The 116,836-nt window shown below is 44.0% G+C and overlaps 1 pseudogene; it reads left to right on the top strand.

Moving 5' to 3' along the window:
• Positions 1–4,412: 4,412 nt before the first annotated feature.
• On the top strand, positions 4,413–94,413 carry LOC132870544 (NLR family CARD domain-containing protein 3-like; annotated as a pseudogene).
• The last annotated feature ends 22,423 nt before the right edge of the window (positions 94,414–116,836 follow it).

The following is a 116,836-nucleotide window of genomic DNA, read 5'->3' on the forward strand; positions in this document are numbered from 1 at the left end:
AGAACATGCAAACTCCACACAGAAAGGCCCTCGCCGGCCCCGGGGCTCGAACCCAGGACCTTCTTGCTGTGAGGCGACAGCGCTAACCACTACACCACCGTGCCGCTGCAAAAAAAATATTTTTTTAAATAATAATTATTAAATATATTGTAATTAGTTTTTTAATCATTATTATAAAATATAATTATTAATAATACATCATATCGAAACATTGTTTGCCATGCTCATCTCTCCGATTGCCTGTGACGTTGCGGTTTGCTCCATTTATCAAGCTGCTTTGCTCCTCAAGCTAGCGTATTGCTAGCGCAAAATGGACAGGTTTTTGAAGAAGAGACTGAAGGAACAAACCAACAGCCCTGCTGTGGAGGACACTGCTGCGAAAAAAACTAAGAAGTCCTGGCCAACTAAAATCCGAAAATATGAGGCAGCATACATTAAGTATGGCTTTACAGCCATACAGAAAAATGGCCAATATTGCCCGAAATGCGTCCTCTGTCTGGAGACCCTGTCAAACGAGTGCTTAAAACCTTCAAAACTTCAGCATCACTTGGTGCAAAAGCATCCAACAGATGCCGAAAAAACAGTAGATTTCTTCAGATGCAAAGAAGAGCATTTGGTCAGGCAATCTGCTGCATTCACCCAGCAAGCTACTGTCCCCGAGCGGGCCCTGAAGGCATCATTTTTAGCCTCGTACCACATTGCTCGTGCTAAAAAACCTCACTCAATTGGAGAAGATTTGATTTTACCAGCCACCAAAGACATTGTCCATGAATTGCTTGGTGAGGTAGCTGCCAAAAAAAATCGATGCTGTCCCACTCTCTGATAACACTATGAGCCGACGGATTGGTGACATGGCTCAAGACGTATCTGCTTAGCTGTTGGAGCAGGTGAGAGCCAGCGAATACTTTGCACTTCAGCTGGATGAGAGCACAGATTTATCCAATGAGGCCCAACTGCTTGTGTACATCAGATTTATTTCACAGGAAAGATTTGTGGAGGAAATACTATTTTGTAAAGCACTTGAAAGAAGAACTACTGGGAAAGACATTTTTCAAGTTTTGGACGATTACATCGAGTCTAACGGATTGGATTGGACCCATTGTGTGTGGGTGTGTTCGGATGGAGCCGCGGCAATGACCGGGAAGATCAGTGGAGTGACCGCTCTCATTAAGCAGAAGGCCCCGCATGTAGTGGCCACACACTGCATGTTCCATCGCGAGGCACTGGTCACAAAAAGGATGGATAATGAGTTGAATCAGGTACTACAGGAGGTTATACAAGTAGTGAATTTTATTAAAGCCCGTCCCATGAAACACAGACTGTTTACCCTGCTTTGTAATGAGATGGGCACTCATTTTGAGGGGCTGCTGCTTCACTCGAACATGCGCTGGCTGTCACGGGGCGCAGTTTTGAACCGTGTCTATGAGCTGCAGAGGGAGATTGCAGAGTTCCTCTCATCTGAAAAGCATCAGCTGGCAGATCGGTTCACCAATGCAACCTGGATCCGCAAACTTGCATACATGTCAGACATTTTCCAGCATCTAAATGTACTGACTCAAAGCATGCAAGGACGTGACACGTACATACTGCAGGTGCAAGACAAAGTGCGTGCTTTTTCTAAAAAGATCATGCTGTGGTCAAACAAGCTCCAGGAGGGAGTTACAGAAATGTTCCCACTACTTCACCAGGAGCTGCTGTCATGTGATGATTTGGGCTCTGTCTCTCCATTGATCCAGTCCCACCTGGAGCACCTCCAAGGATATTTCAAAAACTATTTCCCTGACCTCGAAAACACACATTTAAACTGGGTTAGGAACCCCTTTGCCCCCGGTGTCGGTTCTAGTCTGGACTTAAAGTCACAGGAGGAGCTGATTGAGATGACAAACTCAGGGGATTTAAAAATGGACTTTGAGGCTCTTCCCCTGTCTAACTACTGGCTACATGTAAGAAAGGACGATCCCAGCTTCGCTGACAGGGCATTGAAATGCCTTCTCCCTTTTGCAACAACCTACTTGTGTGAGTCTGGCTTTTCAACTTTAAAGGTACTCAAAACCAAACATAGAGCACGTCTACATGTGGACAATGACATGCGTATGGCACTGATGGAGATTAAGCCCAGGGTTGACAAACTATGTAGGAGCCACCAAGCCCATCTCTCCCACTAGTGTAAACTGTCTGTCACTCCCACACACACACACACACACACACAATTGAGAGTGGTTTGATTTCTTTTGTGCTGTTCTTATCAACAGTTTGTTGAAAAGTTTATTGTTCAGTGCGGAAATATTTGTGTTGAAAACATCTCATCTCATTATCTCTAGCCGCTTCATCCTGTTCTACAGGGTTGCAGGCAAGCTGGAGCCCATCCCAGCTGACTATGGGTGAAAGGTGGGGTACACCCTGGACAAGTCACCAGGTCATCACAGGGCTGACACATAGACACAGACAACCATTCACACCTATGGTCAATTTAGAGTCACCAGTTAACCTAACCTGCATGTCTTTGGGGGAAACCAGAGCACCCAGAGGAAACCCACGCGGACAACATGCAAACTCCGCACAGAAAGGCCCTTGCCGGCCACGGGGCTCAAACCCGGACCTTCTTGCTGTGAGGCGACAGTGCTAACCACTACACCACCGTGCCGCCCTGTTGAAAACATGTTAGTTAATAATATTCTTATGCTAAACAAATGTAACAATTATTGAATATTGAATAAAAGTAAGAGAAAACATTCTAAAAGTTGATGTTTCTTTACATATTTTGTAGCATTGTCTGTGGGTTTGCAAAGGGGGTCCCTGGCCAGAAGCTAATGCTGTTTGGGGGGCCTTGGCATGGAAAAGTTTGGGAACCCTTGCACTGATATATCGAGAACTGGTAACGCATGGGTAATGTGATGATGTAAAGTTTACTGGGACTTTAATGGAGTGTGTGTGAATGTATGCATTCAACTGTGAGCATTCTTCACATAAATAGGTTCAAAAATGTTAAACACATCTCTTCAGCTCAACTGCAAATTTAGGTGATGGATGATGAGATAAAAGTGAGTCATTTGTGCTCAGATGATGGCTGACAAAAGTTATATTCACTATAGACAGCCTTTTCCCTGAAGATATTATCAACACGTTTGTTTTTATTTTTGAGAATGTGTCCAATAATCCTGTAGCATCCTGACTGCATCGGCTCTGTGCAGATTATAGCAATAGTTTACCTGGGTGATAAATCTGTAGCCTACAGTAATACCATGATGACAATAAAAACATGATTATGCAGGATCAATGACAGAAGATAAATGTGTGACTGCAATATTCTGCAGTGCAAGAAATAACCTGTATTTCCTTCTGCCTTTTCAAATGGTGAACGTGTTCTCACTGGTTGCCTGGATAATACCTGCCTCTGAAAAGCTTCTGATAGAACAATGTGCTTCACTCTATCAGAATTGGGCCTGTTTTCCTGCGCTCTCTCCACCTCTCCTCACTTCTGCTGGACCTTGTTGTGCTCTTTTGTGTGGCAATTTTTAAGTGTTTCAACAGGTTTGCTGTATTACCACACTACCTGACAGTTTGTTTTAGCTGTGTCACATTTAGCTTCAGTGCTGATGAACACAGTGAAACGGCTCCAAACCAGTGTTGCCAGACACTGCTGACGTTTTCCAGCCCAAAATATGTTCAAAACCCGCCAAAATGCACTTAAAACCGCCCAAAATGTAAAATGTAGGTACTTGATGCCTGTCTTGTAAAGCAAAAATATGCAGCTAAAGTCCAGTATACTATTTGTAAATCGAACAAATGGCACCATGAGCCCGTCAGTGCTGGAGGTGAAGAATCTGCTGTCTGGTACTCGGCTCTGTGTGGTTCAATCAGATTATAACTCTGCAATCATCTGCTGGGTTCTGAATCCTACATGCACCAGTAGGTGGCGCACACGCAGAATATTCTGTAGGCTATGTTAGGCTACGATGCATATCTAACATCTGCATTGCTGAGGTTATTTATTTTTTATTTATCCTGTTTGTTTTATTAATTTTATAGGCCTAGTTATTCTGCTTAATTTATTTTTGTCTACGTCCATGTATTTTCTTCATCTGTTATCCTGATTTTTGTGGATTTGTTAGATTGTACCTGTTTTATATACTTCAATTAAAAAAAGTGAGGATTTCCTTCCCATATTCAAGAACATCATTCGGCTTAGGCGTTTACATTCTCTCCCATCTCTGCTTTCTAGTGGGAGTGAAACTATATAAACATCTGATAAAAACCCGCCGAACTAACGTCAAACCCGCCCGAATTTTGTCAACCAGCCCAAGCCATTTTTCACCCGCAAAGTAGAATTCAAAACCGCCCAATCTGCCAACACTGCTCCAACCGGTGCTGTGGTTCCTCTCAGTCACTGTCAAACTGGCAGAACCGGTTTCTCTGTGTGTGATCAGACAAACACCATTTTGTTGTTGTTCGGAGAAAATAATAAAACTAAAGAAAAACTGCAACTCCAGGCAGAAGCGGTGAGATGAATGAAGCCCAGCATGGAGTGCTGAGTAAAAGTAAGTGCTGTGTTGGAGAGAAATGTGGTTGTATTTGACTGAGCTCGTGTAAAAACAGCAGTAAAACTGCGGAACTGAAATCATCTTCCCTGTAAAGCTGCTGTTTATCGGCTGTGTGTTCTATATTCGAGTTTCTCTCTCCAGTTTCTCATCTATTAAACACTCAGAGAGTTTGGGGGAGTTTAACTGGAACGCATTTTTGTTTCCCTTCATCCCATAATGTGGTGATGTAAAGTTTACTGGGACTTTAATGGAGTGTGTGTGAAAAGCTCCTGAAGTGGAGGAGTTTCAGTCAGTGAGGGAATCTAATAAGAGGAGGACATCTTACAGCACTTTTAATGACCTGCACACAGATTAGTCATTTACACTGCTATAAATGTGGGGAAGGGAAGTTCCAGTCATCATCAAACCAGTAAAACTAAATAAAGTGCCATTTAATGTGGTTAATTTTGGGCTGGGAGATCTGGCAAAAATATATATCAAGATTTTCCAGCCTGGATCATCAACAATATTATCATGGGGTGGTTTTGTTTTTTAATGTTGGTTTTTAAGACTATTTTCCAGAGCAAACAAACTAATTTCCTCATTGATGTAAATATACGGCATTTTTTCACTCAGGGTCACATTTGAAGAAATAAGATGTGCAGGTGGATTTAAAAAAAATATCAAGTTTCTTGTATTAAACTTATATGTTTACATTCGTGTCATTGGATCACCACAGAGAACACTTTTTAAATTTTGTTTCCATGTTGATTCTTTCATTTTTTTATGCCTTTTTGGTCCATTTTAGGGCTGTTTTGGCATGTTATACTGTTTCACTGTACACTGATCTATATAACATCATACAGAATCCCACATTTCTAGTGCATTTTGTGCTGTAAGATTAATATGAAATGATAATGTCGTATCTCTGCTTAATTTAATATATGCATAGAAAGGAGTCATTTATCACCTGGCAAAGATTTTGCAGTTCTTTAATAATGTGTCCGTCGTTATGCCAAATGATGTTTTTGGTCAGTGTTCTCAAAAAGGAACCTAAAAATTCAGTCACTGATTCTTTTAATGGTATCCATTTTGGTAGTTTCAATCGCTATATATGTCGGAATAATGCACAGAAAAAACATGTTGACTGTAAGACACCGACACCTTTCAGCGTTCATTGAAAATGTTCACTGGGATAATGGAAAAAGCAGTGTAGTCTCCGTCGCACTCTCTAAACTCAGGGTTTAATCAGGGTTAAAGAATTTCCTGTAATGTTTTTATAATTACCATGAGAAGTAAAGGTATAAAAATGCCTTTAGTCATTACAGACTTGAAGTAATTGCACTGAGTGGTTTAATTGAGAAATGTAGTCTCCGTAGCCCCCAATTCTTCGTTAGGTGTTTCTTCATTAGAAAAGAGATTTGATTCTGTGCTCATTGCCATACACATTGTATTTCATAATATTTCCAATAAAATATATCTAGTTATACCTTTTAAATCTTTCTTTTTTTATTCTGTGGAAAAAAAATATCCCCTGGTGTAGTCTCTGTAGCCCCCACCAATTCACTGAAACAGTAGTCTTGATCAGCAGGCCATATCTTCTGAATCAGATGAGGATACCTCAAGAAACTTTCACACTGTAATATTAAGATATGTGGAAACAACATGCACTGACTACAAATCTGAAAACTAAACTTTCAAAAAATGACCATTTTGGAACAGAAATGTGGACCCTGAGTGAAAAAATGCCGATATCTTTAAAAGGAAACATAACTTCACTGAAAAAGAATAAGACACCTGAGGCCAAAGCACATTTTCAGACACATTTTAATAAAGTGCACTTCACTGCAAAATGTAAACCATTATTCCTAAAAGGAAAATAAAGATAACAAATAAAAAAATGCAATATAAATCTACATTAGCTCGAGTATTATCTGTTAAATATGTGTCAGATTAAAAAGAAACTGTTTCCCAGAACACACCACAAACACACGGACTTGCGTCACGCTAACTTCTGATCTCTAACACACACACACACACACACACACACCGGCTCACAATCAAATCAACACGTACCAACGGAATTATAAACAGTTTCCTTCCAACTGCAATAAACTTGCTGAACTCTGATCTCTCCACAGTCTGAGATATGACGTGCAATACATTGTTTTTCTATTCAACCCACAACCTGTACATATTGCTGGATTTCCATATCGTTTCTGTTAAGTGTATTTATGCTCATTTTGTATATATTATATTTATTTATCCCCTTTATTAGCTCTCAGGTACTTGCTCGGTCAGGTGTGTGTGTGTGTGGTTTTTTTGTCTTTTGCACCTTAACTTTTTGCACCTTTGGGACCAGCAGAAAAGAAATTTCATTGTACCTTAACAATGACAATAAAGAACTTGAACTTGATTTAAGGACTCCATTCCCACATCCACTTGTGCGTCTCCCAGAACTTACCAAGCCTTTATTTCTGTGTTCTGATTCTGCTGCTTGAGTTTGGATTCTGCCGCGGTGTTGATGTTTGATGACCGTCTGACCTTTGCCTGTATTTGAACAGTTTTTATCTGGGTGCCAGTCTCTTCATTCCAGCTTCAAACTGTATTTGCATCTGTTTCAGCCTCCCCTTTATGATAAATATGTAAATCCAGAACACTTCAGCTGAGTTTGTTTACATTTATATTCAATTACTTTTAAACAGGATATTTGTCTTATTGTGTGTTTTTATGGTACTTTTCTTGCCATTCTGTGTTCAGCTGAGGAATGGAGATGTTAGAAAAATATTTGAGACTCAGTCAGTCAGTCGTAATGAGGATCAGTGATATTTAGAAGTTGCTGAATGGGTCGGTGCAGGTGCAGTGTCCAATGTCATGGCATCAGTGATCAGTGTATTCTCATAAGGAGTGTCTGTACACAGCTTTCTTGCTTTTGCATATTTTTCAAACACCTGTTGTTTTCACCGTGTCTGTTGTGTAAATTCCAGCATTTTCCATTTCACTGATGTGGAATTTTTTCGGCACCAGGTTCTCTGTGTTTTTGGCCACGCCGTTCCCAAACAAAACGAGGAACTGGAGGCCAAGGAACTGCTTACTCTGGGTTCTTATTGGTTCGTTCCTGTGTCTTTCAGGGAGACCATGAGCTGGACTAATGAACAGAGTAAAGTCTGGTTCATAAAACAAGGTGCCATGTCTAAGCATTTTCAGCACAACTGACAAAATATATTCAGTATCACGGTCCATGTGATCCCTCAATAAAAACAGATCATGGATTGTTCACGGTCTAAAACAGTCATATCACACTCCTCTACTTTAGGCTGGCAGAAATCATGTCCGTTTAGTCCAACTGACTTCAGACTGACTGACTTCTGGATCAGAAATTATTCAAACTAAAAACTCATTTAATGCTGGGAAAGAGAAAGTAGGATGAGATTTAAAGTAGCTTTTCTATCAACCGCAAATGATTTTCGCCACCTTCTGGTTCAGCTTTTTTAGTGAAGGCATCACAGCTGACCTGCTTCCACTTCAAACTGTTTCTCCTGCCTTCCAGCAGAGGTCTCCCTCCCCTGATTACTGAACTGTCCACCTCATCTCCTGTGTAGATGGACACGGAGACTTGTCTTCTGCATCTAACGTGACATAACACTGCTGTATGATCTTTAAAACTTCTTTCACTGTGAATCCTCCTGATTCTTAAGTTTGGATCTTTTCACACGTGCAGTTCATTAGATATGAAGGGATTGTTTTCTCCAGTTTTAACAGCATATTTGTTGTTGGGTTTTTTCTGATTTTTAGGAGCCTCATTTATTCAACTCATGAGTAATTCAAGAGATCCGCGTCTTCAGGAATCAGCAGTGAGTCCATGAGTTGTGTCCGTACGCTTATTTTCAAAAATGGAGAGCTGTGATCTGGACACAGATAATGTGACCCCACCCTCAGAAAAGCGGTAAACTGTCATGTTCTAATATTTTAGTCATTAACTGTTCAGATCTGAAATATGTAATGAGTTTATATGAAAAGATTAACTGAACAAAAATTTATACTAAGAATGAAAAGTTAACAGTCACCACTTGAAAAAATGCCAGATTCTGTTCACTGTCAGTAAAATTATCTCATCTCATTTCATTATCTGTAGCTGCTTTATCCTGTTCTACAGGGTCGCAGGCGAGCTGGAGCCTATCCCAGCTGACTACGGGCAAAAGGCGGGGTACACCCTGGACAAGTCGCCAGGTCATCACAGGGCTGACACATAGACAGAGACAACCATTCACACTCACATTCACACCTACGCTCAATTTAGAGTCACCAGTTAACCTAACCTGCATGTCTTTGGACTGTGGGGGAAACCGGAGCACCCGGAGGAAACCCACGCGGACACGGGGAGAACATGCAAACTCCGCACAGAAAGGCCCTTGCCGGCCATGGGGCTCGAACTCGGACCTTCTTGCTGTGAGGCGACAGTGCTAACCACTACACCACCGTGCCCAGTAAAATTATGTTCTGATGAAATTAAAAATGCAGTCGTATGAGACGATACATTAAAGCCACGATACGAATCGTATCCCAGTACAGGCTTCCCAAGACCAGACTGATGAGACGGTGTTGACACAGAACACTACATTTTAAAGTGTAAAACGTTTATTTTGATTTGTAATGGCAGCAAATCGAACCACTGCAGTCTCACTCCAGTTGGGGCGTTAAACTCAGATTCTGTGTCAAATCCAGGTGTTTATTTTAACCTGCATTTCAGACTGTAGTCAATCCAGCTGTGATAGAAACTGGAGTGCACGTCTGTATCTACAGCGGTTTACTGTAACTACCTTCAGATGGCTCCACTACAGATCTGCTGTGAGTTCTGGATCGTGTGAAAATGTTCAGCAGGCGTGTTCTACAGGCTGTTTCAGTATTATTTTTTCCAAGTTCACGCGGGCCGAATGAAACGAGGCTGTGGGCCCGCTGTCGACCCGTGTGCCAGAACACTTCTTTCTGATCAGCTTCACTTTTTGGACTGTTAAGTCAGCGTGCTTTGAGGCAGTGAGGTTTCCCTCTATAACTCTGCCGGCCCCATGGCCGGTGAGGGCCTTTCTGTGCGGAGTTTGCATGTTCTCCCCGTGTCCGCGTGGGTTTCCTCCGGGTGCTCCGGTTTCCCCCACAGTCCAAAGACATGCAGGTTAGGGTAAATGGTGACTCTAAATTGACCGTAGGTGTGAATGTGAGTGTGAATGGTTGTCTGTGTCTATGTGTCAGCCCTGTGATGACCTGGCGACTTGTCCAGGGTGTACTCCGCCTTTCGCCCGTAGTCAGCTGGGATAGGCTCCAGCTTGCCTGCGACCCTGTAGAACAGGATAAAGCGGCTACAGATAATGAGATGAGATGAGAACTCTGTGGGCTGCGACCTCTGGTGCTGCCATCTAGTGTGTAAGAAGAGGTAGAGCTCATAAAGAATATTCAGCAGAAATCTCGTGATGCATGATATGAGCAGGAGATTCGTCTCTCCCTGTATTTTGTATTGTGATGTTTGAGATGATGAAATTCTGTCTCATGCCTCCTCTGTAATGTTGAACAGTGAACTCCAGAGAAAGAGATCAGACTCCCCAGAACCCAGCTGTGTCTCCATGAAGAGCAATCGGTCTATGGAGCCTCCTTTGGAGTTTAAAAATAGAGACTCCTCACCTGTACACAGGTAACATCCCATTATTCTCAGAGTTAAAGTCACAGTTACAGGCTGTGCTACACTGACATTAGCAGCTGTTTTGATTTAATGATCCAACACAGTTCTAAAGCTGCTTTTACAACATCTTCATTTATCTGGTGTTTGACTTTATTTTGGTGTTTGACTCGATTCAGTGTCTTGAAATTAACTCTTGTACTATTTTACTCAGTTCAGAGCCACAATCAGCTCTGTTACGCAATTATTCTGAAATTTTGCTCCAACTCCAAATTTTACTCTCTAAACTCAAAATAGAGTAAAATTAACTATTTTTGAGGAAAATACTTTTAACTCTGGAATAATTGCTCAGTCATGTTCCCTGTGTTTGCACTAGAGCGCACGCATATCAACCGATCTGCTCATCAGAAATGGAAATATTTAGACTTACTGGAGTTTATCTTTGGCTGGATCGAGTCGAAGTAAAAAAAATACAAACAAAGGTACCGCGTTGCAGTTCAAGATTGAATTGAATCGCTGTCCTGAATCACCCGAAGTGCATAAAATCTGTGTGCCATCTTGCAACAAGTTTTACTTCCAAATTGCTTAAACTTTGGCTGACAGATTTTATTCTGTTTACGGTGGGCGTTCCTACCACGAAAGAGAAACCAATTGAAACGGAAAGAGTGAAAGTGATTATCATGCCGTTACCATGGGAACAATCTTTTATGAATGCGTAAGTGCACGCTCCGCGCTCCGACTCCAGTGTGACTGAGGAAGGTGACAAGTTTTATGTTTCATCTAATTTTGGTAATTTAAATACTATAATATTATTTGTCAGTGGGCACAGAGAAAAGTGTAAAGTATAAAGTTTCTCTCAATATGTTTATCATGCTTGTATGATAAATATCTTTGAGAGTTTTTATCTAAATACATGACCTACTCATTCTAAACCTGACGGACATTGCCGCCGAAGCTCTCGACCCCTGAGGGTTAATTTTTGATGTCATGAGATACATTGCTTAATCAATGGTGGAACTATTTTCTGTTGTGTGAGCCATCTTTGGCCAATCCCTGCACGAGCCATCCAGACAAAATCTTTTTCAGGGAAGGCCTTCTTTCTTTCAGCAAGACAACACCAAACCACTTTCTGCACATAATAAACTGCATGGCTCCATACTAAAAGAGTCCAGGTGCTAAACTGGCCTGCCTGCAGTCCAGACCTGTCTCCAATTTAAAACATTTGGTGCATTATGAAGTGCAAAATACGACAAAGCAGACCCCGAACGGAAATTGTATATCAGGCAAGAATGGGACAACATTTCTCTTTCAAAACTCCAGCAATTGGTCTCCTCAGTTCCCAAACGTTTAGTGTTGTTAAAAGTAGAGGTGATGCAACAGCGTGGTAAACACGCCCCGTTCCAATTTTTTTGAAATGTGCTGCTGACATCAAATTCTAAATTTCAAAAAACAACAAAATTTCGCAGTTTCAACATTTTGATATGTTGTCTTTGTACTATTTTCAATGAAAAATAGGGTTTCAGAGATTTGGCTATCATGGTATTCTCTTTTTATTTCCAGTTTATGCAGCGTCCCAACTTTTTGGAATTGGGGTTGTAGTTTGAAAGTCCAATTTTGAAGGTTAGATCTTGTATGTTCCATTTTTGGTGTCCATATGGTGCAGGGACATTTAAAATAAATGAAAGCAGAGGAATAAAAAGTTGTAACTGTCATATATTTGTATTTGTGTGACTGTCAAATTTTGCTCGAGCTAGCTTACAGTAGGAGGAGAGGGAGCGTCATCGTTACTTGGGCTCGCGCACGCCCTCCTCAGTGCAGCAGAGGTAATAGCTGCCTCACCTCGTACTTTTTCATTGCAGTTTTATGTCGAGTGCAACAAGCCTCAATGTCTTTTGCACATCTGTGAAATACGGTAAGTTACCTAGACTATGGAAAGTGAGGACGCACAAAGAAGGGGTGTACGAACATTATATTAGCGATATTTACAGAAATGGTAACAGGCATGCGTTTATTACCTGCGCTCAGCTCGGTTTCAATAGGATCGTGCAATCAGAGGAGAGGCAGAGCTCACCGCCGCCGCACCTCTCTGTACCTTGCGTGTACTTGCTGCTGAGTTCCGCCAGTCAGCAATTTTGACAATAAAAACAATCTGCATCATACAGAAATGACATTTAGAACACAGATCAAGGAGAAGAATCATGATTTATGAAATATTATTTTACATTCATGTCGTCTGTGTTCATTGGAGCATGATGGGTGAGGCTCTGCCTCCCCTGTGTCAGAGTGCATGCACTTACAGATTTATGTGCAAAGGAGACCAGGATGTGAACTGTTGGCAAAGCTAAATCGTGAGACAGGAAGCGTGGACAGAAACCAAACGTGTGTCAGTCAATCAGCAAACAGAGTAATGGGGCAAGACTAAGACTGAAACGTAAACGAAGAGAATAAACGGAGGTCAGAATAACGAGAGGCAGACAGAGTGTGAAAGGCTTGGTATGAACTGGAGAAACAAAGAACAATACTTCGCACTGGAGCTGAGTGAGTGAAGAGCTTAAATAGCGTGACTGGCAATTAGTGCGATGAGTGACAGCTGTCATCAATAAGCTGGTGACAGAGGGTGCTGTGTTTCTTGGGAGTTGTAGTTCAGAGTCCATGTTTGTAGTCTGGTTGTTCTCAGCGGGTTTACTGACAGAAGCCCCCCCCCCCCCCCGTGAAGCCCTTGATTCGGTTGAATAAAGAATATTCAACAGAAATCTCGTGATGCATGATATGAGCAGGAGATTCGTCTCTCCCTGTATTTTGTATTGTGATGTTTGAGATGATGAAATTCTGTCTCATGCCTCCTCTGTAATGTTGAACAGTGAACTCCAGAGAAAGAGATCAGACTCCCCAGAACCCAGCTGTGTCTCCATGAAGAGCGATCGGTCTATGGATCCTCCTTTGCAGTTTAAAAATAGAGACTCCTCACCTGTACACAGGTAACATCCCATAATTCTCAGAGTTAAAGTCACTGCAGAGTGAAAGGCCGTGTTACACATTCCTGTATCCAGGCCAGATCATGAGCAGAGTTTTGATATTTATCAGTTTGTTAAACTTTAATTCGGTCCAAATGCTGCTGCAGTACCTTCAGTAAACATCTCATCTCATTATCTCTAGCCGCTTTATCCTTCTACAGGGTCGCAGGCAAGCTGGAGCCTATCCCAGCTGACTACGGGCGAAAGGCGGGGTACACCCTGGACAAGTCACCAGGTCATCACAGGGCTGACACATAGACACAGACAACCATTCACACTCACATTCACACCTACGCTCAATTTAGAGTCACCAGTTAACCTAACCTGCATGTCTTTGGACTGTGGGGGAAACCGGAGCACCCGGAGGAAACCCACGCGGACACGGGGAGAACATGCAAACTCCACACAGAAAGGCCCTCGCCGGCCCCGGGGCTCGAACCCAGGACCTTCTTGCTGTGAGGCGACAGCGCTAACCACTACACCACCGTGCCGCCCCTTCAGTAAACATTTTAGAGTAATTAATATCAGTAGCTGTGCAGGTCAGTGTTTCACAGTGTCACGGACAGGATAAGGAAGTAAATTCATCTGCATGTGACAGTGATAGTAATGGCTCACAGAATCATTTAAATAACCAATAATAATTAGTAATAAGCAGTGTAAATGTTTTATATAAAGGACTGTCTGTAATGTTGAACAGTGAACTCCAGAGAAAGAGATCAGACTCCCCAGAACCCAGCTGTGTCTCCATGAAGAGCGATCGGTCTATGGAGCCTCCTTGGGAGTTTAAAAATAGAGACTCCTCACCTGTACACAGGTAACATCCCATAATTCTCAGAGTTAAAGTCACAGTTACAGGCTGTGCTACACTGACATTAGCAGCTGTTTTGATTTAATGATCCAACACAGTTCTAAAGCTGCTTTTACAACATCTTCATTTATCTGGTGTTTGACTTTATTTTGGTGTTTGACTCGATTCAGTGTCTTGAAATTAACTTTTGTACTATTTTACTCAGTTCATAGCCACAATCAGCTCTGTTACACAATTATTCTGTTGCTCCAACTCCAAATTTTACTCTCTAAACTCAAAAAAGAGCAAAATTAACTATTTTTGAGGAAAATACTTTTAACTCTGGAATAATTGCTCAGTCATGTTCCCTGTGTTTGCACTAGAGCGCACGCATATCAACCGATCTGCTCATCAGAAATAGAAATATTTAGACTTACTGGAGTTTATCTTTGGCTGGATCGAGTCAAAGTAAAAAAAATACAAACAAAGGCACCGCGTTGCAGTTCAAGATTGAATTGAATCTCTGTCCTGAATCATGAAATGAATCACGAATTGAATCGCTGTCCTGAATCATCCGAAGCGCATATAATCCGTGAGAGCACACGCATATCAACCAATCTGCTCAATAGAAATAGAAGAAATATTCACACTTAATCGTGTTTATCTTTGGCTGGATCGAGTCGAAGTTAAAAAAAAAAATGCACCGCATTGCAGTTCAAGATTGAATTGAATCGCTGTCCTGAATCACCTGAAGTGCATAAAAACTGTGTGTCATCTTGCAATAAGTTTTACTTCCAAATTGCTTAAACTTTGTCTGACAGATTTTATTCTGTTTACGGTGGGCGTTCCCACCACGAAAGAGAAACCAATCGAAACGGAAAGAGTGAAAGTGATTATCATGTCGTTACCATGGGAACAGTCTTTTATGAATGCGTAAGTGCGCACTCCGACTCCGGTGTGACTGAGGAAGGTGACAAGTTTTATATTTCGTCTAATCTGGGTAATTTAAATACTATAATATTATTTGTCAGTGGGCACAGAGGAAAGTGTAAAGTATAAAGTTTTTCTCAATATGTTTATCATGCTTGTTTGATAAAAAGTCTCAAATTTATCTAAATACATGACCTACTCATTCTAAACCTGACAAACATCGCTGGAAAAGCTCTCGACCCCTGAGGGTTAATTTTTGACATCATGAGATTCATTGCTTAATCGATGGTGGAACTATTTTCTGTTGTGTGAGACATTTTTGGCCAATCCCTGCACGAGCCATCCAGACAAAATCTTTTTCAGGGAAGGCCTTCTTTCTTTCAGCAAGACAACGCCAAACCGCTTTCTGCCCATATTAAAGCTGCATGGCTCTGTAGTAAAAGAGTCCAGGTGCTAAACTGGCCTGCCTGCAGTCCAGACCTGTCTCCCATTTACAACATTTGGTGCATTATGAGGCGTACTGTGGAGCTTCAATATTTCAAGATCTAAAGGTTGCATATAGGTTATCCTTCAGGTATAGTTTACCATGAACCAAATGAAGCATTTTTTTGAGTTTAAGCTGTGTGTCATAAATTCAGGGCATTTTGTTAGCATTTGAAAATGCTTTCATAGGCCATGAATGCTGTGCGTGTATGCAAACACCACATTTTCAAAAATTCATTTTGCAAAAATAAGGCAGAACACCATCACAAATTTTGGATATGTTAAAAACAGACATCTAATCTTTCTAAAACAGTCAATTTTATGTTGGTGGATGCGTTCATTTTTTTGCTATAACATTCCAAAAAAGTCACCAAATTAATTTTTTCCATTTTTAAACTTTAATATCTTCCAAACCAGGGGCAGAACGGTGGTGTAGTGGTTAGCGCTGTCACCTCACAGCAAGAAGGTTCTGTGTTCGAGCCCCGTGGCCGGCGAGGGCCTTTCTGTGCAGAGTTTGCATGTTCTCCCCATGTCCGCGTGGGTTTCCTCCAGGTGCTCCGGTTTCCCCCACAGTCCAAAGACATGCAGGTTAGGTTAACTGGTGACTCTAAATTGACCGTAGGTGTGAATGTGAGTGTGAATGGTTGTCTGTGTCTATGTGTCAGCCCTGTGATGACCTGGCGACTTGTCCAGGGTGTACCCCGCCTTTCGCCCGTAGTCAGCTGGGATAGGATCCAGCTCGCCTGCGACCCTGTAGAACAGGATAAAGCAGCTAGAGATGATGAGATGAGATCTTCCAAACCGCTCATTAGAGGGACAGTTTTAGAATACAAAGTACACAGTATATATGGGAAGGTGTATGTGCAATATCAAGCCTCTGTCTTTGAAATTGTACTTTCCACAGTTCTTCAAATATGCTGCCACAGAGCGTAGTGTAGAATTTCGGAGCAAATTCAAGCCCCCAGAATTCTATGATAAACCAAAAGCGCACATGTAAAAGTCCATATTCTACAAGTACTGGTGCCAGATTTTAACCCTTGAAAATTTGAAGGACCTAGCTTAAATACTCTTCTAGATACAGCAATCTCAAAGTGGCTGCCCAACAAACTGCTCAAAACGGGTCCGAGGTTAGTTGCAAAAATATTTTTTATGACAAAACTATAAGGAATTGGGAGCTAAAATTTGGGACTTTTCCTATTGGGAAGTGTGTGAACCTCCTGGAATTTTTTCAGCCAAATCTGCGATGGTCAAGTGCGAGCAATCGGAGATTTGACATGGAATGACCCAACTCTGACAATATCATTTTCAGTGACTAATAAAATGATTTTGAAAGTTCCTAGTTTTTAAATATTTTTGATTATGGTCATTTTCTTTAAGAGATTTCATTTACACCATGTCTCTGACAGCTCAAAATGCATCTCTGGACATTTAAAGACTGCAGAGTATCCAGGGGACTCTGGCAGCCCCCCGGACCCCTGGCCTGACTGGGTTGAACCCCCTCATTTTCTTGGATCCACCCCAAATACGTCTATGTATGGGTCAATGTAGAAATGCTGGTCAGCTAAATATTAAATTACTCAATTGTTATCCCATTATTGTATACGGCCAGTTTTGGGTTAAACCCGCCCACTCGGCACATTGACATTGTTTACATTTTGACTTGTGATGGAATGCAGTGTATCCTTGGAGGGGAGTCACATATCGAGACTCGACGTCTGTCATGCGGTTAATGTTAACGGTAATCGTTAAAATTATAAATATGAGTTTATACGCATTTGTTTTTGTCCAGTTGCAGGAACTGTGACTCGTTATCAGATGAATATAGATTCACTTATTATAACTTATAGTGCAATGCCAAATAAAAATACTGTGATAAATTAATTCATATATTTTTTCAAAATATCTGAAAAATCTTTTGAACTCTGAACCTCCTTAATATAAAGGGGATATCACAGGCTTATATATGTTATATAAAAGGCAAGAGAGCGGTTCCTTTCAAAGAAAAGAAGGATAAAGGGGAAGATGGAACATATAAAAACCTGAATCAGGTTCAGTACCTGATTTCACTACACACTGTTCTAAAAGCTTTAGGATTAGATCAATTCTCAGAATGTTCAGAAATTGAATAATGAATCAAAAAGAAATTTGACTAAACAAAAATTATATTTTTGATGTTTACAAGATCAAGTTATTGTAACTGTTACTTGATTTTGTAAACAAAAATATATAAAGTTTTGTATTGTCAAATTTCTTTTTGATTCATTACTATATGGCAGTTCTGTTAAATGTTTAATATTGATTCCCATCACTTCAGGCTATTTTGCTGTTTACAATAAATTGGAAATTCCTCCCCAAATGTCTTAACTGTGTCTCAGATAAACCCAGTTTTCCATTTTTCTCACCTTTGGTTCACGGTGAAGGGCTTCAGCCTTTTTAATTATATACCCTCCTATTCTCCGCCTCGGACCCTTTTATTCCCCTAAACTCTGAAACCGCTGATGTCTGGCCGGCTTTCCTAAAAATACACATCTGCTTTAGGATCCATTTAAAACACACGATCTGTTCATTCTGCGTGATGGTGATATTCTGTTCCATCCCTAATGACCTTATAGGAAGGAAAAACGAGAAAAACTCAAATTAAAACCGGGCAGATATTTTTTCTCCAGTTCAATCAATATTTTTGTCATGTTGTATTGAGCACTGTGCTCTCAAAATGTTACTGCACTCAAAGAATAACTGCAGTAGAATTAGCGCTATAGTTTAGATTGTAGTCTTAAAGGGATTAAAGTTCTTGTCTTTAACAGAAACTATTTTTGTTCCCAGTGTTTTACAGAAGGCAGGAGACAGAAGAGAAAAGATCTTCATCACAGATACAGGGTAAGATCAAACCCAACACCATGACTGACACTGACGCTCTGGTATTATAAACCTCTCTGCTGTTATTATCTACAGGATTAGATTATAGAAAACATACAGTCAAATCAGGTAAATCCATCGTGTTAGCATCATAAAGAACGGTTATCTGTGGAAACCAGTCAGAAAAACTGTGATGTTAAACTGTAATAATTGGAGCCTCGGTCTCACCACGTCTTCTTATTTCATCCCGTCACACAGACACGCCCCAGAATCTCCTGCTGTAAAGGAATTCCAGAAAAAGTTCAGATTAAATCTGAAGGAGAAGTTTCAGTGTTTAAATGGAGTGATGATAAAGCAGAAAAACCGAGCGCTCCTGAATGAGATCTACACCGAGCCTACATCACAGAGGGAGACAGTGGAGACGTCAATAAAGAACATGAGGTGAGACGGATCGAGGCAGCGTCCAGGAGAAAAACAACAGAGGAAACACCAATCAAATGCAGCGACATCTTTAAGTCCTTATCTGAAGAAGACGAACCCATCAGAACTGTAGTGACAAAGGGCGTGGCTGGTATCGGAAAAACAGTCTCTGTGCAGAAGTTCATTGTGGACTGGGCTGAAGGGAAAGCAAATCAGGACGTCCCCCTCATATTTCCACTTCCTTTCAGAGAGCTGAATCTGATGAAGGACCAGAAACTGAGTCTGATGGAGCTCCTTCATGTCTGTTTTAAGGAAACAAAAGAAACCGAAATGTCCAGGTTGGAAAAGGTTCTGTTCATTTTTGATGGATTGGACGAGTGCCGTTTCCCTCTGGATTTCATGAACACAGTGAGAGTGTGTGATGTAACCGAATCAGCATCAGTGCGTGTGCTGCTGATAAACCTGATCAAAGGGGATCTGCTTCCCTCTGCTCTCATCTGGATCACCTCCCGACCAGCAGCAGCTGATCAAATCCCCTCTGAGTACGTCCATCGAGTCACAGAGGTACGAGGGTTCAATGACCCCCAGAAGGAGGAGTACTTCAGGAAGAGGGTCAGTGATCAGAGTCTGGCCGAGAACATCATCACACACCTGAAGTCATTAAGAAGCCTGTACATCATGTGTCACATCCCAGTCTTCTGCTGGATTTCAGCTGCTGTTCTCGAGAGAATGTTGGGTAAAGCAGAGAGTGGAGAGATCCCCAAGACTCTGACTCAAATGTACACACACTTCCTCATCATTCAGACAAACGTCATCAGAGAAAAATACTCAGAGAAGCAGGAGAGTGATGAAGAAATGCTGCTGAAACTGGGAAAACTGGCTTTTGAGCAGCTGAAGAAAGGCGACCTGATCTTCTATGAGGAAGACCTGCGAGGGTGTGGCATTGATGTGACAGAAGCAGCAGTGTACTCAGGTGTGTGTACGCAGATCTTCAAAGTGGAGCCTGGGCTTCACCAGAGTAAAGTGTACTGCTTTGTTCATCTGAGCATTCAGGAACATCTCGCAGCTCTGTATGTGCATCTGACCTTCATGAAGGAAAAGAGAAATGTTCTTGATCAGGATAATTCCTCTACAAGAAAAATGCATAAAAAATAAGAAATGTTCTTGATCAGATTTGGTCCTTTCAGACAATTTCAGATGTACACAGGAGTGCTGTAGATCAGACCTTAAAAAGTCAGACTGGACATCTGGATCTGTTCCTCCGCTTTCTTCTGGGTCTCTCACTGGAGTCCAATCAGAAACTCTTACATGCCTTAGTAACACAGACAGGAAGTAGCTTCCAGAAAAAAGGAAGCAGTTCAGTACATTAAGGAGAAGATCAGTGAAGATCTTCCTGCAGAAAAATCCATCAATCTGTTCCACTGTCTGAATGAACTGGGTGATGATTCTCTCGTGGAGGAAATCCAACGCTACCTGAAATCTGGGAAACGAAGTAAACTCTCTCCTTCACAGTGGTCTGCTCTGGCGTTTGTGTTACTGACTTCAGCACAGGAGCTGGAGAAGTTTGACCTGAAGAAATATACCACTCCAGGGAAGATAACACATGAGGTTCTTTTGAAGGTGATGCCTGTGATTGCAGCATCCAGAAGAGCAGTGTAAGTAAAGCTGAATATAACTGTTCTATTGTTAGAAAGAGAGAAACTGAAAGCACTTTGACAGAAACTCACTTTGGGACAGAGGAGGGCAAAATCCACAACTCCATTAGTTGAGTGAAAGTATAGATTCAAAGATTTTCATTGTCAAGTCACTGTGTGTCCAGGACATATAGGAGAATCGAAATGCCGTTTCTCTCTCACCTTGTAAAATCAGATAAAAATATTTATGTTAAAAAAAGAAAAAACAAAATTTATTTATTTATTTATAAAATATAGATATTGGTAAAATACACTCTAAAATCAAACAATGTACAAAATAGCAGTAGTGCAAATACAGTACAATAACCGTAATGGAGAAGGTGCTTAGAAGAGTCACATTTGACCAAGATCCTCCCAGAGATGTTCACAAGTCATTTTTTCCAAATCAAGTCTCGAGTCTTTTGTCCCAAGTCCAAGTCAAGTCTCAAATGACTGAAATTAACGTTCTCTCTTTAGATGCTATCTGAGATGCTGCTGCATTTCTGTATGTTTTGGATTGAAAGCATTTACTGTACTTTATCATCTATTCGGCTATTATACACAATATCAAAACTGATCAGAGCATGGTAACCTAGGAGGGCTATTTCAATGTGTAATGTGAAGAAACATGAAAGCTTTGAACTTGATAAATATATTTTGAAAAAAATACCACAGGATACATTAACAAATTTATTATGTTGTGTCGCCTTTTCATTCTTAAGGTCTAACATGGTCCTGTCTGTCCAAATGTCCACAGTCACAGCCACAGTGCCTGTCTTTTCTAGTTTTGATTCGATAGAGGCCTGTTTCTCTGATGTTAGATCACTCAGACGTCTTGTAACTGTGCATCGACTTGCTGGTTTATATCTCTCCTCTGTCACTGACAAAAATTTCCTGAAGTTGGGGTGTTCAATCAAAGACAGGGGCAAATTGCATCCAATGACAAGGTCATTGACTATTGATTGAGTGATGATCCTCTGTCGAGGATGACCCTGGTGGTATACTTGCCCACCTCTCGTCTGAACCAAGAAAGACTCAATGCTGCTCTGTCGCTCTTCACTGGTCCCTGTCTTTGCTTTGCTGAATTCTGCAAACCTGAAGATGAACATATAAATCCATTTATAAAATATGGATGATAAAGCTAATATTGTTGCTTATAGACAAAATACTACATGTGGATGTACCTTCAAAATTAAAAACCCTGCTGTTATTTTATATTAACTGCATTGCTGCAATATTTTTTATACCATATTGCATTTTTGCAGTAAAATCCAGTAGGCTATTTTGTATACATTCAGTTTGTCCAAAATATGACATTTACTCCTAAGCAATATTAGGCTAACAGTAATAATGCAGTGGAATAGGCCAACAGTATGTTTGCAGGGCTCGAAATTCGCGGTGGTCCGGTCGCCCGAGGCGACTTAATTTGTCATTTGGCGGGTAATTCCTGTCACTAGGCAGCCCGGCTGGCTCGTTGAAAATAAAAAATATATATGAAGCGATGATTCAGACTAGGGCTGTGCGATATATCGAATATACTCGATATATCTCCGAAAATTCTGTGTGAGATACATAAAATTATTATATCGTAACTATCGAGTATTTTATGATCATCTGCCGACTTGCGTTTGTTTCGTGTTTGTTTAAAACCTTTTCTGGTGGTTTTCTCCCTGTCCCTCAGGCAGTAACGTGAGAGGCTGCCGAAGGGTAAAAAAAACAATAACATCACACACTCTCCAACCAATCCCGGGCGACATCTCGATGCTGAAAGGAACTTGCAGGAAGATTTTCTAGTTTCGGTCAGTGTTGCCAGATTGGGTGGTTTTGAATTCTACTTTGTGGGCAAAAAATGGCTTGGGCTGGTTGACAAAAATTGGGCGGGTTTGACATTAGTTCGGCGGGTTTTTATCAGATGTTTATATAGTTTCACTCCCACTAGAAAGCAGAGATGGGAGAGAATGTAAACGCCTAAGCCGAATGATGTTCTTGAATATGTGAAGGAAATCAGGAAAAACAGCTCTCTTTGGTCAACTGAGGCAAGTCAGAGACCTAGTTTACCCAGCACCCCTTAGGGATTTTAAACAACCAAAATCGAGCATTGGCCTAAATTAATCATTAACAATAAACATTAATCTCATTAAGTATTATTTAAACAAAAAAAAAATGTCGATGTAACTGTAAGACTAATATGAATGTGTGTAATGTAGTGCAGAAACTGAACTCATAAACTAGTAAATAAGAATGACGCAATCCATTCTCCATTTTCTCTTCTCATGTTACATTCAGCCATGCATCACAGCCTAACTTTTTTTTAATTGAAGTATATAAAACAGGTACAATCTAACAAATCCACAAAATCAGGATAACAGATGAAGAAAATACATGGACATAGACAAAAATAAATTAAGCAGAATAACGAAGCCTATAAAATTAATAAAACAAACAGGATAAATAAAAAGATAAATAAATAAAAGACAAATAAAAAATAAATAACCTCAGCAATGCAGATGTTAGATATGCATCGTAGCCTAACATAGCCTACAGAATATGATGCGTGTGCACCACCTACTGGTGCATGTAGGATTCAGAACATAGCAGATGATTGCAGAGTTATAATCTGATTGAACCACACGGAGTCGAGTACCAGACAGCAGATTCTTCACCTCCAGCACTGACGGGCTCATGGTGCCATTTGTTCGATTTACAAATAGTATACTGGACTTTAGCTGCATATTTTTACTTTACAAGACAGGCATCAAGTACATTTTACATTTTGGGGGGTTTTAAGTGCATTTTGGTGGGTTTTGAACATATTTTGGGCTGGAAAACTTCAGCAATGTCTGGCAACACTGGTTTCGGTTTACAGCGCTGACTCAGTTCGTGCAATCGCTGGTGCTGCATTGGCTACCATGTAAGCTCAGTCAATTTCAGTGGCAAATTAAAAATGGAAGCGGACAAATTGGTTCCTAAAAGAACTAGTAAGGGGTCAGTCATCTGGCATTTTTTTGGATATCGCAAGGAGGACATGGAACAGCAAATGCCAGTTTGTAAAGTGTGCAAAAAAAACCAGTATCAAAATACTGGGGTCTTGAAATAAATACACATTAGTCATGAACAATGGTAACTACTCTCTTTTGTGTTATTTTTGACAGAAGTAAAATTCATACATGAACAAATTTTGGCGAGTTGATTTTCTGTTTGGTGAGTTACTTTGGAAGGGAACTAGTCCGGCTGGCTGGTGAAAAAATATATGAATTTCGAGCCCTGGTTTGTGATAGACGTTCTGAAAGAAATATGTTTAATATTTTTTCTGAATAAACACTTGGGGAGCTGAATGTAGTTTTACCAGATCATAACAGTAGCCTATTCTGAAACCGCGATTAATGCATAAGATTAACGTTAGGCGGAGTCACTTGACCGCCTGGACAGGGATGGCAGCTTGATGACTTAGCTCCCGGCTCAACTTCATCAAATAGTGGTTTTGCCTGGTAAATATTTGAATAGAACTCTACTTTTGAGCACGTAAACTCTTCTAAAGTGAGATGACTCACAGAAACAAGCCCAAGGGCCAAGACGTTGACGCCATTGCGGAGGCTCTGTTAGAAAAACTGGAACCTCACTTAGCCCAAATCCAATGTGTGGGGAACACAATGAGCGGAAGCTAACGGCTATCCACGAGCAATTAGCAATGCTAACTGCAAACCTTAACGCCGTCAGGTCCGAGGTTGACACTCTTAAAGCTACCATGCAGAGTAACTCCGAGACCCTGGATGAACAAGCCCGATCTCTGCAAGTCATGGAAGAAAAATTGGCAGACATGGAGGACAGAAATCGGAGATGCAATATCCGTGTCATGGGATTAGCAGAGGGGCTGGAGGGTTCGAATGCAGTCCAATACCTGACGGAGTCTCTCCCGACATGGTTCCCTAATCTTGCAGGCATTCGTATCGAGATCATGAGAGCCCATCGGGTCTACAGAAACCGTGCAGATGAGTCGGCTTCCAACCCCAGGACCCTGATCTTCAACGTACTCCGATACACGTCGAGGCAGGCTATCCTACGGGTAGCGCGAGGGGTGAATCTGAACGTCGGGGATCATCTAGTACGATTCACCACTGATTACAGTAACTTCACGGTGAAGCGTTGCCAAGCTTTCCGCAACGCCATGGATTCAGCTCATGATAAAGGTCTGGAGTTCTTCCTACTCTACCCTGCGACACTGAAGATTAAAGACGGCGGGCGGCCAATTCAGGTCGTTCACATCTGCGAGGAAGGCTGAGGACTTTGTGCGTCAACGTCGGGCTATTTCCCCTCTTCATCTGGAGGAGATGACCGCCCCTGAGGTCGGCGCTCCGGATGCGGCTTCTGGTAACGGAGAGGTTGATTGATTTGCTGGCGCTTGTCCTTACACATAAATGTTCATAGAGTTTAGCCTTGAAACCAGGTTTTTAGCTAGAATATTTTTCTTTTTTACTGTTGTTAGGCTGGTGTTCCCTTCTCGCTGCTCGTTTCCATTGCTGATCACGGACCTACTTTGAGTGTTTGCCGTTTGGCTTTATATGTTTCCCCCCATTTCTATTATTCCCCTGTGTGTACCTGTCTCATCTGTTTTTGTGTGTCTGCGCTCTACGCGTTCCATGCAACAAGAAATGCTTACAACGCGCTTCTGCCCTGTCCTGATGAGGTAAAGGGCGGTGTTGAAGCGCATCTCTGTGCTCACTCTTTCAATACGTCTTTGTTTTGATAATGGGTGAATTAACAATGTTAGTCTGGAACTGTGGTGGTTTAAATGCCCCCCATAAAAGAACTAGCACTCTAGGCTTATTGAAAAAGAGAAACGTCGACATTGCTTTCTTACAGGAGACACATTTACTTCAGGCTGACAACAGCCGTCTTGCTAATAGATTTTATCACACAATTGCATCATCTTCTGCCAACACAAAAACAAAAGGAGTGGCTATTGTTAAACGGAATCTCTCACTTAAAGTGTTGTCTACGTGGTCGGATAATTCAGGCAGCATTGTGATATCTACTGTAGAATTTGGTAATAGAAAAATTGCTCTGATATCAGCTTATGCCCCCAATAGCTATGATAAAATTTTTTACAATACACTCACATGTCAAATGTTAGAGCTGACAGACTGCTCCTTCATTGTTGGTGCGGATTTTAATGCTGTATGGGACCCTGTAGTAGACAGGTCGGGTGCGAGGGCTACAGGGGACCAGACCAGAGGTGGAAAGTAACAAATTACATTACTCGCGTTACTGTACTTGAGTAGCTTTTTTGTGTACTTATACTTTTTCAAGTAATTTTTAAAGAGTGTACTTTTACTTTTACTTAAGTATGTTTTCTTTTAAGTAGTGTACTTCGGTACATTTTACGTCACAACCATTACTGAGTAAAAAAAAAAAATAAATAAAAAATTTAAAAAGGCTAAAACGGAGAAGGGGAAATGCGTTCTGGAAATGAATCACGGGAAGGACAGTTGTCGCGCGCGTGAGTCTCACACAGACGATGGCGGACATGCACCGGCGCTTTAAGGGGGGGGGCTTCGGGGGGCTCACGCCCCTGGGCCACAGCCAATCAGGGGCCTTGTAATATTAATAAAATAATAAACTGTCGGAATCGTGGGCCTACATTAATGTACAGATAGAAATAAGGTTAGAAATAAATGAGCGCACAGTAGCCTGCTGTAAGAGACATGGTGGATGTGGTTCGCGAAACGAACACCCACAACTGTACCAGAATAAAATGTAACAAAATGTAACGTCACGTACGAAAGCGCGCCAAAGACTGCAGACTACTGAGACACAAATTTAGAGGCTTTGAAAGATGAAGCGTTCACATGTTAGCGGGGCGCATAAAAGGAAAAAAAAGAGAGATGCAGGTAATGATAGAATCGTTGCCTAAAGTCACAGACTTTTTTAAGGTAAGGATCACCAATCTGTTCAGAATATCAGCTACTTATCAGTTATCAGCCTACCAGCAGCTAGGCTATGTGCAGCTAGGCTAGATATGCTATGATCTGTCCAACAGTAAAATAAATCAGTTGTGATTTGAATACGTGTCGTGTGATTTGAGTTATAATCCTGTTAGTATAATAGCATATTTCAATGGGGATAATAAAATGTCTAAAACGGCATCTACTGAAGAAATTGATGAAAAGATTGTAGCCTATAATGTTCACAGTTCGGGCAGCAGACAGAGTAAGCATACCGAGGGGAATAGCAATACAAAGCTAGCGCAGATCCACATTTCTCGCTAGCTGTGTTGGGTGTGTTGTTAACCCATGTGGATTTAAGTGAAATACTTGAGAAGTTCTGTGGTCAAGACAGCGTTTTAAGGTAAGGATGCTTGATTATTAATGTTTGCCCACCGTGGCTTGTTGTTGACGAAAGGCCCACATGATTTTGCCTTATGCAGCTACTGCTAGCGTCATGCTTTGAACTAGGTTAAGCTCATTTGCACTAAAGGATGGGTTTATTGAAGGACTTTGATGTAGCTAGTTTCTTTTTAAAAAATCGTATGCTCAAAACAGTATGCCCGTGTTCATCATGTTTAACTTTTTTCTTGATGGAGTGCGTGAAATATTGTTGCAAGTGGTATTTTGATGCAGTCATGTCAAAAAGGCAGTTGAATGCACGGTCTCATTCAAGGAGAAGGAAGACTTGCATGATGCTTGAACATAGATCGGTAAAATAGACCCTAGTAGGACTTGGTTTCGTGTATTTCGGTCTGTAGAGTTATGAGTTTGGCCGCTGTCCATGGTGTTTACGTTTCATGTGGCCGCCGAGCCAAGTACCTTGACTTGCAGTGAATGTTTGTTTTCATGCCGCCGAGCTATTTTTATGTATTTTATTTTTTAAAAGGACTTGTCTGTAGGTGTGTGTGTTTTATGTTTACAACACATAGGTCTACATTATAGCGCACGCAGGCTTGTGTGGTTATCTCTGGCCATGCCCCTGCGTGAAAGTTACGCGGTATCACTGTCCTGTCCGTGGTAATAATCAGAACCGGCTCTGTAATGATAATGCGCGCGTTCTTCTCTCCCTCTGTGGTTGGATGTGTTGAGTGATGTGAGCGTGGGCCTTGTGCAGCTACGCTGAGCCAAACGTAACCTATCGTAGGCTTCTAGGCTAATTACGCACTTACACTGTAAATGCTTGACACGTATTGCAAATAAAATAAGAGTGTTTTCCTGGCCAACGGTAAGGGTAGGGTTGACAGGTAGCCTATGAGGGGCCTAGCCCCTGGGCCACGGGTGTTGATATGTTGATGTCCCTGCGGACATGGAGGAGACCGAGGAACCTGTGGTGGACGACCCTGCAGAAAATGCAATTTCTTCCAGTAATGAAGTGCACCCCTGGCCCTACATACGTGATCACTTCAGCTTCGTAGAGAAAAGGGGTGACAGTTTCATTATGCAATGCAGATTATGTGTGCCCAAGAAGACAACCATTGCAGCATACAAAAATTCGACGTCTAATCTGCGCAAGCATGTTGAGGTAAGTATTGTCATTGGCATCATAATCACGGGCGCAGATAGAGGGTGGGACGGGTGGGATTCGTCCCACCCAGATTTAAATTCACCTCGTCCGTTCCCCCCCCACTTATAGGGAGGAAAAATTGTCTATGCTGTCTTTCTTTGCATAAGGCAAACCTCACGGAAAAATCAAAAGACTAATTACCATTCGGTTTATTGAGGTGCACAGCAGTGTATACATAGTTGCAACAACTCACATAAAACAAAACAAAGACTGATATTCGGTTGGTTGAGCTGCGCAGACTGCACAGGTTGCGAGCTCGAGCTTGGTTGCTATGGTTACCCACAACAAGTTTGACAGGCATATTGGGGTTGGGGTTGGTTTGCTGGCAGCTTTGTCCCCCCCAGTTTTTTGTCCCCCCCAGTTTTTTGTCCCCCCCCCCGGTTTTTTGTCCCCCCCAGTTCAAAAAACGTATCTGCGCCCCTGATCATAATGTTTCCTTTCCATAGTAAAACCGACAATAGGCTGGTTATATTCCAAAAATAGTGGATGGCATTGCTAATGTTGAAGTAGCAACCTGTTGGTACTGTAACATATCGGTAACTAGTCTGTTATTTGGTTGGCTAATCATGCAAGCAAGTTAGCTCGCCAACCTGACGTGATCAGTCCTCCTACCATTCTACATCCAACAGGCCAGAAAGGAATATTAAGCAAAACAAATAAAGTTTTAATTGAATTGTTCAGTAACACACAGTGCACACAGGCAAGCTACGAGATTTCGGTGCAACATTTCACTTTCATATTTCGTGTACAATGCTTTGTGTGTGGTCAGGGCGATGTAAACGACATGACTGTGTGTATTGACCTTTTTTGTTTGTCTCAGTTTTAATGCAGCATTATCCTAAGCATTCAATTTGATACACTTCCTTTAAATAAAACATCTGGGTTGAGATGTACATATATCCTTGTGTAGCGTGAATCAAGTGTGGGTGGAGCACAGAGGACGGCAGGACAACGTTTTAGATGCAGAGAAGGATATTTATTAATCCACTTTTCAGTCGGATTCAGCGTAAGCTCACATACACATGCACACACACACTCTGCTTCCGGTCCCGGGTCGCGCTCCCTCTGCTCTCTCTCTGCCTCCTTAAATAGGGAGCGGTTACTGGGAAAACACACACAAACACAGGTTAACGACCGTCAGGTGTAGCGATTCTGCCACTCACCTTCCCTGGCTCCGCCCTCCTGTCACAGACCGGCGCTTGACCACGCCCCCGCTGCCACACCTTGCTTCCTCTTCTTTTTCATTTTTGCACAACACAATGGAGGCAGAAAACACCCATTGTTAAAAGTAACGTTTTACTTTTACTCAAAGTACATTTTAAATGATCTACTTTTTACTTTTACTTGAGTAGATTTTTTGTCTGGTAACTTTACTTGTACTTAAGTAAAATTTCATCAGAGTAACAGTACTTGTACTTGAGTATAATATTTTAGTACTCTTTCCACCTCTGGACCAGACGCAGGCCACAAATGCTCTGAGATTTTGGGCCAGCAATCTAGGACTTATAGATGTTTGGCGAGTAGTAAATCCCACTTACAAGGATTTCTCTTTTTACTCTGGTAGATATAAATCTCTCTCTAGGATTGACTTTCTCTTTGTGTCCCCTCATCTCTTCAACTCCATCGAAAAATCAGTGCTACTTTCTGACCATAAAGGTGTCCTATGCTCCACCACCCTTGGGAAACTATCTCAACGTGCTGTTAGATGGCGTTTTAACACCTCATTATTGAGAGATGAAGCTTAAATTTCTCAGTTTATCACTGAGCTTGAGATATTTACAAGTCTTAATGTTGGCTCTGTTGACGACCCCAGGATATTGTGGGATGCGGGGTGTATGGGGTGTTCGGGAGGGGTAGTACCTCTGACGGGGGAACAGTCGCACCTTTGGGTGGTTCTTCCGCTTTGGTCCCCACCGGCACTCAACTCTCACATGTGGCTCCAAGTAGCTGTTTGCATGCAACAGCGGCCACGCCCCGGGAAACCGCTTCGACTGGCGGACGAAACCATGTGAGGGTAGCCAACGGGTCTGATACACTCGGTGAGTTAGGGCTTGTCTACCTACGCATGCGAAGACTGGACTCCGGTGGACCACGCGGATGAAACCACCAGACTGGTTCAACAGGCAGGAAGGCGGATACAGCACAGCGCTGTGGAGCGCAACCAGGGCACAGTGAGACACGTGGGACACTGATGGCCATCCACTGCATCCTGACTCATCTCCAGCCGTCTCGACCATGTCTTGCCACTGGATATAGATGGGCCGGGACGAGAGAGTGAGGCTGACGACTCTGCGCAACTCTCCCTCACTTTAATCCAACTCACACGCAAGTCACAACTTCACCCATTATCACCCATTATCACCTAACCATTCTTCATCATCATTCTTCTTCAAGTCCTGCGGCGATGGGGGCGTGGTGAAGCGACAGGTGTGGATACGCTGGCAGTCGTAGTCACAATCCTACATGTAGGCGGCTCAGGCCATAGGGTCGTCTTCCATCGAACTGAAGCAGCGCTGGGATTCGGCAGCCACCTGAGCGTCGGAGCAGTCCTCTTCAGGACAGCACTGCTCCCCCCTAGCCTGGGGAAGGGACTAGAAAAGGTGTCCCAAAAATTGCCTGCTTCACCTTACCCTGGCCAGCTTGCCGCGGCTGGCGGGGATCCCTCTATAGCGGTAAGAAGAAAACAAAATCTACAAAGATGATACCACTCATCTTAGGCACATGGAATGTGTGCACACTGTTGGACCGTGCCAGGACTGACAGACCTGAGAGGAGGACTGTGCTTATTGCGAGAGAGCTGGCAAGGTACAGGGTACAGATTGCCGCCCTTAGCGAGACACGCTTTGCTGATGAAGGTCAACTGTCAGAGGTACACGCTGGCTACACTTTCTTCTGGATTGGACGCAAACAAGAAGAACGTCGTGAGGCGGGAGTTGGATTCGCCATTAAATTCAACCTAGTCAACAAGCTGGCTATGCCCCCTAAGGGTATCAACGATCGCCTGATGACTGTCCGACTGCCACTGCACAGAAAGCGGTATGCCACACTGATCAGCGCCTATGCACCCACCATGACCAACCCTGATGAGGTCAAAGAAAGATTCTATGAGGATCTGCGTGCGACCATTTCCGCCATGCCCAGAACTGATAAACTCATCATCCTTGGTGATTTCAACGCCAGAGTAGGCACCGACCACGCATCATGGGAAGGAGTCCTAGGGAAAAATGGACTAGGCAAATGCAACAGTAATGGCTTACTGCTACTGGAAACCTGCTCTGCACACCAGCTACTCATTACCAACACAGTCTTTCGCCTACCCAACCGTAACAAGACATCGTGGATGCATCCTCGCTCCAAACAGTGGCACTTGCTGGATTACATCATCGTCAGGCAAAGGGATAGGCAAGACGTCAGAGTCACCAAAGCTATGTGCGGCGCAGAGTGTTGGACAGATCACCGCTTGTTGATCTCAAAGCTCAACATCAGGATTCAGCTACCCAGACGCCCACAGGGAAAGAAGGCCCCAAAACGTCTGAACGTCTCAAAGCTGAAGAAAGATGATGTCAAGCAGTCACTGGCTGAAGAGATCGACAGCAAGCTGCAACAACAGAGTATGGACTCACAAGATGTTGAGTCTGACTGGACGATCTTTCGTGATATCGTCTACGCTGCTGCCTCAGAGGTGGTGGGTCCCACCACACGAAAGCACCAGGACTGGTTCGATGACAACAACGAACGCATTCGGTCTTTGTTGGACGAGAAACATCGCCTTCATCGAGCACACCTCAACGATCCGTCATCAGCGTCCAAGAAAGCTGCATTCTGCAACATCAGAAGAAGTGTACAGCTGGAGTTACGCCAAATGCAGGATACATGGCTCAGCGAGAAAGCCGATGAGATCCAGTCTTATGCTGATCGCAATGACATGAAGAACTTTTACAGTGCGCTCAAGACTGTCTACGGGCCTACTTCGTCGGGGTCGTCTCCACTCCTCAGTGCAGATGGAAACGTACTGATCACTGACAAGGAAAAGGTACTTGAACGCTGGGCAGAACACTTCAGTAGCGTACTCAACTGCCCATCTGTCATCAACGAAGAAGCGATCACAAGGCTGCCTCAGGTTCCAACCAAGCACTCCCTTGCCGACGCCCCTACTGAAGCTGAAGTGGAAAAAGCAGTGAAGCGCCTGTCGAGTGGAAAAGCACCGGGTGCTGACTCCATCCCTGCGGAAATCTACGCTTCTGGTGGCCCAACTCTGATCAGGAAGCTCACTGAGCTATTCCAGTCCATGTGGAGCCAGGAGAAAATCCCGCAGGAACTCAAGGATGCTTCTATCGTCCACTTGTACAAGCGCAAAGGAAATCGGCAGGCGTGTGACAACCACCGCGGCATCTCACTACTCTCCATTGCCGGGAAGATCTTGGCCAGAGTTTTGCTGAACCGCCTGATTGACCATTTGGAAGAAGGACTATTACCTGAAAGTCAGTGCGGGTTCAGACAGGGTCGCAGCACAGTGGACATGATTTTCGCAGCACGTCAGCTCCAGGAGAAGTGTCGGGAGCAGAATGTCAGCCTCTACACCACCTTCGTGGACCTGACTAAGGCTTTCGACACTGTCTGCCGAGAGGGACTCTGGAAGATCATGGCCAAGTTCGGCTGCCCTGCAAAGTTCATTTCCCTGGTCAGGCAGTTCCATGACAGCATGCAAGCTAGCGTACAGGATGATGGAGAGCACTCAGAGCCGTTTCCTGTCACAAACGGCGTGAAACAGGGCTGTGTCCTCGCTCCGACACTCTTCAGTATGATGTTCTCGGCCATGCTGACTGACGCTTTTCGTGAGGGTGACATTGGAGTCGACTTCAGATTCCGAACTGATGGAAAGCTGTTCAACCTACGGAGACTGCAGGCAAAAACCAAAGTCCAGGATGACGTCGCCCGTGACTTTCTCTTTGCTGACGACTGCGCATTGAATGCTGGTACCCAGTCTGACATGCAGGAAAGCATGGACCAGTTCGCCAAAGCCTGCGACGACTTTGGTCTGACAATAAGCACAAAGAAGACCGAAGTGATGCACCAGCCAGCTCCTGCAACTCCCTACACAGAACCAACCATCACGGTCCACGGCGAGAAGCTGACAGTGGCAGACAAGTTTGTTTACCTTGGCAGCACACTGTCACGAACTGTCAGCATCGACGAGGAGGTGTCGTACAGGATTGCCAGGGCCAGCTCGGCCTTCGGCAGACTCAGAGACAGAGTTTGGGAGAGAAGAGGAATCAGCCTCCAGACTAAGCTAAAGGTGTACCGTGCTGTCGTCCTACCCTCTTTACTGTATGCCTGTGAAACATGGACGGTGTACAGTCGGCATGCCAGACAGCTGAACTCCTTCCACATGAGATGTCTCAGAAACCTGCTGCACATCAAATGGCAGGACAAAGTGCCAGACACAGAGGTACTCCAGAGAGCCCAAATGGAGAGCGTTCACGCAATGCTTAAACGCTCCCAGCTCAGATGGGCAGGGCACGTTCTCCGTATGCCTGATGAGCGACTGCCAAAGAGGTTGCTGTATGGTGAACTGAAGGAAGGCAAGCGGTCTCAAGGAGGCCAGAGGAAGCGCTACAAAGACACTGAAAGCTTCCCTGAAGTGCTGCAGCATCAACCCTGACACCTGGGAAACAACGGCACAAGACCGTTGTGCATGGCGCCACGTGGTTAACTCTGGTGTGTCAGGCTACGAAGTGAGGCGTGTGGAGGAGCAGGAGCAGAAACGCCAGAGACGCAAAAGCAGAGCGACCACCACCTCCCAGCCTGGTTCGCCCCCGGCACATGCGTGTCCACACTGTAACAGACATTTTCGAGCGAGGATCGGATTGATCAGCCATCTTCACACTCACAAGACCCAGTGATACGAGAAGTTGTGGTCGTCTTCGCCGCGAAGGACGAACATCATCAACATTGTGGGATGCGATAAAAGGCTTCATTAGGAGCAATGCTATTTTATATTGTTCCAACAAACGTAAAGCTAGGTCGCTTCATCTTAAAAACCTTGAGACCGAGTTTTCCAGATTAGACTCCCTGCTGCAAGTAAATTTCACAGATCGAATAGACCTAAAACGGTCTTTGGTCAAAAAGGAAATTAATAACATTCTAAAACAGAAGTCAGAATTTCTAATTCATAGGACGAGGCAACGCTACTATTTTCAAGGTGCTAGACCTAGTCATCTACTTGCCATGAGAATTAGGGCTAATGATCACTTCGCAGATATACCTGTGATTTAAATCTGAGGATGGAGTCATCAGGACTGACCCTGATGAAATCAATCTCACTTTTCAGAGTTTTTATTCCAACCTATATGAATCTGAAATCACTCTAGACAGAGCCCAATGCATCACGTGGTTAGAACAACTTAACTTGCCTCGGCTAACAGTAGAAGATTCAGCTGCCTTAGACAAACCGATCACGCTAGATGACCTGAAGGAGGCGGTACAGAGTATGCAAAAAGGTAAATCCCCAGGCCTGGATGGGATCCCCCCTGAGTTCTACGTAATGTTCTGGGAACAACTGGGGCCTTTCCTACTTGACATGATTCTGTTCTCTATTGAACAGGGGGAGCTCTCAAGGGATGTTAATACAGCTCTGATCTCATTGCTCCTGAAAAAAGATAAGGATCCATCAGAGTGTTCCAACTACCACCCTCTAAGCCTCTTAAACTCAGACCTTAAAATTCTGGCAAAGCTCTTAGCCCAGCGCCTAGAGCCGTTTATGTCTAATTTAATCAACCATGACCAAACTGGTTTCATAAAAACAAGAATGGCTGCAGACAATGTTAGGCGCCTTCTGCACATTGTAGATGCTGCAGAGTCCTGCGTTACGCCAATGTCACTCCTCTCTCTAGATGCCATGAAGGCATTCGACAGACTTGAGTGGCCTTTTCTATGGACTGTCTTGGAGATGATGGGCTTTGGCCAATCTTTCATTGGAATGATTAAAGTTATGTACTCTAACCCGTCAGCACATGTCTTAACTGGGCGTACTTTTTCTTCTCTGTTTCCTGTCTCCAGGTCCTCACGACAGGGCTGTCCCCTGAGCCCTGCATTATTTGTTCTCTCTTTAGAGCCCCTTGCCCAAGCTATTCGTCAGTCTCAGTTGGTATCTCCTATATCACTGCACAATACTCGTCACCACCTCTCTTTATTTGCAGATGATATCATGGTCTTTCTAGAAAATCCCTCCCAATCCATCCCCCATCTTCTGTCTATATGTGAGGAATACGGTAAAATGTCAGGTTTCAAAATCAATTGGTCTAAATCTGCACTACTCCACTTGAATGAAGCCGCCAGCAATTCTAACATCTCTTCTTGCATTCCGACTGTCAGGCAATTGAAATATCTAGGCATCGAGATTTTCCCCTCCCTAAATCAAATTGTTAAACATAACTACCTAGTTACCCAGAACAACGTTTTGAAAGATATGGAAAAATGGGTGCTTCTCCCTATGTCTATCCAAGCCCGTGTCTCTATAGTAAAAATGAATATCCTGCCTAGGATCAATTTTGTCAGCTCCATGCTCCCTTTATCGCCCCCTAATGACTACTGGACTAAATTACACTCGGCGGTTTCTAAATTCATCTGGAAAGGCAGGCGGCCGAAACTTAAGATGGCCACCCTACAGAGGAAAAAGGAGAATGGTGGATTGGCTGTTCCTGATTTTAAACTATATTTTTGGTCTTTTGTCTTAAGGCCTCTCCTTACCTGGTTTAATCCAGACATGACCACTTCATGGCACACTTTAGAAAGTGCTAAGACAGAGCCATGGCCATTACATGATGTTCTCTTCTCTAATATCTCAAATAAGCAATGTCAGCTTCGATTTGGGCCTATTATCTCTTATCTCATCAAAATCTGGCGGGTAGTGGAAAAGTTTTCCCGCATAGACTGTAATTGGCACTCACATTCCCCCGTATTCAACAATAATCTTGATTGGTGGGAGCCCTGTAACCGCACCACAGTGGGAACAACAAGGGGTTCACTATTTAAAAGACATTTTCAGTGACTCTGGTCTGTTACCTTTTTCTGACTTACAAAATGCTTTCAGTTTGCCACGTTCTTCCTTTTTTTTCTATTTACAACTAAGATCCGCGTTCAAGGCAAATGGTGTTCCCTGGCAAAGTCCTTTGCCTACTCACCCTATGAGGAAACTGTTCACTAGCCAGTCATCAACAAAAGGTATGGTATCCAGGCTTTATCACTTCCTGGTTATACCCAAACATATTAGCCTCCCTATAGAGAGGATCTGGATGCGCGACTGCCCTGACCTAAGAGAAGAGTTTGATTGGTATGACGTTTGGTCCAGCATCTCGGAGGTGTCACGCAATCCTGGTCACCAACTCATTCATTATAACTTTATCCATAGAACCTACCTGACCCCTGTTAGAATGCACCACATGAAAATAATCAATAGTCCTTTATGTACTTTTTGCCCAACACAATCTCACTGCACCTTTCTCCACATGTTCTGGGGCTGTGGCCCTGTTTCTCAGTTTTGGAGTGATGTTGCGTCCTGTCTGTCTCAGTTGTTCAATGTCAATGTGCCCGTTCACAAGGGTGTTTTGATCCTGAATGACCTATCTTCTCTTTGTGTAACTGGAGTAACTCAGCGGGCAATCTATGCGGGGCTTACTGCTGCCAAAAAGATGGTAGCGACGCGGTGAAAACCCCCCCACGACCTCTCGATGCGGCACTGGAGGCTCACGTTTCTGGACGTTGTATACATGGAACTCTCCACAGCTAGAGTCAATGGAGCTTCAGAAAAGACATTGGACTATTGGCGCAACTTGGCTGACTCTATCAAGGACTTGATGGGACACTAGAGCCCCCTTTTTTTTTCTTGTCTTTTTGTCTCTTTCTTGCCTTTTCTGTTGTGTGTCTGCGTGTTTGTCGAGTCGTGTCTCCCCTGACCCTCCCTCTTTTGTTATAATAATAATAATAATAAAAATTTGATAAAAAAAAAGATTAACGTTAGGCTACATCCATGAACTACATCCATATAGCCTACTCTGCCACTATCTGGTAACAGGTAGCAGAGTATAATAGTAGGCTCAAACGTGGTGAGATGTTAATCAAATAAAACCCTAACGTCGGGCAGGTAACAATAAATCTATAATCTGCATGTAGTCTGTGGTTCGATTTGTTTGTTAGCAGTAAAGTTATCTATCCATACACGCTAAATTTTTGTTTCACCTAACCAAGTAACTGACCTATCCTTGTGCGTTCTGAGGTGCCTGATAATGTTGGATGTAGTTGAGCCGGCATCATTTATCCTGATGCCACACACTTTGCAAGTGGCCGTCTGAGGGTATTTTATGCCACTGGAGTGATTTTGGCGTGCTCTGATTTTGTTGTCAATTTCAACAAATCCTAGCAGTATTTTCAAAGTCATATGACTTTTATTTATTTTTTTAATCCCCCATTGGCCGAAAGGCCCAAAGGGGCATTATGTCATGGTGATGCCCATCCTTCTGTCCTCCTGGGAAGCTTCTGAAATCAACTCCCCTCACAATTTGTGGAAGGATTTCATGAAACTTGACAAGAGGCGTTGTTACATTTCAGTAATACGCATATTGTAATTTTGTTAAATTCGGTCACATTTTACCAGAGTTACAGCCCTTGATTACAGGGATCCCAGACGTCCGCTATTTAGCGGAATTCCGCTATTTTCTAGCGAAAGTGTTTTTTTTTTTTAAATCTCTTGTATATCCATTAAAAATATGTTTAAGTAAAATGTCCAGCAGAATACGTTCTGATTTGGTTTGCTTGTTTAGTGATGTTTTCGTCGGCTTCGTTTGTTCTCGTTGACATTTGGGAACACTCGGAAGTTAAATTGATGTAAATACCGCGAGCAGTGTTGCCAGATTGCGCGGTTCTCCGCCCAGTTGGGGGGTTTCAAGTGCATTTTGGCGGGTTTTGAACATATTTTGGGCTGGAAAATGTCAGGAGTATCTGGCAACACTGACCGCGAGACTGTACGCGATAGAACAAGAAAACAATATGGCTGCGCCCATTTGCTAGAAAACATGTTTTAACTCCGTTCGTGCTTTTGTTTCTAATGCGTTGAACTTAATTCAGAGCACTGCAGGCACATCAGAAAAGCAGAAGGAAAGATCAGAGAAACAAAAGCAGAGAAAACTGGAGGAAAGACAGAATGCACCCCAGAAAAGAGCATTAAATTCCTTTGCAGTGAAACCTTTCAAAAAGAGAGGTTTAAATCAAATATCTCCAGTATTTGCTGTACATATGTATATATCTAATATTACTGAATCATTGATTTCTGCTCATATTCATGATTTTTGAAAAATGAATGTGGCTTATATTAGACTAGTTTTGACATTAACTTGAAACAAAAAAATAAACAAATGAGATGAACTATGGATACTATTGTTATAACAAAATCAGTGGAATATTTAGGCAAGTATATTCTTCAAAGCTACATTTTCGTCTAATTTTTATAATTTTTTTTTTTGCCACTTATGTCATTGATTACAAAATATGGCATCAAATAGATACACATTATGGTTAAATTCTGTTGCTTTTCTATGTTAAATCTATGTAAAAAATGTGTTCTATAGCATCTTTAAATGTTAAAATCTCAACAGCTTCAGGCAGCCCCCTTGACCCCTGCTGATAGTTTCTCATCTCATCTCATTATCTCTAGCCGCTTTATCCTGTTCTACAGGGTCGCAGGCAAGCTGGAGCCTATCCCAGCTGACTACGGGCGAAAGGCGGGGTACACCCTGGGCAAGTCGCCAGGTCATCACAGGGCTGAGACATAGACACAGACAACCATTCACACTCACACTCACATCTACGGTCAATTTAGAGTCACCAGTTAACCTAACCTGCATGTCTTTGGACTGTGGGGGAAACCAGAGCACCCGGAGGAAACCCACGCGGACACGGGGAGAACATGCAAACTCCGCACAGAAAGGCCCTCGCCGGCCACGGGGCTCGAACCCGGACCTTCTTGCTGTGAGGCGACAGCGCTAACCACTAGCCTACACCACCGTGCCGCCCGGTGATAGTTTCTTACATTCCTCTATTTTTTTCAATTACTGCTGGGATCCCTGTGATTAACAAAATTATACTTTTCACAATTTTATGAGAATGTGTTTTCCTTCGGCCATCAACTCCTCTCACAATTTGTGGAAGAATTTCAGGAAATTTGGCAAAAGGTCTTTTGTGTCGGTAGTACGCATATTGTTATTTTGTTAAATTTGGTCATATTTTACCAGAGTTGTGGCTCTTGATTAACAACCTTGTACTTTGACAATTTCATGAAGGTGTGTTTTCCTTCTGACACCAACTCCTCTCACAATATTTGGAGGAATTTCACCAAATTTGACAAAAGGCTTTGTTATATGACAGTTATATGCATATTGAAATTTCGTTTAATTTGGGGAAATTTTACCCTTGATTATTAACAGACTTGTACTTTGGCAATTTAATCAAGGTGTGCTTGCTTTCTGAAATCAACTTCCCTCACAATTATTATCTCCCGCTGGCCGAAAGGCCCGAAGGGGGATTATGTCGTGGCGATGTCCGTCCGTCCGTCTGTCCCAGGAAGGGTACTGACCTTCTGAAATCAACTCCTCTCACAATTTCTGGAGGAATTTTACAAAACTTGGCAGGATTCTTTGTTCTATGTCGGTAATACGCACATTGCAATTTTGTTCAATTCAGTCGCATTTTACCAGAGTTATGGCTGAGTTGCCAGTGGGGGATATTGTTCTCTCGGAGCACTCTTGTATGTTTTCAGCACAATCTCAGCTATAATTATATCTCTGTAGTCTGTATGTCATGATTGTGCTTTTAAAAATATAACAGATAAATGATGATGTTGTAAAAAGCAGTTTTAGAACTGTATTGGAATGTGTGTAAAAACATGACCGTACCCATTGTGTCGAACCGTTTTGGTCACTTGAGGTGATTCTGTTCAGTGTGAGGAATGGATCAAACACACAAACTTAAATCTGCTCCATTGATTTGGACAATTAACTGGCCATCAAAAAATGTATGCCCTGTTGCTTTGGGATAAAGGGTTGGCAGTGGGAGGGGTATTCAATGAGAAGGGTAAAAATTCCATTCCATTCAATGAGAAGAGTGAAACCCCTCCCACTGCCAACTCTTAATCCCATCAGGTCAAGTCCCAATGGGTAAGGTCATGTTTTTTCACACATTCCAACACAGTTCTAAAACTGATTTTTACAACATCTTCATTTATCTGGTTTGACTTTATTTTGGTATTTGACTTGATTCAGTGTGTCTTGAAATTAACTATTTTACTCAGTTCAGAACCACAGTCAACTCTGTTACACAATTACTCTGTAATTTTACTTCAACTCTAAATTTTACTCTCCAAACTCAAAATACAGTAAAATTAACTATTTTTGAGGAAAATACTTTTAACTCTGGAAAAAAACTGCTCAGTCATGTCAGGCCTTTCAATGACATAATTTGGGCTCCACCCTGTATTTCTGAATTTGGGCCTTTTCCGTCGTGATGCAGGGTAATTTGGGTTTTTCTGCACGCGCAGAGTGCTGTTTTCCCAGGGCTCTGTGTTTAAACCTGCTGCTGATTTTTTAGCTACAAAGTTATGAATTAATAAAGAAATCTATGAATTATTTTTACCTTTATTGCAAAATGTCTACAGCATTAATCCCTCTTGATGTACATGACAAAAATAATTAGAATACAGTTAGTTAGTTAGGATTTAAAAGATGTGTTGGGGCCTGAGGAGAGCCTGGAGGAAAGCAGCCTGGGAATGAAAACGCAAGTTCTTCACTGTTGCCATCAGAGAGACAAACCTGTAGCAGACCTGCGACACAAAAGGTTTTTCAGTCACATCACAAGAATCGGCAGCGCAATTCACAGTCTGTGGTCAGGTTAAAGATCTTTGTTTAAACGAAAGGCCAGTGACGATCATCAACAAGAGGACCAAGCTCCAAGTCACTGATTTCACCCACACTTACACAACTGTGTGGGTTAAAGATGCAAGCTGTGTCTTTACGCACAGTTGTGTCCTGAATAGCTCTCTCTTATTCAGTCTTTTACCTGATTTAAATCATATGACACTAGATATCAGAGAGATATTGCAGTTGAGGTCAGATAATGTGGGATATCGGGCTATTTTTAGGTTTTTAAATGATACAGGAATTATTATTAGAATTTAGCACAATAGGGTCGTAAACATTCTGGTTCACACTCCAGTCCAGAAGGTGGCGGTAATGCACCTAAAAGCTGTTTGCCAACCGCCATAAAGCAATATAAAAGGAGAAGCAAGAAGATTTCCCGAATGTGGAAATCCCGCTCTGGTCATTGGTACACGAGTTGCTCCTCCACGAAATCATGGCGTGCCAATCGCTGTTGATGGAGAATTCGTGCTCTGCGCGAGGCTTACGGCGAGTTCGACGAACCCGGAACAACATGGGAATGGTGCGGATTTTGCATTAATTACGAGAAATACATGCTAATTCTTGCTAATTTCTGTGTTTTTAAAGAAGAAAGTCAAGACTTTGGGATTTAGGCAGCCAAGTTTATTTAATTAACATTTTGGTTTTTTTTTTTTACTTTTGGTAGCATATTTTGGGCACTTGACCTTAAGTTCGGCCCCTACGACGTTCTCCGTCGCAGGTTTCATGTAATTGAAAGGCCTGCATGTTTCCTGTGTTTGCACTACAGCGCACGCATATCAACCGATCTGCTCATCAGAAATAGAAGAAATATTTACACTTACTTGAGCTGATCTTCGGCTGGATCAAGTTGAAGAAAAAAAAGGCACCGCTCATCATCGGTGTTGCAGTTCTCAAGATTGAATTGAATCGCTGTCCTGAATCATGAATTGATTTGCTGTTCTGAAATTGATTTGCTGTCCTGAATCATCCAAAGCGTATAAAATCTGCGTGCCATCTCGCAAGAAGTTTTACCTCCAAATAGCCTGAACTCTGTCTGACAGATTTTATCCTGTTTACAGTGGACGTTCCCACTGCAAAAGAGAAACCAATTGAAACGGAAAGAGTGAAAGTGATTATCATGCTGTTACCATGGGAACAGTCTTCTACCGTATGAATGTGTAAGCGGGTGCTCAGCGCGCCGACTCCGGTGTGACTGAGGAAGAGACAAGTTTTATGTTTCATCTAATTTAGGGAATTTAAAAACTATAATATTATTTGTCAGTGGGCACAGGGGAAAGTGTAAAGTATAAAGTTTCTCTCAATATGTTTATCATGCTCATTTGATAAACTCGTGAACATATTTCTCTAAATCCATGACCTCCTCATTCTAAACCTGCCGAGCTTCGCCGGAGAAGCTCTCGACCCCAGAGGATTAAAATTACTTCAGTGTTCAGAAGTACTTTTTAATGATTTTTTTTTTATTGTTGTCTTTTTAATGTCAGGACATTGCTGTAAATGCACTGCGGCAACGGTACAGACTCTAACGACTCGGAAACAACCTACTGAATACAGTGACTTGCTTGTAGAACCTGTAGAATAAAAAGCTTGTAGAATTTGCTCCAGAGCCTGTAGAAATGCTGATAAAAACACAGTTGAATCGACAAAAGGACAGCTGCTTTCTCAGGTTGGACGGGAAGGTTTTGTAGGCAGTGATGACGTTTGTGCGCGGTAAACAGAGCAAAGATTAAAATAATGCAAATCTTTCTTCATTTCAAAAATCTCAGGCATGGACTTCAGATATGGCTCTGGGTGCTCTGGTGAGGAACCATCATTTTAATCTGCTGTAGTCCTCGTTACCATCTTTACCACCACCAAGTTCAAATGAACTGTTTAAGAAATGCAGCAAGCGCTTTGAAGTTGAGTGTAGGAGGAGTTTACTGTGATTGGTTTTCTCCTTTCGCCAACACAGCGCAGGGAATTTTAGAAAAGAAACAAAAATTCACCTGCTGACTCAAAAGCGATGCTTCAAAGTAACGAGTAACGGGAAGCTTCCTGGAGTCACCAGGACAATATTTATCTTTCAGATGGAGACGAGTAAAAGTCAAAAGTTTCCAAAACATTAATACTCGAAGTAAAAGATGGATATGAAAAAATGTCCTTCAGTCCAGTCTTTAAGTAAATGTCCTTCATTACTGTCCAGCTCTGTTTTGGGATGTTTTGAGTTTCAGGTGATACAGAGTGTGTTAATACACACAGATCAGGAGATAAATGAGGGGAAAACAGTTGCATGTAGAATTGAATAAAACTGAAGTTCAGCTATTAAATAAGTGGAAACCAGTTGATGTCATTTAAGGAGAAAAACATTTACGTCTCACATCCTGCCATTTTGTTCCAAGAAGTATTGAAGCTGTGAGCTGAAGATGGAGGTGACGGCCAGCTAACGAGACTCACAAACACCACATTTCCAGAAATGAAGCAAATAATCAAACTGAACTTTATACTGATAGTTTATTTACAATATTTACAAACTAGAAACACCATTTTATTTATTTTTATGACACCATGATTTACATTTATTACATGCTAATTATTCTTTTGTTGTTGTTCTCATGTCCGGAGATCTTCTCATCTCATCTCATTATCTGTAGCCGCTTTATCCTTCTACAGGGTCACAGGTGAGCTGGATCCTATCCCAGCTGACTACGGGCGAAAGGCGGGGTACACCCTGGACAAGTCGCCAGGTCATCACAGGGCTGACACATAGACACAGACAACCATTCACACTCACATTCACACCTACGGTCAATTTAGAGCCACCAGTTAACCTAACCTGCATGTCTTTGGACTGTGGGGGAAACCGGAGCACCCGGAGGAAACCCACACGGACACGGGGAGAACATGCAAACTCCGCACAGAAAGGCCCTCGCCGGCCCCGGGGCTCGAACCCAGAACCTTCTTGCTGTGAGGCAACAGCGCTAACCACTACACCACTGTGCTGCCCCCCGGAGATCTTTTATAAATTGTAACTTTGTTGTTGACCTTCTCACAGCTTTTATTCTTTTTCTTGCTGAAGCTCTTTGATGGATTTCTTTGTCTCTGAAACAAAAACCTCTGTCTCAAATTTCAGTGTCCTTTTCTGGGAGAGGTCTTTACCCCCCACACACAGGGAAAGTCAGACAGGGAGAGACAACACACAGAGTGTAAGGGGAAGAACATGTCCAGTCTGTAAATCACTGGCACCAGGAACAAATAAGGAGCACCTGGCAACACACACACACACACACACGTGCACTGCTCGCCAACGAGCTCATAATGAGTATCTCCATAAAACCCCTTCAGCACTGGGCTGTGATCATTTCAGTCGCTCAGTAATTAGAGAACAAATCAGATGTCTGAGCTGTTCCAGTAAACATGACTCTGCCTGCTTCATCTAAACCTGACTTTTGAAACTCTTTTCCTTTCTCCTCTTATAAATATTTTAGATCAGACTCTTATTTCCCGAGTTGGTGATCAGATTTTATGTTGCGTGTTTATCCCATGTGTCAGTGATGACGTGTGCAGCAGAAAACTCAAATCCGAACAGCTCGAACTGAGAATTACTGTTACAGCGTTTAAAGTCAAACAAAATCCAAAAATAAATGCCGTTTGTTGATCATGGAAATTGCCCTGATGTACCCCTCCCCCTGCAGGTTTCAGTTAAAAATACTTTCGAACAAAAATGTATCCATTTTAAAAGTTATGATATTGATAAAAATAGACTTCCCTGGATGCAGCACTGAAACCGGATATCTGCCTGGGACGCCACCGAAACACTCAAGCGCTGTTTCCCTTCAGTACACAGAAGCAACAAATAAAGGCTTCCAATTCTAAAAAAAAAAATCCCCAGGTGCCAATGCTCTCTCTCTCTCTCTCTCTCTCTCTCTCTCTCTCTCTCTCTCTCTTTAAGTGATCGTTTCTCCCCAGAATCACTTTCACATAAAAGAAATTAATTAAAATTTATTTTTTTCGCGGTGCAGTTTCCATCAAATCCTGCGCTCTAATTGGCTGTCGAGCGGGTCTGTATCCTACGATACGGACCCCAGTTACGGACCACGGTTACAGACCTCTGGTGACTCGCTCATTCACAACAACAACAAACATAGTAGCAATTTTTGTCAACATTTATTTTCGCATTTCTCAGGAGAATAGCATTAATTTTACAGCATGGATAGCGATAACGACAGTCTTCACAGCGAAAGTGAGTTTTACTCCCCTGAGGAAGAAGAAATAAAAGAAAACATTTCAGGAGAAAGTTAAAAACCTGTAACTGTTGCTCATGCCGAGCAAAAGCATGGCTGAATCCTGAATGACTCAGTTTTGTATAAATAGGGCACTACATATCTTTCAATAACGTTCATTATGTCATATATTAAATATAGTTAGTTTTTTCTTTTTTATCAGACATCTCATTTTTAGGTTTGTTTACCTGACATGTTTCGACGTACGACTGTCATCTTCCTCAGAGTGTCACAGGGTGACACTCTGAGGAAGACGACAGTCGTACATCGAAACATGTCAGGTAAACAAACCTAAAAATGAGATGTCTGATAAAAAAGAAAAAACTAACTATAGGGGACTACATAGGCAGCAAAATGTAGTTTTTTCCCTGCCATGGAAGTGCACTTGTATACCGAGGAGGAAGCCATTTGCATTACAGCCATGAATGAGGATTCAAAATGGCGGCTTGCCTCGGCTCAGTTTTCCCCTTTTGGGCGCTCTTGTTTTCTGTTAGAATTTGGTAAAGAAAAAAATAAGTATATTATTTGCCAGCTTAAGGTCGGTCCGTATGGTGAAATACCGTGACCTCAGCCTTGAATACTGACCTCGACCCAGAGGGCCTCGCTCAGTACTTTCAAGACCTCGGTCACGGAATTTCACGATACGGACCTCCCAGCTGGTAAATAATATATATGTATTTACAATTAAATATGTGAACGGGACAAATAGTCAAGCAGAGAAATTCTACAAAACCCGACTCTTCAACCTTTATTTACTTTGTGCTGAAACATTTGCACCTCTAATAAACTGAATGTTAATAATTGTCAGTAACAGTGGTAACGTTTCAGTCGTCATTATTAATATCTTGTGATTGGACAAGAGCTGGGAGACAGTCCAACATGAGACGCGTCATCTTCACAACCGCTATTAAACCAAGATGGAAATCTGTTGATGAAGTGTGTGTCATTGTGTCTCTGCAGGTTGTTGCGTTGTGGTGTCTCAGATGAAGGCTGTGCTGCTCTGAGTTCAGCTCTGAGATCAAACCCCTCACACCTGAGAGACCTGAATCTGTCCTTTAATAAACTGGGAGACTCAGGAGTGAAGCGTCTCTGTGCTGGACTGGAGAATCCTCACTGTAAACTGGAGATACTGAGGTAAGATCATCTCTCTGAGAGTCACATGACCTGCTCCTCAGTAAGACCCATTCTCTAATAGTGAGACTGAAGCAGAGGTTTTAGCTTCATCATCAGTGTCCTGAGGAGGAAGATTGTTTCTGTTCACTGCACACTGATGATTTGTCACAGAGTCTTTGGGTCAGATGGACGTATGTGAGAAGCTGCAGCACAAAATGGGACTTGATCCGACTGCAGTGTGTCTGAAATGTAATTTTTAGAAATTGAATGAATGGAAATGAATAATCACCAGATTTTCTAAAAATGTTCCCAGCTGTCCATCTCAGATTTGCTTCGTACTTTTTGAATAATGTCACTGTTCCCATTAATAGTGTGTAAAATTTCAGGCTTGTATCTGCATTAGTTTCTGAGATGGAGAGGATAAAAGGTCCAAACTCATTATTTTTAACTGTTTTTTATTTCAACCGTAAAAAGCCGTATTTTGACCTGCAAGCTTTAGGTTTGACACAAGATTGGTAAATTAATTCAGGAGATAATTTGGTCCTAAAAAACTCTTGATGCAGTGCAGGGACCGGTTGGGGGCGGGGCATATCCCAACCCAGGACCCCCCTAAATCCAGCCCTGACATGGATATAAAGAATTATTGGGGTTTTTATTGTCCTCCACAGTATATTGTTGATGGAAATAAACAATGAAGATGAGCTCAAAGTGCAGACCTTCAGCTTTATTTTGAGAAACCTGCGTCCAAATTGGATGACTGGTGTTGAAATTACAGCACTTTTTATTTGTGGTCCCTATTTTTTGAGGAATGAAAAAGTAATTAGACAAACGAACATAATCATAAATTACACTGACGTTTTTCTGCCTCTGCCACTGAGAGGTGAAACCGTTATGGTTTGGGTTTCTGCCCATTTGTGTGAGATTCTTGTTCTCGCTCTGTCTCGAGAACGAGGGGCTGAATGTTTGTAGGATTTATATGGAATGATCTTTGCAGGGATGAGAATTTTCTGCTGATCGGCGGATTTCTGACTTTTTCAGACCAAAATGATCGTTTTTGAGATCGATGTAAATCTGTTGCGAAATTTTCGGGGGGGGGGGGGGGGGGGGGTGTATGGTTAACGATCTGTGGTCACCTTATAACGCAGACATCCCAAGACTTCCGGGAGTCTCCTGCATATTGATAGAAGCGAGCAAGAGCGCGCGCGCGCAACATTAAGGTCTGCATCACGCATCTTAGAATGCGCGCGCGCGAGGAAGACTGTGTGCCTGTTCATGTAGTGCATGCCAGACAAAGAGCATCCTGATTGGGTTACTCAGCAAAATAAGCCAATCAGCTTTCAGTGTGGGCGGGCTTTTATCTCTTTTCTCGAGGACCGGAGTTTTCAGCTGAGTCAGTGCAGCCTACAGGATCGGCATGGCAGAGAGAGCGCGCGTTCGCCCCAAAAAACCAAAGCACAAAACCCACTTCAGCTCAGATTACACAAAAGAATCTCCCTGTCTAATAATAATAATATCCCTGTCTAATAATAATCTCCCTGTCTAATAATCTCCCTGTCTAATAATCTCCCTGTCTAATAATATCCCTGTCTAATAATAATCTCCCTGTCTAATAATAATCTCCCTGTCTAATAATATCCCTGTCTAATAATGTCCCTGTCTAATAATAATCTCCCTGTCTAATAATCTCCCTGTCTAATAATCTCCCTGTCTAATAATATCCCTGTCTAATAATAATCTCCCTGTCTAATAATAATCTCCCTGTCTAATAATATCCCTGTCTAATAATGTCCCTGTCTAATAATAATCTCCCTGTCTAATAATATCCCTGTCTAATAATGTCCCTGTCTAATAATAATCTCCCTGTCTAATAATAATATCCCTGTCTAATAATCATATCCCTGTCTAATAATCATATCCGTCTAATAATCTCCCTGTCTAATAATAATCTCCCTGTCTAATCATAATATCCCTGTCTAATAATATCCCTGTCTAATAATATCCCTGTCTAATAATAATATCCCTGTCTAATAAGGGTCAACAATAATGACAGTTTCGCGCAATGTACTGTTTGCAGCAGTGGTTTCAGCATTACCCATGGTGGCTTAAATGATTGTAAAGGACATGTTGAGGTGAGGAGTGTCATTTCATGTGCATTATATTTAGGTCTGCAACGGCTGGCATGAAAAGACCAAACTTATTGAAGATTTCCGTAAAGTAACAATGTATGAATATACATCATATATATCAAATACACGTCATATATAAGTGTGTATCTTTTATAAATGGGGTTAGCTTATCTAATGTAGCATGTCGGGGAGAATCATAGTATCGTATCCATATTTCTGATAAAATTTTAGGTATGATAGCGTGTATAACTCTCCTCCTTATTGCTCATTTCATAGGGGGATGGAGGGGAAATTGCTGGCATGTGCCGTGCGGGAGCGTCTGCCCAAATTTTTTAGGCCGAGATGAACTTATAGTTTTTGATTTAAAATTTTTTTCCAATATGTAATGCCCATTGTACATGCCTGTTCTTTAATTCAAAATCACCATCTCGATCTTCAGATTGACCGTATGGTATCTGTATTACATTACACAACATCCTGTCCAGATAAAACCTCGTTAGTCCACACAACAGTTGAAAGGGAAGTGATGAGTGATGTTGAATGTTGCCTGCTTAATATGCAAGACTTCCTGCTACCATGAGAACATCAGAAGAAAGCTTCAGAGAATTATATGACAGAACTTTTTTCTGGTTTGCACTTCATTGTAAAGGATTAGAGTATTCAAAGACATGAATAGCTAAAATGCAGAAATATAATACTGTAGAGCTCGTTTATATTAAAAGGTGCATTGATTTTTTGAAATCATCAAATGTGAATTGATTAAAAACAAGTCTCTTGTACCATATTAATCATTTTCACCTGGGAGTCCACCAAGAAGGGGAATTTATTTCCAAATACATTGCAACTTTTTGCTGATAAAATTAATGGTTTTGGGATAAAAAAATATATATATATAGCCAAAAATCATTAGCCCCTGGAACCCCAGGGCCCCGCCCCCCTGGGCCATGGGCCCCGCCCTGGTTTTTTCAGACTTTTTAAATATTTTTCATTCTCATCCCTGTCTTTGTTTACTTCCTTGATTCTCCACTAATATAAATCTATAGTGTTCTATAAATGCACTGTGTAGAAGACGGAGAAAGAAGTTTATTGCCCCTGTGTAGTGCACTATAAGTCTAGCAGAGACCCATCTGAGATTCAGTCTCTCTCTCTCTCTCTCTCTGATTAAAGTTCATGGTCTCTCTGCTGTTCTCTGTTCAGCTTCAGCTGCTGATGGTTTAATATCACACACAACAGAGGAGAGAAACTCAATATAACACTCAGTATTATCATTATTAATGACACTGTTAATGAGAATAAACAGGTGATATTAAATCCTCATGACATTCTGAATAATAAAATTAATTTTACACTCATCATCTTTAAAGTCAGTATTAAACCAAGATGGGAATCTGTTGATGAAGTGTGTATCATTGTGTCTCTGCAGGTTGGGTGATTGTGGTGTCAGATGAAGGCTGTGCTGCTCTGAGTTCAGCTCTGAGATCAAACCCCTCACACCTGAGAAACCTGGATCTGTCCTCTAATAAACTCGGAGACTCAGGAGTGAAGCGTCTCTGTGCTGGACTGGAGAATCCTCACTGTAAACTGGAGACACTGGGGTAAGATCATCTCTCTGAGAGTCACATGACCTGCTCCTCAGTAAGACCCATTCTCTAATAGTGAGACTGAAGCAGAGGTTTTAGCTTCATCATCAGTGTCCTGAGGAGGAAGATTGTTTCTGTTCACTCGGGGTGTAACGATTAATCGAGTTCGTCGACTAAAACTGATGACCAAATTAGTTCCCAACTGATGTAATAGTTGATTAGTTGGTGACATCATCACGTGTGTTTTTCGCGCTAACTCGGAATGCTTTGACATTCGCGCTTACTGGAGAGAAATTCACAAAAGCGCGAAGGCAGCTTCAAAAACAAAAACCTCCAAAGTGTGGGAGCTTTTCACACTGAACTCTGAAAGGAAAGGTTGTGAATGACCCAGTTTGTAAAGCTGACCTTAGCTGGTATGGAAGCACATCCTCTCTGTCGGAGCGTGTGAAGAGGAAGCAGGTCGGCTCACTGGATGAAGGTTCATCTCAGGAAGTTAGCTAGCTAGTTGGCTAACGTTGATGGTGAAAGCCGTCTTATGGTCTTCATGTTATGAGCTGTAACGTTTATTGGAAATGCAGAGTCTCTTGATTTGTTGATGGAGTTGGAACAGAGAAGCAACTAACAACCTGTTATTCCCAGCGAACCTGTTCACAGTCCAAATACCATTTCCACTTTTAAACGTTACATCGACGTCATAATGTCACGGCGACGTTTACAGCTGGAGATGGTGCTGCTGCTGACTGCACGAGTTTGCAGATGTCTGGAGAATTTGATATTTTCTCACAAAACCGCAATGAAAATTCTGCACCTCCTGTTTATGGGCGTGGCCAAAGTGAAGGGTTTCTGGGTTTGATCTCGGTGAAGTTGATGTTTGGGGAAAAGGTGACAGCCTGAATAATGAACATCTCCATTTATCGTGAAACTGCACCGATAGAGGGGAAACATTTATTTAGAGCACGTTTCGATATCTACACAGGATTCTAGAATCAAAACAAAAATATGGTTTAAATGTAGATTTCTTAAACGGAGTGTGAGGGACGGAGCGGTGACGCGCGGGAGCGAGCACTAAACCGTTTATCGACAAAAACAGCGAGGAGCTGAACTGCTGCTACTGTTTCTGTACTGTTTTACTGTTCACTGTGTCATTTATCACCGTTCACTAAAGATTAACTCCATTTGAACGAACTCGGTTGTTTTAGAAGTGCAGGGAAAGACCTCCCGGCTTTTTAAACACGTTTGTGTCCAAACTGAAATATTCCCTCCTTCAGCTTTGTCGTGTTCATCTCTCATCTGTAGAAACATTATCTGGGATCAAGAAATGCAGACATCCACACTGGCTGTTAAAATATTCTCATTTATCGGTTAAAACTTTGTAAAACAACCCCATATCCAGTTTCATTCACCGCCGTTCAACTCCACCACCACCTCCTGGTTCCAGTGGGAAAGCGGGGGACTGTACCACCACAGGGAAATAGGGGTGTTTGGTGGTGTGGTCCATTCTGACAGGGGTGTTTTTAATGGAAATGGTAAATATGGGTATTTTGTGTGTGTAAAGCGGTCTGGGTGAACAGGAAGTGTTTTATATGTTTGTTTGGTGTTTAGCCCTCGTCTTGTGTTCGTTTTCTATCACCATGCCCGGTGTTCATGGGTCGGTTTCGACCCGTCTTTTAAATCAGCTAAAAAAGTCACAAGTAACAATGATTTGTCACCATTTTTTTTCCTGATGTCTTGACTACTCTTTTAGGCTTCCATTTAGATGGAAATATTAGTTTTATTATTTTTTTGTCAAGGGTTTAAGGTTATTGTTTTCTGTGTACACCCCTTTATTTCAGTAGGAAAAAAATTAAAAAGTAACCTCTTAAGTGTAATACAAATAATTAAAAAGATTTATTGTTACCTGGCTGTTACTGTGGGGTATTAGAACATATCTTGAAAAACAATTTTTTTTCATGTGTTTTTATTTTTGATTTTATTTACAATAGTTACATCTATGGTGTTCGCGTCGTTTTCGACCCATATATAATTACCACTGAGAAACAGGAACAACAGAATCTTTTTCAGTGAATGAACTTTAATGTGACCATAACATGAAACAAAGAACAATGAAAATGAACAAGTCATGGCACAACATATAGATTTGTAAGGTCAAACAAACCCCTAATAATCCACCAAATCAAACCGATAAGGCCTACACTCATTTGTGTGCCTAAAAATCTCTCTCTCTGTGTGTGTGTTTGTGTGTGTGTGTGTGTGTGTGTGTGTGTGTGTGTTGTGTGTGTGTCTAGCACTAGAAGTCCCAGAGAGGGGCCATTTGGCCTTTTTACCTAGAAAACCCACAAGAGGGCCAATTGGCCCCAAGTTCTCCCTGTAGACACTCATTTTGTTATGGAAATGTGGCTGTTAGTTACCTTACAGCTTAGAAATGAAATCTTACAATGCCTGTTGAATGTTGAATCTCTGCATCTTCGTTCCTTGGAGAGGAGCTTCTTTCACCACAAAATTCTTGAGGGAACTGAAGCGATAGTCCATGTGCACTGAGGTATTTATCCATCAAACAATTGTCTGGTTGCAGTCACATGAGTCGTTATGGTCACATGGGAATAGAATAGAATAGAATAGAATAGAATAGAATAGAATAGAGAATGTGAGAATAGAATGTGTTTTTATTCCTCATTCTCACATTCACACAGAAGTAGCCAACATGACTTCACCACTGAAGTGTGAAGTGTGTGAAGTGTGACCCCCTCACCCCACACACTGCCACTAACAGCCTCATTACCATAACAAAATGAGTGATTAGTGTATTGGGGAAAAGCGGTCGGGCCAAATGGACCCCTAAGCTGAACTAATGGCACAAAACATATGTCAACATAACCCAAAAACTTCAAACTAGTGAGCTATTTATATACACAATATCATGATGTCATGCTAGTTCATAAGCTTGAATGGTTGGCAGAGGAGCTAGCTATATCAATTTTAGCTAGCAGTTCATTTATTTGTTCAGTTTTGGTTGTAATAATTGCTCCATAAACTACTTATTAAGAACCGGGTCGAAAACGACCCGAACACCACAAGTGCTATATTTTTAATTAGAGCATAACAGAATTTTGGAAAAAAAAAATTTTTGTTTTATTTTGTAAAAATACAGGTGGCTGACAAAGTCAGAAAGCCTTGAGGCAAGAATCTAAACCCAAGGGCTTCGTTTACAAAGTCAAAGTTGAAAATGGGTCGGTGACGACCCGAACACAAGAGGAGGGTTAGTTGAGTCATTATTTTATAATTGAGGTATTAACGAGTTAATTGATTTATTTTTAGATTTGGTTTGTGTGGTGGGCGGAGCTACAGCGAGTCTCTCACAAGAGCATGTGGAGATGCTGACTTTCCTCCATTTCAGTACAGAACTGTGATTGGAGCCTGATTTAGCTGTAACAGAGTTGAGGCTGCAGAAAGCACGTTCCTTCCTCACTGTTTACATTTAGATGGTTGTGTGGTTTACCTGATGAAGGGGAAACTGGTGTAGGTTTTTATTTTATTGCTGCTACTTTGCTGATCCTTGGTTTTAAATTTTGACAGGAAAATAGATTTTGGAATTTTTATTTTTGTCTGAGCAGGAAAGATCATTAAAACATTGAATTTTTGAAAGAAGTGCTATGCTCGAAACCCCCCGCGTCCGATCGGACGACAAAAGTTAGTGCTGGCAACCTAAACAACACAGGCAGCTGCTCTGTGATGCAGGTCTGAACTGTCAGTCCGGCAGTAGCATAGTTCAATGATAATAATAATAATAATAATTATTATTATTATTATTATTATTATTCTGCAAAGTGAATCATGCATCATGACATCTGACTCCTCAAAAAAGTTCACCTGTGTCTATTGAAAATCGTATTTTCCTGGACTGGTTCCTGAATAAAATGAATCCTACCACGCGTCAGAGACATGGACTGTATCCTCACTCTGCGCTAAGAGAGCAGGGAACCAGTCTAAAGTAGCTCGTCTTGTTTCACGGGAAATGCATTAAGTTTTATTCATCAACACGGCAATATATAAAAGTACAAAATATTTTGAGGAAATCATTCACATTTCCTTGTTTTTGGTTATAATTTGTCGAAGCATGCGTGTGTTCGAGTGGACTGGAAAAGCTCGGCTCAGAGGGCTCCATGCAATAACGTAATTATACCAATTGGCTCAGGGCGACGAGGGTCAAGGACATCGTGTGCCAGCAGCGCGGTTGAAGTGGGCAGGTGTCAAACTTGAAACTTTTATATCACGAATGGAGTTAATAATAAACGATATCACTGAATAATGTTCCTTACCTCTAACCAGTATATATATTACCATTTTGTATTGTTTTTGATGGTTTCATATATTTCATAATAATATTTTTATTTTCTAAATATTTATCAACAAACCACCATTGTGGCACGGGAGCGTGTGATTGGTGGACAGCTGACAAAGGGAGTCTCCCATTGGTTGTAAATCGTGACATACAACCCCGATTCCAAAAAAGTTGGGACAAAGTACAAATTGTAAATAAAAACGGAATGCAATGATGTGGAAGTTTCAAAATTCCATATTTTATTCAGAATAGAACATAGATGACATATCAAATGTTTAAACGGAGAAAATGTATCATTTAAAGAGAAAAATTAGGTGATTTTAAATTTCATGACAACAACACATCTCAAAGTTGGGACAAGGCCATGTTTCCCACTGTGAGACATCCCCTTTTCTCTTTACAACAGTCTGTAAATGTCTGGGGACTGAGGAGACAAGTTGCTCAAGTTTAGGGATAGGAATGTTAACCCATTCTTGTCTAATGTAGGATTCTAGTTACTCAACTGTCTTAGGTCTTTTTTGTCGTATCTTCCGTGTTATGATGCGCCAAATGTTTTCTATGGGTGAAAGATCTGGACTGCAGGCTGGCCAGTTCAGTACCCGGACCCTTCTTCTACGCAGCCATGATGCTGTAATTGATGCAGTATGTGGTTTGGCATTGTCATGTTGGAAAATGCAAGGTCTTCCCTGAAAGAGACGTCGTCTGGATGGGAGCATATGTTGCTCTAGAACAGGGGTGTCAAACATGCGGGCCGGATCCGGCCTGCCAGATGGTTTAATCTGGCCCCAGACTTGTAGAGAAAAAATTTCTAAGGATGTCAAAAAAAAGTAAATCTCTAGCCCATTCCTACGGAGCCCAGATAGTGTCATCCCGCTTAATATTTTTAGACTTCACTTTTGCGTTCCCTCGCAATAATTTTGCATTCCCTTGCAATACTTGTGTGGCAGCAGGGGCGTGGTCAAGCATCGGTCTGCGACAGGATAGCGGAGTCAGGGAAGGTAAGTGGCAGAATCACTACACCTGTCGTTAATTGATGTTTGTGTGTCTTCCCAGTGACTGCGCCCTATTTAAGGAGAGAGAGCGAGAGCAGAGGGAGCTCTCTCCACAACCAGACGGCTGATGTGTGTGCGTGTCTGAGTGAGAGAGTATATGAACGCTGAAAAGCTGAATAAAGAGAGTTTTGTGAAATCAGTTCTGTCCTGCCGCCCTTCTGTGCTCCACCCACATACACGAACCACTACAGTGGTGCCGAAACCTGGGATCAGCACAGAAGGACGGCAGGACAGAACTGATTTCACAAAACTCTCTTTATTCAGCTTTTCAGCGTTCATATACTCTCTCAGACACACGCACACACATCAGCCGTCTGGTTGTGGAGAGAGCTCCCTCTGCTCTCGCTCTCTCTCCTTAAATAGGGCGCGGTCACTGGGAAGACACAAAAACATCAATTAACGACAGGTGTAGTGATTCTGCCACTTACCTTCCCTGACTCCGCCCTCCTGTCACAGACCGATGCTTGACCACGCCCCCACTGCCACACAAGTATTGCGAGGGCACGCAAAAGTATTGCGAGGGAACGCAAAATTATTGCAAGGGAACGCAAAAGTGAAGTCTAAAAATATTAAGCGGGATGACACTATCCGGGCTCCGTACATTCCTGTGACGACTTATGAATTTTTAAAGAAATAACCGAAATGCTCAATTCAGCCACTAGGGGCAGCCAAAAAAAGCAGCACTGACATAACAAGAGATCAGGAAACAAACAGCACATTTTAGCAGCGTGCCCAGATATGCTGTCTGAGTCCATGAATGGCAGTCTTGCCTCACCACTAAGTTGCTATCAAAATTATCAAGAGTGATACCCCCATTCCCAAAATGTCTTTGTCAAAAAGAAGAAAAGTTGACGTAGAGTGCAGAGTTTTCCAGGAAAAATGGACGGAGTATTATTTATTCAGAGGTGAATACAAAACCAGTGTGCTTGGTATGTAATCAACAGGTTGCAGTGCTCAAAGAATATAATATTCAGCGCCTCTATGAGACTCATCATAAAGAAAAAATGCACAATTTGTATGGACAATTAAGAAAAGAGAAGATAAACAAATCGTTAGCTGGTCTGAAGAAACAGCATTTACTCGCAGCCGTGAGGTCAGTGATGGAGCAGTGAAAGCTAGCTACCTTATTGCAAACGAGTTGGTGCAAGCATCCAAGCCATTTTCTGATGGTGAACTCGTGAAAAAATGCATGCTGAAGGCTGCAGAAGTCGTGTGCCCTGAAAAGCAATCTGCCTTTGCCAACGTTAGTCTGTCGAGGAACACTATTACAAATAGGGTTGAAGATCTCTCACAACTCGGGCAGCCAAATGAATGACAAAATCAAGTAATTTATTGCATTTTCGGTTGCAATTGATGAGAGCACCGATGTCACAGATGTTGCACAACTGTGCATATTTATTCGTGGTGTTGATGAGACTTTGACCATCACTGAGGAGTTCCTTGAGTTGGTGCCTATAGGCCAATTTATGCTGACAACCCAGTCCTCGCAGATAGCGTCGCAGACAGTGTCTGCGTAGCCCCCCCACCTTCGCAGACGCTCTGCGCGCACCTCCCAAAAATTGTGACCACCGCAGAAGCCTCGCAGACAAGAGGGCTCTGATTGGTCCACTCTACATCCGCTGTACACGCACTTCCGCTTCCCTACTTTCCCGGTTTGGTTTGTTTTCACGACCGGCATTTTTAAAGACAGGAGCAAAGATGGAGCAGCATGAAGAGCGGTTGATTGAGGAAGTACGTACATCTATACGACTCCAGTTCTAGTCATTATAAAAAAAAAAGTTCTAGTCATTATAAGTAACCGGAGGATAAACACTCCACTAACCACACCCACCAACTACTCCTAGCGACTTCGCGCCCCCTTGCGTTGAGCCGGTGAATAACATCGTGCACGCCTATTATCCCCGCTCAACAATAAATTACAACTGTCTGCGAAAAGCTATCTGCGAAAGTCTTGTCGCATGAGCATACAGAGGCCTTATGAAGGACACAACAGCAGCGAATGACATATTCAGCTCTCTCGTTAGAGTGCTGGACAAGGTCGGAGTGGACTGGTCCCGTTCTGTCAGTTTGGCTACAGATGGCTCCCCATCAATGGTCGGGAGAAAGGCAGGCGTTGCGACAAAATTCAGAGAGAAAGTGCAGGCTTGTAAATTTCATCAGAGCGTGAGGTCTGAATCACCGTCAGTTTGACTGTTTTCTCAGTGATAATTACATTCCGGCTGGTTTACCATACCACACTGAAGTACGGTGGTTAAGCCGAGGTGCCGTACTCAAGCGTTTCTTTGAAATACGAGGAAATTGGACAGTTCATGGAGAAAAAGGGCAGACCAGTAGAGGAATTTAAATGCCTGGAATGGGTGCGGGATCTGGCCTTTATGGTGGATATTACACAGCACCTGAATAATCTTAACAAAATGTTGCAAGGCCGCAGAAAAGTTGGCACTCAGTTTTACGATAGCGTGCACGCATTCAAGTTGCAACTGTCACTCTGGGAGACACAGCTATCTAACGATGACACCTCTCATTTCCCATTGCTCACAGCTATGCGTGCGACCGAACATAATGCTGATTTGGATCAATACAAAGACAAGAGGCGGCACGGTGGTGTAGTGGTTAGCGCTGTCGCCCCACAGCAAGAATGTCCTGGGTTCGAGCCCCGGGGCCGGCGAGGGCCTTTCTGTGCGGAGTTTGCATGTTCTCCCTGTGTCCGCGTGGGTTTCCTCCGGGTGCTCCGGTTTCCCCCACAGTCCAAAGACATTCAGGTTAGGTTAACTGGTGACTCTAAATTGACCATAGGTGTGAATGTGAGTGTGAATGGTTGTCTGTGTCTATGTGTCAGCCCTGTGATGACCTGGCGACTTGTCCAGGGTGTACCCCGCCTTTCGCCCGTAGTCAGCTGGGATAGGCTCCAGCTTGCCTGCGACCCTGTAGAAGGATAAAGCGGCTAGAGATAATGAGATGAGATGACAAAGACAAGATAACAGAATTGCTGCAGGAGTTCGAGTGGAGATTTCAGTTTTTCAGTGAACTTGAGGACGAATTTGCCTTTTTTCGCTCGCCATTTACAGTCAATGCTTCTGATATGCCCGCTGACATCCAACTTGAGATAATTGACTTGCAATGTGATTCCGATATGAAGCAGAAATTTGCATCGGTGGGCTTAGACACACTTTATCAATATCTCTTGCCAGGGTACCCCAAATTAACATCCCTGGCTGCAAAGGTTTTATCCATGTTTGGGACTACCCATCTTTGTGAACAGGCGTTCTTTGTCATGAACCTCAACAAAGCAAAGCACCGCTCAAAGTTATCAAATGCACACTTGAATGACATTGTGAAATGTGCTGCTACTCAGGATTTGAAACCTGATATTGATGCCCTCGTGAAGGCTAAAAGATGCCAAGTGTCAGGAGCCAGCAGCAGCCGATAGACTTGGTGAGAGAAAGCGGGGAGGGAGGTTAATCAGCATTAAGGCCTGGGCCTAATTCTTGTAATGTTCACAAATGTTTGCAGTCTGAAGAATGCAGTTCTTTGAAAATAAGACTCTGCATGGTTTCACTTTAAAAGACAATGAATATTGTGCAGAATATCATTCTCAGCTTCAGTAGGCCTAGCCTACAAATTAGTTTGATCTGATGTAGCCTAATCGTATTGCTCATGCACTGCTATAACTTTTATGTTTGTTAATTTAATTTTATTTTTCATAAATTTGCACATTCACATTTTTAAGCAGGATGTTTAGGCTACTTTCTTCATAGCTCCCACTTGAGTTTACTGTGGGGAGTTGGTTCAGGTTGTCAGATGTAAAAATGTATTCACTCAACTGTATAAAAATAAACCAGTTGTTTGAGAGTGAAATGCATTTTATTTCAAATCCATTGGCCTCTCTGTGAATAAATGTGTAGTAATCTAGATCCCTTGTGATCAGTGATTATGTAGGCTACAAATGTAGGCTGAAGCATAAAGCATAGCCTACTGAAAAAACAATGCTAAAGATTTGGAGTTGACAAAGGTTATTTTGTAATTATTTTACTGGTCCGGCCCACTTGAGGTCAGATGGGCTGTATATGGCCCCTGAACCAAAATGAGTTTGACACCCCTGCTCTAGAACCTGGATATACCTTTCAGCATTGATGGTGTCTTTCCAGATGTGTAAGCTGCCCATGCCACACGCACTAATGCAACCCCATACCATCAGAGATGCAGGCTTCTGAACTGAGTGCTGATAACAACTTGGGTCGTCCTTCTCCTCTTTAGTCCGAATGACACGGCGTCCCTGATTTCCATAAAGAACATCACATTTTGATTCGTCTGACCACAGAACAGTTTTCCACTTTGCCACAGTCCATTTTAAATGAGCCTTGGCCCAGAGAAGACGTCTGCGCTTCTGGATCACGTTTAGATACGGCTTCTTCTTTGAACTATAGAGTTTTAGCTGGCAACGGCGGATGGCACGGTGAATTGTGTTCACAGATAATGTTCTCTGGAAATATTCCTGAGCCCATTTTGTGATTTCCAATACAGAAGCATGCCTGTATGTGATGCAGTGCCATCTAAGGGCCCGAAGATCACGGGCACCCAGTATGGTTTTCCGGCCTTGACCCTTACACACAGAGATTCTTCCAGATTCTCTGAATCTTTTGATGATATTATGCACTGTAGATGATGATCTGTTCAAACTCTTTGCAATTTTACACTGTCGAACTCCTTTCTGATATTGCTCCACTATTTGTCGGCGCAGAATTAGGGGGATTGGTGATCCTCTTCCCATCTTTACTTCTGAGAGCCGCTGCCACTCCAAGATGCTCTTTTTATACCCAGTCATGTTAATGACCTATTGCAAATTGACCTAATGAGTTGCTATTTGGTCCTCCAGCTGTTCCTTTTTTGTACCTTTAACTTTTCCAGCCTCTGATTGCCCCTGTCCCAACTTTTTTGAGATGTGTTGCTGTCATGAAATTTCAAATGAGCCAATATTTGGCATGAAATTTCAAAATGTCTCACTTTCGACATTTGATATGTTGTCTGTGTTCTATTGTGAATACAATATCAGTTTTTGAGATTTGTAAATTATTGCATTCCGTTTTTATTTACAATTTGTACTTTGTCCGAACTTTTTTGGAATTGGGGTTGTAAAAATCATAAACACATATGGGACCCGCTGATTGGCTGTTCACATACTGAAGCCGAGCGGAGATGTCCGGCGTCTGTTGCTGTTTTCTGTAGAAAACTACAGCTAAAAAAGTTCTACTACTGGATTACTTGGACAATCTTAGTCAGAAAGAAGCGCAGGATAGATATACATGGAAATGAGAGTTTATTAGCGGTTCTGATCCGTGCAAAATTCCTTGGAACGACTGGGGTGACGGTGCAGATTTGTAGCCGAGCGTTAGCATTAGCTGCACGTTGGAATAGACATTCTTTTTCCTGAAGAGTCCCGACACAGAAGAACAGTTTAAAAAAATTACAGAAGCAAGAAAACCTTCTTTGTGTAAAGACTTTTTCCCGACATCAGTTTTTGGGAACAGAATGTTGTGAAAGCCAAAGCATTTACTCTCAAAGGGCTCTGACCTAAACTGTGGGCTAGATCTCATCCCCACCCCTCCATGTCTCAATAACCCCACGGACATGTAGTTACACAGCTATCTGCACTCTGTCATTTATACAGTGATGCTTATTATTGTTAAAACAATATCCGAAGTGTCATTATTTGTAAAATAACAAAATATCTTGCTCTAGACTTTCAAACAGTATTGTAAGATTTTATTTTTATTTTATCTTATAGTGGTCGGTACAATAATTACAAACACTAACAGAATCAGCACATTCCAGTTGTAGCTGTAGTTATATACCGTAGTAACTATAATCACCCTGTAATAATAATTTCAGTAAACGGTTAATGTTCAGTTCCCTTTTCATTTATTTTTGATTCAAAAGCACAACTGAGTCACTCAGGTTGATCAGTGTGTAACGGACAATAAAAGTTTTATCTAAAATAGTTTTTTCCTGCTTTAGTTGATTTATTTCTGTTTCACATGTGTGCAGCTGTTGTAAAGTTCAGTGTGTGTGTGTGTGTGTAGAACTCTCTTGAACTGTAGGTTCATTTCTACACTCTGGTTCATTGGTAACATTTTGTACAGGACTGGGTTCCTCTGATAACAGAAACAAAGGTGCAGCATTATTATTATTATTATTATTATTATTATTATTATTATTATTATACTCATTCAAAACTCTCCACAGTTTAATATGCCCTAAATTATGAATTCCTCTACTACTAGAACTTTTCTTTCTGAATGTGCCTGCATATATTGGTGTGATGGTTTTGTGGATTTATCATAATGATGCTGCTTCACCTATTTAAAAAAATCCACTGCATTCTGTCCTCTCCAAAATAAAATCAAGCTCTGGGCAAGTGGAATTGTTTTTCGGGTGAGTATGTTTTGGGTGCTGCTCGCACATTGGGCCGTAAAACTGGGAGATTTTTTTCAAGGACTGAAGTGTTAATTTTATTGTCTTCACGCTTTGGGGTTTATTCCCATTTGTGTGAGATTCTTGTTCTCATGCTGTCTCGAGAACGAGTGGCTGAATGTTTGTAGGATTTATATGGAATGATCTTTGTGTAGCTACTGCTGGTACTAATAAACCCGGGTCCACGCTTCAAACTGATGTCATGACTGGTCTCTTTATTTTCCTTGCTCGTCATGAGCGCTGTGAAAACTGGCAACCAACAAAACAAACAACACATACCACACATTAATATTTAACCAAAACATACAGAAACATAAGTAAAGAAAAATACAATATAAAAGTAAGATAAATTACCGTGTACGCCTTGTACCAGCGGCAGAAGTTCATAAAGTGTCCATAAAGCGTGGCAAGTAGCCACCGCTATGCACGCCAACTCATTGAAGTCCTTTACCTGACCTTAGCGCTTCCAGGTCATAAGTTCATGTTCAACTCACGTGACATACACGATTCAACCAATACAAAAGTTAAGCAAAAAGCAACCCAAAAGAAAAATATACTTAGTCAAAAACAAAACCAATTAATAATACAGACAACAAAAACAAACCCATAATCAAACAAAAGGTCCATGTTATTCACGGTTGTCACATTGACAGGCCTACCAGCACCAGTTACACTCCCACCAAAATTACCTTGAATTATCGCACACAAAATGTAAAATCACAGCCAATGGTAATTTTACCCAGCATATAATTGAAACCTTTAATTCATAATCGCACTGTTCATTTAAAATCTCCATCCCCCAATGTAGAAAATAGTTAAAACACAGCAAATATTTCAGGAAAAAATTCATAACATTTACACCAGACATAGCAAACATTTCATTTAACTGAAACTCCTACAATAGAACAGGGAACCCTGCCGTCAAAAGGTTTAGAGTCACTTGCATACACCATCTTGAAGGAACGGGTCCAGGTGGTACAGTGGGTTGCTACGACTGACCTTCCCACCCTCTTGGCTGAGCATACACATCTCTTCTCCAAACACTGCTCGCTGTGCAAGCTGAATGAGGGTCAATGCAGCCTTCCTTCTTTCCTCCACGCTCAAGGGCGCCGGTGTCTTCAACCTCTTTGCCAACCTTTGGATTCGAGCCACAACGTTTACAGTCAGAGTCCACTTTGAGAAACGTGACAGGCATTGCAAAAAATCAGTTTCTTCTGCAACATAAGTTTTCAATACTTGGACAGCTTTGACCTCTGGGTCTCCCACCAATAACTCTGGTGTTCCTGGGCTGGCCACTATCTCTCTTTCCCACAGGAATCTGGGTCCTGTAAACCAGTTGGAATTGATCAGTTCGTCCACCTTAAGGCCTCTAGAGGCATGGTCAGCAGGGTTTTCCTCTGTGCTTATGTAGTGCCATTGCTTTGGGTCTGTGGCCTCACGGATTCTCTGTACTCGGTTTGCGACGAAGACATGAAATCTTCTCGCCTCATTATTGATATACCCAAGGACCACTTGTGAGTCTGTCCAAAAGTATTCTCTGTCAACCTTGAGGTCAAGTTCTTCCTTCAGCATGTTACTCATTACTGCGGAAATGACTGCTACTGTCAATTCTAAGCGAGGTATAGTGACAACTTTGGTAGGGGCGACCCTAGCTTTCCCCATAATCAAGGCACAATGAACATTGGCATCATTCAAGAGCCTGATATAAGAGCACTGACCATAGCCTTGGTTGCTGGCATCAGAAAAATGGTGTAATTCAGTCCTCACAATCTTTCCAAAGTCCTGAGGTATAAAACATCTTGAGATCTGTATTTTGTGCAGGTTTGGGAAATCCTCCAGCCAGCTCTCCCACCTTGGCCTTAATTCACTTGGCAGTGGTTCATCCCAACTAATGCCCTTCTGGCACATTTCCTGCAGTATCCTCTTCCCCAAAAGGACATATGGGGCCAAGAAACCCAAAGGATCATAAATGGAGGACACAACTGAGAGGATACCACGGCGCGTAGCGGCTTTCTCCTCAGGGGAGATTGAGAAGGAGAAGACATCATTTTCTACATCCCACCTCACTCCCAGCACATTCTGTATGGGAAGATGATCATAGTTAAGATTGACATTCTTCACGTCAGCGGCACGATCAGTCACACTTATTGACTCCAGTACATTTCTGTTGTTAGAAAGGAATTTGTGGAGATGCAATTTTCCTTTAGCACATACAGCTTGAGCATCCTTCACCAACCTTATTGCCTCATCAACTGACTCCAGGCTTATGAGCCCGTCATCTACATAAAAATGGTTCCTAATGAAACGGGCAGCCAATGGGTACTCCTTCTCATTCAGGCTGGCCAGCTGCTTCATAGCATAATTAGCACACCCTGGAGAAGATGATGCTCCGAACAGGTGGACCTTCATGCGATATTCTGTGGGTTCTGCATTTATGTCACCATTCTCCCACCAAAGGAAACGCAGATAGTCCCGGTCTTCTGTACGGACATGAAATCTATGGAACATTTTTTCTACGTCACACATGATGGCAATTGGGTAATTACGGAAACGACAGAGCACTCCAGTAAGCCCATTAGTGAGATCAGGCCCAGACAACAAATGATCATTCAAGGAGGTGCCTTCATACTTAGCAGAACAGTCAAAAACTACCCTTATCTTATCTGGCTTCTTAGGGTGATAGATGCCTTGATGGGGAATATACCACACGTTTCCAACCTTTGCTTGGTTTTTTACGTTTTCTGCATCACCATCTCCAAACACTCCTTCCATAAATCTCACATAGTCACGCTTGAATTTAAAATCTTGTTCCAACTTCCTTTTAAGATGTTTCAAACGAATTAATGCAAGCTTCTTATTGTCTGGAAGATGCGGACGTGCTTTAAAAGGTAGGGGCATCTCAATGTGACCACATTCATTTTGACTGACACCTTCCTTTAAGACCTGAAGAAACTGAACATCCTCCTGTGATACGCTCCTCTCTCCCATGCGAGTATCAGCAAAGTCAAGTTCCAGGGCTCTTATGACAGAAGTTGGGGTCACTAAAGGCATTTCCTTGACCAATACGCAATGGCAAAACCCCGCCACACTCTCAGGATTAGTATTCTGCTTCACACTTCCCACAATGCTCCATCCCAAGTCTGTCTTGATCGCATAAGGCTCATAATCACCGCCTGTAACAACTTGCCGTGGTGCCAGAGCCCTAGAGCAGTCATACCCTATCAAAAGTCCAACCTCACATTCCATCAAACCGTGAATTTTGTCTGCTATGGGTGCGAGATGTTTCCACCTCTTAGCTATCTCAGGAGTGGGAATGTGTGCTCGGTCTAGAGGGATAAAATCCCTCACATAGGTGGGAGGTAAGAGGATGGAATAATCTGATGAAAGTCCTCGGACTTTGAGTCCACTGACCCTTTGGCTTTCCACAACCGAACCTACTCCCATCATTGTAGAGAGCTTTAATCTTACTGGTTCCTTTTCAATTTGCAGCTTTTCACATACTTCTCGATCAACGAATGTATGACTGCTCTGAGTATCCAATAGGGCATAAACAAGAATCTCTGTCTCTGTATTGGTTGATGAGAGCCAGACTGGCACAATCATTGATGTACTGCTGCTTGCTTCTCCACTAACAGAACATGAAAGTGAGACTGTGTTCTCTTCAACAGGCAAAACAGCTTGTGAAGACTCGTTTGCTACAGGACGATCTTTGTGCAATGGTGTAGGGTGGCGTTTCTTACATAGCACACATGAGACTCTATTCCTGCAATCTCTGGAGATATGCCCTCTTTTTAGGCATGCAAAACACAGCTTATTGTCAAGCACAAATTTTCTTTTCTCTTCTTCTGAGCTTCCCATCAATTTCTGACATTTGTGTGTGGCATGACTTTCTCCACAAAATGCACATTTAAGTGATCCAAAGTTAGGCACCACTGTTGTCAAGAGTGAATTAAAATCTTCAGTGTCACCATCCTTGGACTTGGACGAGGAACAACCTGCTTCTGAGGAGCTCACATCTGTTGCAAAGGTATTTGCTTGTGACTGTTTTGTTTCTCTAGCTGTCCTCTCCGCTGTATTTTTAATTGCATGCAGTGATGACACTGGATTACACGCTATGCGTGCCTCCTTTGCAATAAATGCAGAAAACTCACTAAAGCCTGGATAGTCTTTGCTTTTGTCCAATTCTTCTGTGACGTAGCGATTCCACCTACTTGTCACCCAATCAGGGAGTTTGGTCAGCATTTTCTGGTTCTCTTCACAGTCATTCAGAACCTGAAGGCCCTTGACGTGTGGCATAGCATCGCAACAAGATTGTAAAAAGTCACTAAACTCTCTTAACTTAATATACTCTTTTGCGCCAATCTTTGCCCATCTGTTGAGTTTTTCCCTAAATGCACGGTGCACCACAAAGGAATGACCATATCGCTCATGCAACTTCTTCCATGCTTGTTCATAGGCCTGTTCATCTTTCCTATAGAAGCTACCTTCCAAAACTGACTTTGCTTCGCCACCAATGTACTTTTGTAAATAGAACAATTTGTCTGCTGCATTGAAGCATCGTCCTTCTATAAGAACTTTGAAGCTGGTACTCCACTCTATAAACTGCAGTGGATCCCCAGAGAATACAGAGGGTTCTGGAACGGGAAGTCGAGTTAAGGCCATTGATTCCTGCAGAGCTTGCACTAGATATGTTTCATTCTTTGCAGCTTGTCCTGTCAGGTGTGCGGCACTAGGGGGAACTGGATTGGGATTACTCATATCACATGCTGGGCTAGGTTGCTCACTTTTTTCTCTTAAATCCTCCTCTTTGTATACTCTGAGTCTTGCTCTCATTACTTCAAGATCTCTGTGACGCTCAAGCTTTCTTAATTGCTGACGTTTGGACTCTATATCATCCTCCATCTCTACTTCAGCTTCCTTTGCTGCCAACTGTGCGGCCGCCTCTACTCTTTGAACAGCAATACTCCCGGCTTCAGAAGGATGGACGGAGAGCTGGCCATGTTTTGTGACTCTAGAAGCGGTAGATCCATATATTGACCGTGCATATTCATTGTCGAGCAGCGAACGCAACCTTGCCCTCTCTGCCTCTACATCAAAGTCAATGTCCTCTTCAGTTGCTCGTACATTCATCAATCTCAACAGGTCTGCAGTTATTGCGTTGCAAGCATCAATTCTCCTCCTAATTTCTTGACTTGGTGCAATGTTACGCCGCATGTCATCGTATAACTTTCTCATTTCAGTCTCTTGCCTCTCCATTTCATCCATCATCTCGAATAAGGTTGACTCATTGCAGTATGTCTTCAACGCAGATCTTACATCTCTGACCTTGACTTTCCATTTCTCATATGCCAACTTAAACGTTTTTTCTTTCTGAGAGAGTTCCTGCTCTTTCAATTCTTGCATTTTTGGAGTTAAGCGCCTGTCACGGGAGGACTTTCTAATTTCACTTGTCTGTGGAATGGCAGCACTAAACTCTTTCCTTTCGGTCTCAGACTTTCCTATGCACAAAGTACATGAAAAACGTCTAACTGCATTCTTTACACTTTCACCTTCAGCTTCAATCACTTCTTTGGTTTGTCCACAAATACTACACTCATGTGCTTTTAGCACATCATCAACTGGCTCTTCAACTACAGACATTTTATAATCTTAAAAAGGTTGGCATACAAAGCAATAAAAATTGTTACTTTTTTTCTTTTTACTCATAAACCCATATTTTCCTTTAAAACACCTTTCCCATATAACAGCAGGACACTTGGGCAAACTGAATTCAATTCACCTACCTACAACTACAAACAAGCCATTGGCTGGGAAATATTAAAAGAAAGTGTCTATTGCATTTCCTATGTCACTTTAAAGAACCGTCATCACATTAACCAAGGTAACTTTTTTTTTTATGATATACGACCTGTGACACAGCAGATGAAAGAGTCCGACGAAGCAGGGTACAAAGCAGGTAAGTCCTTTCTGTCCGCTAAGATGAAGACACGATGATGAATTGTCCCATAGTCCACCGAAAAGGCTCCCACACGATTAAGCGCCCAGTTGACGCGAGTTGAGCCAACTGCACACGACAGTCTGGCGTGATGGCTACCGGAGTTATCAATCCGGCCCACCACCGAGAACAAGGGTAGCAGAAACCAAAGGACGGCCCACTACAGAGTACAGCAATCCTCGGTCAGAAGGTGACGTTTTCACTGTAGCTACTGCTGGTACTATTAAACCCTGGTCCACGCTTCAAACTGATGTCATGACTGGTCTCTTTATTTTCCTTGCTCGTCATGAGCACCGTGAAAACTGGCAACCAACAAAACAAACAACACATACCACACATTAATATTTAACCAAAACATACAGAAACATAAGTAAAGAAAAATACAATATAAAAGTAAGATAAATTACCGTGTACGCCTTGTACCAGCGGCAGAAGTTCATAAAGTGTCCATAAAGCGTGGCAAGTAGCCACCGCTATGCACGCCAACTCATTGAAGTCCTTTACCTGGCCTTAGCGCTTCCAGGTCATAAGTTCATGTTCAACTCACGTGACATACACGATTCAACCAATACAAAAGTTAAGCAAAAAGCAACCCAAAAGAAAAATATACTTAGTCAAAAACAAAACCAATTAATAATACAGACAACAAAAACAAACCCATAATCAAACAAAAGGTCCATGTTATTCACGGTTGTCACATTGACAGGCCTACCAGCACCAGTTACACTTTGTTTCCTTCCTTGATTCTCCAATAATATAAATCTATAGTGTTCTATAAATGCACTGTGTTTCCCAACCTTTCTTGAGCCACGGCACATATTTTACATTTGAAAAATCCCACGACACACCACCAAACAAAAATGTGTGTGTGTTTATAAAGCCAAAGCTACCGGGGGGGATACCCCCCAGGAAAATTTTGAAAAATAAAGCCTTACAAACCACTTTTCCTGCAATCTGAGCTGTAGCAGATAAAAAATATCTGTTGTCTTTTTTTATATATTTACATGAAAATGTGTATCAAATCAATAGGAGTATTGTTTGAATTCAAAATAAAATCACATTCAACATTCAAGGGTATGGTTATAATTCATGATCAACAAAAATGACAAACTAAATTCACATTAAACTTAAGTTCTATTAATTATCAAAATGTTCATATATGAAATAAAATTTCTTAGGGTGACTGACCTTTTCTCCCCATGTCCTCATTAGTTGCATATGATTTCTTCAAGAAGTCTTTTGAAATATTTAAGTTTTCAAAACTGTCAGCATTAATTCAGATTTACTGACCATCATATACATGTTCAATGTATTAAATCAAACGAATGCTAAGTTTATGGGATAATGTCTATGTACACTTTACACAATTATTTATAGTTCACAGTCACTTCTCATTTTCATTTGATCATTTCGACTTCTTCAGCTTTTTGGCCAAAGACAAAAGCTTGTCAGTCCTCTCTTTTGTAAGAGCTGTTATGATTGGCTATCATGCTCTCGCCATCGATGTTTTGGCCAATTACAGATAACACGTATTCTACCACGAGACTTGGCGAGACTAAAGATAGCGAAAATGTAAACATGTAACATCGTCGTAGGAATGAATTACGCTTGAGTATCACGAAGGAACATACCCCAACCCCCTCAATAAATGAAAAAAAATCTCAACGGATTTGGCATAAAATAAAAAGGTTGATTTTTACTCAGAAAAAGCGAAAATCCGCCGAAAAGCAGAAAACTCTCATCCCTGCTATCGCTATCACCGCTGTCACACCCGAAGCATTACTAATTCTATTGTTTGAATGGCAACAGGTAGATACACAGGTTAATTAGCTACCTGCTGCCATCTATTGGAAGAGTATTTAATTGTTCTGCCGGTCACTCTATTGCCGCTTTTCCACTACAAACGCGGCTGAGTCGGGCTGAGCCGTGCCGTGCTGAGTTGGGCTGAGTCGAGCTGAGCGGGGCTGTTGGAGTTGCATTTCGACTACAACCGCGCTGAACCGTGCTGGCTGGAAGTGGGTGGACACATTGGGTGGAGTTAGCGAAAGTGGGTGGACGTCACGTGATGTCGTTAAGCAGCGCAAACAGTGACATCAGTGAGCTTTTAAGCGGTAGTCTCACGACCCGGATAGTAAACAATAAACATGGAGGACATGGAGTCGTTAGTGTTGCTGGTCTTGGTGCTGTGGCTTGTTGTCACCGACAACGCGGACAGATACTGGCAAGAGCGTATAGATGAGGCGAGGCGCATAAGGCTTCAGAAATTCTCGTAATTCGTAATTCTTCTTCTTCCGGGTTTGCGGTGTTTACAGATCCCAGCGTGCTCGCGGGGCGTGTGTGGGCATGTGAGGACACTCCTCCTCACCAATCAGTGCACAGGGGAGTGTCTGCTCACGCCCCCAGCCTCAGTCGGCTCGCTTTGACTCGCTTCAGCCCCACTCCAAAACGGTGAGAGTTTTAGGGGCTAAGCAGGGCTGAAGCGAGCTGAGTCGTGCTGTTTTTTGGTAGTCGAAACGCGAGCCGTGTCGGGCTGAAGTGAGCTGAAGCGAGCTGAAGTGAGCTGAAAAAGGGTAGTGGAAAAGGGCCATATGTCGCTGGCATAGACGAATGAAGACAAATTATTTGCAGTAAATAAATAATTTTCGGAACAATTAAGTGAAATTGGATAATGTCCCACAGTACACCTGATGATCTCTCACAGCACACTAATGTGCTGCGGCACAGTGGTTGGGAAACATTGGTGTAGACGACGGAGAAACAAGTTTATTGCCCCTGTGTAGTGCACTATCAGTCTAGCAGAGACCCATCTGAGATTCAGTCTCTCTCTCTCTCTCTCTCTGATTAAAGTTCATGGTCTCTCTGCTGTTCTCTGTTCAGCTTCAGCTGCTGATGGTTTAATATCACACACAACAGAGGAGAGAAACTCAATATAACACTCAGTATTATCATTATTAATGACACTGTTAATGAGAATAAACAGGTGATATTAAATCCTCATGACATTCTGAATAATAAAATTAATTTTACACTCATCATCTTTAAAGTCAGTATTAAACCAAGATGGGAATCTGTTGATGAAGTGTGTGTCATTGTGTCTCTGCAGGTTGTGGGATTGTGGTGTCTCAGATGAAGGCTGTGCTGCTCTGAGTTCAGCTCTGAGATCAAACCCCTCACACCTGAGAGACCTGGATCTGTCCTCTAATAAACTCGGACACTCAGGAGTGAAGCGTCTCTGTGCTGGACTGGAGAATCCTCACTGTAAACTGGAGACACTGGGGTAAGATCATCTCTCTGAGAGTCACATGACCTGCTCCTCAGTGAGACCCATTCTCTAATAGTGAGACTGAAGCAGAGGTTTTAGCTTCATCATCAGTGTCCTGAGGAGGAAGATTGTTTCTGTTCACTCGGGGTGTAACGATTAATCGAGTTCGTCGACTAAAACTGATGACCAAATTAGTTCCCAACTGATGTAATAGTTGATTAGTTGGTGACATCATCACGTGTGTTTTTCGCGCTAACTCGGAATGCTTTGACGTTCGCGCTTACTGGAGAGAAATTCACAAAAGCGCAAAGGCAGCTTCAAAAACCTCCAAAGTGTGGGAGCTTTTCACACTGAACTCTGAAAGGAAAGGTTGTGAATGACCCAGTTTGTAAAGCTGACCTTAGCTGGTATGGAAGCACATCCTCTCTGTCGGAGCGTGTGAAGAGGAAGCAGGTCGGCTCACTGGATGAAGGTTCATCTCAGGAAGTTAGCTAGCTAGTTGGCTAACGTTAATGGTGAAAGCCGTCTTATGGTCTTCATGTTATGAGCTGTAACGTTTATTGGAAATGCAGAGTCTCTTGATTTGTTAATGGAGTTGGAACAGAGAAGCAACTAACAACCTGTTATTCCCAGCGAACCTGTTCACAGTCCAAATACCATTTCCACTTTTAAACGTTACATCGACGTCATAATGTCACGGTGACGTTTACAGCTGGAGATGGTGCTGCTGCTGACTGCACGAGTTTGCAGATGTCTGGAGAATGTGATATTTTCTCACAAAACCGCAATGAAAATTCTGCACCTCCTGTTTATGTGCGTGGCCAAAGTGAAGGGTTTCTGGGTTTGATCTCGGTGAAGTTGATGTTTGGGGAAAAAGTGACAGCCTGAATAACGAACATCTCCATTTATCATGAAACTGCACCGATAGAGGGGAAACATTTATTTAGAGCACGTTTCGATATCTACACAGGATTCTAGAATCAAAACAAAAATATGGTTTAAATGTAGATTTCTTAAACGGAGTGTGAGGGACGGAGCGGTGACGCACGGGAGCGAGCACTAATCCGTTTATCGACAAAAACAGCGAGGAGCTGAACTGCTGCTACTGTTTCTGTACTGTTTTACTGTTCACTGTGTCATTTATCACCGTTCACTAAAGATTAACTCCATTTGAACAAACTCGGTTGTTTTAGAAGTGCAGGGAAAGACCTCCCGGCTTTTTAAACACGTTTGTGTCCAAACTGAAATATTCCCTCCTTCAGCTTTGTCGTGTTCATCTCTCATCTGTAGAAACATTATCTGGGATCAAGAAATGCAGACATCCACACTGGCTGTTAAAATATTCTCATTTATTGGTTAAAACTTTGTAAAACAACCCCATATCCAGTTTCATTCACCGCCGTTCAACTCCACCACCACCTCCTGGTTCCAGTGGGAAAGCGGGGGACTGTACCACCACAGGGAAATAGGGGTGTTTGGTGGTGTGGTCCATTCTGACAGGGGTGTTTTTAATGGAAATGGTAAATATGGGTATTTAAAAAAAAAACAAAACTTTATTTATTCGCCACATGCACACTTCAAGCACAGTGAAATTCATCCTCTGCATTTAACCCATCTGAAGCAGTGAACACACTCAGAGCAGTGGGCAGCCACACCAGAGCGCCCGGGGAGCAGTCAGGTGTTCGGTACCTCGCTCAAGGGCACCTCAGCCCAAGGCCGCCCCACGTCAACATAACTGCATGTCTTTGGATTGTGGGGGAAACCGGCGCACCCAGAGGAAACCCACACAGACACGGGGAGAACATGCAAACTCCACACAGAAAGGCCCTCGCCGGCTGCTGGGTTCAAACCCAGAACCTTCTTGCTGTGAAGCGACAGTGTGAACCACTACACCACCGTGCCACCTATGGTATTTTGTGTGTAAAGCGGTCTGGGTAAACAGGAAGTGTTTTATATGTTTGTTTGGTGTTTGTTTAGTTGAGTCATTATTTTATAATTGAGGTATTAACGAGTTAATTGATTTATTTTTGGATTTGGTTTGTGTGGTGGGCGGAGCTACAGCGAGTCTCTCACAAGAGCATGTGGAGATGCTGACTTTCCTCCATTTCAGTACAGAACTGTGATTGGAGCCTGATTTAGCTGTAACAGAGTTGAGGCTGCAGAAAGCACGTTCCTTCCTCACTGTTTACATTTAGATGGTTGTGTGGTTTACCTGATGAAGGGGAAACTGGTGTAGGTTTTTATTTTATTGCTGCTACTTTGCTGATCCTTGGTTTTAAATTTTGACAGGAAAATAGATTTTGGAATTTTTATTTTTGTCTGAGCAGGAAAGATCATTAAAACATTGAATTTTTGAAAGAAGTGCTGTGCTCGAAACCCCCCGCGTCCGATCATCCGAGACGACTAAAGTCTGTGCAAGGACGAGTAAAACTTGAATGGTAATCCTCCAATCGGACGACAAAAGTTAGTGCTGGCAACCTAAACAACACAGGCAACTGCTCCGTGATGCAGGTCTGAACTGTCAGTCCGGCAGTAGCATAGTTCTATTATTATTATTAGGGCCCGAGCCCTATAGGGCGAAGGCCCTATTGTTCTTGTAAGAGTTCACTATTATTAGGGCCCGAGCCCTATGGGCGAAGGCCCTATTGTTCTTGTAAGAGTTCACTATTATTATTCTTCCGTCTTCTTTATTTTTCTCCGCTGTTGGGCCATTTTCGGGGCGCTTGCCATGGGCGAAAACGCACGAAATTTGGCGCCAGTTCCGAGAATTGCCACCGCTACTCAGAACCAAAAGCCCAAACTTGGCCGGGGCTCAGGGCCTCTATAGCGCCCCCTAAGTCGTTGTGATTTTGGCCTCCCGCATTAAGGTGCCTGGTTGCCATATAGTTTGTAGTAGTGGCATGCCATTTGGTATGCATATGTATCTCACTAAGCCGGACAAAAATGTAATGCCAATGCATTAGCCACGCCCAACAGGAAGTGAGGTAATTTCACTTTTGTGCGAAATGCATGGCCACGAAGACGGCGCAACTCCTCCTAGACCGTTCATGGGAATGTCACCAAAATTAATACACATCATCTACAGACATGGCTGACAAAAGTTACTAAATAAGTTTCACGTACGATAAACCGTTCAGAAGTTATACGTCAATCAATTTTCACTTCAAAATTTTACATGCTAAAAAAATCATAACAAATCTTCTAATTGCTCAACACTGCTCATACTTCACACGCTAATCACTCATTGGGCTTCTGACATGTTACCCAATTTCTGTGATATTTCGCCACTGGGGGCGCTATTTTTGGGCAAAAAATCCAATCTTTCCTCAAATTTGGTCAAACTTCACGGCCACCCTCTTACTGCCTCCCATGTCATGTATACCACATTTTGGGAATTTTCGTCCATGGGGGGCGCTGTTTTTGGCCGACGCAATTGCTCCAACACGGGTTTTTGGTAAATAATTCCATAATGCTTTTCCTTCACACCACTACCTTGTGATAGTGCGTTGCTGTTGTAGACACTTATTTTTCCAACTCATAATCGCTCATGTACAGCATAGCGCCACCTACTGACATGGGAAAAACCAAAAAATTTATTCTTCAAAAATCTATATCTCATCTTCTATTTACTCAATTGTCATCAAACTTCATACGCAAACTCTTCATAGCTCACCTGACATGTACGCCAAATTTTGTGCACTTTTGCCCCTGGGGGTGCTGGTTACGGCAGAAATGATATTGCAGCTTCTGATTTGTCAAATTTGGCAAGCAAACTCTTTACAAGACCCTTATTGGGGCGCTTGCCATGGTCGACAACGCACGAAATTTGGCTCCTTTTTCTTAGACTGCCACCGCTACTGAGAACCAGAAGCCCAGATCCAGGCGGGCCTCAGGGCCTCTATAGCGCCCCCTAACTCGTTGTGATTTTGGCCTCCCGCATTAAGGTGCCTGGTTGCCATGTAGTTTGTAGTAGTGGCATGCCATTTGGTACGCATATGTATCTCACTAAGCCGGACAAAAATGTAATGCCAATGCATTAGCCACGCCCAACAGGAAGTGAGGTAATTTCACTTTTGTGCGAAATGCATGGCCACGAAGACGGCACAACTCCTCCTAGACCGTTCATAGGAATGTCGCCAAAATTGATACACATCATCTACAGACATGGCTGACAAAAGTTACTCAATACGTTTCACGTACGATAAACCGTTCAGAAGTTATACGTCAATCAATTTTCAATGCAAAATTTTACATGCTTAAAAATTCATAACAAATCTTCTAATTGCTCAAAACTGCTCATACTTCACACGCTAATCACTCATTGGGCTTCTGACATGTTACCCAATTTCTGTGATATTTCGCCACTGGGGGCGCTATTTTTGGGCAAAAAATCCAATCTTTCCTCAAATTTGGTCACACTTCACGGGCACCCTCTTACTACCTCCCATGTCATGTATACCACATTTTGGGAATTTTCGTCCATGGGGGGCGCTGTTTTTGGCCGACGCAATTGCTCCAACACGGGTTTTTGGTAAATAATTCCATAATGCTTTTCCTTCACACCACTACCTTGTGGTAATGTCTCTTGCCGAAGAAGCTGTGGAAGGTATTTCGCGGGGACGCATGCCCCCGCCCCCCTTGGCCGCTGGCGCGAGGGCCCGTCGAGGCCGCTTGCGGCTTTAATTATTCTTCCGTCTTCTTCTTCTTCATTATTTTTCTCCGCTGTTGGGCCATTTTCGGGGCGCTTGCCATGGGCGAAAACGCACCAAATTTGGCACCAGTTCCGAGAATTGCCACCGCTACTCAGAACCAAAAGCCCAAACTTGGCCGGGGCTCAGGGCCTCTATAGCGCCCCCTAAGTCGTTGTGATTTTGGCCTCCCGCTTTAAGGTGCCTGGGTGCCGTGTAGTTTGTAGTAGTGGCATGCCATTTGGTACGCATATGTATCTCACTAAGCCGGACAAAAATGTAATGCCAATGCATTAGCCACGCCCAACAGGAAGTGAGGTAATTTCACTTTTGTTCAAAATGCATGGCCACGAAGACGGCGCAACTCCTCCTAGACCATTCATAGGAATGTCACCAAAATTGATACACATCATCTACAGACATGGCTGACAAAAGTTACTAAATACGTTTCACGTAGGATGAACCGTTCAGAAGTTATACGTCAATCAATTTTCGATGCAAAATTTTACATGCTTAAAAATTCATAACAAATCTTCTGATTGCTCAAAACTGCTCATACTTCACACGCAAATCACTCATTGGGCTTCTGACATGTTACCCAATTTCTGTGATATTTCGCCACTGGGGGCGCTATTTTTCGGCAAAAAATCCAATCTTTCCTCAAATTTGGTCAAACTTCACGGCCACCCTCTTACTACCTCCCATGTCATGTATACCACGTTTTGGAAATTTTCGTCCATGGGGGGCGCTGTTTTTGGCCGACGCAATTGCTCCAAAACGGGTTTTTGGTAAATAATTCCATAATGCTTTCCCTTCACACCACTACCTTGTGATAGTACGTTGCTGTTGTAGACCCTTATTTTTCCAACTCATAATCGCTCATGTACAGCATAGCGCCACCTACTGACATGGGAAAAACCAGAAAATTTATTCTTCAAAAATCTATATCTCATCTTCTATTTACTCAATTGTCATCAAACTTCATACGCAAACTCTTCATAGCTCACCTGACAAGTACGCCAAATTTTGTGCACTTTCGCCCCTGGGGGTGCTGGTTATGGCAAAAATGATATTGCAGCTTCTGATTTGTCAAACTTGGCAAGCAAACTCTTTACAAGACCCTTATTGGGGCGCTTGCCATGGTCGACAACGCACGAAATTTGGCTCCTTTTTCTTCGACTGCCACCCCTACTGAGAACCAGAAGCCCAGATCCAGGCGGGCCTCAGGGCCTCTATAGCGCCCCCTAAGTCGTTGTGATTTTGGCCTCCCGCATAAAGGTGCCTGGTTGCCATGTAGTTTGTAGTAGTGGCATGCCATTTGGTACGCATATGTATCTCACTAAGCCGGACAAAAATGTAATGCCAATGCATTAGCCACGCCCACCAGGAAGTGAGGTAATTTCACTTTTGTGCGAAATGCATGGCCACGAAGACGGCGCAACTCCTCCTAGGCTGTTCATAGGAATGTCACCAAAATTGATAGACATCATCTACAGACATGGCTGACAAAAGTTCCTAAATACGTTTCACGTAGGATTAGCCGTTCAGAAGTTATATGTCAATCAATTTTCAATGCAAAATTTTACATGCTTAAAAATTCATAACAAATCTTCTAATTGCTCAAAACTGCTCATACTTCACACGCAAATCACTCATTGGGCTTCTGACATGCTACCCAATTTCTGTGATATTTCGCCACTGGGGGCGCTATTTTTGGGCAAAAAATCCAATCTTTCCTCAAATTTGGTCAAACTTCACGGCCACCCTCTTACTACCTCCCATGTCATGTATACCACATTTTGGGAATTTTCGTCCATGGGGGGCGCTGTTTTTGGCCGATGCAATTGCTCCAAAACGGGTTTTTGGTAAATAATTCCATAATGCTTTTCCTTCACACCACTACCTTGTGATAGTACGTTGCTGTTGTAGACACTTATTTTTCCAACTCATAATCGCTCATGTACAGCACAGCGCCACCTACTGACATGGGAGAAACCAAAACATTTATTATTCAAAAATCCATATCTCATCTTCTATTTACTCAATCTTGATCAAACTTGATAGGCACACTCTTAACAGGTCACCTGACATATCTCCCAAATTTTGTGAACTTTTGCCACTGGGGGCGCTGTTTTCAGACAACAATTTATATCTCGGCTTCTGATTGGTCAAACTTGATCAAACTTGACACAACAACTCTTCATAGGTCCCTTGACATGTATACCAAATTTGGTGAACTTTCACCACTGGGGGCGCTCATTGCGCTGTAGCAGTTGCAGGAGAGGTGTTTACAATCATGAGGCACCAGGAGTATGTTGTTTTGGTTGCCTTAAACACACATGACTTGTGGGGGATGGGTAGGCAGTCGGTTCAAGTGTTGTAGCGTTACATACAGACTAATAGATGTCTAACAGAAGACAATCCTATGTAGCTATAGCTTGGTGACTGATGAGGTAAATACATTAATTTGGTTGGGAAGCCATGGCATAAAATGTTCTGTCCATGACAACATCTCAGCGCACCGTGTACTCTGTGTCCAATTCTGTGCTTTGTCGCCATTGTGGGAGTAATGTCTCTTGCCGAAGAAGCTGTGGAAGGTATTTCGCGGGGACGCATGCCCCCGCCCCCCTTGGCCGCTGGCGCGAGGGCCCGTCGAGGCCGCTTGCGGCTTTAATTATTATTATTATTTGTCTTGACCAGCTGGATACACATATATATCAAAGCCACGTCTCACAGGGAAAGGTGGAGGTCTCGCTGCAGTTTTCCGATGTGGTTTGAAACTTAAAGAGATTGTTTTTCATGATGTCACATCCTGTGAATATCTGGCTTTGAAAACCTCCACTCCCACACCGATGTTGCTGCTCTTAATCTATCGACCTCCCAAATCATCACCATCTCTTTTTCTGTCTGAACTGAATGAGCTGCTAACTGTCGCCTCATCTGTCTGTCCTGCCGTCGTTCTTCTGGGTGACTTTAATATTCATGTTGACGCTAGTTGCTCCCTGACTGATGAGCTCTTGACTGTCTTTGAATGTTTTGGTTGAACTCAGCATGTTGACTTTCCCACACATAATCCTGGTCATATACTTCACTCGCTTCGCTCTACTGGTATAAAAATTGTATTTGTATCGGGTTCTGATGGAGGTTTTACTGACCACAAGTTGATTGAGTGTTGTTCAGGGATGAGAATTTTCTGCCGATTGGCGGATTTCCGACTTTTTCAGACCAAAATGATCGTTTTTGAGATCGATGTAAATCCGTTGAGAATTTTTTTTTTTTTTGGGGGGGGGGGGGGTATGATTAACAATCTGTGGTCACCTTATAACGCAGACATCCCAAGTCTCCCAGAAGTTCCGGGAGTCTCCTGCATATTGATAAGGCCAATTTATGCTGACAACGCAGTCCTCACAGATGGCGTCGCAGACGGCATCTGCGTAGCCCCCCCTTCGTAGACGGTGTCTGCCCCCCCCTTCGCAGACACTCTGCGCGCACCTCCCAAAAATTGTGACCACCGCAGACAGCCTCGCAGACAGCGTCGGAGACAAGAAGGCTCTGATTGGTCCACTCTACATCCGCTGTACACGCACTTCCGCTTCCCTACTTTCCCGGTTTGGTTTGTTTTCACGACTGCCATTTTTAAAAACACGAGCGAAGATGGAGCAGCATGAAGAGCGGTTGATCGAGGAAGTGAGGAAGTACGTACATCTATACGACTCCAGTTCTAGTCATTATAAGTAACCGGAGGATAAACACTCTACTAACCACATCCACCAACTACTCCTAGCGATTTCGCGACTTCGCGCCCCCTTGCGTTGTGGCAGTGAATAACATCGCGCACGCCTATTAAGGCCAATTTATGCTGACAACCCAGTCCTCGCAGATGGCGTCGCAGATGGCGTTTGCGTAGCACCCCCCTTCGCAGACGCTCTGCGCGCACCTCCCAAAAATTGTGACCACCGCAGAAGCCTCGCAGACAGCGTCGCAGACAAGAAGGCTCTGATTGGTCCACTCTACATCCGCTGTACACGCACTTCCGCTTCCCTACTTTCCGGGTTTGGTTTGTTTTCACGACCACCATTTTTAAAAACATGAGCGAAGATGGAGCAGCACGAAGAGTGGTTGATCGAGGAAGTGAGGAAGTACGTACATCTATATGACTCCAGTTCTAGTCATTATAAGTAACCGGAGGATAAACACTCCACTAACCACACCCACCAACTACTCCTAGCGATTTCACGACTTTGCGCCCCCTTGCGTTGTGGCGGTGAATAACATCGCGCACGCCTATTACTCCCCGCTCAACGATAAATTACAACTGTCTGCGAAAAGCTATCTGCGAAAGCCTTGTCGCAAGAGCATGCAGAGGCCTATAGAAGTGAGCAAGAGCGTGCGCGCGCAACATTAAGGTCTGCATCACGCATCTTAAGGGCCTCTGCATGCTCTTGTGACAAGGCTTTCGCAGATAGCTTTTTGCAGACAGTTGTAATTTATCGTTGAGCGGGGAGTAATAGGCGTGCACGATGTTATTCACCACCACAATGCAAGGGGGCACGAAGTCGCGAAATCACTAGGAGTAGTTGGTGGGTGTGGTTAGTGGAGTGTTTATCCTCCGGTTACTTATAATGACTAGAACTGGAGTCGTATAGCTGTACATACTTCCTCAATCAACCGCTCTTCGTGCTGCTCCATCTTCGCTCGTGTTTTTAAAAATGGCGGTCGTGAAAACAAACCAAACCGGGAAAGTAGGGAAGCAGAAGTGCGTGTACAGCGGATGTAGAGTGGACCAATCAGAGCCGCCTTGTCTGCGAGGCTGTCTGCGATGGTCACAATTTTTGGGAGGTGTGCGCAGAGCGTCTGCGAATGGGGGGGGCTTTGCAGACGCCATCTGCGAGGACTGGGTTGTCAGCATAAATTGGCCTTTAGAATGTGCGCGCACGAGGGAGACTGTGTGCAGTGTTGCCAGATACTGCTGACGTTTTCCATCCCAAAATATGTTCAAAACCTGCCAAAATGCGCTTAAAACCACCCAATGTGGCAACGCTGCCTGTGTGCCTGTTCATGTAGTGCATGCCAGACAAAGAGCATCCCCAGATAGCAGAGGGTCGTTGATTCGACGTGGAATCATCGGCATGTTCTTCGACCTATACGCCGTCGAATCACCGTCGATCACCGACGTTGATTCAACACCGCTTTGCTCATACGAGTTTCCGTTGAAACGACGTTGAAAAGTGGCTGGTGGTCGACAGAGAATAGACCCCCTTTCACCCTTTATTCAACTACGTATTTCGGTCGATTTATAGTTGAATTTTCGGCGATGATTCATCCAACTTTACTTCCTGTTTTATGTACAACAGGAAGGCTACAAATTAAGCAAAACAGGCTAAATTAAACTAGCTAACAATAAAGCATCGGGGCTCTTGCCTAGGATGAACACACACATGCATACTTCAACCATGAAAGTGAAACTTAATTTATATCAATGTGCGTAGGCTACGTCCTGTTTAATGTACAACAGGATATAAAAATGCATGCAACAATGCACCTCTCCTAATGTTTGTCAAGCTATCTAATGAGGCATAACTTTTAACATTTATAAGGAACAGAACACACTTGAACAAGTTCTTAGAAACATTTTATGATTTATTTATAATTGTGGCCTATTCCTCCTGCGGCGCAGACCTGTACATGGAAACAGAAAAACATAACCAAAATTAATTTGATGCAGCACTGATAAAGAAAGTCAGCAGTAGGCTATGGGTTTCTAAATGCCACCCTACCTCATTATTTGGACATGGGGAAAAACTATATTTAAAATCCAAAGAGGGATGGAGGGAGGAAAATTAAAACAAAAGAAAGAAATGAAATATAGAGTAGAGAATATTTGATAAAATTAAGGATGTTTTTATTCAGTAAACATTTAAAAAAATGTTCTACAACACTCTAGCCTAGTGACTTACCAGTAACAAAATAGACTTGAAGTATTCAGATCCGCTCTGCATAAAGCAGCTAAATCCTCTCTCTGTCTCCCGGCAGAAAGCTCCTTGGTTTGCTTGTGTCTCAATCACAGCTGGTATTCTGTAGAAAGACTTCTTTTCACCTTTCCCATCAGCTTTGTTAGAACTCTAACACAGCACAAAAGTTTACCATTGTAGGTTTTTGATGAACCAAGTGCCTCGTGGGTTCACATACCGCGCGCTGCCGTTATTTCCCCCCTAATCACGAGTTTGTTGGTCTTCCAATATGGCGCAGGGTTTGTTTACTTCCGGTTTCGGGTGACGTCAGTGAAAGGGGTCTAATGGGGGCATTACCGCCACCCACTGGATTGGGGTGTAAAGCAGTCTGAACAAAACGTGTAAACATAAACATAGGAGAAATGAACCCGTTTTTCTAACTCGTCCTCACTTAGTCTACTTTTCTTTTTTGATTAGTCTGGATTTGATATTGTAAATTTAAATGTGAATCAATGTATATTCATCAGACATGAACAAATGAATAAATCTTGAGTAATCTTGAGGGGCGTGTGTGTCCGGGGCGCGGTGTCGCGGGGGGGGGATCGAACGAACCCTCCGATCCCCCCTGGCTATGGGCCAGTTGCTCGATCATCCTACCAATGTTGAAAACTGGCCGGCAAAAGTGACGATGGTTCAACGTCGTATATTCAACCTTCTCTGACAGTCGACAGATCAACCTTTACCCACGTTGATTCAACGGTGATAAATCGACCCTCTCAGACGGCGGAGAAATCGACGTTTCACGGCGCCGTTTCAACGTTGATTTTCTGACGTACGACGGAAACCGACCATTCTGACCAAAACTCTATGTCGTTTCAACGACCCTCTGCTATCGGGGTCTTGATTGGGTTACTCAGCAAAATAAGCCAATCAGCTTTCAGTGTGGGCGGGCTTTTATCTCTTTTCTCGAGGATCGGAGTTTTCAGTTGAGTCAGTGCAGCCTACAGGATCGGCATGGCAGAGAGAGCACGCGCCCCAAAAAATACATATCAATTACATGTCATATAGAGATCTTGCAGTCACGTGACCGGAAAGTCAACAGCCGCCATCTTGTCGGTAAAAAACATAGCTGAATATTGCTGCACTCGTGTACAGAATGGATCGATTTCAACCGACGGACTACACGGCTCATTTTTCTAATGAACAGATAACTAGATATGTGTCTAAAATAAACGATCTACAGATTAGTGACCCTTATGGCTTACTGGACGGAGTGGAATACCCAGACGTGTATAATTACCTCATTAACTTTCCCTCGCTGTTCAATGGTGAAGCACTGCGTGCTTATAAATCTCTGGACAGTTATCTTTGCAGAAATTCAGGATTTGTCAGCGACTCAGATGTGGCATCTTGTAAACAAGAAAATAATCCTCACTGGACGGGTAAGTCACTTAAGTTTTACTAGTACTGATACTAGATGCACTGACCAGCCGATTATAGAATAGAATAAGGTAATTCCAGCTGTAATTCCAAATCGTCCGTCTTGTTTACCATGGATCTGGCGTTGGAGAGGTAGAGGCTTGGCAGTGGAGGTTTGAGCGGCTGTTTTCTGAGCTTAGTCAACAGGCCGGCTCTGCCTGCAGCCTGGCTTTTGCTTCCGCTCCCGGCGCCGCCTCCTTCGCTTTGCTTCCGATAACAATCCACGGAGACCCCGCTGGTCTCGCTATCTCGTCCGGAATGTTGTGCATGCGATGGAAATTGCTACAAACCGTCATTTTCTGCTGGAAACCAATGTCCAGTAAGTCCATACGGTTGTAGTGGATATTGAAGTCCGGTACAGATGAACAACACGCAAAAATACACACAAAAAACATAAAAACGGTGCGCAGGTAGGGAGAGCTTGTAGCCGCAGCCGTTGTAGTAGAATTGTATATAGTAGGGTTTTCCAGAAGAAAAGGTAGAAGTAAAACCAGAAGTAGAAGTAGAAGGCGGAAATATGGCGTTTGACCGACAAAATGGCATCTGTCACAATCTGGATCGGCTGTGACGTCACATGCAAGTGCTCCATATAAGTGTGTATCTTTTATAAATGGGGTTAGCTTATCTAATGTAGCATGTTGGGGAGAATCATAGTATCATATCTATATTTCTGATGAAATTTTAAGTATGATAGCATGTATAACTCTCCTACTTATTGCTCATTTCATAGGGGGATGGAGGGGGAATTGCTGGCATGTGCCGCGCGGGAGCGTCTGCCCAAATTTTTTAGGCCGAGATGAACTTATAGTTTTTGATTTAAAAAAAATTTCCAATATGTAATGCCCATTGTACATGCCTGTTCTTTAACTCAAAATCACCATCTCGATCTTCAAATTGACCGTATGGTATCTGTATTACATTACACAACATCCTGTCCAGATAAAACCTCGTTAGTCCACACAGCAGTTGAAAGGGAAGTGATGAGTGATGTTGAATGCTGCCTGCTTAATATGCAAGACCTCCTGCTACCATGATAACATCAGAAGAAAGCTTCAGAGAATGATATGACAGAACTTTTTTCTGGTTTGCACTTCATTGTAAAGGATTAGAGTATTCAAAGACATGAATAGCTAAAATGCAGAAATATAATACTGTAGAGCTCGTTTATATTAAAAGGTGCATTGATTTTTTGTAATCATCAAATGTGAATTGATTAAAAACAAGTCTCTTGTACCATATTAATCATTTTCACCTGGGAGTCCACCAAGAAGGGGAATTTATTTCCAAATACATTGCAAATTTTTGCTGATAAAGTTCATGGTTTTGGGGTAAAAAAAAAAAAAAAATAGCCAAAAATAATTAGCCCCATGGGCCCCGCCCCGGTTTTTTCAGACTTTTAAAATATTTTTCATTCTCATCCCTGGTGTTGTCTCAGTGTGCCTTCTTCTAAACTTCCTCTGCGTTCTACTGTCTCTTTCCGTAATCTTTCTTCTATTGATGTGCATTCTTTCTCTGCCTCTCACCTCTCTTCTTTTTGTAAATTTGCTGAGGTTTCCTCTCCTGTAGATGAAAGTCTTCCGGATTTACCCGGAAATCCGGATATTTGACAAAACTCTTGAAAATCTCCGGTTTTCCGAATGGAGAAATTTATTTTTCGGATTTTTCGCGTTCCGTTTCATAGAAATTCAGTTTTGCGATCGCATGGCTTGTTTACGTTCGGCGACAGGGCGCCGCCATTTTTGTAGTTTCGCAATGCTTGCTGGTGTGTACGAGACCTTATATGCTAATATACATACCTCATGTCATGTGAACGAGATTTTATCGCGATATGGTGCTTTAGAAAACGCGGTCTTTCTTTTGTGTACCTTTCTATTGAGCGAGACAATTGAAGAGCCTTCTCTCTTGAAATGTGTTTACCGATTCAGCAATAATAATGTACAAACAAGTTGACAGGTCGGCGGATATCCGTAGCATAGAAGGAAAGGTAAAGAACAAGTTCAAATGGTCGTGGCTGGAGGAGAAAGATGCAAACGGTGACTTTTTATCGGACTGTATGAGGAAAGTGGACAGGCCAGGATATGCATTATGCACGTGGTAAGTAATTTTTTCTTATTCTTAATTTGTTGGACTTGAGATCCATGTTGAGATTTAGAAAATTGTGAATGAATTTTTATTGACTTGACATGACTGATAATGACCGCAAATAAAAGTAGTTATCAGTGAGCGTGCGTGATATTGTAAACCGTATCGGAGTATTGAAGTGTTAATGTTAGTAAAAATAAAAAATGAACCACACACTCAATATAAATGATATTATAATTTATTAGTATGCCATTTATTGGGATATAATTGGTTAGCTATATTTAATGAGTCATTTATGAATTTGTATACCTCTAAATATTCACATTTTAAGTGTGAGAGAATATATTTTTTCCATTTTTTGTTTTGAGCTGCTTAAATACGAGTCATCTGGGAAGAAAGACCTCCGAAGCGACAGTAAGCGTAAGAAGCACATTGAAGCTCGTAGACTGAAGAGAACAAACCAGACTCTTCCCGCAGTATTTCACAATGTAAATGCAATGGAGAAAGGAGCCACCAGTACTACTTGCACGATGCCTTCTGAGAATGTTCACAGTGCTGCTTCTTGCTCAGCCAGTCAGACGACTCCAGCAAAACCAATCATTAGTTTTCTTGATAGGAAATCAGACCAGGAGGCTTCTTTATTATCATTCATGGCAGAACATTCCCTACCACTGTCCATGTCTCCACATCTAATAAAGTTTGCTCAAGAGTTCTCTCGTGACACAAGAGTCACAAATGCCATGTCTATGGAACGAACCTTTTGGGGAAAGCGTAGGAGAAAACAAAACAGCTGTAAGGCTGTGGAACAACCGAAGAAGAAGAAGAGGGTCTAGATTTAGTGGTGTCCGTTTCACAGCTGGTTTTCACTTACCCGAGCAGACTGTCTTCTTTGGCTTTTACAAAACTATGATCTTTGCAGTGCATTCCATGTCTCTCACTCACACACACACACACATATATACAGTTCAAACCAGTTAAGTTTTAGTGCATTATTAATAGTTTGAAATCTTTAAAGCGGCATGATGATAAGAAAATATTCTTTTTGATAATAGTTTGTGTTGAATAAGCTCAATTTTACAAGATAATGTGGCTGATTTATCTTTTCAGTTCTGAATGAGTTTACTGTTACAATAAATATATATCTGATTAATAAGACTGTTTTGATATTGAATCAGTTCAATTTCATGAAAGTGTGAACTATTTAATATCAGTTGAATTATTATTTTCTAAACATATATGCAGTATTGCACATAAGATGTGACAGCATCACTTTATATAAGTTTTGACATCCAAGAGTGAAAATTCTGAATTTAGAACAATGCACTCCTAAAATTACTCATTAACTAAGGGAATAAAATTTAATATTTTTGACATGTTAATAATTAATGTACATGAAAGAAAAAGGCTTAAAAGTTATAACTTGTTTTAGTGAAAATAAATACTAAAATGCACTAGAATGCAGGGGTTTGCGTGTTATGTTATTAAAATTTTTTCAGGGGACGTTGCCCCCCCCCCCCCCCCCCAATCTTAGTTTGACTTTCAAAAGTTCAGGATTTTTTTCTTTGCTCCACTTTCATCTCTACTCTCCTGATGATACAGTTTCTATTTACAATAATACTATATCTAACACACTTAATACTTTCACTCCCCTTAAAACTAGACAGGTCTCCGCAAATCGCGCCTCTCCTTGGTTCACCTCTGAGCTTAGGGCCATGAAGGCCAAGGGAAGGCGGCTAGAGCACCTTTATAAGAAAACTGGCCTTACTATTCATCTTTCACTCTTCTCTGAACACATCGCAAAGTATAAGGATGCTCTTCATGCTGCTCGATCCTCCTACTACGCTAACATCATTAAGAGTGGCAACCATAGACCCAAAACTCTGTTTAAAACAATAAATAAACTTCTTCAGCCTCCTTCCTCAACCACTCCCAGCTCCCCTGCTCAGTGTCAGGCTTTTTTGGATTTTTTCAAGGATAAAATTGACAGTATTTACCAACACTTTCATTCTGAAATTCATTCTTCTGCCTCGCAAGTAGCTCTTTCTCATAAAGCTGACTGCTGTTTCTCTGCTTTCTCTCCTGTTGATTCTTCTAAAGTATCGGAAATTATGACTCAGTCCTCCTCCTCATGTCTGCTGGACCCTGCACCCACTGCACTTCTTAAATCCTGTGTATCTGCTATCTCCCCTTATATTGCTCATATGATTAATCAGTGTTTTGCTTTAGACACTGTTCCCATCTCCCTCAAAATTGCTTCTGTTACACCAATACTAAAGAAACCTGGTCTAGATTCTCTTTCACTGTCCAATTACAGACCCATTTCAAATCTCCCTTTCCTAGCTAAAGTAATGGAGCGAGTTGTAGCCTCTCAGCTTCATACTTTCCTTGCTTGTAATGATCTCTATGAACCCTTTCAGTCAGGCTTTCGCAATCTGCACAGCACTGAATCTGCTCTCTAAAGAGTTGTTAATGACCTCCTGCTCTCAACTGATGCTGGTCATCTCAATGTCCTTGCTCTCTTGGACCTCACAGCTGCCTTTGACACTGTACATCATGAGAGACTCATTTCCAGACTATCTTCTTTTGGTATTACTGGCTTAGCTTTAGCCTGGTTTCAGTTATATCTAGCAAACAGGCAACAGTTCATCTCTATTGGTGTTCATAAATCATCCACTGCTACTGTTGCTCAAGGTGTGCCTCAGCACACTGCTCACATCACTCCTGTTTTACAGCAACTGCATTGGTTGCCAGTTATCTCTCGGATCAAATACAAAATCTTGCTTTTAACCTATAAAGCTCTTCATGGTTTCGCCCCTTCCTATCTCTGTGAGCTAATTCATTTGTACTGTCCCTCCCGCTCCCTCAGATCTTCTGTCTGTGGACTTCTGACTGTCCCACGTTTTAAACTGACATCTATGGGTGGCAGATCATTCAGTGTTGCTGCTCCTGAACTTTGGAACTCGTTACCACAATCGCTTTGTGACTGTTCCACTCTCTCTTCCTTCAAAGCTAACTTGAAAACTTTTCTCTTTACTTCACACTACTCTTCCTAGTGTGGCTTTTTTTTTGGTAACTCCTGTGTAAAGCGCCCTTGGGTTTGTGAAAGACGCTATATAAATTGAAATTATTATTATTATTATTCTACAAAGTGAATCACGCATCATGACATCTGATTCCTCCTCAAAACAAAGTTCACCTGTGTCAATAGACACAGAAATAGAAAATCGTGTTTTCCTGGACTGGTTCCTGAATAAAATGAATCCTACCAAGCGTCAGAGACATGGACTGTATCCTCACTCTGCGCTAAGAGAGCAGGGAACCAGTCTAAAGTAGCTCGTCTTGTTTCATGGGAAATGCGTTTAAGTTTTATTCATCAACATGACAATATATAAAAGTACAAAAAATATGTCGTAATTATACCAATTGGCTCAGGGCGACGAGGGTCAAGGACATCGTGTGCCAGCAGCGCGGTTGAAGTGGGCAGGTGTCAAACTTGAAACTTTTATATCATGATTGGAGTTAATAATAAACGATATCACTGAATAATGTTCCTTACCTCTAACCAGTATATATATTACCATTTTTTATTGTTTTTGATGGTTTCATATATTTCGTAATAATATTTTTATTTTCTAAATATTTAGCAACAAACCGCCATTGTGGCACGGGAGCCTGTGATTGGTGGACAGCCGACAAAGGGTGTCTCCCATTGGTTGTAAATCGTGACATCTCATCTCATTATCTCTAGCCACTTTATCCTGTTCTACAGGGTCGCAGGCGAGCTGGAGCCTATCCCAGCTGACTACGGGCGAAAGGCGGGGTACACCCTGGACAAGTCGCCAGGTCATCACAGGGCTGACACATAGACACAGACAACCATTCACACTCACATTCACACCTACGGTCAATTTAGAGTCACCAGTTATCCTAACCTGCATGTCTTTGGACTGTGGGGGAAACCGGAGCACCCGGAGGAATCCCACGCAGACACGGGGAGAACATGCAAACTCCGCACAGAAAGGCCCTCGCCGGCCACGGGGCTCGAACCCGGACCTTCTTGCTGTGAGGCGACAGTGCTAACCACTACACCACTGTGCCGCCCTAAATCGTGACATAAAAATCATAAACACATATGGGACCCGCTGATTGGCTGTTCACATACTAAAGCCGAGCGGAGATGTCCAGCGTCTGTTGCTGTTGTGCGAAGAAAACTACAGCTAAAAAAGTTCTACTACTGGATTACTTGGACAATCTTAGTCGGAAAGAAGCGAAGGATAGATATACACGGAAATGATAGATATACATGTTAATGCACTGTGTAGACGATGGAGAAACGAGTTTATTGCCCGTGTAGTGCACTATAAGTCTAGTAGAGACCCATCTGAGATTCAGTCTCTCTCTCTCTCTCTCTCTCTCTCTCTGATTAAAGTTCATGGTCTCTCTGCTGTTCTCTGTTCAGCTTCAGCTGCTGATGGTTTAATATCACACACAACAGAGGAGAGAAACTCAATATAACACTCAGTATTATCATTATTAATGACACTGTTAATGAGAATAAACAGGTGATATTAAATCCTCATGACATTCTGAATAATAAAATTAATTTTACACTCATCATCTTTAAAGTCAGTATTAAACCAAAATGGAAATCTGTTGATGAAGTGTGTGTCATTGTGTCTCTGCAGGTTGTGGGATTGTGGTGTCTCAGATGAAGGCTGTGCTGCTCTGAGTTCAGCTCTGAGATCAAACCCCTCACACCTGAGAGACCTGGATCTGTCCTCTAATAAACTCGGAGACTCAGGAGTGAAGCGTCTCTGTGCTGGACTGGAGAATCCTCACTGTAAACTGGAGATACTGCGGTAAGATCATCTCTCTGAGAGTCACATGAGCTGCTCCTCAGTAAGAGCCATTCTCTAATAGTGAGACTGAAGCAGAGGTTTTAGCTTCATCATCAGTGTCCTGAGGAGGAAGATTGTTTCTGTTCACTGCACACTGATGATTTGTCACAGAGTCTTTGGGTCAGATGGACGTATGTGAGAAGCTGCAGCACAAAACGGGACTTGATCCGACTGCGATGTGTCTGAACTCACTGTGAAATTTACTACAACACTGTAACGAATCCCACAAACTGCACCTGAGACTCAAACTAACTGCCCTCTGTGTGAGCAGCAGTGACATGGTGGAAATGATCTCAGGAATATAGAGTTTGAAACGAAAATGAGTCGTTAATGCCAGAGAACTGATGCAGGAACAAAAATAAAGAGAGAAAAAAATACATATGAATAAAAATTAAAAAGGAGCAGAAAAAAAATTTCCATTAAATTGAAAACCATGGCAACAATACAGTTATTATTAGTTAATAATAATAATAAATGTTAAAACAGTCAGTAATGTTTGAGTCCATCTCTGTCAGTGGTGATCGCTTTAAGACGCCACTGGAAGTCCAGCTTCCCCGAACATTTCATTCAAATGCAGCAATGAAACGTTTCCCAAAGTGTCGATTTTATTCCTCCGTCTTGGTGTAATTCAGTATCTGAGTGAATCAGATTGATGAAGGATCTCACTGCAGTGTGGCGCTGTTTGTTCATTAAACTCACACTGTTTCGTGGTGAACAGTGCAGTCTGTGTGAAAAGCCCCTGACACACACACACACAGCTAACAGACCCCCACTGGAGCCTCGGCATCTATTAGTGTCTGTTAAGGCCCGGTCCCACTGGCCGATGGACACAAAACGTATGCAAAAAGGACACAGCGGACAAGCAAAATTTCGAGGGTGGCGCTATCCGTTTTCATCCGCTCCAGAAATGGACAAAATTGGCGAAAATTTTCGAAAACAGAACGGAAAAGAACGGACGTGGGTAGTATATAGCGGGGATGTTAAACGCATGTTCATAGGAAGCCTAGCGGATGAAAGCGGATGGAAGTGGATGACAGCTCCGAAGGGGTTACCAGTGATAACTGAGAAGCGGACGCATAGCAGAAAGAGCGGATGAAGGGGATGCATCACGTACGCCTAACGGAAACAAAGGGGATGTTGCGCGGATGTATATCGGATGCAGACCGTTCACTGCGCTAGGTGTCCTTCTACATACTCTAGACATACTCCAGACATCCTAAATATACGAGATACATCCCGGATATAAACGCTTTGTCCATTTTGAATACTTTATATACGAGATGCATACGCTTACATCCTTAATATTTCCGTGCTACTAACGATGAATAGACGTTTCATGTACCTCATCTTTCCTCCCTCTTTCCGTTTTCAGCTGCAGCGGATGTGAGTTGCGAGGATGCCCAGAGGATGCAGAGAGGATACAGCAGACGTTTAACGGATGATAACGGACATAGAACGTTTGTTGCTCGTATATGTCGTAGATTTACATCGTACACGGCGGAAAGTTCATCCGTTCAAAAAGTTTTGTGCAGCTCAAAACTTTTTGCGCGGATGAAATCACAGTGGACGGATGCTCGATGGATAGAGCGTATGAAGCACGTATGCAATGAGTACACAACGGATGCATAGCGTTTTCCAACGGATGGCAAAGATTTTTTTACGTTTTACATCCTCTTTGCATCCGTGAGTGCAGTGGGACCGGGCCTTTAGGGCTTTGTGTACTCACTGTTTTAATGGGCAGAAAGACGAAAGCTTATTGGACAACAGGCTTTAAACGTGTCGTTTTGAGCCCCGCCCAGACGCACGGCTTCACTGGGAGGGAATGGAGTGTGGGCGGGTCCGTTTTACACAGGAAAAAAACACATCTCTGTGGTTATTGGACAGTGTGCTTTTCCTTTGTCCCGCCTGGACACACGGCTTCTCCTTATTATGATTGGTAGATCTCTCAAAGGGGCGGAACCTCATAACCAACTGCCAATCAGTAAATCAGGAATGAACATGATTGACATCTCAAACCTGAACATATTGGAGTCTGCAGTGGTGGAATAATTTGTAAATACTGCAAATAAATTGTACGTATAAAGTTCTGTTTGATTATTTGTATTTATTTCTGAAATTTGTTTCTGATTACAATGAGCGAGCGGTCACTTCCTCCTTCAGCAAGCAGCTTACACACACACACACACACCTCTAATTTAAAGACACACAAAGTAAATCTTGATGTTCATAAACTGAGGCAGTGAAGTGTGTGTCATTGTGTCTCTGCAGGTTGTGGGGTTGTGGTGTCTCAGATGAAGGCTGTGCTGCTCTCGCTTCAGCTCTGAGATCAAACCCCTCACAGCTGAGAGACCTGAATCTGCTTGGAAATGAAATAAGCGACTCAGGAAAGAAGCTGCTCTCTGCTCTTCAGAATGATGAACATTACAAACTACAAACACTGAGGTGAGTCATCACCTTTTTTAGATAAATGTCGAAAAAAAGAATAATCATTTCAGCTTATTGTTATTTTTCTTTAATGTCAGTAAACATCACATGACCAGGCCATGGAATGAAACCAGTGTGAGAAATGTTCACCCTGCTGTCTCTGACTTCATCCTGCTGCTTTTGTCTGAATAAGATGATCTCGGCTTTTCCCTGTTTCTGATCAGCAGCACACTTTCTTCTCAACTCTCCTCAAAACTCAGTAAAATGATCATCTTTAATGCCACACGGCCACGAATATGTGATTTAAGGAGCCACTTGACTCACTCTGACACTCCTTCCTGCTCTCCACCTCCACACCGTGTCTTCTGTCGTTCCTGTAAACTTCACCTCGGCTTCTTCTTAAAGTCTGCACTTAAATCTACATGTAGAACAAGAGATCAAACCCACCGCAGTGTGAGTTACTGTTTAAAAAGCTCCAAAGCCTGGGATTGGATAAGAGCAGTGATGGGAAACGTCTGCTCACTTTCCCGTTAGATCTCGTGGAAGTTCCCGTTTGTTGTAGCTCAATGTTAGAACACAGATATTATATAAGACTGAATAAATGTTGGGCAGCACGGTGGTGTAGTGGTTAGCGCTGTCACCTCACAGCAGGAAGGTCTGGGTTCGAGCCCCGGGGCCGGCGAGGGCCTTTCTGTGCGGAGTTTGCATGTTCTCCCCGTGTCCACGTGGGTTTCCTCCGGGTGCTCCGGTTTCCACCACAGTCCAAAGGCATGCAGGTTAGGATAACTGGTGACTCTAAATTGACCGTAGGTGTGAATGTGAGTGTGAATGGTTGTCTGTGTCTATGTGTCAGCCCTGTGATGACCTGGCGACTTGTCCAGGGTGTACCCCGCCTTTCGCCTGTAGTCAGCTGGGATAGGCTCCAGCTTGCCTGCGACCCTGTAGAACAGGATAAAGCGGCTACAGATAATGAGATGAGATGAATAAATCTAATCTCATTATCTCTAGCCGCTTTATCCTGTTGAATTAAATTATAAACAGGAGATAATAATGTTTCTCTTGGAGCAGAGATGATTCCATGCTGTTGGTCATGAAGTACCACAGTCCAGTGTGTGGGGATTAATCCAGATGTTTTTCTTTTATTTTCAGGTTGTAATGAACATGTGTGTGTGAGATGAAGACTCTGGTGTTCCTGCATTTCCATGTTGGGGAACAGACAACACATTCATAAACACATCAGTCATTTAGTTCTAACAAATGAAAGATACTCGGAGACGTGGTCAGTGTGTGTTCATGGTGCACAGTGAATCAGACTGCACACAATTCTACACTGAATGTGGAACAACTTGTGATCTGCATGAAACTGCCTGGACCTCAGTCCCTTAAAAACCCTGAAAGAGCAGGTGGAAAAGCACAGGGACTGATCTGAACCCAGTCAGTGGAAGAGGGAGCTGAAATGGACAGGAACAGTTTCAGGACATTGGTGGGATTCTCACCTGACAGGATCAGCATTTGGGGAGTTAATCTGAGGCCCCGAGGAGACTCACTACAAGGCACATTTATGACTTTGTCCTTTGGTTGGTGTTTAATGTAGTTTAGATCTTTTTGAAACAGGATCAGACCAAATCTGTTCATTTACTCTGATATCAGACGATCGAACCTGATATGGGATCAGTGCCATCCCTTTTACTGAAGTATACACTACTTACAATCTATTGTATAATTGTATCAGTCATATACAATTTGAAGAACTGAATATATCCAGTGTAATTATTTGTGTTGTATCAAATTAGTTTATTGATTTAAAATGAAATTTTTTCACACACACAAAACAATCAGCAGTTACTGAATGTATGTAGTGGAAGTTCATTATGTCTATCTATTATAGATATTTTAAGTTCGCTTCTTAGACAAGGATTTTTTTAACTTGTTACCTTGTTAACAGTTTCGGCGAGAATCTTCCGCCTTCTTCAGAAACTGTTCTTCAGGACTGTTTCTGAAGAAGGCGGAAGATTCTCGCCGAAACTGTTAACAAGGTAACAAGTTTAAAAAATCCTTGTCTAAGAAACGAACTTAAAATATCTATAACAGTTACTGAAAATAAGTTCATGTCCAGCAACAAAATATATAAAAACTGATTTGGGTGCCGTGTTTATTTCTCGGTATTTCAGGTGTAATGGTGTTTTAAAACATATTCATTTAATTTTATATACAGTACAGTGAGATACAGGGACGCCGCTAGAAATTTTGGGCCCCCTGAAAGATTAGAATTTTGGGCCCCCCAACTTTGCCCACCCTCGTCACAATTGCACTATTGTCATTATTTGACTTTTGATGGCTGCTGCATCATGGCCTGATGAGGGGTTAGTTAATGCATGAAAAAGTTTGATGCATTCAAGTTTGATGCATTTAAATGAACTCCATACTCAGTAGCCTTACAAATGTTACCCATAAAAGACAGGAAACATATTATAAATTTATTTCAAAGTGACACGGAGTGACATTTCAATTTGATCAATTACGTACGTATTTCTTCATATGTTGTAACCTCTATCCCTCTTTTATGTGTGCTGCGCTTTCTCCAGTTCCTCAATTTGAAACCAATGGTTTAGAACATGTGAACATTCCACACACGTAACCATGTCAAACACTTGACTGGTGTCCGTTATTAGCAACACTTTAATCTAGCAAACTGTATATGGTGCTCGCTCATTAAAAACTTCAATCCTAAAGCATTTATGGGTTGTATTGCTGCTTATCTCCTTCTCCAAAGGGGGGTTCAGTGGTTTGGTAGGGCGGAGGTCCCCCTGAGGCTGAATCTGTGCATATTTAGGGCACCCCATTAGTTATGAAACTGGTTATTAGCATGTGGCAGCGGGGGCGTGGTCAAGCGCTGGTCTGTGACAGGAGGGTGGAGTCAGGGAAGGTAAGTGGCAGAATCACTACACCTGAGAGCAATTAACCTGTGTTTGTGTGTCTTCCCAGTGACCGCGCCCTATATGAGGAGGGAGAGCGAGAGCGGGGAGAGCTGATCCCTGAACCAGACACCGGTTGTGTGTGTCTGTGCTAGTTTGGTTATTGTTAAACTGAAAAGTGTGGCAATAAAGCCAAGTGACAAACCTGATCTGTGTCCTGCCGTCCTCTGTGCTCCACCCACACATAGGGAGTACTAGAGTGGTGCTGAAACCCGGGAAAGTGGAGCACCAACCCCGCAGCCCCATAGAATCCTCCCCGTTCGCCGACCTGGTCCACGCCCTCGCCACGGCTCAGCAAAGCCAGCACCAGGCGCTCGTCACACTCCGAAAGGAACAAGAGCGGCGCTTCGAAGCCCTGGTGCTGGCCCAGCAGGAAGATCGCAAGGCGTTCCGGCATCTCCTCGCGTCGGCGGGGCCCACCAGCGCTCCAGCCGCGGGCCCGTCTCCCCTCACTGTCACCAAGATGGGCCCGCAGGATGACCCCGAGGCGTTCCTCACGTTATTTGAACAGGTCGCCGAAGCCTCGGGGTGGCCGATGGAGCAGCGCGCGGCGCACCTGCTCACGGGAGAGGCACAGCTGGCCGCGCTACAGCTCCCCGCCGACCGCCGGCTGGCCTACGTGGACCTCCGCCGGGCCGTCCTCCAGCGCGTGGGGCGCACCCCGGAACAACAGCGCCAGCGCTTCCGCGCGCTGCAATTGGAGGAAGTCGGCCGGCCGTTCGCGTTCGGCCAGCAGCTCCGGGATGCCTGCTGGTGGTGGCTAAGGGCCGACGATCGCGACGCCGAGGGAATCGTCGACCAGGTGGTGCTGGAACAGTTCATTGCGAGCTTACCAGCAGGAACCGCGGAGTGGGTCCAGTGCCACTGCCCGGCGTCGCTGGATCAGGCAGTCGAGCTGGCGGAGGATCATCTGGCGGGTGTCCCGGCGGCAGGACAGCAGATGACATCTTCTCTTCTCTCCTCTTCTCTCTCTCTCCCTCCTCCTGTGTCCCATCCTCACCCCATTCCCCCACCGCGGAGGCGGGGGCCGGCACCACCCCAGCCAGCCCGCCGCACCCGCGGTGCCCTCCCATTTCTCCCTTCTGTGTCTGTCTCTCCCCCACCTCAGGTGAGTGAGCCCCAGATCACCGGTGCAGAGGGAAAGCCCGGGCCGGTTTGCTGGCGCTGTGGGGAACCGGGCCACCTTCAACAGCAGTGCACAGCAAGGGAAGTGGGCACAGTGGTTCGGATCCCCGACGCGCCAGAGGCCGCCCTCGATCGGGCCGGAGCGTATCGCATACCGATGAGTATCCAAGGGGCTACATATCAGGCGTTGGTGGATTCTGGTTGTAATCAGACCTCAATTCGCCAAAGCCTGGTTCAAAACGAGGCATTGGGGGGAGCACAAGGGGTGAAGGTGTTGTGTGTGCACGGGGATGTTCACCGCTACCCTTTGGTGTCGGTCCACATTATTTTCAGAGGGGAAAAATTTATAGTGAAGGCGGCGGTTAATCCTCGCCTTACCCACTCTTTAATTTTGGGGACTGATTGGCCGGGATTTCGGGGTTTAATGACGCGCCTAGTAGAGAGTGGGTCCTGCCAGTTGACAGGGGGAGGTCCCGGTGTCGCTTTGGCGGGAGCAGCTGTCACAGAGCCGTCTACGTCATCTCCGCGTCAGAGTGAGGAGCCGCCGGCTCCTCCTCTCTCTATTGGGGAATCCCTCGCAGATTTCCCATTAGAGCAGTCGCGAGACGAGACTCTGCAGCATGCGTTTGACCAAGTGAGAGTAATCGATGGTCAAACGCTCCCGCCGAATGCCACCCCGTCCTTCCCCTACTTCGCGATTATGAAGGATAGATTATACCAAGTGACACAGGACACTCAAACTAAAGAGCGAGTCACGCAGCTTTTGATTCCAAAGAGCCGCCGGGAATTGGTATTTCAGGCGGCTCACTTTAATCCCATGGCTGGACACTTAGGGCAGGATAAAACACTAGCCCGAATAATGGCCCGATTCTATTGGCCGGGGATTCGCGGCGATGTCCATAGGTGGTGTACAGCATGCCGCGAATGCCAGTTAGTAAATCCAGCGGCCATTCCAAAAGCGCCTTTGCGCCCTCTACCGTTAATCGAGACCCCATTTAAGAGAATTGGGATGGATCTCGTCAGGCCATTAGATCGGTCAGCACGAGGGTACCGCTTTATATTAGTTCTGGTGGACTATGCAACGCGATACCCGGAAGCAGTGCCTCTGCGCAATATCTCAGCACGCAGTATTGCAGAGGCACTCTTCCGCGTCATCTCCCGAGTTGGAATCCCGAAAGAGATTCTGACTGATCAAGGCACTACATTTATGTCACGAACACTGCGCGAACTGTATGGGTTATTGGGGATTAAGCCGATCCACACCAGTGTGTATCACCCACAAACGGACGGTTTAGTGGAACGGTTCAACTGCACCCTCAAAAATATTATTAAGAAATTCATGAGTGAGGATGCACGTAATTGGGATAAGTGGCTCGAACCCTTGCTGTTCTCAGTGCGAGAGGTCCCCCAAGCCTCCACGGGGTTCTCCCCGTTCGAATTATTATATGGGCGTAAGCCGCGCGGCATCCTGGACGTGCTGCGGGAAAATTGGGAGGAGGGACCTTCACAAAGTAAGAACGAAATTCAGTACGTTATGGACCTGCGCGCAAAACTCCACACACTCACCCACCTAACTCAGGAGAATTTGCGGCAGGCCCAGGAACGGCAAGCCCGCCTGTACAACAAGGGTACGCGCCTTAGAGAGTTCACACCGGGAGATAAAGTACTCGTACTGTTGCCCACGTCGAGCTCCAAATTGATCGCCAAGTGGCAAGGACCCTTTGAGGTCACACGGCGAGTCGGGGACGTCGACTATGAGGTGAGGTGAACAGACAGGGGTGGGGCGCTACAGATTTACCACCTCAATCTGCTTAAACTCTGGAATGAGGAGGTCCCCATGGCGTTGGTGTCGGTGGTTCCGGAGAAGGCGGAGCTGGGACCGGAGGTTCAAAAAGGGACATTGGCATCACGTACCTCTCCGGTCCCCTGTGGAGACCACCTCTCCCCAACCCAACTCACGGAGGTCGCCCAGTTGCAGACCAAGTTTGCGGTTGTGTTCTCGCCCCTGCCCGGTCGCACTAACCTCATAGAGCACCACATAGAGACGCCCCCGGGGGTGGTAGTGTGTAGCCGCCCTTACAGACTACCTGAACACAAAAAAAAGGTGGTTCGGGAAGAACTTCAGACCATGCTCGAAATGGGCATCGTCGAGGAGTCCCACAGTGACTGGAGCAGCCCAGTGGTCTTGGTACCCAAGGCCGACGGGTCGGTCCGGTTCTGTGTGGACTATAGAAAAAAGTCAATGCGGTGTCTAAATTTGACGCGTACCCAATGCCTCGTATTGATGAGTTGCTCAACCGACTCGGCACTGCTCGCTTTTACTCGACACTGGATTTGACGAAGGGATATTGGCAGATCCCCTTGACTCCATTATCCCGAGAGAAAACGGCCTTTTCCACACCATTCGGCTTACACCAGTTCGTCACACTTCCGTTCGGGCTGTTTGGGGCGCCCGCTACGTTTCAGCGGCTGATGGACCGGGTCCTCCGGCCGCACGCCACCTATGAGGCCGCTTACCTAGACGACATCATTTATAGTAATGACTGGCAGCGGCACCTGCAACACCTGAGGGCCGTCCTTAGGTCGCTGAGGCGGGCGGGACTCACTGCCAACCCGAAGAAGTGTGCGATTGGGCGGGTGGAAGTACGGTATCTGGGCTTCCACTTGGGCAATGGGCAGGTGCGTCCTCAAATTAATAAGACAGCAGCGATTGCGGCCTGCCCGAGGCTCAAGACCAAAAAGGGGGTGAGACAGTTCCTGGGGCTGGCTGGCTACTATCGGGAGGTTTATACCTAATTATTCGGACGTCACCAGCCCGCTGACTGACCTCACTAAAAAGGGGGTGCCAGATCCGGTCCAGTGGACGGAGCAGTGCCAGCGGGCTTTCTCCGAGGTAAAGGCTGCACTGTGTGGGGGGCCACTTTTACACTCCCCTGACTTCTCTCTCCCTTTTTTGTTACAGACGGATGTGTCGGACAGAGGGCTGGGGGCCGTTTTGTCCCAGCAGGTGGAGGGGGAGGACCGCCCGGTTCTATACATCAGCCGAAAGCTGTCAGTGCGTGAGGGGCGCTACAGCACAATTGAGAAAGAGTGCCTGGCGATCAAGTGGGCGGTCCTCGCCCTCCGTTACTACCTGCTGGGGCGCTCTTTCACCCTCTGTTCAGACCACGCGCCCCTCCAGTGGCTCCACCGCATGAAGGATGCCAACGCGCGGATCACCCGTTGGTATCTGGCACTCCAACCCTTTAACTTCAAGGTGGTCCACAGGCCGGGGGCGCAGATGGTCGTGGCGGACTTCCTCTCCCGTCGGGGGGGGAGTCGGCTGCGGGCCGGACGGGCGCCCGGCCTGAGTCGGGCGGTGGGGGTATGTGGCAGTGGGGGCGTGGTCAAGCGCCGGTCTGTGACAGGAGGGCGGAGTCAGGGAAGGTAAGTGGCAGAACCACTACACCTGAGAGCAATTAACCTGTTTGTGTGTCTTCCCAGTGACCGCGCCCTATATGAGGAGGGAGAGCGAGAGCGGGGAGAGCTGATCCCTGAACCAGACGCCGGTTGTGTGTGCGTCTGTGCTAGTTTGGTTATTGTTAAACTGAAAAGTGTGGCAATAAAGCCAAGTGACAAACCTGATCTCTGTCCTGCCGTCCTTTGTGCTCCACCCACACATAGGGAGTACTACATAGCACTAGTTATTAGCACCAGCATAACGTAATATTTCATCTTGTTTATCAGACAAGTCAGTTCAGTTATTAAAATGGAAAAAATGTCACTGTACAAACTGTAAAAGTGTTCTCTTGATAGGCTAATCCAACCACGTTCATACTGTTCATTTACCATTCGCTATGTGGGTGCAATCAGTTAATTATTGATATTAAGTGATCAATCTCGTTAAATCAGTCTCATTAAATTTTGAAGGTCAATAATTAAAATGAATCAATCCCATTGAATCGTTTAATTTGACTCATTTGAATTGAATCATACCATAGAATCAGTCTCATTCAGTGAATCGTTCAATGAATCGTTTAGTGAATCATTTGATGAATCGTTCAATGAATCATTTAGTGAACCATACCATTAATCCTGGTGCTTAATAATAAATTACCAAACAGCTAAATTATGGTATATTTCCAAATTATTACAATCACTTACCACATTACATAACTTTTATATGCACCCTTTTTGAATTCTTTGAGAAGATTGGGGACTTCAGATATTGTTGTTCATACAAATAAAACACAGTTGTTTAATAAATGAATTTATTATACAAAGATAAAAAAAAATTATATACAAGCAGTGAGGGGTGTGTGTGTGTGTGTGTATGGCCTAGCCTGTTGCTAGCTGAAACAAAGGAATGTTATCCAAGTAGAACAAAAGGTTAGCTCTGTTGCTAATCTTTACTTTTGTGTGTGTGTGTGTGTGTGTGTAGGACTTGACCATGTGTTTAGCCTCGTGTAGCTAACTACACGTGGTGGAGGCCTAGATTAGCCTTGTGTTGCTAGTGTGTGTTTGCTAAAGGCCCTATGGCCTAGCTAAAGTGTGTTTGTTAGGCCTTATGAGGCCTACTGAGCACGTGTTGCTAAAGACAAAGGGAAGCTATCTAAAGTGTATCAGGCCTGGTCAGGCCTGTTGAGCACATGTTTTCTCAGTAACAAAAAGATTCCACACTCATAACATTACCAAACTCACTGAAACCTTGATAAGGTCAAAATGTATGATAAAGAAATTAGTGTTAGTCAGAATAAGAGAGAGAGAGAGAGAGAGAGAGAGAGAGAGAGAGAGAAGCATGCCAGCCTATCTATTAAACAATTGAGAGAACATAGATCCAAAATAAATCAACACGCTGCGTGTTCAACAGTGTAACAATAAACCTGGGTTTAAAGTCACACTATTTCAATAAAAGCAAATTCCTAAGACTATCCTAATTATGCCCAAATGCCAAAATCTTACTTAATCCTGCCTTTAGCAAGATATGAAGAACTATTCGCCGGTGTAGTTTCGGGCCTCGCCGTGGGAGCACGTGAGCCGCTCGTGATGGAGGCGCAGAGAACTTTCGGGTCCAGCGGAGCACTTGGGTGGTTCCCGTGGAAAGCAGAGGATTCTTGGTCCGAACCTCAGCGTTCGTGAGGAAAAGTCTCTGATCAGAATAAGATGCACAGCGCTTTTGAGTTAAAAAGGATTCAATCGCTTCTTAACTTTTAACTGCCTGGGCTGCAGTCGTGACGTCACTTCTAATGCAAGTAAACCGGTTGTAACTCAGGTTGAGTTTAAAGATCGCGCGACTCTAGAGTTTACCTTTGCCAAGGGTAAGTAAGAAAATCGCGATGAGTGATGGATCTTGCAAGAAAGAAGACGTCTTTTTGAGTGGAGAGCGCCTCTTTATACGTCCAGATTCATCGGAAGCCAGACGTGAGAGACAAAGATGGTGGAGCTTCCGCTTGGATTTATGCGTGCATGGCAGACTGACGTAGGTGATCCCGCCCACGCGTGACGTAGGTCACACGGAAGTTGCCTGGGAATTGTAGTTCTGACACAAGATGGCGGCATGATACCTACAGTCCCCCTTTTGGTCTCAGGGGTATGACGGAGTCGTAGCACTGAGAGCACCGTATCGTATCATCGCCGTGTCCATAGTCCTTGAGGTAGACTTGTCCTGTGCAGTTCATGGTGTCCTGCGAAGACTGTGTAAACTTGTGAGTTCCAGTAAGACAGTTGGAGACAGAGGCATTTTGGGCATATCACTATGGGCATTTTGGGCATATAATCATTATCTAACTAACTAGATCAAAACCACATCAAAAAAATTAAACATTGAACATGAAACATGTAGTATTCAATTTCCTATGCATAAAAAAAAAACAAGAAAAGAGAAGAAATGAAGGAAGGAAAGAAGTATTAGTGTTTGGGTTGGCAAACCTAATCTTCTGGGAAGGTGATAGCAGTGGGTGGTCTGGCTAGAAAGCGTGCGCTACTGCGGCTAGCTGTCGGGGACACAGACCATCTTATCTAGCTAGGTGTGTAGTGTTATGTATGGGTTGCCTGGGCAGACCCAGTGGATGTCTTTCGTGAAGGTGCACATCTCTAAGTTTGTGGATTCACAAAAATGAGGATGGCACTGCCAAGACTCTATGCCAGGTGTATTTGTGATGAATACACACTAGTAATAATAGCGGATTTTAGTATTTTATCTACCATGTTATACTGAAGGGTTACTTCATTGTGTTGGTGAAGTCTGACCGGGAATGTTAGTGTACGCTTATGGTTGAGTGATGCGTACAAGCTAAGTGGACAGGATGGGCCTAGCTGTCGTCCACCCCCTTTTGGAGTGAGGACTGTTCAAAAGGTTTGATTCGATTATCATGGAAATCGATATGAAAGTGTTTGATTAGGCCTAGATGTCCTAATGTGATACGCGACGGGGAACGGTTTTCCCACGATCGAAAGGTCTCGACCAGGGTGGTAGGAACTTCTCTGAGATTCGGGCATAGTAGGCTTTGTGTCCTTCTACTCTCGAATCGAGATTCTTTTGGGCACCTCTAAAGGTTGACTGTAGGTGGCGTCGTAGGTCGGCGACATGTTGACGTGCGGTGTATGCAATCGCGACGCTCATGGCCTCTGGTTTGTATAGGAGATGCGGGGGAAGAACCGACTCTCACCCAGTCATCATCCCAAGGGGTGTGACTTCAGTGGCGCAATGAGGGGTGGACCGAATGGCCCTTAGCACCAAGGGAAGTTTCACGTCCCAAATTTTACCATGGTTTGTGATATACTCTCGCAGCATGCTCACAATGGTTTGAATGGCTCGTTCAGCCTGACCAGAGAATTGAGGGTGGTGCGCGATATCAAATTTCGCCTCGACGCCTAACGTGTTCCACAGCGCAGCCATTACAACAGCAGTGAAATGGGTGTCTGTGTCTGAGTCGATGGATAGAGGGAGATTTTTGCCACTAGGGGGAGTCGCGATGTCGGGTGTTTCGACATCGAACTCGGTGTGCAAAGACATGAACTGAGGTTCATACGAAATTTGATCTCGCGTGGCGCTCGGTTGATCGGTGTTCGCACTAATCTCGTCGCAACGGTTTTGTGCATATTTTGTGGGATCCAACGACTGTGGGGTTTTGTTTTGTGTGAAGCTGACTAAGTTTATGTCGCAGGGCTTGGTTGGGATTGGGTCGCCTTGTGAGAGCCGTGTGTCTGAGAAATGGTGAAGACTTTAGCGCACATGAGAGGTGCGTCTTGTGTTTGCCTTCGCCACCAGGGGGGGCCCTACATCCTGACCCTCACCTGCTGTTTCAGAGGGATCTCCTCCCCCTTTCACGAGATATACCCATGGTTCCTGGCCTAGTCATGCCAGCAAATAGCTTTTTGCCATTTTTCTTGGGCTCTTTTGTTTTCTCTGTTGAGGGGTCTGACGTCTCCTGTAACAGTTCTTTAATCTCAGCCAACTGGGCTTTTAAAGAGTCCAGCTCTGAGTGGAACTCACCAGGTTGGTCTGAGTCACTGTGTTGGTCGTCTCTACCCTTGCGTTTAGAGCTACGGTCAGAATGCTTCTGCCGTTTCTGGTCAGAGTGGGGATGACAGTTTTGCTGCCAACCGTTTTGTTCCCTACGACCCTTTTCATGTGATGGGCGATTGCCATAGTCACTGTGGACTCGCCCTCGGTCCCTCCTGGCCTTACCTTGTCGATTTTTCCACTCACCCTTGTGATGGCTCGGCAAGGATCGGGCTGGACCGGAATTTTTCCAGGTGGGTCCCACTTTTGGAGCTTCACCTCCTTCTAAGGTTAGCGGGGGCTTGTCCTCACTCTGGAGGCTAAGGACTCTGGGTTCATCATCATTTCCGTTTGCGGTTTTGACGATGGTCTCCCAGGTCATTTGGGCTAGTCGCCTAATTTCCCTCATCGAATAGCGACCTTGTTGACACGTCAGTGTGACATGGGTCCGCACGCTTGGGTGGAGGTTATGTAAGAAGAGAGATATGAAACCTCTATCTTCTTCCAACCCTGGTGCGCTACTACCTTGGAAATAGGCAGTACGTAGCCGTCTGTAATATTCACGAGGCGCCTCAGACCGTTTTTGTTTGATTTGTAATGCACACAATATCGCGGAGGTTTCGTCTGTGTATGGCGCATATTCTTCCCTCATGTAATTGCGAAGTTTCGAATAACTATCGCGAATGTTTGGGGGTAGTGTCTCTAAAAAGGCACGAACGCTACTACTGGAGGTCTTCCAGATTAGTCTAAGTTTTTCACGTGTTGTGGCGTTCGGCAGGTCCATCAGGCATCGATCAATTCCTCGTAAATAATCATTTACGTTTGTTCTTTTATTATCGGGATCGAATCGCTCGATATCTTGGGCAAGTAGGTCAATTTGCCGTAAGCGAAGGGTTTGGTGCACGTCCTTGTGCGACCTTCTTGGCTCTTCTGAGCACTCACTATCTAAGCTACTCTGGTGTTGTTCCCGTTTCGCACTAGATTCATAGTCTGATTCATCTGGAGATTGATCAGGGAAACTGAAGCGCACTGACCTAGGTGTGCTACGGGCCTGGGCTCGGGATGAGCGCAGGGCGGCTCCATCCTGGCTAGACGACGACGGAGTCGTGTAGCGAGTTGATGGAGTTTGGCGGGATGTCTGGTTCTCGACCAGATCATTTACGGTGTCCGGTTCGGACGCCTCTTCCTGCTCTGAGCTTTGGCGCATTGTTGGGGGTCTTTCACGCCCCCCGCGCTGCTCTTGGGGGGTCTGCTCCTGGGCAGCCCTCTTGGCAACCATTTCGGCTTTCTCTAGCCGTTCGGTGCAATCATCAAGGGAGGTCTTCAAGAGCTCAAGCTCCCTATGTAAATCATTATTATCAGCTGTCAGCTTGGCGTTGCTGGTGGTCAGCCTTTCAACCTCTCCGCGAAGGCATCTGATTTCTGAATCAGCATCTTGGAAGTATGATAGGAACAGCTTACCTAGTGCCGCTTGGACACTAATAGTTGTTCTTTTTGGATCTCTCATATGTTTGTTTGAATTGTCTATGTTGTTTTGGCATTCACTCTCACTCGTGCTCTTAATGTTTGCCTTTCCGGAGGCAGAGCAGTGAAGGAGGTCTGCGATGACCTCAAGGAGAGACATGTCTTGAGCGTTGTCTTCCATTTTTGAGACACGAGGGGATGCCATTTTACTTAGGCTGGATACTAGATAATTAATCAAGTTAATTATTAATTTAATCATTATTAATTAACTATGTAATTAATAAGGTTTGTTTGGAAAGGCTCTCTTATCCTAAATTAAATAGGTTATGAGTATTTGTGATATGGTTATCAGGCTACTGTTAACCGTTTTAACACACCTGGGGATATACCTTAGCAGTTGCTGAATTAAACTGATAGTTTATTTGTTGAACAATATTCCAGAAGTCAACAAACCAATCGCCTCACACGGGGCACCAATTTAACTGTGGGTGCAAACAGTTAATTATTAAGTGATCAATCTCGTTAAATCAGTCTCATTAAATTTTGAAGGTCAATAATTAAAATGAATCAATCCCATTGAATCGTTTAATTTGACTCGTTTGAATTGAATCATACCATAGAATCAGTCTCATTCAGTGAATCGTTCAATGAATCGTTTAGTGAATCATTTGGTGAATCGTTCAATGAATCATTTAGTGAATCATACCATTAATCCTGGTGCTTAATAATAAATTACCAAACAGCTAAATTATGGTATATTTCCAAATTATTACAATCACTTACCACATTACATAACTTTTATATGCACCCTTTTTGAATTCTTTGAGAAGATTGGGGACTTCAGATATTGTTGTTCATACAAATAAAACACAGTTGTTTAATAAATGAATTTATTATACAAAGATAAAAAAAAAATTATATACAAGCAGTGAGGGGTGTGTGTGTGTGTGTGTGTGTATATGGCCTAGCCTGTTGCTAGCTGAAACAAAGGAATGTTATCCAAGTAGAACAAAAGGTTAGCTCTGTTGCTAATCTTTACTTTTGTGTGTGTGTGTGTGTAGGACTTGACCATGTGTTTAGCCTCGTGTAGCTAACTACACGTGGTGGAGGCCTAGATTAGCCTTGTGTTGCTAGTGTGTGTTTGCTAAAGGCCCTATGGCCTAGCTAAAGCGTGTTTGTTAGGCCTTATGAGGCCTACTGAGCACGTGTTGCTAAAGACAAAGGGAAGCTATCTAAAGTGTATCAGGCCTGGTCAGGCCTGTTGAGCACATGTTTTCTCAGTAACAAAAAGATTCCACACTCATAACATTACCAAACTCACTGAAACCTTGATAAGGTCAAAATGTATGATAAAGAAATTAGTGTTAGTCAGAATAAGAGAGAGAGAGAGAGAGAGAGAGAAAAGCATGCCAGCCTATCTATTAAACAATTGAGAGAACATAGATCCAAAATAAATCAACACGCTGCGTGTTCAACAGTGTAACAATAAACCTGGGTTTAAATTCACACTATTTCAATAAAAGCAAATTCCTAAGACTATCCTAATTATGCCCAAATGCCAAAATCTTACTTAATCCTGCCTTTAGCAAGATATGAAGAACTATTCGCCGGTGTAGTTTCGGGCCTCGCCGTGGGAGCACGTGAGCCGCTCGTGATGGAGGCGCAGAGAACTTTCGGGTCCAGCGGAGCACTTGGGTGGTTCCCGTGGAAAGCAGAGGATTCTTGGTCCGAACCTCAGCGTTCGTGAGGAAAAGTCTCTGATCAGAATAAGATGCACAGCGCTTTTGAGTTAAAAAGGATTCAATCGCTTCTTAACTTTTAACTGCCTGGGCTGCAGTCGTGACGTCACTTCTAATGCAAGTAAACCGGTTGTAACTCAGGTTGAGTTTAAAGATCGCGCGACTCTAGAATTTACCTTTGCCAAGGGTAAGTAAGAAAATCGCGATGAGTGATGGATCTTGCAAGAAAGAAGACGTCTTTTTGAGTGGAGAGCGCCTCTTTATACGTCCAGATTCATCGGAAGCCAGACGTGAGAGACAAAGATGGTGGAGCTTCCGCTTGGATTTATGCGTGCATGGCAGACTGACGTAGGTGATCCCGCCCACGCGTGACGTAGGTCACACGGAAGTTGCCTGGGAATTGTAGTTCTGACACAAGATGGCGGCATGATACCTACAGCTAATATTTTGAACACACACGTGAGCGATAGCCACCTTTCTTTGGGAAAAACCGAGTGACCAGTTGCCTGCCTCTCCGGTCCCTCTCAGCTTTCAGCTGCCTTTCTTTACGTTTTTGACAGCCACTCTTCATATTTAGCGATCATAGACTGTACGCACTCCACTGCTGGCTGGCTGGCTGCTGCACCGCGACACAGCAGCAAGTAGCGTTGCACTGATCAGCACACAGATTTAACGCATCGCGCTTCTACCAGAACTGGACCGTACCATTTTGCAAAAGGGGGAGGGTTAAATGACAATATGTTGAAGAACTCAAGAAATAGACAACCTTGTTCAATTAGCTCATTTTACCAGATGGAATATTGCATTGTTGTTATTTCAAAAGTCTTATTAAAATCATTAAAAGCATATTATCAGCCCCTTGAAGGGCCCCATGGCAGTGCTGGGCCCCTAGAATTGTTCTAACCTTTCCCCCCCTGGCGGCACCCATGGTGAGATAATGTGAGGGCTTTGTGTGAATTAATAGAAATTCAGTCCTAAAGTTGTCAGGGTGATTGTAGTCCGAAACAATCGGAGTAAAATCGTTTGTATTAAGTGTCCTGAGCCATCTTCTAAGTGTATGTTTGTGCTGTCTTTATTTGGGGCCGTCCTCCACAGGAGCCAAGTCATGAGAACCTCAGCTAGAAGTAGAGCATCAGAATGGATCAGTCAGGTCTGGAGAGCAGGAGACGCCAACATCACTCGCATCTCAGGAGTGACATGTAACTTGAGAGAAACAGAAACACAGATTGTTTGGTCTGTGCATCATCATGTCATGGTTAAAAACAGTGTATAATGTGTGCTGAGTGCAAGCAGGGATTCCAGCATGGCTAACTATGGCAGTATAACTAAAACGGAGAGCCAGAAGGAAACACAGACATGACGGAGCCCTGGGACACAAAGCAGCCAGTCACTCCACCATCACGTGTGTGTGTGTGTGTGTGTACACATACACTGCATGAGGTCTTGGCTGTTCCTGCCAAGTTATGTGCTAGAGCTAATCAGAGCAGCTCCAGTTTTGTGGACTTGACATCATCCTAAAACACACACAGCCATGGGCGTAGCGGACACGGGGTACATGGGGGACATGTCCCCCGCACTTCCCGTATTTGTGCCCTCTGTCCCCCGCACTTTTTACAGCCATTACAGTCACTCAATTCATGTTTAACACATGAAAACGTGTTTTTCCGAGCCGCCTCTAAACGCATCATGAGCAGGCGGAGCTGAGGCGGCAAACAAACCCCGCTGTGGTGATCAGAGACGCTTTAGAAAATATTGTATGAGTATCTTTGGTGTGATTCAGATCTGGGCAGTGCTTCTGTATGTTCAGCAAACCAGCCAAGAGGCTAAAGACTTTACACAGTTTTTTCCAAACAAACCATGTAAGTTGAGTAATGCTGTTGAATGTAGATAATGTTGAGCTAAAAGATGACAAATAGATGTCAGTTTAGTTAGTTAAGCTAGCTAGCTAACTTAGAGGCGGTAGTAACTAGTTACATTTACTTGAGTAACTTTTTGGATAAATTGTACTCTTGAGTTGTTTTGTTGCAAAATACGTTTGACTTTTACTTGAGTAATATTATTCTAAAGTAACAATACTCTTCCTTGAGTAACGTTACTATTTTGGCTACTCTAAGATTACTCACTTCTGGGTAGAAAATAAGAATATAAATGTATTTGTGTTCCTTTGACTGTTATTTTTGTAAAGATTTAATTTATTTTTGTGGTAGTTAAAGTTTAAAGTACATGAATTTGCTGATTATTATTACTGTATTCCTAATTCTATTTCAAAATGTTGTTTTCCACATATTTTTTAATCTTTATTGCCACAACAGAAAGAGCAGGGTGAGAGAGACAGTGGACCAGAGGCCAACAGGGAGGATTATGCAGGGTCACAGGTGAGAAGAGAATATAACTAGCTATGTCACTACTACTATTCTTAATTCTATTTATAAATTTTACTTTATAGGATTTATAGATTGAGAGTATATCATTTTAAAGAACTAAAGTTGGTTCCCTGGTGCTGTGCTTCTTTAGCTGCTAAGGAGAGGTGTAATTGAATGCGAGAGGATGATAAATCACTCAATAGACCTCTGAACAATTTGTCCCCCTCACTTCTAAAAATGATGGCTACGCCCCTGCACACAGCGTTTCATAGACCATATACTACAGATCTTATTCAGGTCTGGATTCTGACTGGTCAGAAGGGGTTGATTAATTTTCTATAACAGCAGCTCTAAACCTGTGCTAGATGATGGAGTTTGAGCTCAGTTTTTTCCAGAGGTCAGCACTTCCAGACAGAACACGAAATCATGGGTCTCATCCACCAAAAAGTTCTCCTACACACCAGGGATTACTACCGATCAATTCTATACAAATATCATGACAATCTCACCCTTTAAAGCTGCAGTCAGTAGGATTGAGAAGACAGTGGACTTGGCTTGAAAATTTGAACGAGGGCCACTTCCAGGTCTCTCCCCCTCCCTCTAATTTGCTTTGTATAAATGAAGTTGTCTGTAAATGAAAATAGGCACAGTTGCTTAGAAGGATGAACCATCTCGGTTTCATGGTGGTCCTTAAAAAAAAAAAAATCCATAAAACAAATCAACATGAATACACACAGACAAAAGCTCTCCTGGTCCTAGCCACTCCCACTGACTTCCCAGTGATACCAGAACACATCCAGTAAATGTCCACACACCCATACACAGCAATAAACATGCATTAACATGCATCTGCACATTAGAGATCAATTATTACCAAATCCCAGGTGAAATTAGAATCAAGAGGAAGTTACTTGCAAATAAGTAAAAAGAGATGCCTTAAAGCGATGAACCAAAGTAACCGATCGAAGTGAAGGGGGCAGGTTAGTCCAGTCTGATGGAGATTTCAGTTTAAAGACACTTCACCCAATTTCTTTAGACATTTTAGGAACAAAGAAAAAGATGCTCATGCCGATATGCCTTAGCCGATATGAAGACCTTTATTGAATTTAAAAAATGTTTAGATAAGCGGGATAGTTAAAGAAAATACATTTAAAAATAAAGTTGCCAAGTAATTTGCAACCAGCTTCACCAATAAAGTGGTGTTAACCAATTTAGCGTCTCATACGTGTAACAATGATGGGTTCGAACAGGACTCCTCAAAACAAATCTCCAGACTACAACTTCAAATTAAAAAAAATTGGGACAGTAGAGAAAATGCAAATTTAAAAAAAGAAGTAATTTCTTAATGTACTTTGACTTGTATTTCATTGCAGACAGAATGAACCTGAGATATTTCATGGTTTGTTGGTCAACTTTATTTCATTTGTTAATATACATCCATTCCTGCATTTCAGACCTGCAACACATTCCAAAAAAAGCTGTGGCAGGGGCAATTCAGGGCTCGTAACGAGGTAACACAAATAATTATGTGATTTGAAACCGGTGATGACAACAGGTGACTGTAATCATGATTTGGTACAAAATCAGTATCCATGAAAGGCCAAGTCTTTTATGAGCTGAAATGGGCCGAGGATCTCCAGTTTGTCAACAAATGTGTGTGTCAAGGGTAAGGGCTGAAGCCTAAGCTGAACACCCATGGTCTCCAATCCTTCAGATGGTACTGAATCAAGAACTGTCATTCATCTATAGCGGATAGAACCACATGGGCTCAGGATTACTCTGGCAAATCTTTGTCAAGCTCTACAATTATATCCACAGAGTTACATCTACAACTGCAAAGTTAAACTTTACTGTGTAAAAAGAAAGTCGTATGTTAATTGTGTCCAGAAGCGTCATTGACTTCTCTGGGCTCGGAAGCATCTGTGATGGATCATCACACAGCAGAAACATGTATTGTGGTCAGATGAATCAGTATTTCAGGTCTTTTTTGTAAGAAATGGACACCATGTGCTCTGGACCAAAGACGAAAAGGATCATCTAGGCTGCTACCAGCAACAAGTCCAAAAGCCAGGGTGTGTCATGGTATGGCGTTGGGTCAGTGCCCTTGGCAAAGGTAACTTACACTTCTGTGATGGAGCATTAATGCAGAAAAGTCCACTGAAATTTTGGAGCAACATCTGCTGCCTTGAAGACGACATCTTTACCAGGGAGACTTCAACAGGACAATGCAAAACGAGGGTTATGTATATAACCGCGGTTCTATGAGTTTCGGATGACCGCCAGAGGCGGTGCTTTCAGCACATGGATATCCATCACACGAACGTGCAGGTCGAGTAATAGTAACAACAAAGTCACGTGTGACCTGGGTGACGTCACCCCGTGACCCCGGCATAAAAGACCGGTAAACCCAGGAAGTGACCTCTTGGCAAATCTTCTCGTGTACACTCCGAGTGACTGCCAAGCTCTGGCGGTCATCCGAAACTCATAGAACCGCGGTTATATACATAACCCTCGTTCTATTTCGTTTCTCCTGACCGCCAGAGGCGGTGCTTTCAGCACATGGATGACTAATACCAACCAGGTCATGAGGAGTGCCTACCCGTACTCAGTGCTGCTGCGACGGGCCTGGAATGACAGCCGTCGCCACAGGATTATGTGGGACGACATTAAGACGGTAAAACCTGGTGAAGGTGCAGCTGGAAGCCCAGGAGGCTGCGCTGCATATGTCTGAAAGGAGCACGCCCTTCAGTGATGCCCATGAGGCCACCACGCCCCGTGCAGAGTGCGCCCTGACAGCCGGAGGAATCGGGGAGCCACTGTGCCTGTAGGCATGTAATATGGCCTCGACTATCCACTTGGATAGCCTCTGCTTAGAGAGCGCCAGACCCCTCCTCGGCCCTGTGTGGCACAGAAACAGGGCATCATTCCTACGGAAGCCCTCTGTACGGGACACGTACACCCTGAGGGCGCGAACTGGGCACAAAAAGTTCCGACCTCTCACCATGGCCCGCCTCGAACGCCGCAAGGCTAAGGGGCTGGTTGGCGAAGGTAGCAGAGAGGGTCTTCGGGAGGAAAGAGGGGTTAGGCCACAGAGTGACCCCACTGTCGCCGGAGTGCCGCTGCAGGCACTCCCCACTGACTAACAGCGCGTGTAATTCCCCGACGCGCCTCGTCGATGTAATGGCCAGAAGAAAAGCAGTCTTCAGGGAGAGCCATGAAATGTCTGCCATGAGCAGGGGCTCAAACGGTGCGTCGCAGAGAGCCTGCAGCACCAAGTGAAGATCCCATGTGGGTACCCGGTTCCGTCGGGGGGGTCTCAACCGGAGAGCACCCTTCAAGAAACGTGCCACCAAGGGGTGGGACCCCACGGTCCTTCCCCCAACTCTGGCATGCTGAGCAGAGATGGCAGCTGCATAGACCTTGATGGTGGCAGGAGTAAGACCCTTATCAAACAGAGACTGGAGGAACAGTAGAATGGTCGGCAGGGGGCAGCATGTAGGCTCCTCCCCCCGAGTTAAGCACCAGTTGGAGAAAAGCCTCCATCTGTTGGCGTAGAGGGCATTGGTGGAGGGTGCCCGAGAGCTTGCAATGGTGTTGACCACTGCCGGCTCACAAAGACCTAGCAGGGGGTCCGGCCCTTCAGCGGCCACACCCAGAGCTGCAGACGGGCTGGATCCGGGTGCCAGATCTGCCCTCCCAGCTGTGATAGCAGGTCCGTCCTCACTGGCAGGCACCAGGGGTCGCCGTTCAGAAGTTGCAGCAGCTTGGGAAACCACACTCGGCCCGGCCACCGAGGGGCGACAAGCAGCAGCCCGTGGTGGTCCATCGCAACCCTGTGTAGGGTTGGCACAATCAGCGGCAGAGGGGGGAAGGCATACAGCAGTTGCCTCGGCCAAGCATGCGCCAGCGCATCCTGGCCCAGGGAGCTGGGGCCGTGGAGGCTGAACCACAGAGGGCAGTGTGTCGACTCCTGGCAGGCAAGGAGGTCCACCTCTGCCCTGCCAAAACGTTCCCAGATGGCGAGAACCACCGCTGGGTTGAGTCTCCATTCCCCGGGATCGGGGTCCTGGCGGGACAGCAGATCCGCTGCCTTGTTGGCGGTGCCTGGCAGTGCATGGCACGCAGGCTCAAGAGATGTCGATGGGCCCACCGCAGAAGTTGGTCGGCCACTTCCAAGCACTGGAGGGACTTGGTGCCTCCCTGGTGGTTGATGTAGTACACTACCGTAGCGTTGTCCGTCCGCACCAGAACGTGTCTGCCGGCCAGGCCTGGGAGGAAGTGCTGTAGGCCGAGGAACACAGCCCGTAGCTCCAGCACGTTGATGTGCTGCTGTCGCTGCCCTGGACTCCAGTAGCCTCTGACGGTCCGGCATTGCCAGACTGCACCCCAGCCTCCCAGGGAAGCATCCGTGGTGATAACCTCCCTCCGGGAGGGGATAGCCGCCAGCGGAACACCCCGCAGAAGGTAAGCCCTCCTCCTCCATGGATGGAGGAGCCTGAAAAAAGTATCTGTCACCTTCACGAGCCTGTGCAGCACTGGGTGGAGATCGTTGAGCCACCTCTGAAGCGGGCGTAAGTCCAGGAGTCCCAGCGGGACCAGAGAGGAGGCTGCCGTAAGCATGCCCAGCAGGCGCTGAAAGGTCTTCAGGGCGAGTGACCTACCCCGTCCGAAGCGGCCAAGCAGCAGGCGGATGTTGTGGATCCTGGTCTGGGAGGGGGTTGCCATCAACGACCTCGAATCCAGGTGCATGCCCAAGAAAGTCGTCTCCTGGCTGGGCACCAGCGAGCTCTTCTTGTAATTCACCCTGAGCCCCAGCTCTGCGACATGTGAGAGCACAGTCGCGATGTCGGTGTGGGCCTGAGCTGCTGACCGTGAACAGACGAGCCAGTCGTCCAGGTAAGGCAGGACACGCAAACCCCTTGCCTGAAGTGGTGCCAATGCCGCTGCCACACACCTGGTGAACACACAGGGTGCCAGCGATATCCCAAAGGGCAGAACATTGAACTCGAAAGCCTGGCCCTCGAAGGCAAACCGCAGGAACTGCCTGTGGTGTGGCGCAATGGGAACATGGAAGTAGGCGTCTTTCAGGTCGATGGTGGCAAACCAGTCGCCCGCCTGGATGTGGTGTAAGACATCCACTGTACGCAGCATGCGGAATCTCATGGTCTTCAAGTGGGAGTTGAGGGACCTCAGGTCGAGGATCGGGCGGATACCGCCGTCCTTCTTCGGATCCAGAAAATACCTGGAGTAGAACCCACCTTGCTGTCTCTGCCTGTCGACGGGAGAGATTGCTCCTTTCTCCAGGAGGGTGGAGATTTCCTGCCGGAGGACGAGGGACTTCCCCGGATGGCTCACGGTGGTGTGTTTGACCCCATGAAAACGCGGCGGTCGGCGGCAGAACTGGATGCGGTAACCCTCTTTGAGGGTCACCAGCACCCAGGGGTCTGGGGTCAACGCTTTCCAGCTTTGGAGCTGTTCGCTGGAAAAGCGGCCGACCGCTGGCGCGCTGATGTCAGCGCCGTCCAGAGCGCCCCCGTCGGTCACCATGGGGGCGACGAGGAGCGGACTGGGTGTAGGGGGCAGCACCGCGGGTCCGGGAGGTGGTGGGGCGACGAAAGTCATCAACCCGTCTGGTCTGCTGGCGGGTGCGTGGCCGAGACAGAGTCGGTGTGGGCCCCCTGGAGGACTGGGCAGTATTGCCATGGCGGTGGACCTGGCGGAGGCCAGCGAACTGCTGCCGCGCCTGGACGGCCTGGGCACTCCGGTCCAGGGCTTGCTGAGCGGCCTCGCCAAACAGCTCCCCGGGGACAACAGGGAGAGAGCGCGCAGCACACGGCGGTCGGGCTCGGCCAGAGGGGACTGTGCCAGCCATATCTGCCGGTGGGCGAGGGTGAGATACGACATCAGCCGGCCCAGTTCCCGCGACAAGTAGGCAAAGGCCTGGAGAGCCGCGTCGCACAGCTCCCGTGATGCCGCGCTCGTTCCCTCCAGCGTCTGGGCGAGGGCCAGCAGCAGATGGGACATGGAATTGTCAATACGACCCATTCGTGCCGCCGTGTCGTATCCCCGCACGATGAGGTCGTCGGTCGCACGGCATTGGGTGCGGGGGCATCGGGCGTCAGGCCGCAGAGCCTCGTTGGGCGAAAGGATGAGGGCAGCCACGGAGGGCTCAATGTTGGGCATCTGCTGGAGGCCGTAGGTAGGGGCATCCTGCATTGCTGCCAGGGCCCTGCAGTCACTAGGGAGGTGGGAAAGGCGTCTAGGGTCCGCCCAACACCTCTGTAACTCCTCGATGTATGGGGCCGAGGGCGGAACAGACAACGAGGAAGGCTGTGTGGAACCTCTGAAGAAAGCGCTCTGATGCTGGGCCACCGGGGGCGTGTCCAACCCCAGACGGGCCAATGCAGCCCTCAGCGTTGGCTGGATGGATGAGCATCCACCTTCCGACGCTGCCACGGTGCCATGGCTGGTGGTCTGGGAACCGGCCGTAGAGGTGGAGTCGTGACCGTCAGACCCACCGCAGTCAAAGCTCTCCGACGCCCGGATCGACAGTTCATCCAGGCCGCGTGCATCAACGGCCGGTGACAGAAGCGGTGGTGATGGTGAACGGTCGGGCTGCCAGGCAGAAGGGGTGGCTGCGGGAACACTGCTGCCCTGTGGCGGAGGCTGGAGATTCACCGGCAGGGCCTTCATCTCCTCCAGCTCGGTGGACATCACCTCCACCTTCCGAGCCAAATCGCCCGAGCGCTTCTTTTTCGCCTTAGAAGCGGAGACGCGTGGGGGAGCCCCACGGCGCTTGCTGGGCCCCGCTGCTGCAGCCGGCACCATGTCCTGTCCCCCGAGGCCCGGGGGATGTCAGACGGAGGGTCCAACCGAGCCAGCCTGGCGGTCCGCGCAGCCACACTCAGGCACATGCAGTCTGCGCAGGCCATGTCCGTCAGCCCGTGCCGCAGGTGATCAATACCCAGGCATGAGGGGCACTCGCGGTGGCCGTCCTCCGGCTCGAGGGGGGCCCGGCAGTTGCGCAGCGAGAGAGTAGGTCCATGACACCTGGCTGGCAGAAGGGAACTTAAAAAATAGGGCGAGAACACCCCAAGTAAGTATCCC

This window comes from Neoarius graeffei, chromosome 22 (assembly GCF_027579695.1).
Source record: "Neoarius graeffei isolate fNeoGra1 chromosome 22, fNeoGra1.pri, whole genome shotgun sequence".
NCBI lineage: Eukaryota > Metazoa > Chordata > Actinopteri > Siluriformes > Ariidae > Neoarius > Neoarius graeffei.